The 143164-nt window shown below is 46.5% G+C and overlaps 3 protein-coding genes across 6 annotated transcripts in view; 2 read left to right on the top strand and 1 right to left on the bottom strand.

The window, feature by feature from the left end:
• LOC308338514 (L-gulonolactone oxidase) overlaps positions 1–21727 on the top strand; it is a 31950-nt gene extending 10223 nt beyond the window's left edge. The window contains exons 6-12 of one of the 2 annotated variants that reach the window (XM_080796657.1): positions 1441–1626; positions 11469–11576; positions 12498–12574; positions 17232–17381; positions 18267–18431; positions 20148–20238; positions 20955–21727. In XM_080796657.1, coding sequence (XP_080652783.1) covers positions 1441–1626; positions 11469–11576; positions 12498–12574; positions 17232–17381; positions 18267–18431; positions 20148–20238; positions 20955–21083 — 906 coding nt within the window. In that variant the 3' untranslated portion in view covers positions 21084–21727. The remainder of the gene's footprint in view (positions 1–1440; positions 1627–11468; positions 11577–12497; positions 12575–17231; positions 17382–18266; positions 18432–20147; positions 20239–20954) is intronic. The other variant, XM_080796658.1, reaches the window with a different exon arrangement.
• Positions 21728–29673: 7946 nt separating this feature from the next.
• On the bottom strand, positions 29674–44959 carry CLU (clusterin). Of its 3 annotated transcripts, none has more exons than XM_080796655.1 (10): positions 44822–44869; positions 41270–41377; positions 41002–41133; positions 39361–39509; positions 37700–37870; positions 35801–36206; positions 34617–34721; positions 31223–31452; positions 30158–30333; positions 29674–29921 (listed from the first exon to the last, which is right to left on the bottom strand). In XM_080796655.1, the coding sequence occupies exons 3-10, from the start codon at positions 41093–41095 to the stop codon at positions 29912–29914; spliced, it is 1341 nt and encodes a 446-aa protein (XP_080652781.1). In that variant the 5' UTR covers positions 41096–41133; positions 41270–41377; positions 44822–44869; the 3' UTR covers positions 29674–29911. The 3 variants fall into 3 exon arrangements, with proteins under 3 accessions (XP_080652781.1, XP_080652782.1, XP_080652780.1); XM_080796656.1 differs by having other exon boundaries at positions 41270–41324; XM_080796654.1 differs by lacking the exon at positions 41270–41377 and having other exon boundaries at positions 44822–44959.
• A 14318-nt stretch (positions 44960–59277) lies between these two features.
• SCARA3 (scavenger receptor class A member 3) lies at positions 59278–112022 on the top strand. The gene is made up of 6 exons (XM_080796649.1): positions 59278–59384; positions 78717–78815; positions 80171–80290; positions 83809–83907; positions 85050–86093; positions 108936–112022. The coding sequence occupies exons 1-6, from the start codon at positions 59378–59380 to the stop codon at positions 109385–109387; spliced, it is 1821 nt and encodes a 606-aa protein (XP_080652775.1). The 5' UTR covers positions 59278–59377; the 3' UTR covers positions 109388–112022.
• Positions 112023–143164: the final 31142 nt, after the last annotated feature.

The following is a 143164-nucleotide window of genomic DNA, read 5'->3' as shown; positions in this document are numbered from 1 at the left end:
TTATAAGACAGGGGCCTTTCTGAAGCTCCCACTCTGTGCTGTAAAAGCAATTTCAGGATGGCTGGGGATTGGACCACAGGGGTCACTTAAGTGACCCCTAGTCAACTACCCACGTGTGTGGCTCTCTCCTGAGGTAAGCAGATGCCCCAGCAAGCATTGTCTGCGTGTGACTTCTGGGGACTGGATCCCATGTGCTCTGGTCTCAGAGCAGCTCTGAGATCAAAGGAAAACAGCCCAAAAGCAATTTCTAAGAAATTCTTTTTTTTTTTTTAATATATATTTGTTTTCTTGTATACCACATGGGAAACCTAGTTCACACTTGGCCTTAAAACTTAGCTTTCTCATCAGCATCGTGCACAGACTCTGGTTGCTCTTGTCCTTCTCCCTTCCCTCTTTCTACCACAAAGCCCCAAAGAATCCCCAGGCAGGTAAAGGGTGTCCTGGCATGAGCCAGGAAAGGGGAAACCAACCAAGGGCACGTGTGTTCATTGCGCTCGGCCCCTCCCACAGGCAAGAGCTGACGCAGCAAAGCACGCCGGTCTTTGTGGGACCTGATCCTCTGGTACTTGGAGCCCTCTGTGGACATTCCACGACCCTCTCCAAGCTCGAGGGGGAATGTTCAGCAGAGTATGAAATAATTCTGGGTGACCACAAATCAAAATGCACAGGAGATTTCCTAGCCCCTTTTCCTAGGGAGCTCAGCTGGAAAGGAGCGGGAGAGGCCTGCTGTTTTATACTATGCCAAGGGCCGGGAACGAGGGGAGGGGATTGACATTTCAACGTCCACTGTACAGCGGACACTCAGCTGGATATGGCACACACTGTCTCTGAGACAGTTATTGTCCTCATTTTGCAGATGAGGAAACAGGTTGGATAACATGCCCAAGGTCACACAGCTAGTAAAGAAGTGCCTACCTTTATCTGTGGCTGGACCCTGCTGAGGGGTTTCACTGGCCAGTTCTTACTCACAGCTCTGGATCATGGACAAAATCTGGTTTCTACAAAAATGATTCTGATGCTCTCAGTCCTACAGATGGCCATCGTGCCCCATTTCTGCCAATTTCTCCCCTCTGGAATTGGTCGCTGTTAATGGGAATTAGTTCGGCTTTGTCCGTTCTCTCACCCTGAGCCCCCAGCCGCCAACTACACATGTCAAAAGCAATTTCCATCCGAATTAGCAGATAGCAGGGTGTGGAGAAGTACTTAAACCGGTGAGAAAAGAGGATTCCTCTGGAAATGGACACTGGGGTAAGAGCGCGGGGACTGATGCTGCCGGACAGAGCCTCCCGTTCCCCATTGCCCTGTGGCCAGGTGGCATTGATCTTCCGGGGATAGACACCTCCCCTCCCAGCTTCCCAGGACATACCAGGCAGGGAGGGCCTCAGCTGGGGTCTACAGGAAATGCCACCGGGGTTCTGAAGCACCGCTCTCCACGGCTAGGTGGTGGCACTGACCCTGCTGACGGCCGACGGGACCATTCTGGAGTGCTCCGAGTCTAGCAACGCAGAGGTGTTCCAGGCGGCGCGGGTGCACCTGGGCTGCCTGGGAGTGATCCTCACCGTCACCCTGCAGTGTGTGCCCCAGTTCCACTTGCAGGAGGTCTCCTTCCCCTCCACCCTGGAAGAGGTACTGGCGTCTTCCTCGCCCCTGCTCAACCTCAGAAAATCAAGGGAGGATGCTGACAGGGAGGTCATGCTCCACTGATGGCCCCGGGGGACCCCGCAGGCCCCCTGAATAGGGGAGTGGGCTGATCTTTCTAGCTCTTCCTTGCCCCAAGGATACTGTGGCCACGTCCCTTTCTGAGCAGGTCAGTGAAGCTCAGAGGAACTGCCTGGGGTTGGCAGACATCTGGGTGAGAAGGGAGGTTGGGTGCTCTGGGAAGGCATTAACTCTCAACTGCACTGAGCTGTAGCAGGTGCCCAGGATTCCCTTTACAATGGCTTCCTCACAGCCAAGCGGGTGGGCTAACTTTGCATTGGGCTAGCTGCCCAAGGTAACACACAAGGAATGTGGATCTAGATGATGGTGGGTGGAAAGGATGACTTCTGACTGATGGCGATGTTTTGGGAATGCACGAAAAGCATGTTGGCTGGCTGGCTGACTGGAGAGATGGATTGATGCATGGATGGATGGATGGATGCACGGACAGCTGGGTGCATGGATTCACAGTTGCACAGACATACAGATAGATATGTGGATGGGTGGATAGATGGATGGATGGATGGATAATTGGTTTCATGAATACACAGATGCACGGATGGACACATGGGTGGATGGGTAGCATGCAGCAGCCCTGAAATGCCTGGTAATCGCTAAGTCTATGGGAGTCAAATCTATGGTTCCAAGGTCCTTGGTCTTTGAGTGCCTCCATGATCACCTCATCATTCAGTATGAGTAGACCCTCTGCACAGTTGAAATAGTGAATGATGTAAGCATTACTGACCCAACATGGGTAAGGTGGGATTGGCTATCCAGTTGACCTGGCCTTGAATGCTGGCTCTGCCACTTCTAAGCTGTGACCTTGAGCCTGTCATTTAAACTTATTAAGCCCTAGTTTCCTCATCCAAAAAGAAAGTTGGTAATATCTACCTTAAAGTATTGAATCTGAGGATTATATCAGGTAACACACGTAAATTATCTAATTCAGTATTAGAATATGTCCCCAGTGGCACCTAGTCAGTGATAAAAGAAAAATACAGTTATTTAGAACCAGGTCTAAAATCCTTACCTCAGAATTTTTAATGCATGAAGCCACAGGGCAAAGCCCTACATTCAGAAGGCTCCCTTACTGAGAGGCATGGTGTTTGGTGGAAATAGATTCCCAGGTCTCCCAGTTGGTGGTAAGAAAGGGATTGCACAGCTCTGACGGGAGGCGGCATTGATCCCTGGAGTACCAGTACTGGGTCTGATGGGAAAATAATTGGCAAATGAACTGCCTGAGCCTTGGCCCAAGAAAGTAGGACTATTTTGGGACAAGGATATTTAATGGAACTGTTTGGCTGGGACAGGTGTGGCTAAGCCAGGGAGGCCCACAAGGGTCTGGCTGGAACCAGCCCAGACTCTGAGTCCTTTGGGGCCACCTAGGCCTGGCTCAGCCAGCTACAATCTTCCCCACCAGTGCTAGAGGGCAAGTCTAGACCCCTGTTCACCCCAAGTGGGGTTCAGAAAGCATCTTACATTCTGTTCAGTGCCAGGCATGTTGACTGAGGCCTCCTATGGGGTCAGCATTTGAAACTCTAGGGTAATTCCTGAGACCACAGAATAACATTCTGACCACCTGCTGCAAGGATCGATTTTTCCCTTTAGCCCTCGTGCCTCTAGAATTCTCAGGCTTTCCCTTCTCTACTTCTTAGGGGGGTGACCCCTCCATCCTGGTCATGGGGCAAGATGTGTCAGGGATCCCCACTGAGATACAACCCATGCCTTCCTCTCAGGCTTCAGCTGGGAAACCTGGGTATCCCCTTCTTCTCCTCAACAAACCAACAGACTAAGCAGCCTGCTCTGGGACTTGACACTGGAGACAGTAGCCAGTGCAGATGGCCCAGCCAGAAGCCAAGGAAATAGTTCATAACAACCGCCAAGTCCCAAGGGAGCCTGGCAGAGAGAGCTCTGACCAGAGTCAGCGCTGGGAGGGAGATGCGGGAGAGAATGAGGTAGAGTGGGCATAGCCTGGAGAGGTACTCAAGGGGCTGAAATACAGAGCCAAGCCCACTTTTTTTAGGGCACAAGTTCAAGAGATACTTAAGATGAGGAACCAGTAGGACTTGGCATTTGAGTGTGGAGTTGAGGGAGTCAGAAGCGGGAGGCAGAAAGAGTGCTCCCACGGAGGTGGAGAATCCAGGAGGCACAGCAGGTGTGGGGAGCGAGATGATGAGTTCAGCCTGGGAACTCGGGTTTGAGGTGCCTCACATGGAGGTATTGGAAGGCAGCTGGTACTGGAACCCGGGCAGGAGGCAGACGCTGGGGGTAGAGATTGAGGGGTTGTGTTAGTCTGTTAGGGCTGCTGTAACAAATAGCATGGACTGGACCAAGATGTCTACAGGGTTGGTTCCTCGTGCGCACTCTCCCCTTGGCTTATAGACAGCCGTCTTCTTGCGTGTCCTCACATGGTCTCCTGTCTGTGTGTATCTGTGTCCTAATCTCTTCTTACAAGGGCGTTAGTCATGGTTGACTGGGGCCCACCCAATGACCTCATTTAACCTTAATTGCTTCTTTAAAGTCCCTGTCTCCAAATACAGTCCTATTACGAGGTCCTGGGGGTTAGGATTTTGATATACGAATGTGGGATGGATACAGTTCAGGCCAAAGTAGGGGTCGTCCACCCCCTAGGCGGTCACGGGATAGGCAAGATCACCCAGAGAGGTTGGGTTTGGGTGTGAAGGGAGTGGATAAGAAGATGGAAGGGGTGTCAAGAAGGAGGCCAAGGAGGATGGGTTATAGAGGAATGAAGCCAATGAAGAGAGGTTGGCCACAAGGGCAAGGGATGCCAGGAGTCCGGGACGGAGCTGGCAACGGGGTCCAGTTCCATGGGGAATTGGAGTGTTAACGGGTGTGGTCATGAGGAGGTTGTAGCTGACCTTGGTGAGATGGTTTCAGTGGAGCTCGGGGCAGGTTAAGGGATGAAAGTGCAGCACAGACCGTTTTCAGGCAAGAAGGGGCTGTCATGTGCTTGATAGTTGAATCTATTTTCCTGCCTCTCACATAGGTCACCACTTGTTACTTTAAGCTGAAGGTTTTGACCTGGAGATTTTTTTTTTAAAGATTTGCTTATTTATTTGAGAGAGAGAGAGATCACAAGTAGGCAGAGAGGCAGGCAGAGAGAGAGAGGAGGAAGCAGGCTCCCTGCCAAGCAGAGAGCCCGATTCGGGACTTGATCCCAGGACCCCGAGACCATGACCTGAGCCGAAGGCGGAGGCTCAACCCACTGAGCCACCCAGGCACCCTGACCTGGAGATTTTTTAAAAACGGCTGCTTTTTGCCAGTAGGACCAGCCCCCATGTTCCTGCTAGGATATTACAGCTGAGTGGATGGATGGTCTCCTGGTACCTAGTCTGTCCTCTTTCTTCTCCTCCCCTGACCCAGCTGAGATCGACTAATAGTAATTATAACCAAGTCCTGGTTCAGGCGAGCCTGAGCTCAGGCCGTCCTCCCTCTACCCCAGCACACTCACACATGTGTGTGCATGTGCGCACACACACACACACACACACACACAGGCTGGCCTCTGTATCTGTCCAGAGCTCAAGGATTTTTTTGCCTCCAACTTACCTCAACATGGAGACTTCTAACTTAGACATGACATCCTTGAAAATTCTAAGTGACTCTAGGCAATGGGCTATGTTCTCATAGCTTCCAACTTCTTTGGTTTTCTTTAAAAAGATTTTTATTTATTTGACAGAGAGAGAGAGAGCACAAGCAGGGAGAGTGGCAGGCAGAGGGGGAGGGAGAAGCAGGCTCCCTGCTGAGCAGAGAGCCTGATGTGGAGCTCGAACCCATGACCCGAGCCAAAGGCAGACTCTTAGAACTGACTGAACCACCCAGGCGCCCCCTGACTTCTTTGATTTTGAAAGGTTGTGATGACACATGAGAAATAGCAGTGGAAATCTCCTCTCCTAAAAGACAAAGTAGCCCCCCCCCACACACACATACAATCACACGCCAATAAACACTCAACAGGTTGTAATGAAAGGTCTCCAGGGAGGGAGGCAGAGCCCCCCGAGTCTGGCCCTGATTGAGCAAATCCCTCACATTTGGGCTCCCCAGTTTCTTTACCTTTTAAAAGCAGGGTCAGAGCAGATGGCCCCTAAGACCTTTCTCAGCTCTGACATTCTGTCAGAGCAGCACTTGGATTCCAAGCTGTCCCCCCACCTGCTCGCCACACCCTGGAGGCAAGAGTCACCTTTGGCATTACTGTTTCTCTCCTTTGGAGCTTCTGGTGAAGTGCCTGGGCCCTGCCGCTGAGGAGAGGCATGAGCCCTGTAAGGAACATCGCCCCATGGCCCCCACATAGACCGCAGTTCACTCCTTGCTGTGAGACAGCAAGCACTCTGTGGATCTCCCCCTTCCTGTGGGCCAGTGACTGTTGCTCTCCCCCACCACTGATGCAGAGCCGGCCTTCCTCCCTGAGAGGCCCATCATCAGCTTCCGTGGAACCCGCCCACAGCCCTCCCACACTCACACAGGCAGAAACAAGGACTGCCGCAGAAGGTCAGCGGCATCTGCCGCCCTGTGATTTATTCCAAGGGGGGTGTGCAATAGATGGCCCCATATTTAATTTGCTTTTGCTCTCTCCACTCAAATCAGCCTTTAAAGGGCACCTTCGAGAGGCTTTGAATGCTTAGGAAAAGGAGCTAAGTGGATATGGAAAGCCACACGACACAGACCTTGCTCCCCTCAAAGGAAACAAACCCATGGAAGCAGAGAGAAGGATCAGAAAATGGTCCTTAGAACAGCTTCTCCCCCTTGCTCAGCCTGGGATGTTTTCCCTCTCATCTAAAAGGAATAGAATTGGACATAACCTTCATGAGGCATGAGTTTTTGAGAACCAACGGGAAGATAGGGCACCCTCCTGCTCTGGCATTGGTAGCTGCTCCCGGTTTCTGGCCATTTAGGCTGCCAGGAAACTCCCGCCTCCGTGGGGGTGGCGAACTGCTGCCCTGAGTATTTGCCTCTGCATCTGGGCGGCTCCAGTGTGTGCGCAGCTCCCCGGCTCATGTCCTCCCTGACCACGGGCTTGTCCCCGATGGCCAAGCCCTCCAGGTTGACTGGTCTTGGGCTACAGGAGGAGCATTTGAGCCGCAGGAAGACAGGGAACCAGGACGAAGGAGAATGACAGTCGCTTCTTGCACATAAAGTTAGGTTTGAACAGCTAGCTGCTCTGCCACTTTTCCTTCCCTTATTGTTTCTTTCCTTCCCTTTTCTCCTCTTTCCTGCCTTCCGTCCAGCACGTGTCTATAAAATACCTACCGTGGGTCCTCTAGCCTTGAACTTTGGAAGAGCCCAAGTAGACCCATCATGAGGGGTGTGGTGAAGAGCTTGGAAATACCTCTCCAAGTCAGACTACCAGGTTTGAAGCCCCGTGACTTCGCTGACACTGTGTGAGTCTGGAGAAGTCTCCAATAAGAGCTCGACTGTCCCTGTGAGATGTTGTCAGAACTCAAGGAAACACAGCAGGTGAACCCTCTGCCCTTTTCTTTAGAGCCTCAGAGAGAGGAACCCCCAGTGCCTCCTCTCTCTGACTTTACCCACAGAGAATATTACCTAGAAACACCTGCTGTGTGTGTGGATCCCAAAATCCGAGTCAAAGCTGCACTTTCCAGGCTAGGGGTGCTGGTCACCCGTTTTGCTCCTGGACATTGTCACCACTTATTGAAATGTTCCCCCTTCCTTTGGCTGCTTGGTGACTCGTTTCTGGAGGGCAGGGATTTTATCTGAGTCCTCTTACTCCCTAGCACCCACAAAATACATGGCAGTGCTCAATGCTAGGTAATTCAAGGTCAGTTGATCAGCAGTTTATTAAGAATCCGTCCTTCCTGGGATTTTCCCCACCTGCTCCCATTTTCAGAAGACATGAAGATCTTAGAAATTGTTGTCAACCTTTTTGCCCTTTATGCCATTCAAAGCATAATGAGATGTGATGAGGACAGCTGGCTGCTACGTCACTGCTCCTGTAGGCCCCCAGGAAGCAGGATTGGTTTTAGTGTGTCACCAAGCTGTCCAGGTGCCAGCCACTCCGCTAAGGCTGAGTACCGCCCCCCCCCAACCTAATCAACTTGGAGCCCTCTGCTCTCAAGCCTGATAGCCAGTTCTCAAGACCAGCTCGGCAGTGCCACAACATCAAAATCTCAGGGGACAGAACCTGCTAGAACCCTTCTTGCCTGTAACGTGCCAAGGGAGAGATTCCTCTGGGACCCAAATTGTTGTGGTGGTGCTCCAGGAGACCCAGGTCAGATCAAGGAGGTCCATGATCCTAGGGACCATCTTCCTCCAGTTAGGATGGTTTGTGGGTCCTGAAGGAGAGACTTTGATTTGTGTGTGTGTGTTTGGCGGGGGGGGTGTCACTGTTCCACCACTGTTCAGCAGCCTCTTGGTGCTCAGTTGGGGGCCACGGAGAGTCCAGAGCTTGATTATGCATGGTTCATGCCTCTAGAACCTTATAATTGTGTGCTGGGCCGGGGAATGTATACCTCGTTTCTCTCATGCAGGGAGGAAAACAAATGGCTGGTGTCAGGAGAGAGGCACAAAATGGAATGAGGGGGCTGAGTCTCATCACTCCATTCTGTGTAGGAAGCTGGATTCTGGTACCAGAGCTGAGAAGGGCGTCATTATTACATTTACAGTTGGGATTCTGGGCAATAGAGTGGGGTGGCCTGGGATGCCAACGAGGAGGAGATGAGGTGGTTTTCTCCTTCCCAGTGTTCCAGCCCCATCCTCCAGGCCAAGCCGGCAGGCTGTGTTCCTGGCTGTCCCAGGGGAAAAATCAGCTCTGCGCAGAGGCTCCCCACATGTGAGTCCTGTGGACCATGGGTCCATCACCCTATCAGGGTGGAAGTGATAGAGACAGGGGCCCTGGGATTTCATCCTGAACTTTTCCTGGGCCTTCAGCACAGCAGGAAAGGCCTTCCTCTTCCAGTAAGGAGTGATAGAGTACTCCAGCATTTTCTGTGCAAGGCATTGTGCCAGCAGCTCTAAGGCCAGGGGTTGAGAAGGCACAGCCTGCAGGCAAAATCTGTCTCACTGCCTGATTTTGTAAATAAAGTTTTACTGGCACACAGCCACGCCCCTTGTCAATGTATTGTCTGTAATGGCTTTCACACTACCACAGCAGAGTTCAGTAGTTGCAACAGAGACCATATGGCCCCCAAAGACTAAAATATGTCCCGTCTGGTTCATTACAAAAATTGTACTTATCTGTGCTCTAGCAGGGGGAATCAAAGCTGGGTGAGACAGTCCCTGACCTGGAAGAGAATGCTGCCCAATTTCAGAGCGATGGATGCTTCAGTAGTAACAATCTAGTTATGAGATAAATGCAGTGTATGTAGAAGCCACTTTATGAGGAGATGGCTTTATGAGGCTTTATGAGGAACATTTGAATTATATTTGAATTATATTTATATTATATTATATATATTATATATAATATATATTATATTATATTGAATTATATTTATATTTATATATATTAAATTATATTTATATTTATATTTATATTTGAATTATATACATTATATACATCACCATTCAGATACGTCATTTTTCAGGTCCCAATGGCCACGTGGACATTGAGACAGTGTTCGTGGATGGAGGTCATGGCTGCTGAACGAAGTTGTGTGGGCTTTATTCTGTAGGAAATAGAGAGCTGCTGGGGATTTCCGAGCTGTGCGTTGTATGTTCTCTGTAGATATTGTCTGAAGAGATGAGTAAGGGGGTCTAGTATGAGGCCGTGCAAGAGTATGGGTGACAGGGGCGCCTGGGTGGCTCAGTGGGTTAAGCCTCTGCCTTCGGCTCAGGTCATGATCTCAGGGTCCTGGGATCGAGCCTCGCATCAGGATCTCTGCTCAGTAGGGAGCCTGCTTCCCCCTCTCTATCTGCCTGCCTACTTGTGATCTCTCTCTCTGTCAAATAAATAAAAGCTTAAAAAAAAAAAAAGAGTATGGGTGACAGCTAAGAAGGGTGTGGACTACATCACAGGAGCAGCAGTGGGTCACAGAGAAGGCTAGGGAGACATTTGCGGAAATACAATAAGGGACCAACAGATTGGAGCCAGGGTGGGGCGGGGTTAAGATGACAGCCACATCACTTGAATGCAACAACTCATCCTTGTATCTGTGGCTGTACCACGCACTGGCTAGCAAGTCAGGGGGTCTCCCTGACAGTCATGACAGAGCCAGAATTCCAAAGTTCCACTGTTCTCAGACACTCCAAACTCAGGTTCTAGACGGGTTGATCTCAGTGCTTCATCTTGACTTCACCTTCCTTCCTGACCAGATGTGGCCATCCTTGCCCAAGCTCACCAACCTCTTTAGACACTGGATTGACCCATGATTAGATCCGGTCATTTGTCTATGTTGGGTACCAAATTCCCCACAGTGTGTTTGGGCAGTAAGCTTTTTTCCCCCCACCTGTTTTTCCTGACACTCTGTCCTCCCCCACTCACATGTTGAGTTTACAGCTTATAAAGTATTTTTATTTTTTTTAAGATTTTATGTATTTATTTGTCAGAGAGAGAGAGGGAACAAGAGAGCAAGCGCAAACAGGGAGAACAGCAGGAAGAGGAAGAAGCAGGCTCCCTGCTGAGCAGGGAGCCCGATGTGGAACTCGATCTCAGGACCCTGGAATTATGACCTGAGCCGAAGGAAGACATTTAACGACTGAGCCACCCAGGCGTCCCTATAAAATACTTTTAAATCCATGATCTCCCCTGATCCTCACAACAGCCCTAGAAGGAAGGAAGGAGAGATACTACTGTCGTCATTCTACAGATAGAGAGATGCTACCCAGAGCACTCAGAGGGCTTTCTGGAAGTCCCAGCTAGGGATTTTGGGGGGATTAGCACTGGTATAATGATGTGTGTGTGTGTTAGCATTGATCAGATCCAGAACCAGACTGTTTCTTGGGCACATCCCACAGGACAGTCACTGAACTTAGGAGATTTGATGTAGATTATGTCATTTCATTGCACAAATGCTCACATGTTATGGATGGGAAAGCCAAAGCTCAGGGTACATGGCTCCTCCAAGGTCATGCAGCCGGTAAGCTGCAGACCAGGGCTCAAATCAGAACTTACTCCAAGACCAGTGGTATTTTTCCTCAACCCCCCAGCTCCCTGTCAACCCCCAGTCTGCCTGCCCCGGGCTCAGAAATTGTCCTGTATCCGCTTGTTGGGTTTTAGGGAGACATGATTTGCTCTGTGATGTCATCTCCAGGAGTGCAGTGATGAGTCATGTTAGAGCAAGATTCTTCTGTTCGTCAGGCATTATGGGGATAAAGGACGATGATGACAAGGATGATGATGATGGCAGTGATGACAATGTGAGGGTACTAACAGCAGCAGCTTATACCTGTCCAGTGCTTACTATGTCTGTGACACCATAGTAAGCACTCCCTAGGCATTTATACCAGTCCTGACATGAGTATTGTGATTAGTCCCACTTTATAGATGAGGAGTCTGAGGCACCAGGGATGTTACATGCCTTGCCCAAACTCACATAGCTAAGAACTGTTCCCAGCCAAGACAAATCATTTCTTTCCTCTGAGCTACTTGGGGAAGTCAACATGCAAAAAGGACCATCTTAATGTCCAGCATATTACAAGGCACATTCCGTGTCATTTGGCAATGTTAGGACAATTGTAAGTATTTTCTCTTGGTGGGGAGAATCTGATGCACCTCCAGGCCCTGACTCCCGGTACTCCCCCACCATCATCCTGTAACCAACACAGTCTTCCCTTTCTCCTTCTGCGGGGGTCAGGTTCTTAACAACCTGGACAGCCACCTCAAGAAATCCGAATACTTTCGCTTCCTCTGGTTCCCGCACAGCGAGAATGTCAGCGTCATCTACCAGGACCACACCAACAAGGTAGCAACAGCATCATCCCCATCCTTACACACAGCCTGCAGTCCCCAGGGTGGCTGACATTTGTCTTTGTCCCAATGATCAGTGAGGTGTGAAAGGGAAAGCAAGAGTGAGCATCATTGAATGTGAGGACAGAAGCAGGGTGGAAGAAGGAAGGAAAGTTGGCCCAGTAAGGGCCCAAGGTGACCACAGGTAGGGATATGTGGGAGTGAGATCAAGGGACAGCCTAGATGTGGGAGAGGGGAGCAGAAGTATTGGCAGGACAGACTAGGATAACATAGGGTACAAGGCAGCTGGGCTATACCTGGACAAACCATCTAATACACCCCCCACCTTCCCTCCAACACCCCCATCTTTGCCACCCCCAACTGGATAGGTGAAGGAATCAGTGGTTTTGTCTCTCCCCCATGTCCTTAGCAAATGGGCTGCTTCTCAGAACACGAAGCCATCCCTTAGGATGAATGTTCAGGGGACAAGTCAAACAAAAGCAGTGACACTCATTGTGTGTTAGGGGCTGGCATGGGGCTCATAAAGGATGATTGCTGGGTACCTGCCTCATGGGCTCGGAAGGGGAGGGACCAGTGCACATCTTTGTCTTGTGCAGAATAAATACATACAGAAATACATGAATGCACGTGACATGAAAGGGCCATGAGATTTGGCTGCATCACCAAGAAGTGAGGCTTTCAGTTGTACTGGTAGGTAGGTCACCCCCAAACACACACAGGCAGCTATTCCTGGGACACATATCTCTCTAAGGGAACACTGTGATGCATAGGTCAGAAAGCAGCCACTGAATTCTACAGAAACCAATATTACACTGTATGTTAACTAACTAAAATTTAAGGATATGTATATGTATACGTATATGTAGGAAAGCACCTGAGATCTGTCCCTGTACTGATCACAGATTCTTCTTCCCAGCCCCCCTCCTCCTGCGCCAACTGGTTTTGGGACTACGCCATTGGATTCTATTTACTGGAGTTCCTGCTCTGGGTCAGGTAGGAATGCAAGGGTACCTTTTCCCGGCATATGCTGTATGCTGTTGAGGATGTGGTCCATCAGAACAACACACTGGCCTTTATGCGTGTAAATTGGGTGTGTCTCCTGGGTCTAGAGCAGTGATTTTCAACCATGCCTGTACATTCAAATTACCTGGGGAGCTTTTTAAAAAATATCAGTGCCCGGATGATGTAAATCTTCTCTCGTCCTGTTTTCTACCTCCTTCCCAGCCTAAATCTGTGCTCATGGGGTGCCTGGGTGGCTACGTCATTAGATGTCTGCCTTCGGCTTGGGTCATGATCCCAGGGTCCTGGGTTTGAGCCCTGCATTGGGCTCCCTGCTTGGTGGGAAGCCTTTTTCTCCCTCTCCCACCCCCCCTGCTTGTGTTCCCTCTCTCACTGTGTCTGTCTCTGTCAAATAAATAAATCTTAAAAAAAATAACAAAATGAAATAAAATAAAATAAAAGCTGTGCTCATGCTCAGGGCCCATGCTGTGCCTGTTCATGGCAGACATGGAACACTGAGTGATGGGGAAGGTTTTATGGGGACTTCAATGGTAACTCTGCATCCAGCCAAGACATGGGATGGCATCATATAATTTTTTAAAAAATATTTTATACATGCAAAATTATACAGAAAACAGAAGTATAAAGAATCATGTAATAAGCACCCATGGGCTTACCAGCAGCTTAAGAAACGAAACAAGATGCGTACAACTGGCGTGCTCTTCATGAAGTCCCAGATCACAGCCTCCAAGGGGTTACCAAGAAGTAAACACCACCCAGAACTTTATGCTTATCATTCCCTTGCTTTTATTTATACTTTAGTTTTATGAATCCCGAAATAATAAATTTGTAATTCAGCTTCCGTAGTGATAATTACCCATGTTGATATGGATAGCTGGAATTACTCATTTTTCACTGGAGGCATTTACCATGTTGTGTTTATCCATACTTGGATATTTGGGTTGTTTCTAGGATTTTTTTTTTTTTTCCCGTTACAAACAATACTGCTGTGAGCATTCTCTACCATTGCTCCTGGTGCTTTTTTATTTTTGTCTTGAGTAGAGCTTGTCATGAGTAGAACACTCAATGAGTGGAATTCCTGGACCCTTGAGCACGAGTAGCTTCAGACTTGTGCATCCAATTGTCCTCCCCAAGTTACCTCGCTGAGCCCTGTCCGATTCTCTGTGCTCCTCAAGCCACTCAGAATTGGAATTGTCAGGCTTTTACACTTTCAGGTGATGTGTATTAAATAGTAGCTTACTGTGGTTTTGAATTCTTATTTCCATGCTTACTAGGAAGAGTGCCCAGTTTTCCATTTTATGGACCCTTCGGATTTCTTGCCTGTGAAACACCTATTTATGTTTTTTGCCCTTTTAAAAATTGAGTGGGCATTTTTTTCTTACTGTTCCATAGAGTTTTATTGGTCTGTCTTGAGCACTCAGCTTTTGCGTTGCAACATCTCCCTGTTTGTGTCATCTTTCAGTTTTATGGCTTTTTTTTTTTTAACATGTAGATGTATTTAATGTTAATAGAGTGAAATTTGGCCATCTCTTCTTTCACCTTGGGGACTTCTTTGTCTTGTTAAGAAACCCTTCCCTACCAAAAGGGCAGAGAAACCCATCATGGGTGGCACTGAGGACAGGACATGCAGAACTAGCTGGAGCTCTTGCCCCATCCTGGACGCGGCTGAGACCTTTGGCTCTGTAGGTCTGCATCCGGGGATCTGGGAAGGGTTGGCTTTCCTGGGGGGTAGGGAGCTGCAGGTGGCACCAGAGGGGACCCATGCCGGGGTGACTAACTGCCTGGAAGGTGGTAGGAGAGTGAAATGCAAGCAGGATGCGCTGCGTCTGCACAGGGAAGGGCAAGGGAGCTGTGAGGAAGCCCACATGGGGGCCACCGCTCCAGCACAATATGGATGGGAATGAGTGGAAACGCCAACTCAGGCTTTCTCTCCACCTTCCATCACAGCCTCTCGGCAGCTTTATGTGTGTGTGTCTGGGGAGCCCGAGCCCAGTGAGCACTCAAATAAATTGGGCTCTGAATCACTGCTACCACTTCCTGGCCCGAGTGGACGCTCTGTGAGAGCTCGGCAAACTCTGAGTTCAGCCTGCATGGCTCTGGTTTAGCTGTTTCTGCATCCATCCAACTCACCCTGGCCGCTCTCTGGTGCTCGCTAAGCTGTGGCCTGAAGGTGTGGGAACAAGAAGGGAATAACAGATGGTACTTGGTGGTTTAATGGCTGCTTCACAGCCAAACTCACCATGTCCTGGCAAGGGCAGGGACTCTTGTCTTTCCCATCACACTCGGACCCCAGGGCCCCAAACAGTGCCTGGCACCTGGGGGAGGCTCCTAGATATCTGTGTAAGAAATGCCAAATAAAGGGGCACCTGGGTGGCTCAGTTGGTTGGGTGACTGCCTTCAGCTCAGGTCATGATCTCAGAGTCCTGGGATTGAGCCCTGCGTCAGGCTCCCCCTGCCTGCTGCTTCCCCTGCTTTTGCTCTCTCTCTCTCTCTCTCTCTCTGTCAAATGGATAAATAAAGCCTTAAAAAAAAAAAAAAAAAGAATTGCCAACTGAAAAGCCTGGTGCCTGTCTTTGAAGAGTTCAGTGGGGTTCCACTGTAGGAGTGATGCTGGTGGCCAGAGGTGACCAGGACAGAAAGGCAGGCTGTTGGGAACAGGTCCCTGGAGAGTGAGCCAGGGCCAAGGCCAAGCTCAGCAACTCTGGTTAGAATAACCCCATGCCCAGGAGCCAGTGGGAGCCCCACCGTAGCCCCTGGCCTCGAAGACAACAGAGAGCATCTGCCATGAAACTGATGACACCTTCCCCCAACCCTACCCCTGCAACAGGTACCTGGGGATCCTTTCTGAATCCCAGGAAACTCGGCAGCTTGGGCCCATGAGAGGAGCACGAGCTGTGGATTCAAGTGGACTTGGACTCTGGTCCTCACTCCTTCATTTTCCTGCTGTGTGACTCTGGGTAAATCGCTCAGCCTCTCTGAGCTGTGGTTTACCCATATATAAAGTAGAGCCACTAGCAAGAGTTGGGTTGTTTGGAGGATTCAACATGGGGTCTGCGTAAAAGGTGTTCAGTAGACCTTACTTCCCTCCCTTCTCACAGTGGTTTCTGGTGCCCCACCTAAGTGAATCCGCTGTTTATCTGTAACTGCCATGAGGTGCTCTGAGCAGCTGTGATGGATTTTTGACACGGAATGAGACGGCAGGGATGCCACAAGGGACAGGAGTGTGGTAAGGGTGCTTCTAAGCAGAGGCTACCCACAGGCAGGGAGAAGCTAGGCAAGCCTTGTTACCAGGAGGCTCGAGTGACCCAGGAGAGGCACGAGCTATGCCACTAACATGAGTAGAGCCAATTCAGCTCACAGGAGCCCGAGCGGGCAGGAACCGGGTTCATAAACAGGATGATGGGACAGGCCCCTGCAACCAGCCTCAGGGCCTGTGTCCTCTTTGGGTATGTATCTAAAAGAATTAAAAGCAGGGACTCAAAGAGGTCTTTGCACACCCATGTTCACAGCAGCGTTATTCACATTAGCCAAAAGGTGGAGGCAGCCCACGTGTGCGATGGAGGAATGGATAAGCAAAATGCAGTCTCACTTAAAATGGCATATTATTAATATGCTGTATATTATTAAGAAGGAAGGCAGTTCTGACGCACTGACTCAGGCAGCAACATGGATGAACCTTGAGGACAAGATGCTGAGGGAAAGAAGCCAGTCCCAGAAGGCAAATACTGTACGATTGTACTTCTGGGAGACCCCGAGAGGGATCAAGTTCATGGAGACAGAAAGAGGCTGGGGGGAGGGGCAATGGGGAGATGTTCACTGGAGCCAGAGTTTCTGCTCTGCAGGATTCCGGAGATTCACTCCAGGACAACATGAATGTACTTAACACGGCTAAACTTTATACTTAAAAACGGCTAAGATGGCAGATTTCATGTTAGGTATTTTTTACCACAATTAAGAATGAAAAAACTCGGGGTGCCTGGGTGGCTCAGTGGGTTAAAGCCTCTGCCTTCGGCTCAGGTCATGATCCCAGGGTCCTGGGATCGAGCCCCGCATCGGGCTCTCTGCTCAGCAGGGAACCTGCTTCCTCCTCTCCCTGCCTGCTTCCCTGCCTACTTGTGGTCTCCTTCTGTCAAATAAATAAATAAAATCTTTAAAAAAAAAATGAAAAAACTCCAAACACTAAAAACAAAGCTAGTCCTCAGTGGCAGAGTGGGGACATGCATGTGGGCTGTTCCCATCATGGGGCTTCTGGCAGGGTTGGGAGGGTGATGTGGAAGTGACATCTGTATCCCCCGGAACGTGTCTGAGCTGCAGAGACGGCGAAGCGGCAGTCTGTAGAGAATGAGGTTTGTAAGGAGCTTAGCCCATGGTTTGTAAGCACACCGCCAGGACTCACTAAATGCTGGAGAATGATTATTTTTTTTTTTTAAGATTTTATTTATTTGTCAGCACAAGCAGAGCAGCAGGGAGAGGGAGAAGCAGACTTTTGTTGAACAGGGAGCCCGGCGTGGGACTCAGTCCCAAGACCCCGGGTTCATGACCTGAGCCGACGGCAGACGCTTTACCCGCTGAGCCACCCAGGCGTCCCAGTAATATGATTGTTCATTGCCCCTCTGCACTGTCCCTCCAGCACCTTCCTGCCGGGCCTCGTGGGCTGGATCAATCGCTGCTTCTTCTGGCTCCTGTTCACCAGAAAGAAGGAGAGCAGCAACGTCAGCCACAAGATCTTCACCTACGAGTGCCGCTTCAAGCAGCACGTCCAGGACTGGGCCATCCCCAGGTAGGGGCTGTGCGGGCCGGGCGGTGGGGGTCAGGGTGGAAGAGACCCTCTTGGGTCCTTGCTGCAGCCCTAGCACAGAAACCACGTTCCCAGTCCTACCCATTGTTAGGAGGGGGCATGCCGGAGGCCGAGTCCCCTTCTGGCACCCTTGTACCCAGCCGTTCTACCTCTGAGGGGACATCAGCCACAGATCCCCTCTGTTCTCCTGTCGGTCCCTCTCCAGCCCAGAGGTGGGTCACAGCATACGGGCTTGGAGTGTGGGGGTTCTTGCCCAGCTGCTTGTTTTTCTGAAAGACTGTCCCCTGCATTTTGTCCGTCGGGGGGCAGAGCCCACCTAGCATGCCGGGGGCAGGCACTCTGCCTTGGGAGGAACATCCAGTGAGGACCTAGGTTAGGTCCATAGCCCCAGAACTCGTTACAGCTTTCTCTCAGAATGGTCCCCTCTCTTTGTCTCTCTCCAGGAAAAGGGAATGATGGTGCCCACAGCTCAGGGGATACCCCTGTCTCTGTGTTCAGGGGCTGGGGCATTGCTGTCCTGGGGGGATATTAGAAGAAGTGGAGATATTAGAAATGTACTGACTTTACTCTGTCAGAAAAGAAAGAGGCCAGGGGTGTGGGACAGCTATTTCCAGGCACCTGAGGGGAGCCCGCTACTGGGCGGGGGTCCGAGGCTGAACCAGGAGCCAGAGAAGCTCCCCAGGAGGCACATTCTCAGGCCCCCCTTCCATGAGAAGGACTTGGAGAGCAGCCGGCAGCATGGAGCTCCTTCAGCGCTGGGAGCCCTCCCGTGCCTGGGTGCGGGCTGGGGGGCTGTGCGGGGCCCTGTGTGAGGGCTCCAGGAGACCCCTCCCTGAGGTCTGTGCCCACTCCCCTGGCCGAGTGCAGAGAGAAGACCAAGGAGGCCCTGCTGGAACTCAAGGCCATGCTGGAGGCACACCCCAAGATGGTGGCCCACTACCCTGTGGAGGTCCGCTTCACCCGCGGGGATGACATCCTGCTGAGTCCCTGCTTCCAGAGGGACAGCTGCTACATGAACATCATCATGTACAGGTGACCGGCTCATCAGGAGCGGTGGGCTGGGGGTGGGCTGTGCGAGGCGGCCTCCCCCACCCCCTCCCCCCGCTTTGGAAGGACCCATCTCCTCACCCATCATTCAAGACCGGTTCAGACGCTCCTGTCTCTGGGGAGGCTTCTCTGATCCTGGCAGCAGGAAGAAGTCTCTCTCCTTGGGCTTTCTACACCTATAGCAAGTGAATCATGTGAATTATGGTATTATGTTAATGGAATAATTAATATTACTTAGTAGGTCATGTGACTATGAATAGCTACCTCTTATGAGATAGACATTACTCGGTGCTGAGGGCATGGGATGCCGTGTGCCTACTCTGGTCTGTGGTTCTGAGAGCCTGGAGCGCTGTGTTGAGAAGGATTCTGAGGCTAGGTTTAGGTTAGAGGAAGAGGGGGTCATGCTCGATTCAAGCTGCCTGCCTGGCTTCATTGGCCCATCCCAACCAGCCCCTCTAGGCTCTGTGCAGACAACGTAGGCTCATGGTGGCATTTCCTCTTTCCTAGTTAGTTATACGTGGCAGTCTCCAGGATAAGGCTTATGGACATGCACGGTTTAAGAAGTTAATCTCTTCGAAAATGTCCTGTGCAAAATGTGTCTTCCTTCTGCCTCTTGTTCCCGCCTCTCACTGATAATTCCCCTCCTCTGACTTTGCAAAGGAAAAACATCCCTCTTGCCCAGCTTGAATCTTACTATGGTGTATTTCTCCAGCCTGTAAAAACCTCAAACCTAGAGGATGCCCAAGGGACAATTAAAGAGTGCACTGTTCCAGAAAGGTGTCCCGAAAAGCCGGAAAAGAGAGTTTATGAAGGATGCATTGAACGGGAGGAGGCAGCTGCTCTCACGAACGGACAGACTTCTGGCAAGGCTCAGAGCTTATCTGTCTGTCCTTCTATCTCTCCTCTCCCTACTTGTGAATGCAGATGAGAAGTGAGAAAGTTGCCATGGGTATGCATCATGTTTATTTGAATTTTAAAAAGTTTTGACTGAGACTTTATCTGCCAGTAAGTCTGACTTGGCTGATGGGCTGTGAGGACTGACCGAGCAGTGATAACGGCCATGCTTTCCACACATCAAATGAAGGGATTCGGAGATTCCTAGGCTTTGTCAAAAAGACGGCATATTTAGGGGCGCCTGGATGGTTCGGTCAGTTAAGTGTTTCAGTCTAGATACTGACTCAGGTCGTGATCTCAGGATCGTGAGATCAAGCCCTGCACAGGGCTCCGTCTGTGCTCAGTGAGTGTGCTTGAGATTGTCTCTCCTCTCTCTCTCTCCCTCTGTCCTTCCCGCATTCTTCTCTCTTACTCTTAAAGAAAGAAAGCTTTAAAAAAGAAAAAAGAAAAGAAAAGAAAAGAAAGCAAAACTGCACGGCATTAAAAAAAAAAGATGGCATATTTATGTGTTACCCCATGAAGATGTGTGCGTGTGTATGTATATTTGAATTTAGGATAGTTTTCAGATGCCAGCTATAAGACCTGTGAGAGGAAGCAACACTTTCTGAAATCCCTCAGGTGATGAGCAGTGAGCAAGACCCCTCAGGTTGCTTGATAACTGCCGTCCAAGTCCTGCAGGCAGAGCCACTGGCTTGATCTCCATAAACACATGCCCCATGCTGGGCATGGCACGAAGACAGTGCCGTGTTGCCGCGGCGGGACGTTTAGGGCAGGGCCAGGGCCTCACCTCCTCCTGTTCCCCACCAGGCCCTACGGCAAGGACGTGCCCCGGCTGGATTACTGGCTGACCTATGAGACCATCATGAAGAAGGTCGGGGGCAGGCCTCACTGGGCCAAGGTAGGATTTGCCAACGAGAGGCTCCGGGGCCCTTGGCAGGGCAGCTGTGATGAGCTGGGGGTTCCCCAGAGGGCAACTCTCTTCCCTGGTCCTCGGTCTGCCCAAGGCTCAGAAGTTGGGGTCTGGGGTGCCGAGCAAGTCATGGGAAGGAAGGGTTCCGCCGTCTTACCCAGACCCGGCTTCCCCCCGCATCCACGTTCCAGCAGCTCAGTGATTGTACTGGGTGACCACTCCCTCGGTGTGTTCTGAGAAATTTGTCATCTTTCACTGTATTTGATTCCCATAGAAACCCCATGAGCAAGGTAAGGCAGGAGGCCATGAGCCCCTTTAACAGATGGGGAACTGAGAGGCTCTCAGAGGCAATGGGACTTACTAATTAGCGGTACAGTTGGGGCCGGAGCCCTCTAGGCTCTCTCACTGTGGGGTGCCAAAGGGAAGGGGACGTTTCCCGTTAACACCGTAACACCTTCCTCTACCTTCCCAGAACATCCTGTCTCCTTGGGTCTTTACATTGTGTGTGTGTACGCATGTGTGCCCGTGTGGCTAGGGGTGCGTTTTGCAAGCACGCGTGCATGTGTAGGGAGTGCACAGGGGCATGTGCCCAGCAGTAGCAGTGTTACGTATGCAGACCTACAGACTCAGGGTTGCCCGGTTGCAGCCCTGCTGAGATGCCAGCTCCAGGGAGCAAGGCCTGTCATGTCTGGTTGCTTCCGCAGGCCCACAACTGCACCCGGAAGGACTTTGAGAAGATGTACCCAGCCTTTCCGAAGTTCTGTGCCATCCGAGAAAAGCTGGACCCCACCGGGATGTTCCTGAATGCATATCTGGAGAAGGTGTTCTACTGAAGCAGAAAGAAAATGAATTGAGCCCACCCCATGTCATCCTTCCAGCAAGGATGAAGGCTCAACATCCCACAGGCCTGGAGGGGAGCGGGCCTCTCTCTGCAGGCTCTCGGCTGCTGCCCCCACAGCTGCTCCAGTCCCCAGCGATGAGCCTGGGTCTTTGCGGAGCTCCCTGTTCTCCTACTTCCTGTGTCCTCACAATACCCACCCTCACCCCCCACCCCACCCCCGCAAAGAAGAGCTCCCAAGTCTCCGTGGACATCATTTACATGCAGCAGTCTGTTTTCCTGAACCTAAAATCACCACGTTGTTTCCCCTGGAAATAGAGAAACCCCAAAATGTTCTGTTTAAGAGGTCAGGGATTCGGTCATTCACAGGTTCCACCTGCCAGCTAGGGGTCTGTAACTCCCAGGCCCCCAGGAACACGTGTTTGGGCACAGTTGTCATGGGTCTGTGCTCTGCCTCCTTAACACCCTGAGGGGTTCTCAAATGCCCAGGTCAGCACCGACCTGCCCCAAGGCTGCCCTCTCCCAGTTTCTGTCTGTCCACCTGACCTCCCATAGGCTGACCTTCAAGCGTGTCTGTTGCAGGGGATATGTGGGAAGTGGGCCTACTGCTCCTTTCAAATAAAGACCAAGAATTGTTCACTCTCTGCCCTCCCACCTCTTCATCTCCAGGTAATCCTTGGGGAACAGGAGGCTCACTCATTTCCTGGCTTCTCCCCAGAGAAGGGTCTTGGGTCTTGGGCAGGCCTAGAAAATGTTCTTCATACTTGTTTTGCAAATTTAGTTTCAACTGGTCTCTGGCCTATCACCTTTTGTGGCCATTCTTTTGTGAGTATTCACTGAGCATCTACTAGGGTGTCAAGTGCTTTGGGAAATCAAAAGAACATTAAGACAGGTTCCTGTCCTCAAGAAATTTCTAATCTCATCTCTCATAAGAGGTTAATATCCACGATATATAAAGAACTCTTAGAATTCAACAACAAACAAAAATGTTTAAATGGGCAAAGGACTTGAGCAAACACGTCTCCAAAGAAGATACCCAGATGGCCAATGAGCCCAAGAAAAGATGCTCCACATCCTTAATCATTTACAAAGTGCAGATAAAACCACAGTGAGATTATCACTTCATACCCATTAGGCTCATTATTACTTAAAAAATTAAAAAAAAAAAAAAAACAAGTGTTGTGAAGGATGTGGAGAGGAAATGTTAGGCATCACTGGGAACGTAACCTGGTGCAGCCATTCTAGAAAACAATATGGTGGGTCCTCAGAAAATTAAACCTACAATTACCACGTGATCCAGCCATTCCACTTTTGGGTATACGCCCAGAAATCCTGAAAGGAGGGACTTGAAGAGAGATTTGTGCAGCATGTTCAGAGCAGAATTTATTCACCATCATCAAAAGGTGGAAGCCGCCCAACTCGGCAGAGAGGAATGGAGGAGCACAATGTATAGTAGACTGAGCCTTGAAAAGGAAGGACATGTTGACCCAGGCGGCAAAGATGGATGAACCTTGTGGACATCATGGTAAATAAGCCAGTCAGAAAAAGACAAACACTGTATGATCCCGCTTAGATGAGGCAACTAGTGTAGTCAGATTCATAGAGACATCGGAATGAGGGCTGCAGGGGGCTGGGGGTGGGGGATTGGGGAGCTAGTAGTCACTGGGGACTCAGTCTTGGACAGTGAAAAAGCTCTGGAGGAGGCTGGTGCTGGTGGTTTCATGACTGTGGATAAATAAAAATGTCACTGAATCGTATGCTTGACAATGGTTAAAATGATAAATTTTGTGTTAGAGATTTCTTACTCCAATAAACACGAAGGAATTTATATTCAAGTTCAGGGAAACAAAATTAATGTGCACAGGACATTCCGTAGCAATATCAGGGAGGAATAAGATGAAGTGTCAGGGAAATGGCATAGTTGTGAAGCCCCGGCAGGCCCAGCGGGACAAAGGTTCCTCAGGGAGGGTCCCTTGGCCAGAAGATCCAAGTCCGTGGCCCGGAGAGCCAGACCCAGCCCTTCAGCAGGGCTGATTATGTAATTCACAGGGTCCAGAGCAAAACAAATGTGTCCAGAGAGTGACAGCAGAGCATTAAATGAAGCTTAAGGTCCTTCTGAGCAGTGCTTGGGTCCTGCCCTCCCTGGCCCTCCTCAGAAGAGCGCATCACAGGCGTGACGGCTAGTTTTATGTTGTCAACTTACTAGACTCTAGTACTGAGTTATTTAATCTAGGTACTGATCTGAAGGTGTTTTGTACATGTGGTTAAGATCTACAATCAAGTGACCTAACATAAAGGAAATTATTCTCAAAAACGGGTGGGCCTTGTGCAATCATTCAAAAACTTAAAAGCAAAAATTGAGGTTTCTGGAAGAAGAGTGAGTTCTGCCTTGAGAGTTTCTGTCTTGAGTTTCCAGACTGTGGGGCTGCCCCCATGGTTATCAGGTTTGGGAAGATCACTGTAGCCAATTTCTTGAATGGATACGAGCTGTGCACTGGTTCCATTTCTCCAGAGGATGCTGACCGATACATAAGGGACGGGTAAAGTTAATAAAAAGAAAAGCATAGCAGGCAAAACCCTGAGGCTTTGGAAATCCAGTCCCTCTTAGGTTCTACAGATGAGGAAACCAAGGCTCAGAGAGGTGAAGAAGCTTGTCCAACATCACAGCAAGTTAGGAAAAGCAATGTCTTCAAACCTTCCGAGGTCTGTCTTGCAGCCCTAATTTTTCAAGAGTTTGAATTTCATTTCTAAAATCTATGGATGTTACATTCTATTTCATCATGTAACTGTGTTTTAAACTTTTGAGTAAAATTTTACTTTCCAAATCTTTAAATGACATTTCTTGTCTAGGAAAAAGTGGCACCTTTGTTCTGGGGTCTTCTGGAAGCTCACATTGACCCCAGCAGGAGAAGTACAGATCCTGAGGGACACACAGTGAAATGTCTTAAGTCTGAAACCTTGAGATTCAGTAAAACTTCAAGTTCTGGAATGCTAGGGCAAAAGAATGTTCTGGAAATAGACTTTCCAATTATTGGAGAACCCAGATGTCTTTTCTGGCTCAGGTTTTTCATGAGTATAATTTATTCTTCCTTTGATTTGGAATCTTTTGAGGCCCGAAGGTCATCCTTCCCCAAAAATTATCATTGTAGGGATGCCTGGGTGGCTCATTTGGTTAAGCATCTGCCTTCAGCTCAAGTCATGATCCCAGGATCCTGAGATGGAGCCCCACATTGAGCTCCCTGCTCAGTGGGGAGTCTGCTTCTCCCTCTCCCTCTGCTGCTCCCCCTCCTTGTGCTCGCTCGTGCTCTGTGTTAAATAAATAAATAAAATCTTTTAAAAAAAATTAACATTGCAGAATCCTTTTGATATTGAATGTTGTGTCCCAGAGGTCATAAACTGGGCTCCTGAAAGTATTGCTGGTACAGATGCTCCTTCCTGGGTTCCTCCTTGCTACTTCTGTCCAAGGTCCCCACCGGCTGGCTTGTCTTCTCTCCCAGCGTCAGCCTGAGGTAGCAGGAGCCGGCTCTGCCCCGTGTGGCAAACACTCTCATCTCAGGAGATTTGGTAAATCATGGGTGCTGAGGCCCAGAACCTGTGCTCTGACCCTGGAGGGTGACCACCAGCACCATCTGCAGAGACAGACGGAAGGTTGAGGAATGGCGTCTCCCCGGGGCCCGTGGGAAGCTATCAGGGCTGTTGGGTTAAATCTGGGGTGCGAGCTCACCAGCCAAATGAAAAGGGGCACATTTCACCAGGTGGCATAACTGAACTGTGGGTGGTTTCTCCCCTCAGGGCGGTCACCTCGCCCCTCGCTCCACAGGGGCAGAGCTGAGAATGGGAGGGCTCCGTACCAGCTCTGAGGGTCTCAGAAGGATGCACCTCTGCCCAGAAAGTGTCCCAAAATTTGAGGATTTGAGCCCTTTAAAGGCCCAAGACAGATGCCCACTCACTTCACTTTCATTAGTCTCTGGGAAGGGATGACCCCAAATCGGCTGAGTCACCTTGGCTCCCTGCACGGACAGGACCAAGACGCTAGACAAGGGGGTGGGTAGGGGGGGCAAACTCCAGGGAGGGAGCAGCAAAGCCCACCAGCAGCAACACAACTTCGGTCCTTCTCTCAAGGTCAGCCCGGAACAGAGACTCATGGCGCCCCCTGATGGCAGCTGTCCCTAACCAGCCAAGGCACCCAGGCAGCAACAAAGGAGCCCCGCCCCTGACCTACATCCTGTGGCCAGCTAGTCCCCAACTAAAAAGTGTCCAGGAACGCCACAGAGGAAAGGAGCAGACCCTGAGGGAAGGGAGCCACTGGGGGGTTGCCTAGAGGGAAGGGTTCTCTCTGCAATCCCAGGTTTCAAATTTAGAAGAGGTGCCTGGGCACCCTACAAGGAAGAGCTCACCTGTAGGTCTCCAGATACTAAAATGAGGCCAAAGGCAGGAGCTATCCAAGGAAGGGAGAGTGGAAGCTAGAAAAAGAGCTACGAGCACCCTAATTCCGGGGGTCCTTGAGGAATCCCCTAGACTAAAAGGGAAGCAATGCAATAAGTCAGGGTCTAAGCAAAGCAAAGCTAAAGCCGGTCTTATCTTGGTTTTGACCCTAGTTCTCTCTCCACGTGGCAGGGCCTTTCGGAAGATCAAGTGACACCTAGACAGTTCCAGAAAATTATCCAAATGTGGTGACTTTTTTTTGCTTTTTACATCCACAAATGAATGTCTTCACACACGCAGAGTGAGCTAACGCTGTCCCAAGTTCAAGATCTTTGCAGGCTATTACTTTAAAGGCCAAACTCTTGCACACTCCAGGCAGGTGGGCTGGCGATTGGATGCAGGCTTGAGCTTGGAGAATGAATGCTGTCCTTTGACACTGTCCCTGCATCTCTGTGATTTTATATACCTGAAGTCCTATGCAAAGAATTCCAGTCTTCTTGTGGGTGTAAGGCTGAATGAAATAGGTGGTCCATCCATCACCCCACCCTTGCAATGTGCCTTCTCTGAGGTCAGACTGAGTCAGGTGTTCATTTTCACTGGATTGGGCACTAGAGAGAGACTGAGATCAAGAAGAGGTTGTGGGCAAATGTTTGGTGCTAGTTCAAGGTCAATGTCTTTTCTCCCCGGGGTGATGAACAGAAGAGGGCAGGCAGGTAATAGGGTTATCCTCTCCGAGGATAACCTAGCCTGAGTTAACATCTTCCCAACCCTGGAGCGACTGGTTGGGTTGAAGGCAAATATTGACTGTGAGGGAATGGGGCCTCTGGGCGATGGGTGCGGGTGGACGGGTGGAACCGGCCCAGTGGCTATTGCCCACACTGCTCTGAGCCACATTCTAGACCTGGAGGATTATGACCAAGGGGTTGAGAATATCCCGGAGGCATACGGAGAATCCATTTCTCACCTGGTCCATTTGTCCCATGCGGTCTGGCTTTTACTGATGATAAACCAATTTGCCTGTCATCGGTTACCATCGGTTCAATCGGTAAAGCTCTGCAGACCTGAGAACTTCCCACGTTGTCTTTAGAACTTTTTAATAGTTCCTGGGTTTGCCAAGCTGCTCTCTTACAGCTAGCAAATGCCGGCAATGCTGGGTCTGGATAGGAGATTGAGGTGGGAGGCCCGAGCTGCTCAAAGGAGGTTCCCTGGGAGCCCCGCAATTAGACTCGAGTTCGATCCCAACTCTGCCACTTTCCAGCCGCACAACTGTGAATACACGGTCCCTATTCTCTCTGCAACTCCCTGCTGGTGCCTTCTCCCCAGCACACTCCAGCCTCCCCGCCCCCCCCACCCCGGGGTTCTGAAAGTCCAGAGCACAGTAGGAAGGGGCAAGGTGTGGCTCTGGGACCCTCCGCCCTGCCACTCTCCCTGCTCAAGCTGTCTGAAGTTATCCAGGGTGGGGTGCTGTCTTGCTTGGTCTGGTCACCAAAATTGCTACTGCCAGATGGCCTCCTCTCCTTATAGACAGAAATCCTTATAGGCTGGCTTTGAATTTCACTTGGGCGCCCTTAGAGAGCGGCCCCTATGTCCTCCTTAAGCTTCCACCAGCAGTCAAGGCCTCCAGCCCATTGCCGGAGGTGGGTGAGACAAGGGTACTGTTACATGGTGAGCGTTTTCCTTCAATCTTATCACTGGAACTTCGTGACCAAAGTGTAACCCCACTGGAGATGATGTCAAAAGCCTATCTGGAGGCCCTTCAGGGAAAGTGAAGCAGGAGCCAAATGGCCTTTCATTGACCCCCAACCCCACCACTTAGTGTTGAGCTCTGCTCGGCACACATGGGCAGCTTCCTGGCTCCCACCCCTCCCCTATTCCCTTGTATTTCACAATGAAGGGTGGGCAACCTGGGGTCCCCTTCAATAGCCTCTGGGGGCCACAATGAACAAGGGTCAGATGTTCTTGCATCTAGACTTTCTGGGTCACATGCTTTTCTAATGAAAGCTACTCCTCGAAGCCTTTGTAATGTGGGGAAATAACCCCTGCCTAGAGAGAAACTATGGGACATAATGAGATGACATGAAGCAATTGGCCAAGTGGTAGAGGGCTTCAGCTGGCCTAGGGGTACTGGTACAGTTGCACAAGCTGTACACTGCGTAATTCCAGTATCATTTCACCATGCAGTGAGCAGAGATTATTTTTTATTACAATTTTCTGGCTGAAGGCCATTGAGGGTCACCATAGGGCTAACCGCAGGGTTGGTGGTGCCCCACCCCCTTGCCATTCAGATGCCAAGCCCTCTCTTCTCAGAACATCCAGTCCTGCTCCCACTTTGCCATGAGCTTCCTAGAGGCCATAGTCTTTCATTAGTCATGGTCTCCCTGCCACAATTCTCCATACACATCTTGTCCCTGCACCTTGGTGATCTTGTGCCCTGCCTTGGTCTTGGTAGCACCTCAGGCTAGGACTCCTGTCAGGGATGGAGAGACATCTAACCAAGCACCCTCAACGAGGCCACTGTGCAAAGGAGGAAAGAGGATGGACACATGGGCTCCCAGCAGACCTCGGAGTCAGCTTTAGTCTGTCTTTCAGGTGGTAGCCTAGGACAGTGTGAAGTAGATTGCATTAAAAAAGCAACATTTGGATATAGTGGCTGCCAGAATCTAGTGACATAATTAGAAAATAAAAAGCAAATTTTGAAATAAGGATGTGACATTAATGTGATATATGATTTACAATGATGGTCATTTTAGCAAACGCCTTCTGAACCCATGCCCCTTCTGAACCCATGCCTCTAATTAAGTGAACCACACTAACTTTATTCTGAATTTCCTTGAGAGCAACACGAAAATACCAGCTTCTTTGATGAGCTAAGCCTTGGGGTGTCACTTGTGTGCTAGAGGTACTTAGAATTTGAAGACAAGTAATGGTGACCTAAGAATATTCTTTTTTTTTTAATTTTTTATTAACATATAATGTATTATTAGCCCCAGGGGGTACATGTCTGTGAATTGCCAGGTTTACACACTTCACAGCACTCACCATAGCACATACCCTCCCCAACGTCCATAACCCCACCCCCCTCTCCCTACTGCCCTCCCCCTGGAAACCCTCAGTTTGTTTTGTGAGATTAAGAGTCTCTTATGGTTTGTCTCCCTCCTGACCCTATCTGTGACCTAAGAATATTCAAAGCGTTTAATTAATATGTGGACTTTGCTACAAACCTGGAATGCAGCCAGATGTGTTTTCCTCATGTGAAGTATATTTGATGAAAAGAATTCTGTAGTTAGAAAATACTCAGAAATGGTAAGGCTTCGTAATTTAGCGTTGGTGGGGAAGAACCGCGGTTAGGCAGGGCCATCTGCTGGCAGTCTGGGGTACTGCAGCCCAGCTATATCGGACTAAGAAGTAAACACGCCGTCAGGAAAAACCCAAGTAGACGAGAAATTGTGGTGGAGGGCAAGATAGGAAAGTCGTATGGACTGACAGCAAACAAGGCCACGGTCAGGAAAGGGCCTACAGGAATTCCAAACCCTTACAAGTAAAAAGGAAATTGACTCATTTAGTCCTTTGGGGACGACAGATTCCAGGAAGAAAATATCAACTGGGTATTAAAATACCCAGGATGCAGGACGCCTGGGTGGCTTAGTGGGTTAAGCCTCTGCCTGTGGCTCAGGTCATGGTCCCGGGGTCCTGCATCGGACTCTCGCTTAGCAGGGAGCCTGCTTCCTCCTCTCTCTCTACCTGTCTCTCTGCCCATTTGTGATCTCTCCCTCTCTCTGTCAAATAAGTAAATAAAACCTTAAAAAAAAAAAAAAAACCCAGGATGCATTACTACTATCCCTTCTTCAATCTCATCTTCCGTGTGTTTCTTCAGGAGATCTCACTCACCCCAATATGGCCACCATTTTATAATGGAATGGACAAGATTCACTTTTCAGAAATATATTTTACTTGGCCGTTAGAACACATTTCCGCTCCGAAAAGCAAGAACTCCTTGGTTCAACTCTGTCACACTCCTTTTATTCTCAATTACAGGATAGTCCTTATACCATCTGAGTTAGTGCTTTTCTTTCCTACATCTTTTTTTTTTTTTTTCATGCCAAAATGAAGACCCGTGGGAGATAGAAAAACCCAGCACAAAAGGAGGACACCACAGAGAATTCAGATTACTGGTGGTTTTATTGAGTTAGTGGCACACAGGAGTTCTTCCCATGATCAGCGAACACGGTGTTACAATGCAGAGTCCAGAGGGAGGACAGGCAGGGTGAGGGGACAGAAGGGCCTCAAGGCAAGGCCTGGTTACTCGGTGACATGCGGAGCTCTCTCTAGGGGTCTATCGCTCATCTCGGGGGCGACGGAACTCAGACACCCGCCATGTGGAGAGGCAGTGTTCCCATCTCATTCCTCCCTGAAAACAAAACAAAGGAGAATGGAAGGTGAGGGCTGGACACTCACGGATAAATGCTTCTCAAAAAAGAAAGAACATCCTCCACAGGAAAATTAACATTCCCAGAGATCTTTCTGGCTTCCTGCCTGGTCTCTGCCTGCAGGAGGAATCATTCCCAGGCTGGACCCGAGGGCTTTTTTCTGGCTCCCGGGGACCTTCTGGGCCTGGAAGGAGCACAGTGAGGCCTGCGTACTCACCGGCTCTTCTGGCGGTATTCCTGAAGGGCTTTCTCTGCCACGGTCTCCATAAATTTAGGATTGTTCCTGGAGAGGTCTTCTGGGAGGATCACGGTGATGGGGTCAGAATCGAAGAGCTTCACAACCACCTTAGTGACGCCAGAGGGAGCACTGGAGTCAGAAGTCTGGGAACTCACCTAGGAGGAAAAAGGGTAAGAGAAGGACTGAAATACTGGTCAAAATGGACTCCTTTTGCAACAAAAGGACATCCGGACACGTGACCCCTCCGCTTTTTACTAAGTTTGACAGCCGTTCAATTCAATGAGCAGAAAGGCCCAAATTCATTTGCTCGTAGGTGTCAGTCGTATCTGCAAATGACCAGCCCATGGGGTGACCCCTCACCCCCACAGGGGAAAAATGGTTTCTAAGCCACCAGGTTTTCTTTGGGCAGCTCCTGGCTGGGCCAGAAGCAGAAAAGGAATCAGGGAAAGAAAAACAACCAAAAAAAGGTTCTCAGCACTAGAGAGAGGCTTTCTATCACTGGTAAGGAATAACACACCAATTCATGGGCCAAGCTACAGAGTGTAGGGCAGTGAGGCAGTTTTGTGAGTAGAGCACAGGCTTTTCGGCCAGGCAGATAGGTTCAAGTGCCCAGGTGGGTCACCTAACATCATTAAACCTGGGGCAAGCTGTTGCATCTCTCACTTTCCTCAACCATCAATGGGGTCACGATGGGAGAGGGGGGACCCAGGTGGCTCAGTCGGTTAAGTGTCTGACTCCTGATTTTGGCTCAGGTCATGATCTCAGGGCTGTGAGATCCAACTGCACCTTGGGCTCCACACTGAGCCTGCTTGAGATTTTCTTTCTCCCTCTCCCTGTGCCCCTGTCCTCTCATGAGGCTTCCATGCATTCATGTACTTCAATGTTGTATGTTTCCTGCCACATGGCAAATGCTTGATCCAAAGCGCAAGTGCCCCCTTTAACATCTCCATCCCATTTTGCTCCCCGGGGAGGCTCACATCACCGCCAGACATACCCGCCCCGCCCCCACCCCGATCGTCAGTGTGTGGCCAGGATGGGACTCACCGTCGTGACCTGGAGATAGAATGGGTCCTCGGTCTGAGTGAGATTCGCCAGCTGGGACACCCAGCTAAACTGCTCGTCCAGCTGCTTCAGCAGGGAGGACGTGTTGAACATCTTCTCCTGGTAGGACTGCAGCAGCTCGTCGTACAGCTTGGTGAACTTCTCGGCAATCTGGAGGGAATGATTAAGTTCCTGTCGCAGCTGGACCTGAGCGGGGTTGTTGGACGAACAGTCTGCCCGGAGATGGAGGAAAAAAAGAAAAAAAAGGCGGAAATGTGAAGGGAAGACTCAAAAGGGATAAAAACACGACTGGAAGTCAGTTCATGGAGCCAGGACCTAAAGCACAGCGGCTCTAAATGCCCAGCCACACGCGGTGTGCAGTCACTTGGCAACAAAATTCAGAACTGGCCCCAGTCACTCGGTAACAAAATTCAGAACTCGCCCCAGAATGTAAATCAATATGCTGCTTCCTTTATTGACAAAGTCTTGCTCTGGAAAACAATGTCACCTGAACTAAACAGGGTCCTTAGTGACATCATTGATTTACCTTTGGGGGCGAGGCCGTTACCTCCTTGGAGACCAGTGACAAAGGGCACTGACTACACTTTGAGAAGCGCTGATCTCAGTCTACGTGGCTCGGACCCCAAGCAGCTCTCGCTGTGCTAGTCCCCCGATGCATCGTTTCCGGAGAGAGGGAGTGTTACTTACAGCTCCTAAGTACCAGACATTACATGAGCGCTTTGGATACCCACTATCTCCAAGAATCACAGCTCTTTCACCTCAAGTGTTACAAGTGATGAAATTGAGGCCCACAAAAGTAAATTACTTGCTAAAAGACACAGAAGGATTTATGGGGCCAGGATTGAATCCAAGGCTTTAACTCCTAAACTTGGGCTCTTCCTCCTCTGAGTCTGTAGCTCTGGAAAAATTCTCCAAGCCTGTCTTTCGAGCATATCTGCAGAACTAGAAATCTAGTGCCAAGAGTCCATGACACACAAGAGCTGGCCAGGATCCTTGGGGTACAGAGCAGAGTAGCTTGCTGACTCGGGGGCCCGGCTGGCCCATCGGCTCACCGGAGCTGGTCACCCCACTCATCGGGGGAGCAGAGAAGACACAGGGGACTGCTCTGGGTCCTGGAATGCTCACTGCAGTTTGTATGATCGATAAGAGTGGGCAACTATCCACTGTGTCTTTAAAAACTACTGATTTTCTTTCCCTGGTTTTGTTTCAAAACTATCCCAAGGATGGTACATCAAACCTGAGCAAGTCAGGAGAAGACAGAACTTTGCATGCTGCATTTACTGTAAAGGGCCCCCGTAAGTGATTATAAGTAGATGTAATCATTTCTATTAAAATCTTAAAAATGGTAGGTAGGGCAAGAAATAAAAGCCAGGCTGGAAAGATAATATAATGAATAATCTTAACTCTCTCACCAGGGGAAAATTAGAAATTGAAAAAAGTCACTGAGAACTGAGACTCTGTCTAGAGCAGTAGATCTCAACCATGGGCTCTGCTGCCCCCAGGGGGATATTTAGCAAGGTCTGAAAATAGTTTTGGCTGTCACACCTGCCATTGGGGGCGGGTACCGGTGCCTCGTGGGTAGAGACCAAGGGAGCTGCTAAACATCCCGCAGAGCACAGGACAGCCCCTCCCGACAAAAGTGATCCATTCCGGCGGGCGCCTGGGGGGCTCCTTCGGTTAAACGTCTGCCTTCAGCTCAGGTCATGATCCTGGGGTCCAGGGATGGAGCCCCGCGTCAGGGGTGGGGGGAGTGGGGAGGTTGGGGGGGTGGTCCCTGCTTAGCCGGGAGCCTATTTCTCCGTTTCTCCCTCTCCCTCTGTCCCTCCCCCTGCTGGTGCACACACACACACACACACACACTCTCAAATAAACAAATAAAATCTTAAAAACAAACAAACAAACAAACAAACAAAACACAAGCCAGTCCAAAATATCCAAAATGTCAGTAGTGCCGAAGTTGAGAACCCCTGGTCTGGAGTGGTCAGGCAGTGCATGCTCGTTTGGTGGCCGGCGCCTCAAAGGAGAGGTGGTCACTCTCTGTCGGGGTAGAAGGGCAGGCAGTGTGGGTGAGCTGTGATCGGGGACCGTTAAGATCCATGCTCAGGGCACCAGTGTGAGCCCGGGCACCCGTGCTCTCTCCTTCTGGCCCTGCATGAACTTTCTGGCGGTGAGGAACCACGCCCTTGAGGCTCCTCTGTGATAGCTGACGGGCAAAGCAAGGGAGCCTGGGTTGAGGACTCCTGTCCGCTTCGGACATCCGCCCCTCCCTGCACTTGGATTTCTTTCCCGGTGCCTTTGAAACTTATAGGAGTGAGGCTGGGAATATTTAACTGGACTCCGAAGCCTTGGCCCAGCAAACCCAAACATATTAAGTAAGAGCAAAGCCACAGGAGCAATTGGCTACACCCAAGGAAAACAATTAACTCTTTCTGAGCAGAGACGGCTGTGTGCCAGGAACCATTCCAGATGCTTCTACGGCTGTCACCCGAAGTAAGAAAAAATGAGCCAGGGAACAGATCTGATAAAGCTGAGGGGAGCTGCTGAAAGGAAATGCGGTTGACCCTCGAATAACACGGTTTGAACTGTGTCTGTTTATACGCGGTCCTTTACGGTGTAGTACTGTGAACATAGCCCTCTCTCCTGTATCATTTCCTTGTAACTTTTTTCTCTAGCTTACTCTAAAAATACAGTATATGGTACACATTACATATGAAATACGTGTTGATATCGCCTCCCCTCACCCCCTCCTGGCTCAAGGGTCAACTCTATTTCCTTTGCTTTGGGGACTGACCAACCAAAGTGTATTTTGCTGGGAAGCGAAGGTACCGCGACCAGTGACCCACGTGTTCTGGGGACAGAACACTAAGAACACATTGGTTAAGAACACATCCCAAACACCCAGCTCTCCAACATATGGGTGTCCTATCATCTTGGGAAGTGACTCAAGCTTCCTGTGACTATGAGCTTTTTCACCTCGGTAAGATAGGGAAAGTCACTGTACCCAACTCAGGGCCATTCTGAGGAAATGACTAATGTTTGCAAAGTGTTTACAACAGTACCAACATGGTAAGAGTTTGCCAAACAGAATACATATTATCTAAAAGTCCATCTGCAGAAAAAAGTGGGGACGTCTATCCGGCATGGCCCTGGGGAAGAGAGTAACTGGGGAAATAAAAAAAAAGATGTCTCCCAACTTCAGGGACAACCTTACCTCTTAGCCCTTGTCTACAGATGGGGGCGCACGTGGAGCAGGGCCACGGACCTCCCCCAGTGCCACAGCTAGAAGGCAACAGAGATGGAATTTCAAGCCCTACGTGTCTGACCCCATAAAGGGAGCCCCGGTGAGGTACCAGGGACCCAAGGCTCCCCGACTCACCCACGGACAAGATCTCCCGGCACTTTTCACACTGGTCCTTCATCTTCAGGCACCCCGTGGAGTTGTGACGGATCTCCTTGCACACGGCACCGTCCTGGTTGTCTTCTGGAGACACATGAGGGAAGAGAGCATCATGCTAAGGGACCACACAGAGTGATATAGTGATGGGCCTCCCCTCCGACCCCTTCCACACTACTGTTTGCCTCTTTGAGATGCTTCTGTGGGCAGAGCAGGTTGGGAATGAGTTGTCTGCCTGCAGACTCCGTCCTCTCTGATCAGGGCTCCCTGTGGAGGGACAGGGGAGTTCCTGAGGCTCCCTCAGCTGGGTGTGGCCTTGCCTCCCACCGTCTGCATCCAATGATCCCTTCCCGCCTCTGTTCTCTTTGGCATCAGAACCTGCTCTGCTCTGCATTCTATCTGGCTCGTCTCTCCCCTAGGGTCAGCAAGCCTCTTGAAGGAGGGAGTGGGATCCTCTTAGAGCCACCTTATAACACAACGCCCCTCCCCCCCCCACTATGGATACACAGTAGACGCTGTTCAATTCAGTGTCCTCCTGTATCTCCAAGCCGATTCAAGCCAAACTGGGTGCCAAACGGTAGCATTCAGGAGGTGGTGTTGGCTAACTATGTCTACTAGTTCAACGAAGGAAATCACCTCTTAAAGTACTGACTTTTCATGTCCACAGTAGACCTCATTCATTCAAAAAGTATTCATGCATGCCCATTCTGTACCAGGCCCCAAGGCAATAGCCAGAAACAGCTTTCTAAACTGTAGCATGGACAGATTATCTAATTTGTCACCACTGCTTGCACAGCATCCACATAAAGGCACCTGGCTTCCCAAGACAAAGGGGCCTGGTTCTCTAGAAAGGAGCCATCCACGTCACGCCCCCCAGTGGCCAAAAGGGGCATGGTTAACTTGAAAGAACGCAGATTCCAAGTCCGGCAGGGCTAAATTTGACCTGGTCCCCCTTTATCAGCTATGAATACTTGGACACAGTCTTTCACCTGTCATACTTTTCTCCTCCACAAATGGGGATAATACCACCTTCATGGGGTTGTTGGGGAAAACAGATGACACACGCCAAGCCCCTGGCATAGTTCTTAGAATCTAATGGGTTTCTCAATAACCTGCTTGTTCCCATCCCTTCTCATGAAGAATGAAGGAGATGATGGCCTTCTAACCTTCTGTGAATTCCATTGGGAAGTGCGGGAGTCTATGCAGGTTGACATCCATGGCCTGTTGAGCCTGGTGTATCATGTCGAAGAAGGGCTGAAACATGTCGTGGAAATTCAAGGGCTGGTAGCCAGGGAAAGGCATTATGTTCCGGGCAAAGCGGGGCTTGATATTGAAGAAAAAAGGCCTCCGTTGGAATGAGCTGAAGGGTGAGAAGTGGAAAGGGTCCTGGGGTTCACGGGTGAAGAATCTGTCCTGGAACAGCTCATCCATGATGCTGGACGCCCGGTTGAAACTGTCCTGCATGAGGTCCAGGGCGTGGGTCTGCTGCCGGTCGTTCTCCAGCAGGGAGTCAATGCGGTCGCCATTAATCCAGAAGTAGAAGGGAGAACTCTGGTTCAGGAACTCCTCAACCTGTGAGGGGCAGAACAGGGGAGTTAGGAGAAGCTCAGTGAAGTCCCAGCCTCCTCCTGCGTCCCCTTGCTGCCCCTCGGTCACCTCCATCACATAGCACGTGACCAAAGCCCCTGCTGGGACTGGCTCCCTGGCCCCCCAACTGTCAGGCCAATCCCCTTTCATTCTACCCACCCAACGGGGAAGAGTTTGAGAAGACGTCGGAAGCCAAGAGATGCACAAACCCCCGTCACCCGAGACGAGTCTCCTTTCTGGTCACCAAGGATTCCCCACATCCCGACTCAGCCAAGGGCCACTGGAGAGGTCTTCAGTTCATGAGTCCCAACCAGGCGAGGCCCGCAGGGGAGGATGGGATCAATATTAATGTGCTAAAATTCCTAATTCCTTTTGCCTAAGTGGACCCAGGGATGTGCCACTCCACGAAGTCATTTGTTATGTCATCCAGCTAATCATTTCTGGATGAGAATCTTCTAAGAGACAGCACAGGTGCTTTTGGTGACTTCACATTTGTGCACTGAGAGCAAACGTTACCAACTGATCGTGGGGCTCCAGGCCTCAGGGCAGCCGGGAAAAATCGGTTCCATCTGGCAGATGAAATGAAGCTGTGATATTACGATTTATAGAAAGAAGTGTCTATTTGGTCTTTGTCTGGTTCCTAAAGCCCTTAGAATTTCCTGTGAGGAGAGCAATAAACTTACATGCTAATAATAAATTTAAAAAATAATAAAGCTATGCTAATGAGGTGGCTTTTAGAAAGCACCTGAGGATGGAGGCTGGTCGCCAGCAGAACCCATCGAGATTGGAACGATGGAATTTTTAATCCCATCTCCTGATTTCTGGGGAGGGGAGAGGAGCTGGAAGTTGAATCCATCAGCAATGGCCAATGATTTAATCAATCATGCCCGTGGGAGGAAGACTCCTTAAAATCCCAAAAGGACGGGCTTGAGGAGCTTCTGGGTGGCTGAACACGTGAAGATTGAGGCGAGTAGCGCCCTCTCAGAGGGCATGGGAAGTTCCCCACCCCTCGCCCATACCTTGAGCTATGCATTGCCTCCCTTTGGCTTTTCAGAGTTATATCCTTATAAAATAAACCAATAACCCAGAAAGTCAAATGTGTCTCTGAGTTGTGAGCTGCCCCAGCAAATTAAATGAGCATGAGAAGGGGGTTGTAGGAACCTCCAATCTATAGCCAAGGCCAGAAGCACAGGTGACAAGCCAGACTCGTGATGGGTACCTGAAGTTGGGGCGGGGATGGGATGGGGAGGACAGGCTTGTGGGACCTGAGCCCTTAGCCCGAGAGATCTCCCATCTCCAGGGAGAGAGTGTCAGAACTGAGCTGATTTGTAGGCATCCAGCTGGTGTGGGAGAACTGCCCCATGGGTTAGAACAGGGTTGGGGGGTGGGGGGAAGGACCAGAGAAGAAGCGTATTTCCCTCCATTCCCGCCTGCACCACTCAGAGCCCGGCAATGCTCAGCAACCCGACCCCTTTTACCTGGTGGCCAACCAGCCCCGTGCCGCTTCTGCAGACGCGGGCGTAGAACTTCATGCAGGTCTGTTTCAGGCAGGGCTTACACTCCTCCCAGAGGGCCATCATGGTGTCATTGCACACCCCCTGCGACGCCTTCAGCTTCGTTTCTGAATCCTTGGTTTCATTCAGGGCATCCTGCAGGAGGACACGAGGCCAGGTTAGCCACGTGGAAACCACAGGCTTCACTCTCTCCAAGCAGGCCCCATGGTGAGGGGCCCTCCACCCCCTGAGGCAGGCCTTCCCAGGGCTGGCCACACCACGTGCCTATTTCCTCCTCTGGCTCCTGCATTCCCCCGTTTGCCTGGAATTCCCTCCCCACCCCACTTTAAGCATCTTCTCAACTTCGAGACCCGGCTCTTCTTCCTGGTCTTCCCCGTCCACTAGAACCCACGTGGATATCCCTTTCCTCTGATGCTGCACTTAGTCTTGACCCCAGGACTGACCTCTCTTTTATACCCTATTTTCTATCCTCAACTTCTGGTGTTTAAATGTTGTCTTCCGAAATTTCCAGAAGCGCTCGGAATCTTATTTGTCTATTGCAGCCCCAGTCCCTGGCACGCCATCAAAAATCAAAGTCACAGCAGCTACCAAAACTCTCTAGCACATCCATGGCATCTGGCCAGGTAATTCTGTAAGAATCCACCCCAAAGAATTCCTGCCATAAAGGGGAAATCCAATGCATGAAGATCTCTGATACGGTATTCTTTAATGGTGCAGGTTGGGGGGAAATACTCGAATCAACCCGAACGCTTAAAAATGGAAGGTCAAGGCACACTGTGGCTCAGTGGGTTAAAGCCTCTTCTTCGTTAGGGGTAGGGAGGCAATGGGAGTAGGTTTTTAGGATACCCTTAAGGAGACTGCTGATTTTTTTATTTTATTTTATTTATTTATTTATTTATTTATTTATTTATTTGACAGAGAGAGAGAGAGAGATCACAAGTAGGCAGAGAGACAGGCAGGGGGGGGGGGAAGCAGGCTCCCCGCTGAGCAGAGAGCCCGATGCGGGGCTCGATTCCAGGACCCTGAGATCATGACCTGAGCCGAAGGCAGAGGCTTAACCCACTGAGCCACCCAGGCGCCCCAGGAGACTGCTGATTTTTAAAATTAGTTGTTTACTCCATTATGGTGTTTTAGTTTTGTTGAATCACTAAGCACAGGCTAGACCCGCTATTTTCATTATCCGACTTAGATGTCTCTTTATTAAGGAGTCAGAACTCTAGAAGGCCATGGGGCACTGCAGTGTGTACCTGCCTTCACCCCAAAGTTATTGCCCTACTAGATAAGCTTCTGAAGGTGGGGCACCACCCCCCTCCTGACCCAGGGCAGACCCGATCCGAAGCCTACCTTGGAGCTTGCATAGTCAGAGTTTAGAAAAATCTACTGAAGTGAATCGGTCATCATCAGACCCTGGGCCAAGCTGGTAAGAAACCAGATCCAAGATCCAACCCCTTGAAGCTCTCAAAAGCAAAGAAACCTTCCCTCTTTCTTAACTACAGCCCCAGCATCAGCTGACACTAGCCTGAGAGGGCCCAGGTTCACCACGGCAACCCAGCAGGGCACCCGAGGGGCGATGGCCCCTCCCCTCCACAGAGGGGATACGGTCTGGTCCGCTGGCTCCTCCTTACCTCTTTCTTCTTCTTGGCTTCTTCCAAGTTGGTGAGCAGGGATTTGCGCTCCTCGTTTGTTTGTTCTATTAGGGTCTTTATCTGCTTCACCCCCTTGAGAGCATTTTTAATTTCCCTATTAATGTACTTACTCCCCTCGGTGGACATTTCTGCAAGAGAAGGGCAGGCAGGGAGAGTGAGGAGAGAGGCAGAGATGGGGCTGGGGATACCACCCTAGAACCAGCTGGAATGGTCAGGGAGGCCAATTCAGTCCAGGGGCTCTCCAGGCTGGGAGCACCCACCCCCAATTGGGTGGCCTTTGGGCCCCAGCTTTGCCATGACTGGGGTAGGGGAGGGGATCACGGGGCTTATTGTGGACCCAGTCCCCAAGTAGGGACTAAAGCAGCCACTCTGGAGAACGAGCCTGCCCAGCTGCAGGAGAACATTTTCAAGGGAAAAAGTCCTGAGAAACAAAACAGGAGCATAGGGGAAGGGAAGGAAAACTAAAACAAGACGAAATCAGAGAGGGAGACAAGCCATGAGAGATTCTTGATCACACGAAAGAAACTGAGGGATGCTGGAGGGGAGGGGGGCGGGGGGCTGGGGGTAACAGGGTGACGGGCATTAAGGAGGGCACGGGATGGACTGAGCGATGGGTGTTAGATGCAACAGATGAACCACGGATCTCTACCCCTGAAGCTCATAATACACTAGATGCGGCTTAAATTGAGTTGAAATAAAATATTTTTTAAAAATATTCTGGAAGCATAACCATTTAAACATCAAAATGTAAAATCTTATATTGGATACAAGAGTTTCCGGGACTCTGTTTTACCAAACATCTGAACTTCCTTCTCCCACGGCTCCATGTGATAAGGGACACAAAGATGAATTAATGGCACCATTCCACAAGGAAGCTGTGATCACGACACAGTGCCCTGGGGCAAATGCAAGGAGACAGTTTCACCAAGGTAGTGAAGGTGAAACAGCTAAGGCTCCTCTAGTGGCTGTTCTAGGCCAGGCACTGAGCCAGCCAGGACATATGCCTTTTATGCAAATGCTCTCTTGCACTGCCTATGTCATCCCCACTGCAGCCCCAGGACAAAACAGCACAGTGAGATCAGATCCTTGTCCCGGGTTAATACAACTGGGGAGTCTGATCTCCAAGCCTGAGTTTTTAACAATACCTCTGGGAACTAGTCAGCTTGTAGGACCGGGGTGGGGAGGAGGGCGCAGGGAGGAGGGGTTTTAGGAAAGGCCTGGCAGAGGAGTGCACCCCAAAGCTGGGCTCTGCAGGAGGATGTTTCCCCTTTCCTGGATACGGACCACTGGGTTTCTAGGTGGAAAGGTGGAGGGGACATATAGTAGGTGCCATGGGGATGCAAAAATGAAACTCATAAAGGCTCAAATGAGCCAGGCTTCCCAGAGAAGATGTGGACCCCAGGACAAGCAAACTGGTGAAAAGGGACACAGCCACCAGAAAGCGCTGGGGATACACCTGAAAAATGCCTAGAAGCCCACCTGACCGCCAAGAATCTAGACCAGGTAGCTGCGGGGAGGAGGCCCCGAGAGGGACCCGCCTGAGCAAAGCAGATGGTTCTCTACTGCTTCAGGCCCTGGCAGAGAGGAAGTGGCCTGGGAGGGGACACCTGTTCCACTTACCCTGGAGCTCCGTGTCTGAGACCATCTGGTCTCCCAGAACCCGTCCATTCTCCCAGGTCAGCAGCAGCCCCACCAGCAGCAGGAGAGTCTTCATCGTGCCTCCCTCTCCAATTCTGGAATCCCAGCAGGCCTCTGTTTGTAGAGAACAGGAGACTGTCATGGTAACAGCTAGCCAGCCTGCTAGTTTCCGGCTGGCCTGCAGCCTCCAGCAGCGTCCCCGGAGCCCCGTGGAGGCCCTGCCCTCAGCCAGCCCCTCAGCTGGCATTACCTCGTTTTTAATCCCAGGGAGATTGGGAGAGGAGATCAGACTTGCCAATGGACCCCTTCAAAAGAAAGTGGAGGCAGTGGGTACAGGGGGGAACCACAGGAGAAGCACCTAATACAGAAGAAACAAGAACTCTGGAGTCAGAGCCTGGGCTCAGGTCCAGCCCTCCTCTTCCTCCTCCCCCTCTTCCCCCAGAAATCGCTGACTAAGTCTGAGCATGTGTTTTCTGCATCCAGAAAGGACATCTATCTGATACCTGCTCCTATCAAATAAACACTCCAAACACCTCTCTAGGCTCTGCCCCTCTCCTTCCCCAGCCCTAATGTGGGGACTTTCTTGGGAGCCCCTGCTGCGTGCAGTCACTAATCAGGCCCACAGCAGGTGTCCCCAACTGTCACAAAAGAAAAATCCGCTTTTTGTCCACCAAACCTCAACACCCCCCAAAACGTCCTTTAAAAAAAAAAAAAAAGATTTTATTTATTTATTTGACAGAAGGCCAGAGAGCCAAGTAGGGGGAGCAGCAGGCAGAGGGAGAAACAGGCTTCTAGCCAAGCAGGAATCCTGATGTGGGACTGATCCAAGGACCATGGGATCATGACCTGAGCCAAAGACAGATGTTTAACCGACTGAGCCACGCAGGCGCCCCCCAAACGGCTTTCAAGACTCGGAGGCAGTGAGATAAATGCCACTTGCCACCCCTGGCAGGAGACCTAAGATCTAGATCCCTGCATAGATTTGGGGTGTGAATGTAGCAGAGCAGGGGACAATTGTCTTCAGAGAGTAGAGAGAGGGGGCAGAGTCAAAGGGCTAGAGGGTAGGCCCTACGCCTCCCCAGGAGAAGTTCCCTCTGGATGGATGGGCCCCTTTGTCACCAGGTCCCTTTCCCATGGCTGTCCTCTTTAAGCCCACAGTAGGGTGCCTTGCCAAGGTGCCCCCCCACCACCACCACTCAGCTGACTGCTGGGAGCCCAGGACAGCCCAGTGTTACACAATGGACCCTTTCCCAGAAGCTAGAGTTGTTACACCAAACAGAACCCCTCACCCCAGCAGCCCCCTCCACCACAATGCTTATCTGAACTCCCTCATTTCCCCTAACAGAACAGAGAGGTCAGGTCCCCCCTTCCTGAAATTGTGAACATCGGAAAAACTGCCCTCGGCTCAGCAGGCCCATAGAAACCCTTGGTAGCACATGAATAAAGGAAGCCTCTCCTGGAAAATAGTTAGTAAAGCAGCCAAGCCGTGGGTCCCAAACCAGCCCCACAGCAAAGGCACAGCGTGGGAGAAGAGAGTGGGTCACTGCCTTCCCCAAAGACAGGGTGGGTGGCTGAGTCGGGGTGCTATTTCAGGCCTGCCAGAAGGCCCAGGGCTCAAGGGCTCTGCCCTAGCTGCTCACTGAGGCCTGAAAACGCCTCAGAGAGAAACAGAGCTTTTGTGACGCCCGAGAGAGAAAGCCAGCAAGAACACCCACCTCTTCCCAAGAGGCCCCTGGATACTTCTCAGACTCATACATTCATACAAGAGCCTCTGAAATAGGCCTAGACCAGGAGACAGGGTGTTGGGCACTAAAGAAAAGGGAGCTGGAGGCAAGAGCACTGATGGAGGAGTCCAGAAACCCAGCAGCCAGTACAGTCTCCCACCAGGAGCCTGGGCTCCATGGGGCGCCCCTGGGTCCCGAGGAGAGAAAAATCAGTCTCCTGTTCCAATCTTTGGGCCTCTGAGGAAAAGCCAAACCCAGAGGCAGCATGGGGCTCCCGAAGGCCTGCAGCAGGCTGGGAATCCAAGGATGAGGACCCAGCTCCCCCAACCTCTAATCCAGTGTCCTTTCCCTGACACCAGGTCACTTAAATGTGACCTCAGTGTCTTCATCTGTACAATATCCCCAATGTGGACCTCCGAGATGTGACTGCCTTCTGCAAACACAGGGGTCTTAGATAATCACAGTAAATTCTGGCTGTTTCGAAATCTGACCTAGGACCTGTTGTGGGCATTGGCACTATCCTTCGGGGAAGTGGGAGGAGATGGCATGTTTGGAGAAGGGCAGAGGAACCTGTGACCCCTCCCAAAGTGGCTTTGCTCTGGTGCAAGACTCAGTTCCCTTAGAGTACCTAGGCATCACCTGGGGCGGGGGGGGGGGTGTCTTGTGACAATGCTGACTCTGACTCATAACATGATATTGATACTGCCCATCCAAGGGCAGCACTAGAACTCTCCTCTCCTGTCGGTTCGGCCTGGGCACCCAGCTACCGATGCCCTGCCAAGGTCCTCCTCTCCCCACCCACCACCACTATGCAGCACCCCCCGCCCCAACCACGACCAGGAGGCTTCACCCGCAGCAGACTGAGCCATGGGAAGGTCGCAGAGACCTAAGCCAGAGTCACACGTGCAGCTAGCGTGCTGTATGGTTTTTAACGCCCAAGACCCAAGTTCCATCCCACTGCCTCCCCGAATGTAGGAACCAAACCGAAAAGAAAAACAAGGCACTGGTATTTCATACCATCCAGAGATAACTGCTAGCACTGTTGTAGATCTCCTTCGGTTTTCTATGCATTTCTGTGCAATCCGATCCCTTACACCCATTATCTTCAAATAGTTCTTTAAAAGCACACCTTTAGGGCTGCAGAATGGTGCATTTTCTGGTGGCCTCTATTTTGCCCTCCCACAAGGTCGGGCATTTACATTGTATGTAATCTCCCAGTGTTATTATAATGAAGACTCCAGCCGGCACCCTTTCATTCTATCGGTCCTTATTCTTAAATTCCTAATCGCTTTTTAAAAATTAGAATAATAAACAGCTTCTTCCTTTTTTTTTTAATTAGGTCCAGAAATTCTGGAAGATCAAAGCTTCAGTTCTAGGCCTGTGTGACACCTACATGCTGTTTATCTTGGGAAAGGATCCTAAACCTCTCCAGACCTCAGATTGTCATCTATAAAATGAGATTTTTGGAGCAGACGTCTGCAATCTGATGGCAGTTGTGACTTTTCTCTGATGTATCCTGGGCATTAGGAAGCAGAAAGAGTGCGATTTAAGTGGTTGCAACATGTACTTAAATCAAAACATACTTATGATCATCCTTTGGAGAGAAGTACGGAATTTAGGAGCGGAATTTAGGAGCAGACCAGACGACTCAAGCAGGCAAGCTGACAACCACCACAGGAGCCCAGTACCTGGACAAGGAGGACGCCACAGAAGGTCTGGGCCTCCCGCAATAGGCATTAGCTCTCCAAGCCGCACTTCCCCATCTTTGCAAAAGGAGGGTCATTACACCTGTCCTAGTTAACCCACAGAACTGTGGCTGGAGCTAGCGAGCACGGGAGCTCCGGAGTCCTGCCCGAGCGCCACCCCGCAGCAGTTCTGCCTCTAGCTCGGCGGCCCGGTGACGGGGCTCGAGCCACTTCCCTTCCCTGGTTCCCCGACTCCATCCGAAGCGCAGCTCTGACAGCCCAGGTGGTACCAGCGATCTTCTGGTCCTCTCTCGGTTGCCACCCCCGGTTGCCACCCCCCGCTCGGGTCCCGGTGGGGCTCTGCGCCGGGTAGGAGATGGGGGGACATCTCACCGGTCTGCGGCGCCCGGCGACCGTGCGCTGCTCCTGGCGACGCCGCGTGGTGAGCACCGTGAGGCGCGCGTATTTATAGCGCTCTGTCTCGTCTACACCCCCTTTGGGGCTGGCTGCAAACCTGCATGACTCACGCCCAAAGAATGCTGTGGAATTCACCGGGAGCTTTCTGGAAGCCGGCGCCGGAGGGGACGGGGAGGCGGGGTAGAGGGGCGCTCCGGGGCAGCACCCGGCGGGGAGGGGGGCGCGCGTAGGGCGGGTTGGGGAGAGGGCGGCAGGGCTCCTGCACCGCAAACGGCCGCGCGGGGGTGCTGCGGTGCGCCGCTCGCTGCTCGCCGCTCCCCACTCCCCGGCGGCACAGAGTTGGGGGACCTTACCCCCAGGAGGGGAGGGCTCCAGTTAAGGTGCGCAGTTCGGGGACCCCTCTACGGGGTTCCAGGGGTGCGCTACGCTCCAAAACAAAATCGCACAGTTCTTTCTGATTTAACGTGAGCCTTGTTCCACTTCAGTAGAAAAGCATCAGAAATTATGAGGGTGGGCTGGAGAGGGTGTTGTGCGAGAGAACACAGAGGGAGAAAGAAATGCCACTTCTCCAGCCATCACAGTGGCTGTGGTGCACCTGCTGGCCAGGAGGAAACAGGAATGTGTTTTGGGGGGTGAACTGAGCATACATTGAGGGAACCGCAACATCCCCCTGGCTTCTTGATTCCTGAACCTTAAGCAATTATTGCCCCCATCCACTTGGGGCCCAGTTAAGCCAGGTGGGCTTCACGGTGTGGGACTCGGCAGCCCCGCACTTGGCTTGAGGGCTTTCCCTGCAGTGTTGAAATTCCTCATAGTTGTTGAACAAGGGGTCCCGAATTTTCATCTTGCACCTGGCCTTGCAAATTAGTGCAGGTCCTGTTTGTAAGGGAAGGGGGTCGGGGCTCATTTAGCTTGATGGGTCTGTCTCAGTTCACTCTGCTGACAGGAGGAGCTTATTTCTAGACTCCCTTTGGCAGGGGGCTATGAGGTTCTAGAGAGATGGGAGCCTGGCAGGGAGGGCACCACCCAGATGCCCCTCAGGTATAACTACTTCTTGGGAAAGAAACAGAGGTACCTGCTCTGGAACCCCAGGACATTTGCACTCCAGATAAAAAGTCAAGTTGCCTGCTGGTGGTTCTCACACCCATGGGGGGAGATGGGTAGGCAGGGGGTGAAGGCAGCCTGGTTTGGGTGGCCAACTTTGAAAGCCACTTGAGACATAAGGCTTTAGGGGAGATCTGTATGGTCAGGGGCTGAGTTTTTCTGCCCACAACTTCCAGAGCTATGGCTTGAGGCCCAGTCCCTGGTGACCCAAGGTCCGGGGACAACTGGGACCCCATCCTTTTTCTGGAGGGAGTACAAATGGAGCTTCTAGGCCTATGAAGAATTGGGGGCACTTGAGCTGGGTGCATGGATTTCTGACTACAGTCTTAGTTTTGCCCTAAAGTGCTGGGTGACCTTGGACAACCACTTTGCCCTCTGGGCCTCAGTTTCTTCCAAGTGGGCAATGAAGAATTGGGAAGGTAGGTGTCATCTCTAAGGTCCCGTTCAGCCTAACCTGAGACAATGCCAAGTGTTGAGAAAATCAGCCCAGAGGGAAAAAAAAATCCGGTGAAAATGTGGAACAATATTTCTCTCTTGAGGCTTCCTTTTATTTCTCTTAAAAAAAAAAAAAGTCTAATTATCAGTAACAGCTACATTTTCTATGGAAACTGCCTCCTCCATAGCATATCAATGACTGAGGTCACAGGAGCTGTTTTTGAGCACTACTTGTAACTTTTCTGCTCTGTGCCCCCCCCCCCCCACCATCTGGCACAAGAGGCATAAATCTGTGATAATTATATTTGTAAAAATCAGACTTTGGAGGACAGACAAGGAGATCTGCCTTAGTCAGCTGAAGTGGGGGAAGGGAGGAGAGGGAGAGGGGATTTGGAAGAAAATAATCCTGTGAATGATAACTTGATCACTCCGGCTACTCAGCAAACAAGGCTGAGCTGATTAAACTTTAAAGGGGGAAATTGCGAATTTTGAAAGCGATCACACCATACCCCAGTGCTGATTCCCCACCACCACCAGTAACACTCCCCCTCTCCCCTGGTGATCATCCTGCCTCTGTTTGAATGCCCCCAATGACTGAGAGCTTACTACCTGTATGCAAACAGCTGTCTAGAAAAGCTATTGGTAGCACTAGGTTCTCCGAGTCTGGCCCCTGCAAGGGCAGCCCCAAGCCCGGTTCTGTCCTTCGAAGCCATGCAGGAAAACCCAATCCCTCTCCCTCCTGCTAGTCCTTCTGATATTTGAAGGCAGCTAGTTGCTCCTCCCAGTGATCTCCAGGCTTGTGGCTGCCTGCCCTGTCCTTGTTTGCGGATTCCTCCCCAGCCCTTTGGCCTTCTGGACCTTGCCTCTCTTGCTGCCCTGAGCCCAGCCGTGAACCTGCCAATACCACGGAGGGCTGACCACCTTTCCCCTTGCTCAAATGTTCTAGACAAGGTTTTGTTTCACTGCTGAGTCACTTGGCTGATTCATATAGAATTCGTCATCTTTTTGGCAGATGCTGCTGTTTAATCATTTTGCTCCCATCTTGGACTTATGCAATCAGTTTGGGGTTTGTAGCTTTTTTTTTTTTTTTTTTCCTGGAACAGGGGACCATGGGGAGGGTGTGAGGGGAAAGTAAAGAGCTTTATGTTTATCGATTTACCAGGTTTATCTCTGTATGCTTTGACCCACCGTCTCTCTCCTGCTATGTAATATCTTTGTCATGCACCCCCAACACCGCCACACGGTCCAGCTCAGTGCCACCAGCCCGACCACTGCCGGCATAGCTGGAACAAGCTAGAAATGGACAAGAGCCGTAAGTAGCCCGTGGCCTACTATTAATCATACCTCTCCAGGCTCGAATTATTGAACAGGTCTATTCCATCAGTTACAGACCTATGAAAAAAATCATGCATGATAAAAATTGTATACAGTAAACTCAGCCCACAGCAGGTGCAGAGGTATCCTGAATGCTTTTTCAGGACCTCTCTAACATAACAAAAGTGTCACGCCATCAGGTGCATTTCCCTCTCCTCGCATCTAGGGAATACGTTTTTGGGAAAAGATATGAAGCTAGCCTCCTCCAAGATGCTTATCATGGATCTCTGAGCAGACAAATATTACTTAAATTATCTTCACTGCTACACTTGCTATTGACTGACTCCATGGTCTAGATTTTACTCCAGAATTGGTCAACTCTAACATTTAGCTCTAATTCTTTGATTAATGGGCATTTTTAAAAACTTTATTTATATATTTTAGAGAGAGAGAGAAGCAGAGGAAGAGAGAGGAGAGATTGCTAGAGCAGACTCCCTGCTGAGTGCAGAGCCTGACATGGGGCTCTATCCAAGGACCTTGAGATCATGATCTGAGCTGAAATCAAGAGCCAGAGCCTCGATGGGCATTTTTTTTAGTTGGCCCCCAGATCTGTCTCAGGGCAAACCTAATTTTTCCACAATCACCTGGAATCCAACTAGTAATTATTTTAGATCAGTGATTTTCTATGGAACTGTACAATGAAATCTCTTGGGGAGCTTTACAACTTACCAGTGCCTGAGTCCCACCACCAGAGGTTATGATGGAATCAAGCTTGGATATAGCCAGAGAAAGCATCAGGACTTTTCAGATTCTCTAGGCAGTTTTGTTTTGTTTTTTAAGATTTTATTTATTTATCAGAGAGAGAGAGTGAGAGTGTGAGCGTACAAGCAGGGGTCGTGGCAGGCAGAGCAAGAGGCAGGCTCCCCACCAAGCAAGGAGCCTCATGTGGGACTCGATCCCTGAACCCTGGAATCATGACCTGAGTTAAAGGCAGACGCTCAGCTGACTGAGCCACCCAGGTGTCCCTTCCAGGTAGCTTTGATGCATGGCCAGAATTGAGGATTACTGTCTTTCCAGCTTATAAGTTACTGGCTTGCACTGTGCCCGTTGATCCTTACCCTACCTCTACGTCCCTGTTAAGAGTATGTGGTATCTTCTGTTTCATAAAAGACAAAATTAGGGGTCAAAGAATCTTAGCAGATTTTGCTTACACTGAACTGAAATCTGCCCCTTTATCACTTCTCCGTCCCCCGTCTTATTTCTAAGGTGCTATATGTTAAGTTACCCCTCCCATACAGGACAGCCCTTCAAACATTTGAAAACACTGATTATGCTTCAACTTAGATACATTTCTCTCTTTTCTTTTAAGATTTTATTATTTATTTATTTATTTAGAGAGAGCATGAGTTGGGGAAGGGGCAGAGGCGGGAAGAGAGAGAGAATCTCGGGCAGACTCCCCGCTGAGCACAGAGCCCGACAAGGTGCTCGATCTCAGGACCCTGAGATCATGACCTGACAGGAAATCAAGAGTTGGACGCTTAAGCAACTGAGCTACCCAGGCGCCCTGACATATTTCTTTGTACAGGTCCTTCACTCCCTTCTCAGAGAGTGAGGTTGCCAGATACCTACTCTGCTCCTCCCTGCCCCAAGGGTGCTCCATTTTGTCCCTGCTCCTCTGGTGTGGCTTTAGGAACAAACACAAGACCCAACTTTGGGCAGCCAGGCGGGAAGGCAGCGAGGCACAACTTGGGATTTAATACGAAGCTCCCTGTGCCCCCGAGGCGCCCTCTGCTTATTTTTATATTATGTCGTAACACACTATGCTTCTCAAATTGGTTTACACCGACCCCTGGGACAGGCTGTGAGGTGCTGAGAGTACACAAAGACACAAGTAACTGCAGTTTTACTCAGATTTAAGGAGAAAAGTTAATATTTAGAAAGGCATCGATTTCCCTTCCTTTTCTTCCTTCCTTTCTTTCTATCTTTATTCAATTTCTCCCTAAATCTCATGTTTGGAAAGTAATGGATGTCTATTCATACATAAAGTTATATTTAGAATGTATGCCTGTATATATAATATCTGTACATAATATATATTATATATATAAACAAATAAGGGATTTTGCAATTTTCTTTTCTTTTTAAAAATTTTTAAAAAATAGTATTATATATACTGCTTGCTCTTTTCCATAATATCACGGATATTATAGATATCCCTCCAGGTCATACATAGATAGATATGAACCATACTTTTCCATAGCTACATGTTTTATTCGGCCATTCCTTTGTTCCAGTTTTTTTTCTGTCACTATAAACTGTGCCACAATAAACTGCCTTCCACAGGTATCCCTAATATGTTGGTGCCTTTACTGGCATAAAGTAGACTCCAAAATTGGGATTGCCGAATAAAAGGAAATGTGTAGGATAAAGGATAATTGTAGTCTTCACATTCATATATTCTGCATGATGATTTTCCCAAAAGGTAGTGGTAACTCCCACTCTCTCTGAGGATGTCCTTTCCCCGTGTGATCATCAGACTGGATGCTGCTGGCCTTTAATCTGGGCCAATCTGGTTTGTGAAAATGACGTTTTGCCACCTTAATCCCTTTGCCTGCTTATTATTTTCAACAAATCAATCCCAAGATCAAGAGTATCATGCTCCACCGACTGAGACAGCCAGGTGCCCCTCAACTAATCATTCTTTTATTTATTTGTAAAGATTTTATGTATTTATTTGACACAGAGAGAGAGATCACAAGTAGGCAGAGAGGCAGGCAGAGAGAGAGGGGGAAGCAGGCTCCCCGCAGAGCAGAGAGCCCGATGTGGGGCTCGATCCCAGGACCCTGAGATCATGACCTGAGCCGAAGGCAGAGGCTTTAATCCACTGAGCCACCCAGGCGCCCCTCAACTAATCATTCTTGCATGAAGTTTCCTCTTCTGTGACTTGCCTATTCACATTGTTTGCTCATTTTATTGGACTTTGATCCCTTTTTCCTATCAATTTATAGGAGCACTTTAAAGGAATAAAGTGATTTTAAGTGCATTGCAAATGTTTTTATCAAGTTATTGTGTGTCTTTTCCCTTTGATTATTAAAGCTCTTAAAATTTTTGTGTAATGAAATTGGTTTTTCCCTTTATAAGTTTTTAGGTCTCCTGACCTAACAGTGTCTCACTAAAATATAAAGAGTTGTTCTCCTGATTTTCTTCTAGCTTCCTCTTAGTTTTTATATGTAGGTATTTAATCCAAATGGAATGTGTGGGTGTGTGGCATGGTGCGAGTATATGAGTGTGTGTATGTGTGTGTTTATGGTGTGTGTATGGTAGGGTTTTTTTGGTGTGTGTATTTGTATGATATGTGGTATGTGTGGTGAGGGGTGTGTGTGTGTGTGTGTGTGTGTGTGTTTGTAGGAGGGAGGTGAGGCAAGGATCTAACTTCATTTTTTTCCCAGACCTGCAGCCAATTATGTCAACATGGTTTATCAAATAAACTATCATATCCACGCTGAGTTGAAATGCCAATTTGTCATCTGTGAAATTTCTCAGATAAATTTGGATCTGTTTTAGGACTTTCTAGTTTATTCCTCTGGTTTATTTTTTCATTCCTGTGTAACATATTGTTTTCATTACATAGCTGTGAAACAATAATTAATATTGAAAAGGTAATTTCTCCCACCCTTCCTTTACAAATTCTCTTGGCTCTTCTTGGACATTAATTCTCCAGTATGAACTCTAATTTTGTCCAGTTTGAAAAAAGATGGTAATTGTAACTATAATGGCACTGATAGCACATACTAGTTTTAAAAGAATTCACATTTTTATATTCTTTCTTCCTACTTGGAAGCATAACGTAGGTCTAGAAGTAAGTGAAACTATTATTTTTATCTCTAAGTAAAGCTTTCTTTTATCAAAGTGAGATATATGTATAATTTGAAAATATCAAATAGTACAGAAAGTACCAACGCAGAAGTCCCCTACCTCATTCCCCACCCTCCCTCCTCTCAAGGCTGCCGCCATGCCCACCCCCAACCCAGAAAAACATTACTTCTGTATTCAAACAAATACTGTTTCGTTGTGATATGGCACACAATTTTACATCGTTTTTCCAAATAAGAGGAAAGATTTCAAAGACATTTTTGCTACTTCTGTCATTGTGGTGGTGGAAAAGTTAGAGAAATCTTGATGAAGCATAAAAATAACTGAAATTTATCTGATCAGAATTCAACTATTTGCCCACTTCCATTCAGCTTTGTGCTCCCATTCTCTAAGACATGGCCCAGTATGCAGTAGGTGCTTAGTAAATACTTTTTAAATCACCTGAATCGATTCTTCAGTTATTGAGATCTAAGATCTCAGTTTTGTTTGTTGGTTTGTTTTGATAGTCTTATCCTATTTTTGATCCATCTCAAAACTGTAATATCCACAAGGTTAGGGAAACTATCCCCGGCACTAACACAGATCTTCGCTATGTGTTTGTGTAATAAGGGAATGAAAGCCATGCATTGACAAATGTCAACTACATCTTTTTCTCTGTTAGCTTCATCCTTTGTTAGTACAACTGATGGTGAATTCACATGTAGGGCTTAAATTTGTTCCTCTTGAATTTTATCTTTGTTTTCCTTGAATATTATCATGTGTGTACTGTGGACACCAGTCCAGGTAGTTCTGAATTTTGTCCTTGCAGTTTTGAATGAGAAACAAAGAAATAAGCATGCCTTCTGGGTCTCCTCCATCCAGAGTATAGATAGGAATGTCCATTAGGACCCTTCTTACCACATTAAAATCTCTTGAAGGCCTGCTGTAAATAAATTGCTGTGTATCAGATCCTTTGGAAAACATCTTCCTCAAAAGTGTTCATGTCCCTCCAGTTCTGGTCTTTCCATTTTAATGTGTACAATTCTTCTCTACCTGCATACAAGGGTTTTCTGGTCCTCTTTGCAGTAATCCAAATTACAGAATCTCTGCAGGGATTCCTTCCCATTATCGAGTGGATGCTTGACTAAAAGAGGCTTCTCCTTCCTACACATCATCAAGGCTCCTTTTTTCAGCTATATCCAGCCCCAAATGAAGTCAGCCACATTCTTCCTGAAGTCATCATTGATTCGGATGAAAAGTCTAAGTACTTTATCTTTGCTAATACCTTATTATATTAATCTGAAAGATTTGTTCAAGCTCTGATGCATCTCTGTAATTAAATTGCTTTAGGGGCGCCTGGCTGGCTCAGGGTGTAGAACATGTGACTCTTGATCTCAGAGGTTTAAGTTCAAGCTCTGTTTTGGGTGTAGAGATTACTTTAAAAAAATAAAATCTTTTAAAAAGTAAAAATAAACTGCTTTTCTTAGAACTTTGCCCCTACAGAGTTCATAAAATAAGGTATTCTTTGGACAATATAAAGGCCCCTTTAAGAATGTCTCAGGCTATGGGTGCCTGTGTGGCTCAGTGGTTAAGCCTCTGCCTTCAGCTCAGGTCATGATCCGGGAGTCTTGGGATCAAGACCTGCATCAGGCTCCCTGTTCAGCGGGAATCCTGCTTCTCCCACTCCCACTGCTTGTGTTCCGTCTCTCTCTCTATCTGTCAAGTAAATAAAGAAAATCTTAAAAAAAAAAAAAAAAAAGAATTTTTCTGGCTAGAAGAATTCATATTATATAGCATCACCCACTGGTAGAGAGTGGTATTGCAGGGCACCTCTTGGCTACACTATATAAGCACATTCTCAAAAATTCTAGTACTGATAAATGAGAAGCAAGGCAAGAATTCATAGACATGGGGAAATCCTAGGTGAATTTCTGGGGGAAAGCAATAAAATACAGGAAACTTAAGAATTGTGAAAATAGCACATAGTTCAGAGAATGGGCCAAAGAAGCCAAGTTAACACTCTCCCACCAAACATCTTCAACCGAAAATACTGATGGATTCCCCCCCCCTCCAACCCAGGAAATTCTATTTCTTATTTTAAATGGAACCCAACAGGAAAATGGGGTTTATATTTCCCTGTACAGCCCATATTGCTGGAACACTGCTAGGAAATACCCTGGACTGGCCCTCTGGGTACTTGCAAAAATTTACTCTTGGGCAGCATTGATGGTATGGTGGTGAGTATATCGGCCTTCCAGAAATATTTCACTCCTTAGCTTTCAAGTAATGACTATCTGGGTGATGAGCAAGGTGGCATGAACAAGGTGGTAACACTGTGGGGAGTTTCAGTCCATGGCATTAGAGAGTTTATTGTGGGGTAAGGGCAAAATCTTGCCAAGGTCTGGGTTGGAGAGGGGTTAATGCACCAGAGGTCTCACCAGCATCCACGTTTCCCCCTTTCCTGGTGGTGACGGGCTAAGGGATATTTCCCTGCCCTCTTGCCTTCGGTTGAAGTCATGTGACTGAGTTCTGGCCGCTGGAATGGGGCTGACAGTGAGTGTGCATCTCTTCTAGGTCTGTGCCGTGCTCACCTCCAACCCTCAATCCTCCCATCTCTTTCCATTTTCCATCAACCTGGGACGCTGCTTATTGAAGATGGCAACATTGCAGGACAGAAGCCTGGATCCCCCAGCCAACATTTGTAAGAACCAGCTAACCTGCAGTGGAGTGCGAAACTCATGAGAAATGAACTACTGCCGTCAGTCCTTGAAGTCTTGAAGATATTTATCGGAGCTAGTGCTACTTGCTCTAACTACTACAGAAACTCTTGAAATGGGATGTCACAATAACAAAAACATAAATATGTGGCATAGCTTAGCAACATGCTTACTAACGCTCAGGGGCATTTGTTGGATAGAATCAAAATGAGAGTGTATGTTCTCTGCTATTGGCTGTATTTGGCAAAGCAATCTAAGAAAAAAGATGAGCTCAGGAGAAGTGGGTGGTTTGCAAAGAGAAATGAAGGGGAATAGAGAGAGTTCAGAAAATTTAAGCCTAATAGGGAGGAAAACACCAAGGGCTTCTCGATCCCAAGCAGCAGAAAAGGCCCATTAACAGCCAGCCTTGGTGAAAAGATCAGATTAAGGATATGACATTCCCAGTCAAGTCTTGTAGCATCAAAGTAGCAAACTACCCCTTGAGAGATAGAAAGAAGCACAGGGGACAGAAACAAGGAAATAAAGCAGGTTTGGAAACTATGTCCAGGAAAAACTCTAGGTGTGGTCACTAGCCCATGGAATGGACTAGAAGTAAATGGATAAGACTTTGCTAAAATTTTGAGGGACATTGATCAGATACAAACAGACACGCAAAAACCCAAAACCAACCGAACACATAAAAATCTCCATATGCCCAGACTTTTACCTTCTATCTCCACTATTAGAGTGGTAAAATAACCCTGTTCCAGAAGGAAGTGGGCTGGGAGAACTGAGCAACTTCAGGGAAGACTCAGCCCCCAGTACCCACTTCAGATGTATACAAAACAGGTAGTGGGCCAGGAAGAGCTTTCTAGAGAGCATAGCTTAGGGTGTAAAAACAAGAGAGATCCTCCAGAGTGTTGAACAAGGGCCTAAACAAAGACCTGCCCCCATCCCAGGGTTAGGGGCCTTTACAGAATCTGGGAAGGTCTCAAAATACCCACAGACCTTTAGCTACTCTGTCTCTCTCTCTCTTCCCTTTTCCAAATGGGTGTTTTTACTGTGGTTATCTGATCCATGCTGCTCCATGTGAGACTGGAGCTACTTCAGACCTAAGGAAATTACAGAATCACAGGGAGGCCCTGAACTGTGAGCTGTTGGGATGTGGGGTTGAACCCCATGCCACCCCCAGCGGGGAGAATGAGCTTTATGTGTGAAGACAAGGAAGCAAACCAGTATTTGGTGGCTAGGGGGGTGGACTGTGCAGAGAATGCCAGTGCCCGCTGATCTGTGCTTCATTCTCCATCCACAGCCCACGGCTCACTCTGTTTTCAACCCCTTGCTGTTAGGTAGGCTCTGGCAAGTGAAATATGGGTCAAAGTGCTTTACACCAGCCCAACCCATAAAATCCTCTGATGCAGGGCCCTTCATCCTTTCTTTCCTTTTGCAACAACCTTAGAGCCACATGGGGAAGACAGTGGTAAAACAAGATGGGAGGTCCCTGGGTCCCGGAGTCACAATGTGGAAGAGAACTGCCCAACCCACCCAGGACTGTGATGTGAGTGAGAAATAAACTTTTGTTGTATTAAAATAGTGGGATATAGGGGTTGTCACAGCAGCGAGTGTTACTTACACTGACTAATGTCTGGATAGGAAATGCCTATAGTTATTTAGAAAATATACCAAATAAGAGAAGCTGCCAGAGAAAGAGAAGTCAAAGAAGCTTAGAAGAACCAGGAGTATGTGGGATCAGAGAAACCAGGGGAGAAGAGAGCTTCAAGAAGAAACTGCTAATGGTGTTTGTGATGATTAATTTTACATGTCACCTTCGCTAGGCCATGGTACTCAGGTATTTGTTCAAACATTATTTTAGATGCTTCTGGGAAGGTGTTTTTTCAGTTGAGATTAACATTCAAATCAGTAGACTTTGACTCAATCAGATTCTCCTCCATCCTGTGGTGGGCCTTATCTAGTCAGTTGAAGACCTTAATGGAAAATAGAAACTGACCTCCCCCAAAGAAAGGGAATTCTGTCAGTAGACTGCCTTTGGACTTAAGCTGCAGCATTAACTCTTCCTGGGTCTCCAGCCTCCTGGCTATTTGTTCTGTTTCTTTGGAGAACCCCGACTAATACAGTGTTAAGTCTACAAAATGGTTGAAGAGGACACAAGTTTCAAAAAGGCTATTATTCTGGCAACTAAGAAGAAGGAAGCAATTTTAACAAACATTGGGGCTTGGAGCTACAACCGAAGGAAAAGTGGAAGCAATGTCCTAATGCTGGTGAAGAACAGGATGGGAGAGGAAGCGCTCAAAGGCACAGAGGGAGGAATTGAGCGTTAGGAGAAAGAGATGTTTAGTGCCTGAAGTAGAAAAGACAAAAGCAAGTCTGGGGGAGCTCCCTGGGGGATTCTGTTCTGAGCAAACCACAGCACTGCTCAAGAACTGACATGGGACTCTCTAGCTTCTTTAATACAAAGGGTTCCAGCATTAGTGATCTGGTTTGTTTTGTTGTTGTTGTTGTTTTTCCCTCTAAATGACCTCTGCTCTATAGCAATTTCCTTTGGCTTCCAACAGAAGTATGGCTCATGTGTCCCAGTCAAATGCATCCACCCCCAGCCCCATTTATAAACAGTATTAAGCATTTCTCTCTATCCCACCCCACCACACCTGCCTATGCCATCTGTGCCTCTGTGCCCATGTCCCAGCCTGAGCCCCTTCCTGATAGCCCCTCATCTTCTGGTCTGTTGGGGCAGGGCTGGGGTGGGGGAGCTAAGTGTTTCTTTCAGTTGACCCTGGCTCCATCCCTCTGGCTGTTTTTGGAAGGTACCTGAACTTGAAAGCTGAAGGCTTTCACCCAAGGGCTGGTGTACTCTCCAGGAAATCCCTGTCTCCTCCCTTCTTGATCTGTGGTCTGTGATCATCCTGTAGTCTCATCTTTCTGCCTTCCCTTTGAACTATTTCAGAGCTGTGACCCCTCCTGCCTGCCAAGTCCTCTCCAGCGCTTTCCTGCCACTCCGCAGGGCTGGGCCCCATCTCCCCTGCGTCCTTTTGGAACTGGGGCTCATCCCCTGAACATCTTCAGGGCTGGAGTCCAGCCCTGCTCACCCAGGGCCCATTTGCAGCCAGACACAGGCCTATTTCATTTCTTTGCTGATGCATTTGCAAATCATAACAATACCATGGGCTATACACATCTTCCGAGTCCAAAGGGTCAGGGACAGGGGTGGGGGCACTCCCTCACATCAGGGTTAGGATCTTTTTGTCACTAAACATCTTGGATCAAGCCAACTAAAGAAAGCATGGAGAAGACCAAAGGTCATTTGCTTGTTCTTCTTGTGGATAAATATTTGAGTGCCTTCTGCGAGATGCAGTGTGGTAGCTGTACACACAGGTGCCAGATTTAGCCCGCCTGGGTTCAAGTCCCAAGATCTCCACGTCCTAGCTACGTTCCTTACAGTAAGCACATGATTAATCTTTCCTTGTCTCATTTCCTCCACTGAGAAGTGAAGACAATAGTTGTGTTTGTCTCCTAAAGCCACTGGGAAGATGAAATAAATTAACACACAGGTAACCTACAAATCCTACAAAGGATTCCTTTGATGTGACTACCCCCCTGGTATTTATGAAGCAGCTCTCCTGGTCCATGCCACAATCCCAGGAGGCTGAGGTGGACTCGGAATCCAGACTCAAGGAGTACAGCGTGAACTACTACAAGGTGGGCAACAGCCTCTCTGAACCTGTCTCCACTTCTGTACAATGGGCACCATTGTTCCTGGCTTCAGCTTTAGAGGCTATAGTGAGCTGTCTTGAGAGAATGGAGAGAATGTGCTTTATAAACTGAAACTTGCCCCCCCCCACCCCGGGTGGGGCTGAACATCACCTTTTCTGATGGGCTGGGATTCCTGAATGGTACCTGGGGCCCCTTCTCAGCTCCCGGCTTACAAGAAACTGTCTCTGCTTGGGCCCTACCTCCTTTACTCTAATGGCCAAACGGGGTTGGGCATGGAAGTGTGGGGATGTGGGGAAAGGCCAGGGGGGTTGCCCTCACGCTGGGTTCCCTTCTCTCCGTGCACTACGCTGTTGTTGCGTTCATCACACCTCAGCACCCTGACTTGTTTCATTGCTGGCTTTCCTCACCAGAGGCAACCTCACAGAGTATCCTTCACCCTCCCAGAGCTGGGGGCAGAAGCTGGTACATGGAAGGTGGTCAGGGAATGTTCCATTAATGAAGAATGGTATGTGAGGACCCCCAGAGGAGAGCCTCAGTCCAGAGTCACAACTCCTGACGAGGTCACTCTTCCTCCGATGTCACTGTACAAAATCACAGAATTTGGGAGCGCCCGGGGCCCAACTCTCTCCTTGCAGAAAACCGAGATTTGGAGACCTGGAGTGGCCGCCCAAAGTCACTCACCCAGCGCGTGGGTGACCAACCTTGCTGGCCTCCCCGGGACTGAGGGGCTGGCGGGGATGAGAAATTTTAGGGCTGAGGCGGGGACAGTCCCCGGCAACCCGGGGCTGGAAGCCGGGGACCCTGCGTTCCCCCAGTCCGCCTGCCCCTCAGGCGGGTGAAGAGACCGTCCGGGGCTGAGACTCGCTCCCAGCCATGAGGCGGCCCCCAGGCGGGCGGCTGCTGGCCAGGGAAGGGAGGGGTCCCCCGCGCGCTCCCCGGGGCGCCACGGCCGCAGGGCGGGCGGGCGAGCTGGCGGGCCCGGGGTCGAAGACCCGCGGCGGCACAAAGAGGCCCGGCCGCGGCAGTTTTGAACCTCCCGAGGAAGTGGATCTGGGCCGGGGCCCAGGGCGTGACGGGGAGGGCGGGAGCGCGCCCGCGAGCGAGGGGGAGGCGGGAGGCGGGGAGCGCGGGGCGCGGGGAGGCCGCAGACCTCGCCGGCCTCCAGCGGGAAGCGCGCGCGCGGGCGGCGGCGGCAGCGGGATGGGCGGCCCGGGGCCCCTCAGCTGCGACCCCGCGGACCCTCCCCTCGGCGCGCCGCCTCCGCAGCCGGGAGCTCGAGCAGGCGGCGCGTAGGGCGGCTAGCGGGCGCCGGCCGAGGAGCCGCCGGCTTCACCCCACCCCTGGCCACTCCGCAGCTCGAGCCGCCGCCCCGGGGCGCTCCCGAGGCCCCGCAGGAGGGACCATGAAAGGTAAGCCCCGCGCGCGCGAGGGCCGAGGAGAACCCCCGTTGGCCCCCCGCACCGCCACCCCACCCCGCCGGCGGGGCTGCGGAGGGGACGACGCTCCCGGAGCGAGCTCTGGACTCTCCCGCCCTTCTGATCCTCCCGCGGAAGGCATTGATGAACAGGACCGAGGGAGCCCTGATGTCTAGAGGAGGGGGAGAGTTCACACTCAGCCCCCTTCACAGTCCTCTTCTCACTCTGCATTGCTTTATCCGCCCAAATAGTTGTAAATTCCAGAGAAGTTTCTGATGCCTTTAACCAGGTCAGTGCAAAAAGATGCCACCAGTCCAACTTTCTGGCCGTGTTAAAGCCCCATCCAGGGGACCCATCTCAGAGGCTCCTGCAGCCCCTACCTAGACTTCTGGGCCCATGGCCAGGCCTAGGACTCTCCTCCAGGAGCTTCAGCCCCTTCCTCAGGAGAGACCTGTTGTGTCCAAGTCCTTCAGCCCAGACCCTGCCCTACCAGACCCCTGAACCCTGGCTGACCCACCCTCTGACCTCCCAGGGACACAGCAGCTGGGGATGGCCCCTGGTCCAGGTCTGAGCTTTCCTGAGGGCACTGGGTCATCTCCACCATAGCCCTTGCAGCCAGATCCTGGGATGGACACAAGAACGGGACTCGATCCCAGGTGCTCATACCTGGGCCTAGCTTTCTGGAGGCCAGGGAAAGAGCACACTTGTCTTAACACTCATTTTCAAGCTAGGGGAGCAGCAGGCATTGGAATCATCCTATGGGACAGGATGATTTAGGTTTTGAATTCTCTCTTCTGTGGTTGTTAATAATCCCTCCCTGGTGCCTCCCTCATGCAAGTGCTGAGCTCCTAAGAACCTCCCCACTCCTTTGACTTGTTGAATGTGGGGACTGTAAAAGACCTTGGAGATCATCTGAAGGGCTTTAAACTCTACTCTCAGGTGTTGTTGAAGAATCAGCTCTGTTGGTGTCCTTTACATAGAAAGGGATGAAGAAAGGGCTCACAGGCAAACCTCTGACAGAATATAGCCAACATGTTGTATAGTTGAAGAAACTGAGACCAAGTAGAAGCGGCTTCATGGGTATGCAAACCTGTGCCCCTCAACAGGTCCCCGCACTCGGAAGGCCTCGTACTAGGTTTAATGTCTTGAAATTCTTAAAAACTTTTAAACAGGGTCCTCTCATGCTTTTGTTTTGCACTGGGCTCTACCAGTTATGTTTCTGGTCCTATGGCTAGGAGAAGGAACTTGCTTAAGAGTCACAGCTAGTCAAGGGGACCAGAGCTCAGGGGCCCGACTTCCAGGCCAGAGCACTGGCTAACATACCCCTGCCTCTCTGTCGCTTCCTTCCCTCTGGCCTCTGGCCCCTCTGTGCTTCCGGATGGCTTCACCATGTCTTGGGCTGTCTGGGATGAAGCAAGCAATTTATAAGCAACCCCAGGGAGTTCCCTTGGCTACAGAGAGCAGCCTCACCCACAAAGCTCCTGCTCTCAGCTACCACATCTTACAGAACTGTACCCACCCCCGTTAGCTGGCCTGGGGCAGGTCATTACCCAGAAGTCTCTGGAAGGGTCTTAGACCACATCTCACCACAGGCTCGCGGCCCACACTGCTCTGGACCTTAATGACGATGGTAAGATGCTACACGTACTTGGAGTGGTTTGGCTTCACCAACATTCTTGACAAACACTGTAAGAGAAAATCTAGTGAGGGAAAGACAGGACAGAAGTCCTCTGAAATGGTGGAGACATCCTGCTCCCATTGAGGAGGGAGTTAGGAGCACATGACTTGCTTTCTGAAACTCAGCAAGGCAATTCCAGTCCTCTGAGTGGAAGAGGAACAAGCTGGTGTGGATGACTATTTGGAGGAGAAAGGGCTGGCTGGAAGTCTGTGGGCTCCCTCCTGGCATTCCTAAGGTCTGCTCCTCTCACCTCCTTTTCCCCATTCTCAACCAACAGCCTCACCAACCAGGTAGGGCCAAATTCCTGTTCATTGAGGCCTTTGGGGCAGCTCTCGTGTATTTTTCCTCCAGCCTCCGGGAAACCTTCCATGGTCTCTCGTAACACCCCAGGGGCATAGGCTGCAGAGCTTCGGGGGAAGACAAGGCTTGATTTCCAGTACACCTCTCTACAGGGTCTTCCCTCGTCCTCCCTAGGAGCCAGGAGGAGCGACTACCTCTACCTGAGATGGAAAAAGCAGGGCAGACAGCAAATATTTGACCTTTGGATCTGTGGAGTTTGAAGAAGCAGGACTAGATTTCACCCACACGGAAAAAGTAAAGTGCCCAGCAAAGCAGGGCGGCCCTTCCAGACTGGCCCTTCCCCAAGGGGAACCGGCTTCCAAGCCTCCTACAAAGGCCCACCAATCTGAGAAGTACATCTGTTGGCCAACATTCACCTCTCCCCTCAAAGCCAAACACGGTGATGTTATGCTTTGTGGGGGAGAGGGGTGTAGGTGGGGACGGCACTTAAGGAAACGCGTGTGCTGAGGAGCACGGCCACCAGTGGCCAGGAGCCAGGCCTCCTCTGCCAGCCAAGCTGTTTCCACCCGAGGGCCCCTCCTACCTGCTTGCTTGCCTGCCTGCCTGCCTCTGGCCAGGCCTCCCAGGCAGCCACATTTTTCCATGTGGGCCGGTACCCGGCCCCAGGTGTCCCTTCTCACACCCGAGGGCCATAGAACTGCCACCAGCCTGTCTTGGAGCTTCCCACTGGCTTGTCTGAGACATTAACAGCCACCTGTGGGATGCTGTGCACATCCTCCCAGCTCTGTCAGCCCCCCACCCCCACATGCTGTAGGAACAGCCTGGTCCCCTGGGATTGGAGAGTCAAAACCTGGGCTCTATTCCTGGCCCCACATGAGGCTCTGGTCAAAGTGTTTTCCTCTCTGGGCCCCGTTCTCCTCCTGGGTGGTCCCTGAGGCCCCTTGTGCCCTGACGTAATGTGACCCAGCCCAGGAGCTCTGAGCCTGAGGACCATTTGGGGAGCGGAAGTGACTCGGTGAGAGATGGTTGGAAGCAGGCCCACTGCACGAGCAACTCTGTGTCCCTGGGAGACTTGTCCTCAGCTGCCATGTACAGGGCAGAGTCACACCCTGCTATTCTCCCAGCGTAGGAGGAACAGCCCCTCCCTACAGAATCAGAGACCAGTGCCCACACTCCATGGACAAAAGTGTGGGCAGGCAGAGAAAGGGCTGCAGAGTACAGCGGTGTGATCCCAGGAAAATCTACCACATGCGGCTTAGCAGAGGAGATTGTATCCAATCACAAGTGGGTAGACTGTGCCCCCTTTGAAAGCCTGACCCCCATCCTCAGACCGTGGGCACTAGAAGGAACCTGATTCTAGAAGAAAAGGAGCTGATGTGGCAGGGTGTAAAGAGTCATTAAACAGCTCAGTTTTTTGGGGGGACCTGAGGGCTTGGATGATGGAGATTAGTTCTAAACCCTCGGGCACACGCACACACACACACACACACACGCACACACACACACTGCTGCCTTGCCCTCCAGCTGGGGTCATTTTGATACTCGAAGACTCACATCCCAAAGCTAATTTGAGAGAAAAAGAATTCTGCTTCTCAGTAGGTGTTTGCTGGAATAGCTTAGCAAGTTTCCTGGAGGACAGGCAGCTGTGCTAGGTGTGAGGCCTGTGAGTCCAGCAGTGGGATGGACCGGGCCCCTCATTGCTCACATATACGCTGCCCGTGTTTGCTTATGTTTTGGTTAGCAGGTGCATGTGTGTGTGCATGTGTTGTGAGCGCTGAAGTCCAAGGTTAGAGGGAGCCTCTCACCCACCAGCTTTATAAGCTAGTAGCTATGATGGAGTCATTGATGCTCTCCGGCCACCTCCTCGGCAAGTACACTGGATCGTCTATAATGTTCGTTCCAGCTCTAACATCCTCCTCTGTGGTTTCTCCTTCTGAGAGGGAGCGCTTATTTATTTATTTTATTTGAGTCATGTTGACACGCAACGTTAACTTAGTTTCAGGCTTAGGACAGAGCTGTGCTCACCAAAAAGTATAACAGCCATCTGTCACCCCGCAGCACTGTTACAATATCATCAACTCTGTTCCTTGTGCTGTGTCTTTTATGCTCAGGACTTACTCACTCTGTAACTGAAAGCCCGTATCTCTTACTCCCCTTCACCCATTTTGCCAGGCCCCCCCAACCTCCCTTCTGGCAACCATCTGTCTCTTCTCTGTATTTATAGATCTGATTCTGCTCTTTGTTTATTCATTTGGTTGTTTTTTTCCCCCAGATTCCACGTATAAGTGAAATCATATGGTATTTGTCTTTCTCATTCTGCCTTCCTTCACTTAGCATAATATTCTCTGGTTCCATCCATGTTGCTGCAAGTGGCAAGGTTGCACCCTTTTTCGTGGCCACGTAATATTCCACTCTATATACTGGATATATATATACATTTCTATCTATCCATTTATCTATTGATCTGTATCTATTTTTCTCTCTGAATAAGACTGTGGAACCCACAGAGTAGTGTTAGAATGAGAGGTGCATGAATATGGTGACCCTGGCTGCCTTCTTCTCGCCTCACTCTCTCCCAGTGGCTGTCACTTAGGAGGTATCCACTACATCTGCCAGTGGGTAAATCTGAGTCCCCCATTACGCTGAAATCCTTAAAGGCAAGAGGAACATCATGGGATTCCCAGAACCTAATGTCGGTCTCCAATAAAGACTTGTGTTTCTGTTTCACGTTTACTGACCATCTGCCGTATGGCAGGGCTTGTATGTCTACCTGTACCTAAGGGCCAAGGAAGATGCAAAGAAGGGCTCCACATCCTTTCTCTCAAGGAGCTTACCCTTTGCTAGAACTGGTTCTTTCCCTGTCTCCCGCCTTCGCTGCTCCTCTTCTGGATGACCCTGGTAGCAGCTGTGGAGTCTCTGGTTCTTAGGGGGCACCCATTCTTGAACAGTCTTACCCAGCCGTGTGGATTTGACACAGGGGGAGAGGCTGGTGCAGCCAGGTTTACAACACTGGGCTCTGGACACCTATTACAAACAGGGTAACACCTCTCGCTAGAGACCTGCAGAGACCTCCTTCAAGGCTCGGATGAGATACCTTCACGTCCACCTGAACCCTAAGCTAAGCTATTCTTTATTCTGGGATGTTGCCCCGCACTGCGGTGGTTTCTGCCCTCAGGCAGACAAGACAGACACACTTAAGAGGAAAACCAGATGAGAAGGGAGAAGAAGTAACTGATCAGATGACTGGTCTATACAGTGGATTCGGTAGGAATCCTGGGGAGAAAGAGCATTAGAAGTTGGGGCACCTTGGAGAGGCTTTCAAGAAGAGTTGAAGGGTAGACATAGACTTGTTGCATTTAATCTTTTTATAGTACATATGCATTAGGAAAATTTTTGAAAAATTTAGTAACGGGGGAAAGAAAAAGTACTTATGTGAACTCCTACCCCTCAAAAAAAATTGACAAGATTTGGATGAGCATTCTTCCAGGAATCTTTCTGGGTGTGTTTGCACACAGATTTTTTTTTTTCATATGGATAAGACTATACTTTCCATGTTATTCGTATATGTATTTTTATTTTTATTTTTTTTTAAAGATTTTGCCCATTTGTCAGAGAGAGAGGGAGAGAGAGAGGGAGAGCAAGCACAAACAAGGGGAGCAGCAGGCAGAGGGAGAAGCAGGCTCCCCGATGCACAAGGAGCCAGATGTGGGACTCAATCCCAGGACTCCGGGATCATGACCTGAGCTGAAGTCATGAGATGTCCAACCGACTGAGCCCCCCAAGCATCCCTCTTTATATGTACTTTAAAAAATTCAACAATAGGGGCACCTGGGTGGCTCAGTGGGTTAAGCCGCTGCCTTCGGCTCAGGTCATGATCTCGGGGTCCTGGGATCGAGTCCCGCATCGGGCTCTCTGCTCAGCAGGGAGCCTGCTTCCCCCTCTCTCTCTCTCTGCCTGCCTCTCTGTCTACTTTGTGATCTCTCTCTGTCAAATAAATAAATAAAATCTTTAAAAAAAATTCAACAATAGAACATAGATATCTTCCCTGGGCCAAAAATAGAGATCTGCCCTATATTTAAAATGGTTGCATAGTAATCCATATATGCCTTTCGATCATTTATTTAACCAACCCTTTCTTGATGAGCATTTGAGTCATTTACGTTTTTCCTTGGGTTTATCATAGCACGCAGTGATAATTTTTACACATCTGTCTTTGCCTCATGGTGTAAGTATCCCCTGAGGAAGAAACTCCTAGAAGGGGGTTTGGGGAGTCAAAAGGCATGCTCATCTGAAGTTTGGAAACAGAGTGCCACACTGTCCCACAGGCACAAGCAGGCCCTTTATTCCCATGGGGTTTGAGGTGTAACACCTGGAGCGAGTTTGAGGAAGGTGGAGAATTTTGATCTTTTCAGGAAAGGAGGAAGTGAGTTCATCTTTGGGGAATAGCAGGCTGAGAAGAGGAGGAGTGGTGGCGACGATCCAGGGGCCAGGACTTGGCTGAAGGCAACTCCACAGGGCTCTCAGCTCCCCAAAGGGCTCCTCTCCAACCCCACTGGGTTTCCCCTGAGCAGTGCAGAGAAAACAGGCTGAGGGGCTGAAGGCACAAGGGGCAGAAGAGAAAGGTAATGGCTCCAGCAAGCTGAAGCTCATCCCGGGAGGCTCGACTGATGGCAGGATGGAGTAAGGAGTAAAAAGGCTTAGTGCGGGCAGGGAGTGGGAAGAGCAGTGGGAGTGGTCCTGGAGATCCTGCAGATGGACCGGCAGGGAGCTTTCTGCTGCAGAGGCTGAGCTGTGGTTGAGGTGGAGAGGAGACCCATAGATCCTGAGTCTAGGAGCCCTGAGGTCCAGAGAACCAAGGGACTTTCAACAAATGTTTTCTCCATTAAAGTTGATGGCAGGAGACAGGATAAAAAAAGTAATCCAGCCCAGGTGATGGGCTTATCCAGAACAGCGTTGCCTGAAGCTGGTGCATTTCATTCCTAAAGTCATAATAGCCGACTCAATACCTGAATACTAGTTCTCAATAACTGAATACCAGTTCCATGGTATTTAATGCTTCCTTTTTTTTTTTTTCCAAGAACCTCAGGAAGTTCTACAGTCAAATGTTTGAGAAACATAAAAATAAACACAGATTGAAGTGGGCTTTTTTTTTTTTTTTTGTGGGACTTGTCAAAATCTTCACTATGTTAATGTGAGTTTCTAAGATGGTAGATAGGGTATGCAGCATTTTCTAGACTTACTTGATCAAAGAACTTTTTTTCACAAAGAGTAATTTGGAATTCCAAAGTGTTTCACAGGACATAGTTTGAAAAATAGATTTCTTTCTTTCTTTCTTTCTTTCTTTCTTTCTTTCTTTCTTTCGTGTGTGGCGGGGAGGGACAGAGGGTGAGAGAGAGAAAGAGAATCCCAAGCAGGCTCCCACACCTAGTGCAGAGCCTGACAATGGGCGTGATCTCATGACCCTCAGATCATGACCTAAGCCAAAATCAAGAGTTTGATGCTTAACTGACCGAGCCACCCAGACACCCTGAAAAATGGATTTCATGAAAGTTGGAAATCGGTCCTGAGCATAAGTGGCACCAAGAATGGACAATAAATGACAGTAACAAGAATCCCAATAAAAATGACAGCTACTACCATTTATCAGTATTCACCATGTGCCAGGTACTTGTCATTTGTCACCTCGTTGGGTTTCCACAGCAGCTCTGTGAGTCTAGTTTGCACATGAAGCTGAGAGAGGGAAGAGGGTCCCCATGAGAAAGAGAACAGGGACTTCAAACAGTGAAACACAGGGAGAGTGAGGGGCTCAAAGATCCAGAAATGTCAACAGAGACCAAGGAACTGGTGTTTCCCACCCCTCTCCCCCATTCCCATGGGATTTTGGGATTCAGGGGGAGGAGCTGCTGTCTGCACAAAGGAGGACCAATACATATGTGATGGTGGGGGAGGGCTGGGTCTCTTGCATGGAGTGAATAATGAGGTTTGTCTTCTCGACTGGAGGCTACAACACCCCTTGAAGCGGTGTCTAGAAATGGGGTGAGCATTTGGAATTATCACAATGACCAGGGATGGCCGGTGACATTTAGGATGCTAAAAGTCTGCACAGCGCGGGTAAATGCTGTCTAACGAAGATTTGTGCCACCCAGAGGCTGAGTGCTCCCTCCGGAAACACAGAGGGTGAGAAAGGGGAGGAAAGTTACTGGGAACAGAGAGGGCTTAGGAGAAAGGGCCACGTTCCCCTCAGCCTGTGTGGTGACCAGAAGTGCAGTGGAAGGCAGGCTGTGGGCTGGCTCAGAGGATTCAGACAGAGGTGGCAGGAGGAGAGAGAAAACCTGTCCCAGAGCATCGAATGGGAGTTTAGGAGCAAAGGAGCAGAAAGGAGGTGATTGCTACAGGGAAGCAGATCATGACAACTAGAAGAACAGGAGAATCTGAGAGGGAAGGACCAGATCCATTAGAGCAGAGAGGGGCAGACTGATCCCTCCGGACTGTAGATGTGTCCACAAAGGAAGCCCGTGGGGAGGGGGCCATGGCGGGAGAGTTCTAATGAAAACAATTTTGCAACCTTAATTATAGCATTCTGGAACCTTAAACTATAGCTATTTTGTAACTTTAAATATAGCATTGGCTCCTGAGAAGACTCTGAAATCTTTATTTTTGCCGACCCAATTGGCTGTTTTGAAAACCCACTCTGTGAACTCCGTAGAAGATAATCATCAAAATATGTTCCTTGAAGTTCCCAAAGAAAGCCCTTTTATTCAGTTCCTCGAATCTCTCCCCCTTGCTGACTCTGACGGAAGATTGCAGTCCCAGAAAGGCTGAGGAGTGAATTAACTCCATATTTTTGGTCAACCGAGAGAAAGCCGGCGTCGGCAACCACAGGCCAGTTAGCTGTTGGTTCACAGGTCCGGGCTGTTTTCCACCTCCCCGGGAGAAGGGAACTGAGTACAACCCCGACAGAGTCAGCAGTCACGCCTAACAATGTGCCAAGACACGCACCTTCGATCACACTTTCTACGTGGCTGTGTGGGAGCAGAGGCTTAAAAAAAAAAGAAGTGGTTTCTCTTGTGGCTATCCTTCTGATATTTGAGTCGACTATTACGACCTTAGGAATGAAAGGAACAAACGCTCTTTCCAAACTTCAGTGAGTCTGAGCTTGCAACACTGGCCTTCGAAAGCTGTTGGATTGTTTGTTTGTTTGTTTGTTTTAAGCACACTGCCCGGACTTTGAGTAGAGAACACTAGATGAAGCCTGGTGGTGCTTTTGGTATGTCTTTCACAGGCCTGGCTTCTTTATCACCGTGACCGGCATATTCCCTTGTGACAGCTGTAAACCCTTGGGACCTCTGGACTGGGGGAGGCAAAAACTGGCTTAGATGTTTGCTAGCTGGAACAGCTTGCTGTCCCAAGTTTGCTGTGAGAGGGGCCTTCCCAAAGACTTACCGTCCAGGCATTGTCATCGCTTCTCCAGTGTCCTTTGCCAAGCCTACCCCTCTTGTCACAATTTATCCTGGAGTCAGCAATATGGGAAAAAGAAGGGAAAAAAGAACACAGTGGTGCCTATTTCCCTTTCTGGAAACGCAATCTCCCTTCAGGTGCCCATGGCTTGCAATACGGCCTCTCCTTCAGCCACTGCAGACACCTGTCAGCCCACGATGTCTGATATTCAGGTCCCCTCAGTTTTCGGTATTACCAGACATACTCAGTGTCACGGATAACATGTATGGCACAGGGAAGGGTCGCAGCCTTATTTTAGAGGGCTGTAAGATGCTGCTGGTATTCTAAGATTTTTAATTGGGACACCACTGGGAAAAAATACCCATGCCCCTCTAGAGAGGCCTTTTAGCTTTAGGAGAGGAATATCCTATCCCTTGTTCTAGTTCTGAGAAAGGCAGGGGAAGCAGACCCTACATTCTCCTGTGCATTCCGGCTTCGTTCCTTTTCAATTCAAACACTAGGTTCCGTCTGCTGCTTTAAGCCTTTGCATCCTCAATGCATTAGCACTCCCCAGCACTCCCTAGTCATAGGGAACTAAGAATAGACCAAATTTAAACCATATTTGAAGTCATTAATCTTTATTTTTTAATAAAAATGAGCTCTTAATCGAGACAGTGGAAGTTAAGAATTAACTAGGGATGCAGACCTTCTCATAGAGTCAGCAAACCCATCTTTCTTGAACACCCACTCCATGATCAGCCTGGGGCTGACCAAGACTGGAGGAAGATTTCAGACCTCAAGGAGATGTAAACAGATGTCAGGCCTGGATGGAGAAGGCTGTGTGCGGCCCTGCGAGCCCTCTGTAGGTGTGCTTGGATCTGCCTTCAGATCCCCAGACTTTCAGGAACCACAAACTAGCTGGCAGGTCACTTCCCTTCTCGAAGACTTTGTGCCATGACAGATGGGCTCTGCAGCTTGTCAGCTCCTTCCCACACTCCCTGTCTCTGAAAACCGTTTGGAAAGCTGGTATACCCAACACTAAGTCAGATCTCAGCACAAGGCATGGGAGACGGAGAGGGGGAGGAAAGTCGTTTCCTGTCTCTATCCACTCCACTTGGCCCTGCTCGAGGAGGGAGTACAGGCTCCTGTCTAATCAATCATCCTCTGATCAATCACAGCCTCTGGATCCTGAAGCCAAGATTTTCTCAGTGCTTTCCGTCTGTTTCTTCTTCTGTCCCTGACCGGAACAATCTTGGTGTAATGTGAATATAATGAGCCTGTACTCACAAAGGGTTTGGCTTATAAAAGCCTCCCAAATGCTTTGGATTATGTTCCCATTAACATGAACAGGGATAAAGTGGAGAGTTGCTAGAGCACTCCAGACATAGGTAAATTAGGGGTCCCCAAGGCCCATGGCTCAGGGCCGGTGAACAGGAAGTCCAAAGGATTAGAAAAAGGAGGAGACCCCTTTGGGGATCAGGGAGGGCGTGAGCTACGGAGCTGAGATGTCAACAGAAGGAACAGTGCCAAATGCTTGTGAACCCCTCATCTGCAGAGAGCCAAGTTCCGGGTTGGCAACTGTCATTTCCCTGCCTGTGGGCTGCAAAGTACTGGAACGGGGTCTTTCTTAATTCCCATTCGCTAACGATTGCCAATTTGGGGGACCCTCAGTGGGAGAGCAAAGTGATGACAAAGCTGTGTGCTTTTGTTGGGGGGGGTTGTTTGCTGAAGGTCGGTGTCAGCCTCACTTGATTTAAGTCCTCCCAGCTCCCTTGCAGAGGCTATAAAGGGCGAAGTGATGAAATTGGCCTTGGAGCCAGAACAGGGAGGAGGCTGAGTCCCGAGGGAGTGCAGAGAAGCACCGTCAAGGGGTGGGGAGAAATGAGAAACAGGGGCAGGAAGGCCTAGAAGGCATTTCTGCTCCAGCAGATGGAAGGAATACTTCCCCCGGGGACCACGGCTGCGGTACATCCGACAGCACGCGGCTTGGTTCCGGCTGAGATCATCTGGGGCTGGGAGGGCATGGCTGCTTAGGGTGAGGTGTTGGTCAGACGGGAGCGAGGAAGGCACCAAGGGATCTGAGCCTGCCTCATCTGAGGCATACGTTTATGGGAAAGGGATGGGAACACTGATAACCCCCCAGGCATAGTTACCCTCATAAACTATTGGCAGATTGACGACAGGATGGCAGCCTGAGACACAGCGAGGGGCTGGGAAGATTGATTTCTCAGGTTATTGATGAGGGGATCTGCCTCATAGTGGTACCTGCCCTATAGACCTCCTTCTCCCACTCCCAAGACCCCAGACCGCACACAGACACTCATGAGAGCCCACTAGCTCCATCAGGGAGCCGCTACCTGCAGTCCATTATTGTGGAGAGGAAAACAGCCAGAATTCAGGGGGTTTTGCCAGTGGCTGGCTCTGTGACTAGCCAGGCATGAAAACATAACCCCCTGCCCCCAACTCAGTTTTCTCACCTGTAAAATGGGGAGAATGACTTCCCCACCCTGTTTCTCTCTCAGGCTAGCCATAAGGACCAAAGGCAATAATGGATATGAGCCCAGCTCTCTGCTCTGTCCCCTAGATTGACTCCATCTTTGAAAGTGGGACACTAACCTTGGTCTCTTGACCAAACTTCCCGTGGATCCCACATTAAGCATAGACCAGCTTAGGACTGGGAAGCATAATGTAAAATTATAGATTCTTTTACAATTGTGTTTGTTGAGCAATTTCTCAGTGCCATCCACTGCCCTTGGATCTTTGGGTAAAGCAGAGAACAAGACAGGCACATTCCCTGCCTTCAGATTTAAACACTGGGGAAAAGAGCTGCCGAGTAAATAATAAGAGATAGATTGCCTTCTACAGCAGGAGGACACAGACCATGCCCAAGTTATCTCTAACAAGGGACGGGTCCAGTTGGGAAGCTCAAGGAAGGCCACTGAGGAAGTGACGTCTAAGCCATGACCTAGAGGACAAGCAGAAGGCATTCTTGGCAATGATGATGGCATCTTTAACTTGGGGTTATCTCCATCCCTCCCCTCCTGAGCCCATTCTCGGCTCCTTCACTTACCTAGGGTCCTTGTCCACTTTGCCTCTTGGCTCCCATCTTGATCAGTGGTCACAACTGCACAGCGTTTGGAAAATGAGGTCTCGGGGCCACTTGGGCTGCTTCAAGGTCATGGCCAGAGCCCACGAGCCCCCATCGCATGCTCAGTTAGCACCAGCCCCCTGCACTTCCAGTCACTCCCTTGTTACGGAAGCCAGGTTTCTTGGCACCTGTGGGACCTTTGCTCTTTTCTCTGAGGAGGCAGTAGGCATGGCAGGAAAGATTTCCGAATTCAGATCTCAGCTTCACCGCACATTCTGTGTGCTGTTAAGCAACATTCTTAACTTTTCTAAACTTCAGTCTTTTTGTCCATAGAAGTGATACTTTAAAGATTTTACTTATTTGTTAGATAGAGAAGGAGAGATAGTGGAAGAGGGAACACAAGCAGGCTTCCCTCTGAGCAGGGAGCCCAAGGCCCCACGTGGGGCTTGATCCCAGGGCCCTGGAAGCATGACATGATTGAGCCAAAGGCAGACGCTTAATGACTGAGCCACCGAGGCACCCCTTAGACTGTAAAGTGTATAGGGTTGTTGCGAAGATTGCCACAAGACAGGACCCAAATTTTGAACACATTAAAAAAGGGAAGAAGGAAAAACAGAACTTCATGCTTTTACCCTTAGGGTCCCCAGCTTAAAACATGCTTGGGTTATGAAGTTTATGTAGTAAACACCAAGCGAATGGCCAAATGCATAGCTGAAGTTGAAAGAAAACTGAGGAAGTTTCTGAAGACCAAGAAAAAAAAATTTCACTTAGGAGCTGAAACCCGCAGGTGAGCAAAGACAGAATCTGGGTGTCGGGAACCTAGAGTCTTGGGAGTAGGAGGAACAAGGCTGCGAATGGCACAGAGAGGGGGACAGTGGACCCGAAGACCCCCACAAGAAAGCCTGCCACATTGTGTCACCCTGTGAAGCCCTGGAATAGCCATTATTTTGTTTGTTTGTGTGTTTTCCCCCAGTCTTTTCTGATGGGTCAATGCCCATATCTCTGGCTAAAGCTTTTGAAGCTCCCCCACATCTAGTCTGCTTCTTGGAAAAAAGGGGAGGGGAGGGGCAAGAGGTTGGAGGAGGGGGGATGCACCTATCAGAGAGCAACTAGGAAACTGGATGTCTCCAGAGAGTCCAGAGAGTGGAGAGGGCTGTGCCAGGTAAATGCAGGCTTGCCCTCACATGGGCCCGGAGTCCAGTTTATATTCCTTGTGCATACTTGGGCAACCCAATTTAATCACTCAAACTGTTGTGGTCCCAGAGTGGTAGTTCCCCTGGCATCTGGCAAAAGTCAAGGAAATCCTCCTCTGTCTTACCACCACCAAAATGGGTTCTGAATCAAATACCAAGAAGACGTATGGTGTGGTCTTGTACATTTTGGCTACATTTTCTCTGAATTTCTGTCTTAGATAACGTTGCCTTTCCTGATGAAGAATATCAGTGGCCATTTGTTTCCGCTGAAGTAGTCAGCTGGTCATGAACTTCCTAGTCTGGATAGTTACTGTGGTGTTCATGATGGTGGTGGAGTTTTAAGCAGCCGGGGAGGAAAAAGGGAAGGGATGTTTCTTGTAGTAGTCCTGGGGTTGGAAAATCAGCACTTTGCAGCCATCACGGTAAAGAATCATCAACAGATACTGCCTTTAGGGAAAATTTTTATGAAGAGCAGTATACATGTGTCTCCTTACAGATGACTTATTGGTCTGAGGGAGGGGGAAAACCCTAGTAATTACTTCGTGGAGAAATCAGGCAACACCTCAGCCAGGTGATCAAAATGAACATCACCTCTGAGGGACAGGCGGACACTGCGTGCCTCCAGATGTGACAGCTGGAGCAGGACACACCATTGTGTGTGCAGTTTATTGGCCAAGAACGCAAACCCCAATCCAATCAGGAGCAAGCATGAGAAGAACACAAAGTGAGGATGGTCACCTTAAAAAGTATGTGGGAGGGGGCTGTCCCTTCCAAAAATATCAGTCATGAAAGTCAATAAAGGTGAAAGAGACAAAACAACAAAATGCAACCCTTGACTTAGACCGGCTCCTGTGCCAGAGAGTAAAGGAAATCTGCAGAGGCGAGTGCTGGCCGACAGTAAAACTGTAGGTTAGATAAAGTATAAAAGCAAATTTGTGATAAGCAGATATATGCATGTTGTCTTATTTTCTCCTTTTTTTTTTTTTAAAGATTTATTTATTTATTTATTTATTTGACAGAGATCACAAGCAGGCAGAGAGGCAGGCAGCGAGAGAGGGGGGAGACAGGCTCCCTGCTGAGCAGAGAGCCCGATGCGAGGCTTGATCCCAGGACCCTGAGATCACGACCTGAGCAGAAGGCAGAGGCCCAACCCTCTGAGCCACCCAGGCGCCCTTTTCTCTTCTTTCTTAAAAAAAGGTAGCATATTACATATGCTCCTCTGCATTTTGCTGTTTTTATTTAATATGCCCTCGAAATGACTCCATGTCAGTGAATAGAGATTTCCTTATTCATTTGTATAGCTGCAGAATCCCGCTGTGTATGTGTATAACTATAGTATATTAACCAATTCCCCATAGTTGAACATTTAGGTAGTTCTTGAAATACAAGACAGTTTTTGCAATTACAAATAATCCCACCATGAATAGCTTTGTCATATACATTTTCAGATTGTTGGAGGTGTATATTATGGATAAATTCATGGAAGTGTGATTGTGGGGTCAAAGGGCAAATGTATATGTTAAATTCCTCTCCGCCAGGTCTGGACCATATGCATCACCACCCCAACTCCCCGTAGCCTGACTAGTGGAGTATGTTGTCAACCTCTGCATTATTGCCAATCTAATGGGTGAGAAATGATTTCACACTGTAGTTTTAAATTGCATTTACTGTGGAGCACCTGGGTGGCTCAGTCACTTAAGTGTCTGACTCTTGATTTCGGCTCAGATCATGATCTCAGGGTTGTGAGACTGAGCCCCATCATGGAGCCTGCTTAAGAGTCTCTCACTCCCGCTCCCTCTGTCCCTCTCCCACCTCTAAAAAAAATAAATAAAAATTCTTTAAAAATCAAAAATCTCACTTATCTTGTGAATAAAGTTGAACATCTTTTCATTTGTTTAGGGGATGTCTTTTTTTTTTTTAAGATTTTTTTTATTTATTTGAGAGAGAGCACATGAGTTGGGGGACAGAGGAGAAGGAGAGGGAGGAGCAGGCTCCCCTCTGAGCCGGGGAGCCCAACATGGGGCTCATTCCCAGGACCCTGAAATCATGACCTGAACCAAAGTCAGATGCTTAACCAACTGAGCCACCCAGGCACCCCTCATTTGTTTTGTTTCTTAAATTCCACATACAAATGAAAACATATGGCATTTGTCTTTCTTTGGTAGACTTATTTCTCTTAGCATTATACTCTCTGGTTCTATCCATGTTGCTACAAATGGCGGGATTTCATTCTTTTATGGATGAATAATATTCCATGATATGTATATCATATCTCCTTCATTCATTCATCTCTCAGTGGATGCTTGGGCTGTTTCCATAATTTAGCTGTTATAAATAATCCTGTAATAAATATCAGGATGCATGTATCCCTTTGAGTTAGTGTTTTTTTTATTTTGGGGGTAAATACCTAGTAATGTGATTACTGGAGCATAAGGTCATAGCATACTTGTATTTTTTTTCTTTTTTTTAACGTCTTAATTTAATTTTATTTTTTTCAGTGTTCGAAGATTCATTGTTTATGCACCACACCCAGTGCTCCATGCAATATGTGCCCTCCTTAGTACCCACCACCAGGTTCACCCAACCCTGCACTCCCTTCCCTCCAAAACCCTTAGTTTGTTTCTCAGAGTCCACAGTCTCTCATGGTTTGTCGCCTCCTCCGATTTCCCCCAACTTCCTTCTCTTCTCCATCTCCCAGTGTCCTCTGTGTTATTCCTTATGCTCCACAAGTAAGTGAAACCATACGATAATTGACTCTCTCTGCTTGACTTATTTCACTCAGCATAATCTCCTCCAGTCCTGTCCATGTTGATACAAAAGTTGGGTATTCATCCTTTCTGATGGAGGCATAATACTCCATAGCATATATGGACCACATCTCCTTTACCATTCGTCAGTTGAAGGGCATCTTGGCTCTTTCCACAGTTGGGCAATTTTTGAGGAACTTCCATGCTCCTTTCCACAGTGGCTGCACCAGTTTGCATTCCCATCAACAGTGCACAAGTGTTCCCTTTTCTCCACATCTTCCCCAACACTTGTTACCTCTTGTCTTCTTGATAATAGCCATTCCAACAGGTATGAGGTAATATTTCATTGTGATTTTGACTTGCATTTCCCTGATGATGAGTGATGTTGAGCATCTTTTCTTGTGTCTATTGTCCATCTGGATGTCTCCTTTGGAGAAATGTCTGTTCATGTTTTCTGCCCATTTTTAATCGCATTATTCATATTTGGGGTATTGAGTACATTCTTTATACATTATACATTACATATTTATACATTGTAAGTACATACTTGATACATTCTTTATGCATTTTGGATACTAACCCTTTATCTGATATGTCATTGGCAAATATCTTCTCCCATTCTGTAGGTTGTTTTCTACCTTTGTTGATTGTTTCCTTCGCCATGCAGAAGCTTTTTATTTCGATGTAGTCCCAATAATTTATTTTTGCTGTTGTTTTCCTTGCCTCAGGAGACAAATCTAGAAAGATGTGTTATGGCTGATGTCAGAGAAATTATTGCCTGGGCTCTCTTCTAGGATTTTTATGGTTTTAGATATCAGAGTTAAGTCTTTAATCCATTTTGAATGTACTTTTGTGTATGGTGTAATAAAGTGGTTCAGTTTCATTCTTTTACAAGAGCTGTCCAGTTTTCCCAACACCATTTGTTGATGTGACTCTTTTTCCCATTGCGTATTCTTTCCTCCTTTGTCAAAAATTAATTGACCATATAATTGTAGGTTTATTTCTGGGTTTTCTGTTCTGTTCCTTTGATCTATGTGTCTGTTTTTGTGCCAGTACCATACTGTCTTGATTACTATAGCTTTGTGATAATCCCAGTTTTGTTTTTCTTTTCAAGATTGCTTTGACTATTCGGGGTCTTTCGTGGTTCCATACAAATTTTAGGATTGTTAATTCTAGTTCTGTGAAAAATGCTCTTGGTATTTTGATAAGGATTGCATTTAAAGTGTAGATTGCTTTGGGTGGTATAGACATTTTAACGATATCTGTTCTTCCAATCCATGAGCATGGAAGGTCTTTCCATTTCTTTGTGTCTTCCTCAATTTCTTCCAACAGGGTTTTAGGGTTTTCAGAGTATCTGCCTTTCACCTCTTTGGTTAGGTTCATTCCCAGGTATCTTATTGGTTTGAGCAATGTAAATGGGATTGATTCCTCAATTTCTCTTTCTGCTGCTTCATTATTACTGTATGGAAATGCAGCAGGGGTGCCTGGGTGGCTCGTGATCTCAGCTCAGGTTTCAATCTCAGGGTCATGAGTTCAAGTTCCAGTCTGTGTGGAGCCTACATTAAAAAAAAATGCAGTAGATTTCTATACATTGATTTGGTAACCTGTGACTACTGAATTCATTCCATTTCTTGAATTTTTTAAAGCTATTTATAAACTTGGTATATTAGCACTATATCTATAATATGTACTGTCAATGTTTTCTCCCAGTTTGTCAATGACTTTTTTTGGTCATGCAAAAGCATTTTCATTTTATTATCATGCCGTCAAATGAATCTTTTTTTTTTTTCTCTTTTATTGCCTCTGGATTTTGAGGCATAATTTTTTTTTTGTTTTTAAAAATTTTATTTATTTATTTGAGAGAGAGAGAGCACAAGCAGGGGAAGAGGCTGAAGTAGAGGGAGAAGCATGCTCCCCGCTGAGCAGGGACCCCCCCCCATGTGGGGCTCAATCCCAGGACCCCAAGATCATGACTTGAGCCAAAGGCAGACTCTTAACCCACTGAGCCACCCAGGCATCCTGAGGCATACTTGTAAAAAAATCCCCTCGACAGACATCTCCCATGAATTCAGTTGTCATGATCAGCTTGCACGTACCCTCACCCCACACACACTTCCCGGGACAAAAGTAGCACAATTCTTAAGCACCCACTTGGAAATTTGGCTCCCTCTTCCTGTTTTGGGCATCCTTCTCCTCATCACTTACAAAAGACCAGGCCTTGTAAGGAGGAAGAGTTATGAGGTGTCCAAGAGCACTCTTCTGAATGAGGGATTCCATCACTAGGTCTTATTCAAGGAACACATGATCCCAGGGAACACATGAGACGTCCTCCCATGGTCCCTTCCACACCATCAGGTCCTAGGTGAGGCAGTGTGTGAGGCGGAGGTCTGGGACCGGATACTACCGTCTTCGCTCCTGCTCCCCTCCTCTCGGCAGCTCCCAGCTGGGCTGGATGCAGGGTCTTGCAGATTCGCCCTTGACCCCGCAGCAAAGGAATTCTGCTTGCGTTACCATGAGCCAGTGAACGGAAGGATTCTGGGCTGGATCAAACAACCAGCTCTTATTCTTTCTCATTCCACCCCGAGGGTTTGAGCAAGGTGCAGAGACTAAGCAGTTGAGCTGGCCTCTGTATCTTTACCAGCTTGTGTGAGATCATAAAATCTCCTTAACCACAGGCGTTGGGACATCTCAGATCCTCAGTCTCTTGTTCTTATCTCCTTTCCCTTCTCCTCTGCTTACTGTCCGGTCACCTGGAGCTCCAGTGGGCTGACTTGGATTCAAAGGCGGGAATGGGCCCCGGGTGTGGGGATTGCGGCAGCTGGAGAGGGGTGGGTGTGGCTCCAGGTTCCCACACCGGGTCTGACAGCCCTGGCTCCATCACAGTGAGGTCGGCCACTGGCGATGGAGATGCGTTGTGTGTTACAGAAGAGGAGCTGGCCGGTGACGATGAGGACATGCCGACCTTCCCATGCACACAAGAAGGTAAGGGCCCTGGGGGCTGCCCCTGACCTCCTTGTCGCCATCCCCGGGCTAGTGACTTATCTCTCCACATGGCTTCAGAATCATGATGGTGCTTTCCCCACTACTCCATGGAGGGTGGAAGGGCAGATTTGCATGGGTCTCGGTTATGCCGTACGGATGATGTCAAAGTCTGACACAAGTGACATCTGTCTCCAGGGCTCCTCCTGAGATCAGTCAGGGACTTCTGCCATCTCCCCCAGGGCCCGTCCTCTAACTGGACCAGAACTGTCCCCTTCATCATAACCCTTGTCACCCAAGTGGCTCATCCCCTTGGCCTACAGGACCCAGCTTGGCACTTGGATAATCTCAGAAACCAATGCCACCTGAACCGTTACACAGAGGAGGGCGTCTCGGTGGGTTTTGGTGTGGATTAACGCAGCTGTTCTCAGCCGGTGCCGCGTATTGTAACCACCCCAGGAAGCCCGTGACCAGCCCTCAGAAATCCTGATTCCTTTTGGTCTGGAGTGTGAAAGGGCCATCTGGAGTTTTCAATGTTCCCAGTACTCATAATGTGCAGCTGAAGTCGAATCTGCCTTAGAAATGTCACAACAGGGGCGCAGCTGGGTGGTTCAGTTGTTGAGCATCTGCCTTCAGCTCAGGTCATGATCCCAGGGTCCTAGGATCGAGCCCCACATCGGACTCCCTGCTTGGCGGGAAGCCTGCTTCTCCATCTCTCACTCCCCCTGATAAAAAATAGAAAAAAAAAAAAAAGAAATGTCACAACAATTTCACAGTCGCATTCCCACTGGACCTTGGCCACATGCAAGAGTAGTCAGGAGCACCTGGTTTCCTTCTTCTTCCGTATCAGGGGCCCCAGCTGGTGGACTGCAACCATTCGTTCCATTTCCAGGAGAACTGCTTGTCACCTGACAGGTTTGGGGACTGAAGGGTGTGTGACTGGTTGGCCCCATACTAAGGAATTCCCACAAGAGGAGATTTTTTGAGGCTAAAGCCCAGAAAACCCTAGGCACACTGGGACACGTTGGTTACCCAAGGGTGAAACAAGGCTGGCTGCCCCGGGTTGTGGACCATGATAAGGCCGATGTGTCAGGAAGAGGCGTTTCCCTACACCCTGGGCTCATTGACGTTGCCCCCAGAGAGAATGGTGGCAGGGGGGCCTTCTTTGAAGACCCCGACTCTGGTCTCTTCTATTGCTAAAACCTAGAGAGAACATGGTGAGATGGGCAGGCATGAGGATGGAGAACATCTCCCTTTCTGAGGCTGGTTTGAGATGGGATGAGACAGTTCAGAGCAGGGACATGAACCTGACCCTCGACCTGCAGCCTCAGTCACTGGTTTCCTTTGTCCCCCAACAGGCCGGCCGGGGCCCCGCTGCAGCCGCTGCCAGAAGAACCTGTCTTTGCACACATCGGTGCGGATTCTTTACCTTTTCCTGGCCCTGCTCCTGGTGGCCGTGGCCGTGCTGGCCTCTCTGGGTAAGTGCAGGCGCCCGGCAGCCCCGGGGTGGTCCAGCATCCTTCTGACAGGGGAATCTTCATACTTGATTCAGACTTCAAAGACCAGCCTCTGATTTCCGGTCAGTAAGTAGCTGTGTGGTGGATTTGAGCAAGGCATTCCCCTCCCAAGACCTCTGTTTTCCTTCTGGTATGATGAGAGGACAGGACCAGCCCAGCTGTTCCCAGTTTCAGCTGCATGTTAGAATCACCTGCGAGTTTTGAAAAAAATATTGGGTGTGTGGGTAAGTATAACCAGGGCTGAGATCCTTGCACCGGGCATTTTTGAAGCCCCTTCCATGGTCTTTGTGAGCGTTTCTCGAAGTGAGGTTGGATGCCTGCCTACATCAAGCTCACCGCCAGTATTTGTTAAAATGCAAATCCCTGAGTCTCACTGGGACCTCGCTTGTTAGAACCGAGTCCTGCCACTGAAGGCCAGGGACCTGGAGTGTGGTGGCTGTCATACACGCCACAGCTTGTACGACTATGGGAGCCAACCCAGATGATGGCTCACGGCCGGGTTCAGTCAGCCTCTGCCTTCTGGATGCTAACAGATTATGCTAAATGGAGGGAACCAAATTTGCTGTCCACCATTCTGAAGTAGCAAACTGGACATCAGGGAAATTCCCCAGTCTGTTCTTGGCCAGGCCTTATGGGGCCTCAGGTCTCTGCACCCGCAGGACCATGAATAAAGCTCCAGCAGCCACAGGCTTGAGCCCAGAGAGGAACACAGGCACCGACGCCCTTCAGCGGGTATGGGCAGTGATGGGGTGCCCACCAGATGCCAGGCACTGTCGCCTACATGACATCTACAAATCATCTCAACGAGCCCTGAAATGGAAGGCTGGCCTCATTCCATGTATCTGGGAAGGTGAAAGGATTTGCCCTAAGACCCAGAGTGAATGAGCAGAAGATCATAATAACTGGGGGGTAAGGAGGGCATTGTGGAATCCAGGAAGAACATTAGGCTTCCTTTTTGTTTTTGTCTCCAGCCTGGTTGTCCCAAGTCCCTAGAGCAGAACTGGCACCGTCCTGACCTGGTTGGCAGGTGCTCAGTAATACTCGTCAAATGAAAGACTAGAGATTTGGGAGTATATATGTAGACAGTCATAGTCAAGGTATTATGGTCAGGACTGAGGATAAAGTCCGGAGGTTGAGTAGAATCAGTCTTCCTCATAAGGACTTGGAAATTCCACTTACTCCTTTAATCGGGTACCTGTTGCATGCATACTCTAAGCCGAGGACTGCATTAGGCATGGGGCTTATACTGCTTCATAAAACACAGGCCCTGTTTATGGAGCTCATAATCTAGAGCAAGGTTTGGCAGACTTCCTGTAAAGGGCTCGGTAGTAAATATTTTAGGATTTACGGGCCACACATGGTCTTTGTCAAAACCACTCTGCCCAAAGCAAAAGCAGCCAGAGACAATATGTACTAAATGGAGATGGCTTTGTTCCAACAAAGTGACCTTGGGTCAGATTCGACATGTAGATCCTGCTTTGCCAGCCCTTAGCCTAGACCAATAATCTACGAACCTTTTTTGACTATGCACCCATTGGTAAAAAGTTTGATTTAAAATGTATCAAAAAAGTAGATGGGTTGATGAACAGATAAAAAGGTAAAATGGACAGATGTACAATGAAGTGAATACAAGTAAAATGTTAATTATGGAATGTAGACAGTAGACGCACGACTGCCAGTTGTACAAGTAAGATAGTCACTGTCCAAGCCTTGATTACTTTATTTGAAAATGTTTATACTTAAATATTTGAAAAGAAAAAAAAATCATCTTACATTTGTGAAATATGCCTATTTATTTATAAATTACACATATGTTCTTTTTATAGTATACATTATAAGACACAATTTTGAAAAGATGAGAAAAAAATAAGATCTAAAAAATAAGGAAAATGGCAAATAAACAAATTAATATGTAATTACAGATCATGAAATGCTCAGTGAAGAAGTGAACAGGGTGAATTATAAGAATGAACCCTTGGCTATTGGCTTGGGGGTGGACTTTACAAAGCATTAGGATAGGAATCAAAGTCATTCAGAGTCTCTATACCTCCGTTCCCCACCATCTATATAAGAAATTTTAATTTGGGGGAGACTCAAATGGAATAATAAATACTATAAACTCTAGGTGCTGGTGGAAAAGAAGGGCATGGAATTGTTCCTAGGGTCTCTCACCATGTCACTGCTGCTAATTAAGTCTCAGCAGCTCTGAGATGTACAATGTTAATGAAAGCCCAGACATTCAAAACAAAATGGAATCGTGGAATTTTGGAGCTGAGAAGAACATTGGAAGTCATCCAGCTTCACACTTTCCTTTTACAGATGATTCAGTTGAGCTGCAGAAAGATTAACTGCCTTGCCTGAAGACACCCAAAAGATCTGAGGCAAATGTGGACCAGAAGTTACATTCCCCAGCTTTCTTGGTGGATCTGTTTCCACCCCAACGCTTGCCTTCGTAGGCTCTGTGGGAAACATCCGTCTACTCCATCCTCTCCTCTTACCTCCCTGTCTAGCCAGGCACTTGCTAGAGAAAGCCAGGGATCCTGTTGATGCCCAGATGTGCTCTAAGCCCAGGCCAGCACTGACCCCTGAGAAGCTGGTATAAACTGGTAAAACCTTTCCTAGGGGTCACTTTGGCAACATGTGTCCAACTCCTTAACCCATTAATTCTGCTTCAAGCAATTTATCCTATGAGAATAACCATATACATAAAACCATCAAATATAAGGATTATTTCTAGGAATAACTGTTACTCATATCTACCCACCAAGTTTTATTTGTAGACTCAGAAGTGTCCCCCAAGCACAGGGGACTTTTATACAATTGCTGAGTCATTTATACAGAGTATGATACAGACATTAAAAGTAATGATCTTAAAGTGATTTAAACCTCAATAGGAAAATGTTCATGACATTATACCAGCGAAGCCAAATGGAAGAAAATAGATGAAATAGTCCAAACATTCCAGGTTCCTGTTGTTGTTTTCTCAAAAAGTATACATGTATCTATGTAGCTACAGAATGGTTATGGAGATAAAAGTCCAACAGATACATGAAGATATTGATGGCTATTGTCTCTCAGTCGTAGGATTAAGAATAACTTTTATATTCTTTTTGTATTTTTTGTATTTTTTCTTAATTTTCCTTATTCTGTTCTATCCTGTGGTCAGACCTAGTTTTAAATGGGGAGGGGGATAAACACACACACATACACACATACATATACATATATACACATGAGTATATATATCCATACATAGCAACACTTAAGGGAGATATATAGATGTAGATCTGTGTTTTTAAGGAATGCGTGACAAACTCTGGCCGTAAGAAGCATCTTCCCTTCCCACCACTGAAAAGCCCCATAAAAGGGTGAATGGTTTTGGTTGCAGAGAGGCTGATAAAAATACCTTCTCAACAAATGACTGGTGTTTCTCTGAGCTAAGACCCTGCCCCAGCTTCTCATCTGTATTTCCCATATAGTTTTCAGGAAAGTGGACTCTCTCTCAGAAGACATCTCCCTGGCCCAGGCCATTTATGACAAGAAACTTTTGTCTATGCAGGAAAACCTCCAAGGACTGGGTAAGTGTCCCATGTCCAGATGTGCACATGAGTATGATGGAAGACCAGTAATAACGGGGGTGGGCTGAGTGCTGCCCTCAGGCCATGATGGCCTGGAATAGGACATCCTTCACCAACCTTTGAGACACAAGGGAAAAGACAGCTATGACTCCCTGCTTCCTTGTCCTTTCAAAGAGGGCTGCTGCCCTGGGATTCACCCAGGACTGGGGCCAAGTGTTCTATGTGGTACAGATCTAATCCAAGCCTACAGGTAGAGAAGGAACCCAAAGAAAGTCCATTCCTCAGTCATTCTCATGTATCTGAGATTATGATTATTTTAAAAAGATTTATGTATTTATTTGCAAAAGAAAGAAAGCACTAGTGCATGCAGGCAAGGGGCAGAGAGAGAGAGAGAGAGAGAGAAGCAGACTCCCTGCTGAGCGGGGAGCCCAATGCAGGGCTGCATCCCAGGACCCTGAGATCATGACCTGCGCCAAAATCAAGAGTCAGATGCTTAACCAACTGAGCCACACAGCCACCCTGAAATTATTTTTAAGATCCTTCAAAACCTCTTGACAAGTCTACCCTACCCTACCCTATGCTACCAAGTCATGATGCTATCTCCTGCTTTAACCAGGGATCTTCTCATTCCAAGACTGAGACAGAAGGAGCCACAATAGACAGGGTAGAGGAGGTCAGCCATGACAGAAAGAAAAAGTACTAGCTGAGTGATAAATTTGGCAAACCTCTTCTCTGTGCCTCATTTCTCATCTGTCACAGGGAGAAATAATCCCCATACCATCTTTCCCCCATAAGTTTATAGATAATAAGTACAAAAATATTTGGAGAAATTTTAAGACAAAATGTAAATGGGTGGTTCTTGGCAACCTTCAGAAAGTTATGAAGCTATATTCTTGAGAATTCAGTGGCAAGATGGAAAAAATGTCCCCAGTTCTACATTTTATGTCATAGTAAAGACATTTGGTAAAATAATATTTCATAGAGATGGTAAAGCTTTTTCAAAAGGATTTCATAGCAGGCTTAGGATAGGAAGAGGGATCAGGAAGCCACTTGACAATCCATTATGCTCTGAAATACGTAAAGAAGCAACTTTCGTCCCATGATCCTTCAGTAACTCAAAATGTTGTCCCTTTCCCCTGAAGATCTGAAAGCCCCAAACAACTGTTCTTTCTGCCATGAGGCTGGGCAGCTGGAGCAAGAGATCAGAAAACTGCAGGAGGAGCTGGAGGGAATTCAGAAGATGCTCCTGGCCCAGGAGGTACAGCTGGACCAGACCTCTCAGACCCACGAGCTGCTCTCCACCACCAGCAGTCAGATCTCCCAGGAGATGGGCAGTTGTTCCTTCTCCATCCACCAGGTCAACCAGTCTCTGGGGCTCTTTCTTGCCCAGGTGAGAGGCTGGCAGGCCACCACGGCTGGCCTGGACCTCTCTCTGAAGGACCTCACCCAGGACTGCTATGACGTCAAGGCTACAGTCCACCAGATCAACTTCACTGTGGGGCAGACCTCGGAGTGGATCCATGGGATCCAGCGCAAGACTGACGAGGAGACCCTGACCCTCCAGAAAATGGTCACCGACTGGCAAAACTACACCCGGCTCTTCGGCGGCCTGCGCACCATCTCAGCCAAGACCGGAGAAGCAGTCAAGAATATCCAGGCCACCCTGGGGGTCTCCTCACAGCGCATCAGCCAGAATGCCGAGAGCATGCACGACTTGGTGCTGCAGGTCATGGGCCTGCAGCTGCAGCTGGATAACATCTCGTCCTTCCTGGACGACCACGAGGAGAACATGCACGATCTGCAGTACCACACCCGCTATGCCCAGAACCGCACCGTGGAGAGGTTCGAGACGCTGGAAGGACGTATGGCTTCACACGAGATCGAGATCGGCACCATCTTCACCAACATCAATGCCACCGACAACCACGTGCACAGCATGCTCAAGTACCTGGACGACGTGCGGCTCTCCTGCACGCTGGGCTTCCACACGCACGCCGAGGAGCTCTACTACCTGAACAAGTCTGTCTCTCTCATGCTGGGCACCACGGACCTGCTCCGGGAGCGTTTCAGCCTGCTCAGTGCGCGGCTGGACTTCAACGTCCGCAACCTCTCCATGATCGTGGAGGAGATGAAAGCTGTGGACACGCAGCATGGAGAAATCCTTCGCAACGTTACCATCCTAAGAGGTAAGAGCCAGACCTAGGCCACATATGCTATGGAGCTCCCAGAGGGCCGTGGTAATCTTGCCTGAAGCAGAAGTTTCCAGCAAAAATCCTGGTAGGCTCATACAATCCTGTAGCAGATGCCTAGGGCAACTGGAAGCTTTAAAAATCACATTAAGTCCTCCCCCCCCCCTTATCTGTGGTTTCAATTTTCTCCTAATGAGGTATCCTCTGAAGGTCAGTGGTAGCCTAATGCTACATCACAGAGGCTGCGTCCTTCACCTCACTTCTTCTCATCACTTAGGCATTTTATCACCTCAGGGGATCACAAGATGGGCAAATGCAGTACCGGAGATATTTTGAGAGGAGACAATATTCATGTAATGCCTATTTTATGTATTAAACTTTATCATAGAGAAGTATATATAGGAAAAAGCAGGCTGTGTAGGGGGGTCTTGGAACATAGCCATCGCAGATAAGGGAGGATTACTGTACTTACAAAGCTCTTTTGTAAAGGTGCTGTGGCTCCTAACTTTGCCTGCCATACAAAACTGGATTTTCATATGTGGATTTGTTTGATCTGGTCCACATAGAGAAATAGGCAGCCCTTGTCTTGGAAACTCTGTTTTCACATTTTCTCCCTTCCCACCCGATTGCAGGGGCGTACAGCCACCTGCCCGTCGGAATGCCCATCACTCTGATGCTCTCTTTTACTCTCATCTCACCCCTGAATTAGCCAGAGTTCTCCAGAAAAACAGAACCTATGAGAGAGAGAGAAATTATTTTAAAAATTGGCTCATGTAATGAAGGAGGCTGGCAAGTCCAAAATCTGCTCAGCTGATGTCCCAGTTTGAGTCAGAAGTCCAGAAGCTGCTGTAGAACATGAGGAAGTGATGGGTCAGTGTGAAGGCTACCAGGCAGGAGAATTCTCTGTTACTTACAGAATGGTCAGTCTTTGGTTTTATTCAGGTCTTCAACTGCTTAGATGAGGCCCACCACATTAGGGGAGCAATCTACTTTACTCAGTACCAGTTTAAAATGTTAGTGTCATCCATAAACACCCCTAAAGACACAACCAGAATAATGTTTGGCCAAAATGTCTGGCCACTCTGTGGTCCAGTCCTGTTGACACATAAAATTAACCTCCACAGATCAACTTGGCACCCATGCACATCTCCTTAAATCATACTTAATCTCCAAACAGGGATACTAACAAGGCTACAATTCTGCCTAATACTCATGATGCGAGTATCCTGTGTACAACCAAAACCACACTAACCCCTTCCCCAGAAAAGAAGGTAAAGTCCTTGAGAGATATTTACTTTTCCCTTTGATATCTCATAATTTAAATACTATGACATAAAGTTAACAATATTTAAATATTGTGATATAAAGTCAATATATTTATGTTACATGCTAAAAGGATAAGAAAGGGAAGAAAGCAAAAATACTTGCTATATACATTTATATTTATATATTTATAACACGCCAAGGAGGAAATACTCTTGACAAGGAGTACATGGTCATGACTAGTATTTATAACTTCCTCCTTCTATGATCTATGTGTATTTTCTTTGTCCTCAGCAAGCACCTCAGCTGGTTATTCTTTACCTGGTAAGGTGATCCAAACCTTCATTCCCGATCTAGGGTCCTTCCTAGATTGGACTGGGCTGTTGTAGTTTTCCACTGAATTTATTTCAGGACCTTCTGTGGGATCTTCTGAATTCCAGACATGCTCTCCCTTACCTCCATTGTAGAGTAGTGGTCCACTTTCTCCTTGGTAGTCAGGATCAGCCACCCCAGTCAGCACAATATCTTCTTCCTTGCCTACTAATTCAGAAGCCTGAGAAGCCCAAAGTGACCAGGCAGCAGTCTTAACTTCCAGTTCAATGGAGTCATTGTTGTATCCCCTGGCAGAAACATTCCTTCCTTTTGAACTAAGATCTCAAAGCCAGCAGAGCATAAGGTTGTGGGAATAAGAAGCAAACATTTTGCTGGTAGGTCACTAGGGGTGATAGTGGGTGGTATCTTTCCCATCTCCACCCCTTGATCCCAGTTCCAGTGAATCCTGGCTATGAGAGAAATAGCACCATATATATTGTACACTAATTCAGACCGTATATAGCCCTGCAAGATATTGCCACCTAGCTAGCTCAGGAATTGAGTCTTCAAAGGACAATTCAATCTTCTGTCAAGCCAGCTGTTTCAGGATAGTGAGGACCACGGTAGCACCGGTAAATTCCATGATCATGGGCCCATTGTTGTACTTCATTTGCTGTAAAGTGATTTCCTTGATCAGAAGCAATGCTATATTGGACTATCACAGAATACCATGATGGCAGATAATGCATTCTGTATGGCATTTTTTGGCACAAGCACTTCATGCAGGGAGGGTAAAAGCCTATCCAGAGTAAGTTCCTATTCCAGCAGGAAAAAAACATTGCCCCTTCCATGATGGAAGCGGTCCAGTGTAATTAACCTGTCAGCTCATAGCTGGCTGATCACCCTGTGGAATGGGGCCATACTGGGGATTTGCTGGTGGTCTCTGCTGTTGGCAGATTAGGGACTTGGTAGGAGCCATGGCCAGGCTGGCCTTGGTGACTGGAGGGCCATGTTGCTGACCCCATGCACAAAATCCATCCCTGCCATCAGCACCACTTTGTTCATCAGCCCATTGGGGGATGACAGGGGTGAATGGAGAAGAAGGCTGACTAGATTCTGTGACTATCTCACAGTATATGTCATGCTATATCCACTTGATTGTTAGAATCCTCCTCTGCTGAGCTCACCCTTTGGAGAATATTCATGGAGGACACAAATGTCTTCATCCTTCAGAGAGGATTATTCACATAACTCTTCCCCAGATTTTCTTGTCACCAGTTTTCCAGTTGTGTTTCTTCTAAGTCCCTGACCGTCCAGCTAAACCACTGGCCACAGCCTGTGAAGCAGGTTATAATCACACATCTGACCATTTCTTCTTCCAAGAAAGCATGGCAGCCAGGTAGACTGCCAGAAGTCCTGCCCACTGGGAAGATGTCTGGTCACCACTGTCCTTCAGGGAAGTCTCAAAGAGGGGCTGTGATGTTGCAACTGTCCACTTTCAAACAATGCCTGCATGTCATGGAGAACCAGTTGTAAACTAGGCCAGAATCTTCTCTTCCTCCATCAGCTGGTCATAGGGAATTCCCCATAATTCCATAGGTGCAGACTGGGAGAGAGAAGGTAGTATAGTAGAAGTAGGGACCATGGCTATTTTGGCCACTTTATCTTGTAACTCAACTTGTGCATTCAGGGCCTGCTCAGGCCTGATTACATATATACCACTTCCATTGGATGACAGAATGTGGCTCTGTATGCCCAGCTTTGTAACTCAGTGGGTCAGGAAGTACCCAGTTCAAGATGGGCAACTCGGGTGTCATGGTAACTTGGTGGCCCATGACTAGCATCTGGTCTCTACCCAAGCCCTATCACAGCCCAAGAGCTGTTTCTCAACAGGAGAGTAGTGTGACTGACAGAGGATGGCATGGCTTTGCTCCAAAATCTGAAGGATCTATAGTGTAGTTCATTTATAGGGGTCTCCCAAAGGCCCCATGCAGCATCCCTACCATCACTGCCATGTTAAACACCATTGGGTCTGCTGGATCATATAGCCCAAGGGGCAAAGCAGCTTACCCTGTAGCCCAGACCTGTTGCAGAGCCTTCTCTTGTCCTGGGTGCCACGCAAAACCAGCACTTTTTCAGGTCACTCAGTAAATGGGCTGGAGTAACACACCCAAGTGAGGAAGATGGGTACATTGCCCCCACTAGGTGTGCCTCTTTTTTCATTGTAGGAGGGGCCAAATGGAACAGTTTAATCTTCACCTTAGAAGGGATATCTCAACATGCCCGCATCAGTGGACCTCTAAGAATTTCACTGAGGTAGAAGGCCCTTGAAATTTTTTTTTAAATTTATTTGAAAGGGACAGAGGAAGCATGAGCAGAGAGAGGGAGAAGCAGACTCCCCACTGAGCAGGGAGCCCGATGCAGGGTTTGATCCCAGGACCCTGAAATCGTAATGTGAGCGTAAGGCAGACACTAAACTGACTGAGCCATTCAAGTGCCCCAAAGACACTTGAATTTTGGTCATATCTATGTCCCCCCCAACACATAAATGTCTTGCAAAGAGCAAGCTACTACTTAGTCGCTCACTAGGTTCAACTGGTATGATATCATCGATGTCGTGGAAAGGAGATCAAGTTCCCTGTGAACTGAAGTATGGCACAGAACTGGAGCAGTGAGATCCCCTGAAGCAGGACGGTGAAGGTGTATTGCTGGTCTTGTCAGCTAGAAGCAGACTGCTTCTGGAAGGCCTTATGAGCAGGTATGGAAAAAAAAAAATTCCCAAATCAATAGCTGCATCCCAGGGATGTGTTAATTTTCTCAGGGCATGAAACTGCATCTGGTACAGCAGCCACCAGTTGGAATCAACCTTGTTCAGCTTATGAAAATCCACTGTCATTCACCAAGGTCCACCTGTCCTCTGCACTGGCCAAGTCAGCAAATATCAAGTTCTTGGTGGGGGCACTCACCTCTGCACTGCCTCCAGGAATGCAGGATTGCATTGGTTTTACTATTTTCCTAGGTAAAGGCAATGCCTCTTGGCTTTTCCACCATAATATACCTTACTCCATGGATCAAGGAACCAATGTGAGGTTCTGCCAGATTCCCAGCATGTCTGTTCCAGTTATGCAATGTAGAACCACGGAAATAATCACAGGGTGAATTCAGGGGCCCACTGGACTTCCTGTGAGATGGACCTCAGTTAAAACCCCATTGATCACCTGACCTCGATAAGCCCCCAACTCAGACTGGAGGACCACAGGAAGGTTGAGGTCTCCGGAATCAGTGTCCATTCAGAGCCAGTGTGTGGTAGTCCCCCAAAAGTCTGATTATTTCCTTTTCCCTAGTGCACAGTTATCTTGGTAAAAAACTGTAGGTCCTTTTGGGAAAGGCTGGGAAAATTAACAATATAAATATTTGGTGTGTACTGGGGTCCTTCCTCAAAGCTTCCCTTTCATCTAAGTCATTTTGGGTTTGTAAACTGGCTCAAGTCTGAGGAGAAGCCATGACTGTTTTTATAACTCAGATTAGACTTTTGTTCACTTGACCTAGAACTTCTCTGCTTATCCAGAACAAGAAAGAATTTCATAGGCTTCCTATCTATTTCACCTCTAGGCACACTATGACCAACTGGCCAACACCATGGGTCTGTGCATGTCAGCCTATCCCCATCACTGCACTGACTCTGCTATCTATTATGGTATCCAGGCTCTCCTTGCCTTAGGCAGTTCAGTGTCACAATTAGGTATTTGCCACCCCAGGACCTAATTACTGTCATTGTGGTTAGGTTTCCCAGTTCAGAGACTGCAGTTCTCCCTGCAAGGTCTGGCCTACAAAGAATGATCATAGAGCTCTTCAAGGATTCTAAGACTCTCCTCACAGGTTTATTTCTCACAGTCATGGTGAAAGTCACGTCTTCTGGACCTTCCTAGGGTGGGTGAGTGGGTCTCAGAGGATAAACCCACTCCAACATCCCACCCTCCCTGTGTTTGATCCCCTTTCTTTACATGAAATCAAGGCAGACCCAGTATTTTTCACTCACTCCCTGCGGGTCTTTTTGCCCATGCTTCAGCCAACGAAACAAACAAACTGTTAGACCCTTTCTAACTCCCTAAGATGCAATATTACCTAGGAAATCTCTGCTTAGTTAGCCCCTATGAATGAATTTAGCCTGATCCAACATTATGTTTCTTCCACCATTATCCCACACCTTTAGTATCCAGTACCACAAATAGTCCCCAGATATCTATCTGTATGAGTTAGAAAACACAGGTAATTCTTTTGGAGTATAGCACACCTCCTTGTGGGTTATACTTTACCTCACTATTAGGGTCCTGCTGAGAACTGAGTCTAGTTATAGGTCTAGAAGCAAAGAGGGATGGGGAGGTGGGTCCTCAGGAGAATTAGCATTGTCTTGCTTGGCAGTGGGGGAGGCCACTGTCCTCTCCTCAGGCAAGGCAGGGTTCAGACACAGGTTGGGAGGTCATTTTTTTAAAAGATTTATTTGTTATTTTAGAGTGAGAGAGAGAGTGCAGTGGGGAGAGGCAGAGAGAGAGGGAGAATCTCAAGCAGACTCCCTGCTGAGTGTGGAGCCCAATGAGGGGCTCAGTCCCACAATCCTGAGATCAGGATCTGAGTCAAAAATCAAGAGTCAGATGCTTAACTGAGTAGCCCAGGTGCCTCAGGAAGTCACTTATACTGGGGGTGGAGAAACTGCTTCCACTGCCAAAGATGACTCGTCATAATTTAGGGGTCCAGTGTCCCCAGATCCATCAGGGTCTTCCCATATAACCCCAGTCCAACATTCAGGATCTCATTCCTTCCCAGTCAAAGCCTTTATTTTAACAGTAGACTCCTTGGGAAGCTGGGAATTCGATCTGCATTGCAATTCAGCCAGTCACAGGATAAAGTATGTTAGATTTTCAACAATTTCATCCCTGTAGCTACAGGAGAGAAGGGCAGACAGAGATTGCAGGTCATTTATGTGACACTTGAGCTGGGAATTTGAATCCCAAGCTCAACCTTTTCTTTTCCCACTTTGTCCAGTAACACTAGGAGCAACCAATCCTTGTTATACTCATTATTTTGACAAAAAGTGTTTGAAAGTATCATACACATGGTCACCCAGATCCTTGCCTCTCATAAGTGGTTCATGAGGAGTCCCCAGTACTTTTCATTTCTCTATTATCACATATGCCTTGGACCATTAGACTGCCTTTACTAAGAAATAAAGTCATTAGCATCTTTAAGTCTTAGATTAGAGAGTCAATTCCAGAAACCCCAGATCAACTTAGAAAACTCATGTTTAAAAAAAAAAAAAGAAAACTCATGTTTAATATTGTGTTCCTTTAGAATCACTCTTGGTACCCAAATCTGTATTGGTTAGGGTTCTCTGGAGAAACAGAACCAACCAACAGGATATATATATCCTGCGTCCATTAAGATCTCTGAAAAGAGATATTGATTTACTATAAGGAATTGAAGGAGTTGGCTCACATATTATAGAAGCAAGGAAAGCCCAAGATCTGCAGTATGAGTCAGCAAACAGGAGACCTGAAGAGCCAATGGTTGCATTATATTCTGAGTCCAAAAGTCTGAGACCCAGGAGAGCTGATGGTGTCATTGCAGTCTGAAGGCTGGCAGGGTCAAGACCCAGGAAGAGCCAGTGTTTCAGTTCAAACCCAAAGGCAGGAAAGAGCTGATGTCCCAGTTTGAAGTAGTCAGACAAGTGGAGTTCCCTTTTAGCCTTTCTGTTCCATTAAGGCCTTCAACTGATTGAATGAGACCCACCCACAATGGGGATTTATTCAGTCTACTGATTCAAATATTAATCTCATCCAAAGACACCCTCACAGGCATACCCAGAATAATGTTTGACCAAATATCTGGTCACCCCATGGCCCAGTCAATTTGACATATGAAATTAACAATCAGACCTGAGAAAGAAGGAGGAATAAGTCAAGTATAACAGAGTCAGCATGGATGAGCAGAAGAGTTCCAGGTGGAGGGAGCAATACATGCAAAGGTCCTGGGGAAAGCGTAGGGCATATACATTATTTTTTTTCATTCCCAGGATCTCTGAAACTGTGAAACCAAAAAGCCTGCAGTGAAGAACTGGATGTCACATGAGGTCTAGCCAGGCTCACACAGCTATCAAGGAATGGAAACAGGATTCAAATTCAAGGCAGTTGAGATCCAAAGTTGCAAGCTGTCTTGAATGGCCTTCTCCTTTCCTTGTCCCCAGGCTGCTCCGTGTCGTTGCTGTGGGCTTTTCCTGTCTATTCCCCATCGGTTTCCCCAGCAAGGGGCTGACCTCATCTTCCCCTCGGGGTACCTCCATCCCCACCTTACCCCTAAATTCCATACCAAAGGCGGGTTCCCTGGCCCACTCCTTCAGTTCGCTTGAAATGCTCTATGGCTTCTGCCTATGAGAATTTCATTGTGAAATGAGCACTGTATTCATCTGCACAGGCTGCTGATGCAAAGTATTACTGACTAGGAGGCTTGAAGAACAGAAATGTATTGTCTCACAGCTCTGGAGGCCAGAGTCTGAGATCAAGGTTGGTCCTTTCTGAGGGCTATGAGGCTCTGTTCCAGGCCTTGGCTTGTAGGTGGCCAGCTTCTCCCTGGGTCTCTTCATCTTCTCTCTGTGCATGTCTGTCTCTGTGTCTAGTTTCCCCTTTTCATAAAGATACCAGTCATACTGGATTCGGGGTTACCTAGTGCCCACATTTAAAATTGATTCTGGGAAGACTCTGTCTCCAAGGAAGGTCATATTCCAAGGTACTGGGGGGTTAGGACTTCAGATTATGAATTTTGAGGGGACCCAATCCAACCCCTAACAAATACTATTACTTTTTCATTCTACTCCTTCACAACAGTAGACCCAACAGTTTTTGTCTTGCAAAAGAGTCCAAAAGAACTCCTAATCGGGATTCTTTTACACTAGGAATCTGGATGGCTATACCCAGGTTCCTGAACCCTTCCCGAGGAAGCATGTGTCTTGGTGGGAAGAATGTTCAGCCTGAAAATGTAACTAGTCTTGGCTCTAGATGAAAGAATTAGTTAGCTACTGAGATATGGCAGTTCCAGAATTTATGGTTTGCAGTTGGGGGGCCAAACATCTGGGCCTGATAACCTAGGGAGCTCCAAGGATGAAGAAGGGAGGGTCCCATGATCCTAGACAGCTCTGTTCTCTCTGCAGAGCACAGACTTGGAACAAGCCTCTCTGATTCTCTATTTTGCTTTAACCATTTAATCTCAAACATATATTACCCTTATTTTATATCAGTGAGCATTTCTACTGCCACTAGCGTTTTTTTTTTTTTTTTTAATTTACTCTAGATTGGTGGTGTTGGGTGGGGGTAGGTCTTGTTTGCCTGCTGTCATTATTTTTGCAACAAAGCCAGGTACTGAGTGTTTCTTGGGTAACTGAAATCTTCCCTCAGTATTTCACCTAAAATATGTATCTCTAGGATACAACCTCTAGGATACGTTTTTCCAGCAAAGGCCTTACTAGGTAGTTCTTGCGGTTCATTCTCTGATCATTTTGTATTTTCACTGCACTGAGCCCAAGAACAAGTGGAATACAAAGCTTTCCCAGTGTCAAAGCACATTCACACACTTTGTTTCATTTCAGCCTCAAAACCACCTTTGTATAGTAGACAAGGCAACATCAAGGAGTTGGTGTCTTTATTTTACAAAAAGGTGACCCGAGACTGGGGAAGGTGAAGGCACGAACTCAAGGGCACACTATGATTTTCAAAACTGACCCCTTGTCGTGGCTCTGAGATGCACATGTCCACTGTCCAGCCTGAAGAAGAGTCACTGAGAGCATGAGCTTGCGGATACCAAAAAGGACTTTCCACTCAGGTCCTGCCTAGGTGTAGAGGTGCGCGGTGGAGAGTGAAGAAGGGGAAGATGATACTCAAAGTGTTGGAGGGGAGCCTCATTCTAAGTATTACCCAGTTAGAGTCATGGGAATTTATATCTGCTCGTGTGCTAATAATGGCAGCATTCTCATCCAAGGACCTCATCTTAGTGGGCGAGCAAGGTGGGACACTTGTTTCAGAGTGTCCCAAGAACTTCCAACTCTTGTTCTTGCACGTCTGTCTACCTTCCTCTTGGTTTGTTAAAGCAGCACATGTAAATACTTCCTCATCAGCGAGAGAATTTCAGGTACAAAATGTACATCCCTTCCTAAAGGAACTTGTTTCTCATTCTTTCCTGCACAGACAGGTGCTGCCAGCCTCTCATGTTGGAACTGGCAGTGAGGTCTCCTCCTGGATGGAGCTCAGCTGCTCTCTAGAATACCAGGGGTGGGACAGCAGGGACCAGAGCCAGCGGGGAGTTGCTGAGTGCGGACTGAAGGGCTGGACTCTTAAACGACATGGGAGAGGAGTCTGACTTCTAATTTGCTCTGAGTCTGTAGACAGAATCACTTCTTCGTCCCAAGCCTCTGTTTTTTGTTTTTGTTCTTCATCTGTAAGGGAAAGGATAAGACCAGCTGATCTTTGAGACCCCTTTTGACTCCCTTTGCTCAACAGAGAGCCTGTGATACTTCCGTAGTCTTTGTCCCTCCCATAAGATAGTTCCCTCTTCCTATTCTGTAGGATGATTTCTGTGTCTGTGATAGACAGTGTCTGTACTAGGACTGTCGCTAGGGAACTGGAGATGGGAAACCATCGTTGCTTATTAGCTGAGTGACCTTGGACAAGGCTCTTGGCTACTTTCAATTCAGTTTCCCTCATCTACAAATAGGAACATTAATACCTGCCTTACTTATATGCTGTGGGGTAGCCATGAGTATCATTGCCAGCAATGGGTATGAACAAGTTTTTGTGAACTATAAAAATGTGTCCTAATTTCAGGACAATTCTGAATCTAATTTGCTTGTGGATGGGCTCCTTGTCTCAATGACCAAAAATCCAGCAGAGTGCCTGCCCTTGGAAGGCACTCCGGAAACATTTGCTCAGTGAATACATAATGAAAGCATAAACAAGGCTAGAAGCTAAGGGTGGGCAAGGAAGGTGACACTTGGCCTATTTTTTTCTTTTTTTAGAGAGAGAGAGAGAGAGAGAATGCGTGCACTCAAGTGGGGAGGGGCAGAGGGAGCGAATCTTAAGCAGGCTCCATGCCCAGCACAGAGCCCAACACGGGGCTCAGTGTCACCACCCTGAGATCAGGGCCTGAGCTGAAATCAAGAGTCAGATACCTAACCAACTGTGCCACCCAGCTGCTCTGACACTTGGCCTGTTTCTGACACACTCGTGCTTACCATGCATGGTCCTGGAGGACAGTTTACTAGTTCCCTACCACCTTGTTGGTCTTAAACTCTATTTATTGTCTCCCCAGCACCACTGAATGAAGCTGCATGTTCTGTTTGACTTTTCTGCCCCTTCTCAGTTCCTTACAGCAATTGCACGCACAGCCTCCTTTCCTCCTGAATCTTGGCAGTCCTGAACTCCAGCCCCGAAGAGGCTGTTGAAAACCCAGCTTAGCTTCTCAACCTGACAGCTGCAGCCTTCTGTCTGGCTTCTCAGGGGCTCTGCCTGCACTAATCACTAATCAACAAATGCCTTGAGAAGAAACGTGGCCAAGAAGGCCAGGCTTTCCAGGGTCTCCCTTCTCCCTGTGATTTTGGTCTTCCGTCTCTCTCCGAAGACATCGGAAGGTTGTCTTGCTCCTTGATCGGATGATCTCATGATTCAGATTGTTCTCCGTGGGAGGAGTTCGGTCTGCTGCCACCGAAGTAGAAGTCCATTGTCATTGGTCATTTTTCCCGTGTTCCTCAGGTGACAGCAGCCAACATCGACCGCCCCTGACCCAAGCTAACATGTTCACTGAATGGAGGGATGCCTGAGGTGCAAGGAGGGACAGACACTTACCCAGTCATCCGATTTGTTAATATCAGACCTGGGGCCCAAACCCAGGTCCCCCAAAGGCCAGGCCAGCGCGCCTTCCACGGCACCCGCCTTCCAAGAGGCGCCCCTCCCGTTTCTACTTCTTTCTGTCCTTGTAGGCTGGCCTGCGGCTTTGGACCATGAGAGGTACTGTGGGCCCTTCCTGCCCACGTGCTACCCCACCCATGGGTGGGCCGTGTTGACTGCTGACAGACTTGCTGCTTCTGCGCGGGTGCGCGCGTGTGCACACGCAGACACACACACACACACTCACACACACCCCTCCTCCTCCTCTGGGTTCCCGGTGCAGACCAGGAGCAGACCACCTACTCGTCCCAGACATGCAGTCAGTTGTGGCTCTATCCTAATGGGCCGGGATGGCCTAATTATAGTCTCTGGCTTCCTGGGTAATTATGGGCCTCCCCAGAACTCCAGGGTGCCCCATGCCTCTCCCCGCAACTCTGCACCTCAGCCACTGCCACTCGGTTTCCTCCTTTGCTTTAAATGTCCCTCCACTGCCCAGAGTAGGATCCAGCCCCGCACTCCTCTGCCCTTAGCCCTACTCATACTAGGATCTGATTATGGGCTGTGTCAGGGGCACCCTGTCCTGCAGAGTGCCTCGGTCAGCCTCTGTCCACATTCCTGGCTCCTAAGTTCACCACCAAGCTATGGTTGTTTACTTCCTCCCGGCTAGACCCAGGGCCGCCGGCCCTCCCCGCTGACTGCATGATTCATGGCTGGCCTGGGAGGGACCCGCAGGGGCTCGGCTCATCTTCAGGTTCCCCTTCCCTGCTCCGTGGGGACCCTCCCTCTCCTCTGGGCAGCACCAGGCAGGAGGCCCCAACAGGGGGAGGCCAGGAGGAGCTGGCGGCTGGGGAAAGGGCCAGGAGCCCCCAGCCACAGTGTGATGAGGACCAGAGGCGACACGGTTGGGGGAAGGAGCATGGGTTTCAGGGTTTCAGGTCTGGCTTTGAATCCTATCTCTACCCCCTTCCAGCTCATGACCTTAGGCAAGCAGTCAGCCTCTGCACCCCTGCTCCTCATCTCTAGAATGGGACAGCAAGCTCAGTGTGCGGCGCTGACACAGGAGAGGCTTGGCAGACACACATTCGCTCCTCGCATGGCCCTTCCCTTTTCCAAGAGAAGGCAGGTCACGGACAAGTTAGAGTGAGCTGGGGGCTGGGTGTCATGGGCACACCAACACAGGGCTGGCTCCATCCACTGGTCCCTGATGAGGGCAGCGAGGGAGGCCTGGGAAGTAGTCCCAGATGAAGCCACTCCGCCTGATGTCCTCAAGGGGACTGTCTAGGGCATCCTTCTGTGTTCTCAGAGACAGGGTCAGTGGGTGCAGCCACGACTAGGGATGTGGAGAGGGAGGTGGCCCTTGCCCCTGAAGACCTCCTTCCACTCAGGCTGGGGGCTGCCGCCTCCTGGGGCAGCGAGGTGGGCACACAACACACCTTCTCCCCAGGCTCATGGACGCCCAACCTACTCCATCCAGGGAAGGCGCCTGGAGCTCCCCCTGGAAGAGGAGGCTTCGGGGGTTGGTGGGCAGAAGAGAGGGCCTTTACCCTCTGCCTTCTCTCCCTCACTACTGGCATAGAGACCCTGAAAAGTCCTTGCAGCCAGCTGCTCCCAACCTTGAGCAAGAGAGGAGGGGCACCTGATGAAGACAGTGGGGAGACAAGGATGGGGTCCCCGGAGAGAGTGAGGGGGCTCCTGCTGGACCTGGAGACTGCTCAAAGCAGGGCGACCTTGTCAAGAGGAGATGGCTCATGCTTTTCCTGGCTCATGGTTGGAAACAGGGAGTGTGGAGCCCTCCATCCAGAAACAAGAGTGGAAGGCACAGCCATGGTTGGAAGGCGAGAGGGTGAGGAACCAGGAAGCTGTGTTCCCAGAGCAAGCAGACGCTGAACCCAAAGAAGCAGGCCAGGGAACAGGGACAGAGGCAGGACGAGGGGTCGTGGCGGAGCTCCAGGGGCCCTTCGGAAGTATCAAGGGTGACTCTCGATTTTCTAGATGAGAGCTGAGCTCCCGAGTGGGCGGAACTTGCCCAGCGTAGCTCCAGGGCCCTCTGACTCCCAGCCGCCCACCCAGCCTCCAGGGGCCTCTCCACCTCCTAAGGGCTCTGCTGTTCCAACCTCAGCGGGCTCACGTGCCGAGTCCAGAACCGGGTTGAAGACTGAGCAGCGCCACGATTTTGCCAGCTCCTAGCAAGTCCTGCCAGGTGTGTGTGGGAGGGTCCCCCAACATGGGCCCCTCCCTGTCCCAGGTGGTTCGGGCTGCCTTGCTAAGGGCTGCAGGACAGGGAGAGGGGCTGGGCGGGGGGGCGGGGGGAGGGCCTCTGCAAACCTGCCTCCTGGCTGCTTCCAGGCCAGGTGCCCCCTCCAGAGACAGCCAGCCTCACCCCGGTCCCTGCCAGCTGGGTGACAGAATCCCAGCCTGTGCAGCTGGCAGGCCACGTGAGCCAAGCCCACACAGGGCACATCCCCTGTGTGGGGGGAATGTGGGCATAGGCAGGCGGGGGCAGAGAATGGCTGGAAGGTTTTTATTGGCCTTCATGGGGCTGACTGTCTGGGCTCCAGTTTCCAGTTTAGATCCCAGTTTAGATCTGAAAGAGGGTGGTGTCACTGACACTCTGTTCCCCAGAAACCCTCAGGGAAGCAGACACAAAGGGAGTTGGCCGCAGCAGCGGCGGGGTGGGGGGGGAGCTTGGGCAGCAGGTAGCATCAGCCAGGATTCATAGCCACGGCGTCTTCATCAGCTGGGGAGGAGGCCCTGGAGCCACAGACCTGGGTCACGGCCATGGGCAGGGCTCCCAGCTCCCAGCTGCAGGATCCCTCCTCCCTGAGAGGCCCACCTGGGTTCTGGTTTCTGCTCAGGGGCCCCTGAGAATACTGCTTCACCTCTCTGGGCTTTTTCATTGCCTCCTCTGTGAAATGGAACTGGACTGGCTCCCACCTGGCTCGAAAATGCTGGAAGTCTTTTGCAAGAGGACTGATGTAGCCGCTGCATTCTCAGGGAGCGCTGAGTCTGGGCATGAGAATTCAGCCCCCAGACCAGCCCTGGGGCCCACTGCTCCCACCGCTCCTACCAACGTCCTTTGCAGAGACCACTGAAGAAAGCCGGGTCTTTGCTGGGCCTTTGCTATATGGTCTTCACGAGGCCGCAGGGTCCTCTTTCCTCCACACTCTGGGCATTGAGAGATGCCTTGGGCAGAGTGATGGCCGCTCTGTGCTTTGTGTCCTCAGGGCTGGTACAACTCCGGGAGGTGGTGACTTTCAGACCCACCTTTTCAGAGGGATATTACAGTCCTCTGATCCCTGGCTTGGGAGCTAACCTGGGCTCTTTAAGGACAGACCACATCTTCATCTTGGCATTTCCCCCAGGCGCTGGGCCAGAGCCACGTGGGAACAGGGGGCCCTCAGCTGTTGGGGGGAGCTTTCCCTGCCACATGCCAGGCTCCATGCCCAGGGTGGGAGATGTGAGCTGTGGCCCTCACTCTCTTGCTGGGGTTCTACAGTCTAGTTGAGTTCACCAGGTAGGCACCAAGGGTTTGCTTTCACTGTACTGTGACATCTTTTTTTTTTTTAATTTATTTTAATTTTTAATTTTTAAATTAACATATAATGTATTATTAGCCCCAGGGATACAGGTCTGTGAATCGCCAGGTTTACATACTTCACAGCACTCACCATAGCACATACCTTCCCCAATATCCATAGGCCATCCACCCTCTCCCTATCCCCCTCCCCATGGCAACCCTCAGTTTGTGAGATTAAGAGTCTCTTATGGTTTGTCTCCCTCCCGATCCCATCTTGTTTCATTTATTCTTTTTCTATCCGGCAAACCCCCCACGTTGCCTCTCAACTTCCTCACATCAGGGAGATCATATGATAATTGTCTTTCTCTGATTGACTTATTTCACTAAGCATAATACCCTCTAGTTCCATCCACATTGTTGCAAATGGCAAGATTTCATTTCTTTTGATGGCTGCATAGTATTCCATTATATATATATATACCACACCTTCTTTATCCATTCATTTGTTGATGGACATCTAGGTTCTTTCCATAGTTTGGTTATTGTGGACATTGCTGCTATATACATTCGGGTGCACGTGCTCCTTCGGATCACTACGTTTGTATCTTTAGGGTAAATACCCAGTAGTGCAATTGCTGGGTCATAGGGTAGCTCTATTTTCAGTTTTTTGAGGAACCTCCACACTGTTTTCCAGAGTGGTTGCACCAGCTTGCATTCCCACCAACAGTGGAGGAGGGTTCCCCTTTCTCCACATCCTCGCCAGCATCTGTCATTTCCTGATTTGTTAACTTTAGCCATTCTGACTGGTGTGAGGTGGTATCTCATTGTGGTTTTGATTTGTATTTCCCTGATGCCGAATGATGTGGAGCACTTTTTCCTGTGTCTGTTGGCCATCTGGATGTCTTCTTTGCAGGGATGTCTGTTTATGTCCTCTGCCCATTTCTTGATTGGATTATTTGTTCTTTGGGTGTTGAGTTCGATAAGTTCTTTAAAGATTTTGGATAGTAGCCTTTTATCTGATATGTCATTTGCAAATATCTTCTCCCATTCTGTCAGTTGTCTTTCGGTTTATTTAACTGTTTCCTTTGCTGTGCAGAATCTTTTGATCTTGATGAAGTCCCAATAGTTCATTTTTGCCCTTGCTTCCCTTGCCTTCGGTGATGTTCCTAGGAAGAAGTTGCTGTGGCTGAGACTGAAGAGGTACCTGCCTGTGTTCTCCTCAAGGATTTTGATGGATTCCTTTCTCACACTGAGGTCCTTGATCCATTTTGAGTCTATTTTCATGTGTGGTGTAAGGAGATGGTCCAGTTTCATTTTTTCTGCATGTGGCTATCCAATTTTCCCAACACCATTTGTTGAAGAGACTGCCTTTTTTCCATTGGACATTCTTTCTTGCTTTGTCGAAGATTAGGTGACCATAGAGTTGAGGGTCTATTTCTGGGCTTTCTATTATGTTCCATTGATCTATGTGTCTGTTTTTGTGCCAGTACCATACTGTCTTGATGATGACAGCTTTGTAATAGAGCTTGAAGTCTGGAATTGTGATGTCACCAACTTGTGCTTTCTTTTTCAACATTCCTCTGTCTATTTGAGGTCTTTTCTGGTTCCATATAAATTTTAGGATTATTTGTTCCGTTTCTTTGAAAAAAATGGATGGGATTTTGATAGGGATTGCATTAAACGTGTAGATTGCTTTAGGTAATATTTGTTCTTCCAATCCATAAGCATGGAACATTTTTCCATTTCTTTGTGTCTTCCTCAATTTCTTTCATAAGTACTTTATAGTTTTCTGAGTACAGATTCTTTGCCTCTTTGGTTAGATTTATTCCTAGGTATCTTATGGTTTTGGTGCAATTGTAAATGGGATTGACTCTTTAATTTCTCTTTCTTCTGTCTTGTTGTTGGTGTAGAGAAATGCAACTGATTTTTGTGCATTGATTTTATATCCTGACACTTTACTGAATTCCTGTACAAGTTCTAGCAGATTTGGAGTGGAGACTTTTGGGGTTTCCACATAAAGTATCATATCATCTGCAGAGAGTGATAGTTTGACTTCTTTGCTGATTTGGATGCCTTTAATTTCTTTTTGTTGTCTGATTGCTGAGGCTAGGACTTCTAGTACTATGTTGAATAGCAGTGGTGCTAGTGGACATCCCTGCCATGTTTCTGACCTTAGCGGAAAAGCTCTTAGTTTTTCTCCATTGAGAATGATATTCGCTGTGGGTTTTTCATAGATGGCTTTGATGATATTGAGGTACGTATCCTCTACCTCTACACTTTGAAGAGTTTTTTGATCAAGAAAGGATGTTGTACTTTGTCGAATGCTTTGTCAGCATCTATTGAGAGTATCATATGGTTCTTGTTCTTTCTTTTATTAATGTATTGTATCACATTGATTGATTTGCGGATGTTGAACCATCCTTGCAGCCCTGGAATAAATCCCACTTGGTCATGGTGAATAATCCTTTTAATGTACTGTTGGATCATATTGGCTAGTATTTTGGTGAGAATTTTTACATCTGTGTTCATTAAGGATATTGGTTTATAATTCTCTTTTTTGATGGGATCTTTGTCTGGTTTTGGGATCAAGGCAATGCTGGCCTCATAAAATGGGTTTGGAAGTTTTCCTTCCATTTCTATTTTTTGGAACAGTTTCAGGAGAATACGAATTAATTCTTCTTTAAATGTTTGGTAGAATTCCCCTGGGAAGCCATCTGGCCCTGGGTTCTTGTTTGTTGGGAGATTTTTGATGATTGCTTCAATCTCTTTACTGGTTATGGGTCTCTTCAGGTTTTCTATTTCTTCCTGGTTCAGTTGCGGTAGTTTATATGTCTCTAGGAATGCATCCATTTCTTCCAGATTGTCAGATTTGCTGGTGTAGAGTTGCTCATAATATGTTCTTATAATTGTTTGTATTTCTTTGGTGTTGGTTTGTATTTCTTTGGTGTTGGTTCAATTCCAGACTCCTCTTTCATTCATGACTTTATTTATTTGGGTCCTTTCTCTTTTCTTTTTGATAAGTCTGGCCAGGGGTTTATCAATCTTACTAATTCTTTCAAAGAACCAGCTCCTAGTTTCGTTGATTTGTTCTATTGGGGTTTTTTGGTTTCTATTTCATTGATTTCTGCTCTAATCTTTATTATTTCTCTTCTCCTGCTGGGTTTAGGCTTTCTTTGTTGTTCTTTCTCCATTTCCTGTAAGTGTAGGGTTAGGTTGTGTATTTGAGACCTTTCTTGTTTCTTGAGAAAGGCTTGTATTGCTGTATATTTTTCTCTCAGGACTGCCTTTGTTGTGTCCCACAGATTTTGAACCGTTGTGTTTTCATTATCATTTGTTTCCATGAATTTTTTCAATTCTTCTTTAATTTCCTGGTTGACCCATTCATTCTTGAGAAGGACGCTCTTTAGTCTCCTTGTATTTGGGTTCTTTCCAAATTTCCTCTTATGATTGAGTTCTAGCTTCAGAGCATTGTGGTCTGAAAATATGCAGGGAATGATCCCAGTCCTTTGGTACCAGCTGAGACCTGATTTATGATCCAGGATGTGATCTATTCTGGAGAATGTTGCATGTGTACCAGAGAAGAATGTGTATTCTGTTGCTTTGGGATGGAATGTTCTGAATATATCTGTGATGTCCATCTGGTCCAGTGTGTCATTTAAGGCCTTTATTTCCTTGTTGATCTTTTGCTTAGATGATCTGTCCTTCTCAGTGAGGGGGGCGTGAAAGTCCCCTACTATTATTGTATCATTGTTGATGTGTTTCTTTGATTTTGTTATTAATTAGTTTATATACTTGGCTGCTTCCATGTTAGGGGCATAGATATTTAAAATTGTTAGATTTTCTTGTTGGACAGACCCTTTGAGTATGATATAGTGTCCTTCCTCATCTCTTATTATAGTCTTTGGCTTAAAATCTAATTGATCTGATATAAGGATTGTCACCCCAGCTTTCTTTTGATGTCCATTAGCATGATAAATTGTTTTCCACCCCTCACTTCAAATCTGGAGGTGTCTTTGGGTCTAAAATGAGTTTCTTGTAGACAGCATATTGATGGATATTGTTTTTTATCCATTCTGATACCCTGTGTCTTTTGATTGGGGCATTTAGCCCATTTACATTCAAGGTAACTATTGAGAGATATGAATTTAGTGCCATTGTATTGCCTGTAAGGTAACTGTTACTGTATATTGTCTCTGTTCCTTTCTGGTCTACTACTTTTAGGCTCTCTCTTTGCTTAGAGGATTCCTTTCAATATTTCCTGTAGAGCTGGTTGGGTGTTTACAAATTCTTTTAGTTTTTGTTTGTCCTGGAAGCTTTTTATCTCTCCTTCTATTTTCAATGATAGCCTAGCTGGATATAGTATTCTTGGCTGCATGTTCTTCTCATTTAGTGCTCTGAATATATCATGCCAGTTCTTTCTGGCCTGGCAGGTCTCTGTGGATAAGTCTGCTGCCAATCTAATATTTTGACCATTGTATGTTCCAGACTTCTTGTCCCGGGCTGCTTTCAGGATTTTCTCTTTGTCACTAAGACTTGTACGTTTTACTACTAGATGACGGGGTGTGGACCTATTCTTATTGATTTTGAAGGGGGGCTCTCTGTGCCTCCTGTATTTTGATGCTTGTTCCCTTTGCCATATTAGGGAAATTCTCTACAATAATTCTTTCCAATATACCTTCTGCTCCCCTCTTTCTTCTTCTTCTGGAACCCCACTTATTCTAATGTTTCATCTTATGGTATCACTCATCTCTTGAATTCTCCCCTCATGGTCCAGTAGTTGTTTGTCTCTCTTTTGCTCAGCTTCTTTATTCTCTGTCATTTGGTCTTCTACATCACTAATTCTTTCTTCTGCCTCATTTATCCTAGCAGTAAGAGCCTCCATTTTTTAATTGCATCTCATTAATACCTTTTTTGATTTCAGCTTGATTAGATTTTACTTCTTTTATTTCTCCTGAAAGGGCTTTTATTTCTCCAGACAGCTTTTCTGTATATCTCCCATGCCTTTTTCAAGCCCAGCTAGCACCTTGAGAATTGTCATTCTGAACTCTAGATCTGACATATTACCAATGTCTGCATTGATTAGGTCCCTAGCCTTCAGTACTGCCTCTTGTTCTTTTTTTTTGTGGTGGGTTTTTCCACCTTGTCATTTTTCCAGATAAGAATATATGAAGGAGAGAATAAAATACTAAAAGGGTGGCAAAGACCCCTGGAAAATATGTGTTAACCAAATCAGAAGAGACCCCAAATCATGGGGAGAAGAAAGGGGATAAAAAGAAGTTAAAAAATTTTTTTTAGAAAAAAGAAAATATATATATATTAGACTGGTGAATAGAACAGAGCCACCCACTTAATTTTGGAAGTATTTTGGTCTCTTAGAAGAAACTACCTCCCAAAATTTTAAAGAAAGAAAAACCTATATATATATATATATATATATATATATATATATGTTTTATACACACACACACACACACACACACTCTAAAATAAGGATAAACATGATGAAGGGATGCAATATGACTATAAAGATGAAAACTTAAAAAAATTCTAAGAAAGGAGTTGATAAGTTGGTTGGGAAAAGAAAGAAAAAGAAAGTGGAGAGAATTTGCTCAGGCTGGAGACTAGAACAAAGCCCTGTGCTAGATTTAGGGTATATTTTGATCAATTAGAAGTTTTATCCCAAAATTTTTTAGAAGAAAAAACCCTATGTGTATACAGAAAATAAAGTTAGATACAATGAAAGATAAAATATGACTACAATAATGAAGGTTCAAAAACATTTTTTTATGAAAGGTATTGTTAAGATAAACTAGTTAAAAAACGTTAAAAGAGTAAAGAGTAAAAGTTAGAAAAAATAAGAACAAGAAAAAAATAAAATTTAAAAAATTAATTAACTTTGCAAAACTAAAAAATCATGGGGAGAAAGCCATGAATTCCATGTTTTGCTTTCTCCTCCTCTGGAATTCCGCTGTTCTCCTTGATAAGTGAACTTTGTCCTGGCTGGATTTCTTGCTGATCTTCTGGGGGAGGGGCCTTTTTTAGTGATTCTCAAGTGTCTTTGTCCCACGCGGAATTTCACCACCCTTACCAGGGTCTCGGCTAAATAAAATGCTTGGTTCACTTTCAGGAACTTTTGTTCTCTGAATGCTTTCCATAGAGTTCTGGAGGATGGGAATGAAAATGGTGGCCTCCCTATCTCTGGCCTGGAGGAGCCAAGAGCTCGGGGTCCCACTCCTCAGTGCGCCCTCAGAGAGACGCGCTCAATCACTCCCGTCTCCCTGGCCTCTGACCGCGCTCCAAGTTCACCCAGCCTGTGACCGAGCGTCTCTCTCTCTCTCTCTCTGGCACAAAGCCCCACCTGGAGTCTCCAAACCCAGCAGATCCCTGTGCTCCCAGTGCGGGTCTCCCCGGATCTTGTGGGGTCCCTGCTCAAAGAGCAGTGGCCTAACTGTGCCACAGATCACAGTTTAAGGTAACCCTGAGTTGAGAGCTCACCCCTTGGCTCCATCTCTGTAGCCAGCCTCCCCACTCTAATACCTGCGAAGTCTGCAACAGTTGGACACCCCCGATCTTTCTGTGACCCTGTGTGGGCTTCACTCCAGTTTAGCCTCTGGAGCAATGTCCCTCAGTGGAGCAGACTTTTAAAAGTTCTGAATGTGCTCCATTGCTCCACCGCTTGCCAGGAGCCAGCCCCTCCCACCATTGTCTAGCTTCCTGTCGCTTTGGATTCACTTTTCCGCACGTCCTACCTTTCAGAAAGTGGTGGATTTTCTTTCTTTCTTTTTTTAAAAAATATTTTATTCATTTATTTGACAAACAGAGGTCACAAGTAGGCAGAGAGGCAGGCAGAGAGAGAGAGAAGGAAGCAGGCTCCCCGCTGAGCAGAGAGCCCGATGCGGGGCTTGATCCCAGGACCCTGAGATCATGACCTGAGCTGAAGGCAGAGGCTTAACCCACTGAGCCACCCAGGTGCCCCAGTGGTCGATTTTCTATTTCTAGAATTGCTGCTACTCTTCTCTTCGATCTCCTGTTGGATTTGTAGGTGTTTGGAATGATTTGATAAGCTATCTAGCTGATCTCCTGCTACCTGATGTAAGCTCAGTCTGCTACTTCTCCTCCATCTTGACTCCTCTGTACTGCGACTTCTTTTTCTACATATCACCTGGAAGATTCAGCAAGTAGTATCTCGGGAACTCAGAGAACAGGCTGGGGTGGTCAGTGTGGGCCTCCTGGAGGAGCCGTCCTTTTTCTGGGCTGTTGCACCCATGCACTCATCCTGGGAGGGGTCTGCCTCTCACGCCTCAATTTTTGGGTTTCTGACCCATGTCACATGACTGCATCTCTGGTCCTCTGACCGTCATGCACAGAGCCTAGGGTGTGATGTCCGTGGGGCAGGGGCTTGTATCCAAGACCTTGAGAAAGTATAGAAGGCCTGGCCAGCCTCCAGACCTGGATAGACAGTCCTGGACAGTCTTGGCCATTTGCCAGACCTGTCCAGCTCTCTCAGTTCCCATCCTGAGCCCTGAAGTCAGAGCAATGAATTCTCACTGTGCACCAGGCCTCAGGCTTACACACCTTGTCTCTGAATCCCTGCTTGCCTGCAGGTGAGTCTTCCTGTCCCCCTTCACAGGTGGTATGGCAGACATAGAGAAGTCATGGAATCAGCCAGAGCTCCCAGAGCCTGCAGCTGGCCGACCTGGCCTTGGTTTCTGGCCCACTCTCAGGCTCGTCGCTATGGCCTGTGCACCACACCCACATCGTGAGAAAGCCTCGTGACCTGCCCCTGTGTACTGACTTCTCCCCTTTTTTCTCTGACCCTAGGTGCCCCTGGCCCTCCAGGACCAAGAGGACTCAAAGGAGACATGGGCATGAAAGGACCCATTGGCAGCAGAGGACCCAAAGGAGACCCTGGCAGCTTGGGCCCACCAGGACCCCAGGGTCCTCAGGGACAGCCTGGAGACACAGGACCTGTGGGAGAAAGGGGTCCGGTTGGCCTTCGAGGTTTCCCAGGCCTCAAAGGCTCAAAGGGAAGCTTTGGAAATGGAGGCCCAAGAGGACAGCCAGGCCCCAAGGGGGATGTGGGGCCCCCAGGGTCAGAGGGGCCCCCAGGGTCTCCAGGGCCCCCTGGGCCTCAGGGAAAACCAGGGATTGCTGGGAAGACAGGGTCGCCGGGCCAGCGGGGGCCCATGGGGCTTAAGGGTGAACCAGGGATCCAGGGGCCCCCAGGACTCCCAGGGCCCCCAGGCCCACCAGGAAGCCAGAGCCACTACTAAAAGCCCCAGTCCCAGACACTGCTATGCAGAATGGCAGGAAGGGCCCCAGGGCAGAGTGAGCAGCCCAGAAAGCCACACCTACAGATCGTGGTGGTCCTTTGATCCCAAAGGGGCTTCCCCCCACCGGCCTGCCCCTGCACCTGTGGGTTCCCCAGTACTGACTGTACCATAGAAAGCAGACCCTCACATACACACACACACACACACATGTACACACACACACCTTTCTCTGCTGGCCAGGGGGGCCAACCGGTTTCCCAGGCTGGGGAGGAGGAGAGGGCGGGAGGAAACACCCCCTGTCCTGTGACTGAGCCTGCCAGGGAGGTGACTACCTTGGGAAGAAGGTCTTGAACCTATTTCTGAATTGCTGACCAACTCAGCTTTCCAGCATCTTCAGAACCAACCTAGCTAGCAGTTCCCTGTGGCTCCCAGTGGCTGGGAAGACTCAGGAAAACCTTTGCAGAAGATGTAGTTCAAACTCTAGGGACAAGGGGGATTTGGCCACCCAAACACTCTCCTCCTAAGCATGGGAACAGAGTCCCAGGAGCTGCCCCTGCCTTACACAGACCAGAGGGTCCCCACCTGTGCTGCTGTTCTCAGGCTCTGGGCAACATGCTCCCAGGAGTTGTGCAATTTTTTCATGTCTCCAGAAAGTTCTTCCACATCATCCTTGCCCTCCTTCTCCCGGGAGCATCCCAGAAGAATGCAAGCGGAGTCTCATCTGCATGGGAAGACTATGTAGGCCCTGGAACATTCTCCCAGAGTGGTGCCCTGCAGCTGGGACCCTGAAGGAAGGTGGGGGTGGGGGGCAGGAGCAAGTGCGAAAAGGCCTGGGTCACGGGGCTGTGTGTGGGTCTCGCTCCCTTGCTCCGAGCCAGGCTGGCCTGTTCCATTCCCCTCTGTGGGGCTGACGGAGATTGGCCCCTCTGTGGTGGCTGACAGAGGGCCAACCCCGGCAGCTCTCCCCTCCTGCGCCTGGTTCTCCTGCCCACAGCCGTCCTCTGATCTCCCCCGACCATAACTCAGAACGGCCGAGGCCTCTCTGCTTGAGCAGCAGGACTGGACTTGAAGACAGAAGGGCCTGAATGTCCACAGGGCGCTCACTTTGACATCACCCCTCACCCCCTTCCTGTGCATAGGCGCAGAAAGGAGCTCTGGGACATCCCCCCAGCAAGGTGAAGGTGGTCCCAGGCTAAACTGGTTGTCAAGCTGCCCTCCTTTGGGTTTGACAGATTCCCACCACTCCTGGGCTGGGGGCATGGAGCTGACTCAGACTCCAGCCCCCTCCTTCCTTCCGAAAGCCTCACAATGCCACCTCCCTTCTCGTCATAGGTGTGCAACTGGCTTGCACTCCCGCCTGCCCCCACTGCCATGTAATCCTGTCTACCTATGATATCATGAGACATAGTATTACTGACTCAGTAAAGAGCTCTTTCCAGGAGGGAGGTGTCTTCTGGTCCTTTCTGCCCCAAAAGGGGCATGAATGCCTTCAGGAGCTCTGCCTCACCTGCCCTGGAAGGAGAACCAGTGGACAAGGGGGTCCCCTAGATACTCAGTGTGGAGTTTGGGTCTCCCCCTCTGCCCCTCCATCTAGAAATACTGAGTTCTACCAGGAGCTCACGGTTGTCCCGTTGGGGCCAGGGACCAAAAGGGTGTGGGGCAATTACCCACAATGAGCAAGAGCCCAGTGGGCTGAAATGGAGCAGGCCAAAATGGGTCCTGGACATCAGAGGGATACCTTCCCGAGGCTTCCCTCTCCTGCCTCTAAGACTGGCAATAAAAGAGAAAAGGAGGAAGAGACCAGGCTAGATCTTCCCCTGGCTCTCCAGGATCCCCAGGAAACAGAAGACAGCGGGGTACCCCATGAATCAGCCATGCCTGCCCCAGGAGGCTGGAGTGTGTGAGGGGAGCTCGGCCCTCGGGGGCTGGCTTGGAAAGCATAAGTCTAAGTCCATCTGGGCTGCTACCACAGAAAACCACAGACTGCTGACTTACAAACAACAGACATCTATTTCTCACGGTTCTGGAGGCTAAAAGTTCACTTTCAAGGTGCTGGCAGGCTTAGAGTCTGGTGAGGCCCTGCTTCTTGGCTCCTAGCTGGCCACATGCTCACTGAGCCCTCACAGGGCAGGAAGGGGGAGGGAGCTCTCCGGAGTCACTAATTCCATTCATGAGGGCTCCACCCTCAAGACCCAGACACTTTCTAAAAGCTCCATCTCCTAATACCTCCACACTGGAGGTTAGGGCTTCAATAGATAAATTTTGGGGAGACACAATTGTCTGTGGTAGGTAACACAATGTATTCATTGGCTAGTGAAACATGGCCCAGTGTAAGTCCTATGCCCTGTTTTGCTTTTGTATTTTGTGTTTTTATATTTTTGTATTTTCTCCAGAGAAACAAAACCAATAGACTATCCAGTAGTCCCCTGTTATCTCTGAAGGGTATGTTCCCAGGCCCGCAGAGAGTGCCTAAAACCACAGATAGTCCTAGACCCTATATATATTTTGCTTCTTTCCCCCAAATATACATACCTATGATAAAGTTTAATTTATAAATTAGGCACAGTTAAGAGGTTCACAACAACAATAATAAATAGAACAATTATAACAATATGCTATAATAAAAGTTCTATGAATGTGGTCTCTTTTTCTCTCTCTCAAAATATCCCATTATACTGTACTCATCCTTCTTCTTGTAGGGACGCAAGATAGTAAAATGCCCACGTGATGGGATGAAGTGAGGTGAGGGACCTAGGCGTCATGACCTAAGTGTTGGGCTACTATTGACCGGAAGGAGGATCGTCAGCTTCTAGGCTGTGGTTGACAGCAGTAACTATAACCTTGGGAAGCAAAATTGCAGATAAGGGCGGACTATTATATCCATGTGTGTGTACATATTGGGGTGGGGGGGGCACAGAGACAGATACAGAGACTGAGACATTCCATGATCTTCTGTCTGCAGGCTGTAGACTCAGGAACATCAGTGGTGTAGTTCTAGTCTGAGTCCAAAGACCAGGGAACCAGGAGAGTCTGTACTGTAAATTCCAGTCCAAGGCAGGGGAAGACCCATGTCCTAGCTCACACAGTCAAGCAGAGATAGAATTCTCCCTTTCTTCACCTTTTTGTTCTACTCTCTCACCCTAAACAGGTGATGGGATGATACAGACGCGCTTTAGTGAAGGTGATCTTCACTCAATTGACCCATTCGAATGCAAATCTCTTCTGGAAGTATCCTCACAGGCACACCTAGAAATAATGTTTAGCCAAGCAAGGCCTTGTGCTGTGGGTCTCACCTCTAGGAGGGGAGGGGGGCTCATAGTGAACAGATAGCTCTCCACCTCAAGCAGTGTGTGAGGCAGGCCAAGGGCGGGAGAGGAAGGGGCCCTGAGGGCAAGTGTGTCGGGTGAAGCTGAGTAGACCAGGGAAGGCGTCACCCAGGCCATGGCACAGAGATGGCGGGCTTTGAAGGAGACAGTGGGGACGATCCAGTGGTATCATTTTATAGCCTGGGTCCCCAAGAATGCCTCCGGGAAATTCCAGCCAATCGTTGTCCAGGGTGGGGTTGACAGCATGGCTGGCGGTAACCATGATCCCCAGCATAAGCCAGGGGCCCAGGGAGCTGGAGGAGTCCAAGCCTGGGGGCAAGACAATGTCCTGGAGTCAAAATCCCAGTTAGATCTGCAATAATTCCAAGAGATGAATTGGGATCCAGAACAAGAGACTAGGCTGCAAGGATCAAAAACTGAGCGATTCGAGAACATAGAAGCAAACATGTAAGAAAAACACATGTCCTAGACTGTTGCCACCAGCATCCTTGGCTATGTGGTTTGGAGGGGGGTCAGTCTGATTTACAGGCAAGGGCGAGGCAGGCACCTGGAGCCCACCTGTGCAGTCACACAGCATCCCCTCCCCCAGGTCCACACCTGCACTTTTCCCTGGTCACAGAAGTCCTCTCAACCCTAGCAAGGACGTAAAGGGAAGGGATTTATGATATGGGCACAGCAGGCAAAATCGGGGCTGGATCAGGCCTGAATTAGGGCAAAACCAGCCTGGCCTCAGGCTTGCTACCTATGGGAAGCTGCCAGCATCCCATGTTTCTTCTTCACTTCAGAGGGTGACCTGTCTCTTACTTTGTCTCCCTGGCCACCAACCCCTGCTCTCTGCTCCCCTATGTCTCCTTTCTTCTGCCAGCATCTTCCATTTGCATAAAGCACAGCTTAACTGGGTTATTGCTCTCCACCAAAGGACTATCCTTCAAATTCTAATTCCCAGCCCTAGGAGAGCAATCAAATTGCTAATCCTTGGGGGTGGGGGGGTGGGGGGGTGTTCGGTCAGTGGGAGGGGGGTCTACCCAGATCCATTGGGCTGGGACCACACAGGGAGGGAGTCATGTGGTAAAATTAGAGGCACAAGAGTGAGACTGACTCTAAGCAAAGCTGGCCATGAAATTTGTGGTTGGCAATAATGGAATAAGAGACTCATAATGACAGGGATCAGAGCAGACACCTGTGGAGCACGTACTATGCAACAGAAGACCATTCTAAGGATTTTACATATAAGAACACATCTGATCCTCACCACAGCTTATAATGTAGCTATTATGTCTGTATGAACATCATTATTCCCACTTTACAGATGGGGAAACTGAGGTCTGGAGAGATTAACCCCGAAGTCACACAGATAATGAGTTTTTAGATGTACCTCTATTGAAACTCAGCCTTGGATGAGAAGCACAGTTTCTCTGTGCTTCTGTTCCCTTCCCGTAAAATGCAGGTTACAATTGTACCAACCGCCTGAGGTCAATGAAGGGGTTAAGTAAGACGATACTGTAAAAAAACAAACAAACATACAAATACACACACAAAAAATTCAGTGGACTAAATTTGAAGATCTAATTGGCTTAATTAAATGATTCAAGAATCAGGCAGCTCCCCATCTGGCAAAGAGAGGGGCAACCAGAGGGGTTGTACCAAATGGGGAGTTTTTATAGGAAGGAGGGTGGGGCAAACAATTATAAGCAAAAGAAAAGAAAGAATTATTTCAGGCAAAATCACCTTCCCATGGTGGGAAGGGCAGGTTACTATGCAGGTTACCTCATCTTCCTTGGGGGAAGGGAGAAGGCCCCTGTCCACAGATGACCTCATTGGGGCTTGTCAGAAAATTCCTGATTGACAGGTTGAGACTTACATTTCTGGGGGAGATTGAAACTGCAGTAAGGGGGCGCCTGGGTGGCTCAGTGGGTTAAAGCCTCTGCCTTCGGCTCAGGTCATGATCTCAGGGTCCTGGGATCAAGCCCCGCATCGGGCTCTCTGCTCAGCGGGGAGCCTGCTTCCCCCCCCCCTCTCTCTGCCTGCCTCTCTGCCTACTTGTGATCTCTCTCTGTCAAATAAATAAATTGCATAAAATCTTTAAAAAAAAAAAAAAAGAAAAGAAACTGCAGTTAGGTTAGGTATTAAGCCCAGGTTTCATGACCTGACCTGGCCCGAGCACTGCCATTTGGGACCCATGGTTTTCTTTTTAACAATGCACTTGGCGAATTGCCTGGTACATTAGTCAGCTCAGGCTGCCATAAAAAAGTACCACAGGCCAGGTGGCTTAACCAATACAAATTAATTTTCTCAGGGCTCTGGAGGTTAGGAAGTCCAAGGGCAAGATGCCAGCTCTTCCTGGCTTGCTGTGTCCTCACCTGGTTTCGGGGTCGGGGGTGGGGAGAGAAGTGTCTGGGAGGAGAGAAAGAGAGTGAGAGAGAGCCCCCTTTTCCTCTTATAAGGCAACAGCCCTAACAGATTAGGGCCCCACACTTATGGTCTCATTTAAGTCAGTTACCCGCTAGTAGGCTGTCTACAAATACGGTCGCACTGGGGGTTAGGGCTTCAGCATATGGATTTTGTGTAGACACAATCCAGTCTGTAGTACATGGCAGTGGTGACCATGCTATTAGCAGCCATTATCATGAGGGTCATTACACAGAGCCAGAGCCTCTGAATGGCAGTGGCACTCCCCTCCTCTGCAGGCGACGGGCCAGAACTCCAGCCCCTGCAAGCCCCACTCCCACATTCTCTGCATCGTTAGACCCAAGAGTGAGCTGGCGCCTCACCAAGCCCAGCCTCTCTTCTTTCCGGGACAGAAAGCCAAGGCTGCGAGAGGTGAGGAGTTTGTCACCAGCTGGGACCAGAACTCAGGTCTCTTGGGTCCTGGCCCCCCAGCTTCGCACCTCTCCTGTTGGGCTACAGCTCTACTTCTTGGGCCCCTTTGCTGTTGGTCACGACTACTGAGCACCTCCTGAGTGACTGCAGGCTGACAGAGGCCCTCTCTGGCTTTTGGGTTCTCTGCTAGGAAACAAAGAGAGGGGCCCAGTCTTGACTCCATCGGGGAGGCTCCTAGAATGTGCCTGATTCCTCTATCCTGCAATTCTAACTGAGTATTGTTCCTCCTGCCCTGCTTGGTTGCTTTCCTAGAACTTGCCAGGGCTAAGGCGTTCAAGTCTGAAGCCAGACTGAGAGGTGAGAGCCTGCGAGGTTTCAGTCACCGGGTTAGAAACCTGGGCCTTCGTCATCAGTTGTTTTAATCCCCACCGGATTTGCAAAGCCTGGAAGGCCCCTGGGCTTCCTTCTAAGGGGCTTCCTGGAGGCCACAGGACTGGGATAGGTCTAAACCCCCCAAGCCTGCCCACCGTTCCTCAGTGAGAGCCACCTCACTACCCCTCCAGCTGGGGTAGGACATGGCCCTGAGCCGAGCTTCCAGACTTTCCTCTGGCTCCTCTCCCCTGGCAACATGTGCTGTGCCAGCTTCAGACACACCTGTCAAAACAGAGCCGGAGGCGAGGCGAGCAGGGAGCTGACAAACACCGTCTGACCCCGCCATGCTTTCCAGCAGGGCTGGGCTGGGCTGGGCTGGGGAGGGACGAGTGGGACACACAGGCAGGCCACTCTGTGTGCAGCCTCCCAGGGGATGGCTTGACCTGCAGAAACACAGTTTGTTTGTTTCTTTCCCTTGCCATCACCTGCCCGGTCCTTCTGTTTTCTTTTGAACGCTTCAAAGTACAAGGCTCTGTGTTTGATGTGGTAGGAGATGCACAAAGTTTCGGGCAGCACTCTTAGAAAGAGCCATCATGCAGAAGGCCACCAAAGTGCAAACTGCTGGCTCCCACCCCCGCTTCAGAATCATAGATGGGGTGGCATATGAGGGATGATGGGAAGAAATCCCCAGAGAGTTCCGATGCCCCAAATAAAATTTGAGAACCACAGGTGTAAGAGATACAGAAAGTGAATTATGTTTGTTTGTTTTTTAATTTATGTATAGCATCTCATTCTCACAAACCAAAAGTATTTTCGTTTTATACATCAGAAAACAAGGCTCAGAAAAGTCAAATCATTCACTCAAGGCCATGCAGACGTTATGTGGATTTGAATCCAGAATTTACAGAAACCAGCTATAGTGAGCTACTGCTTACAGAATGGTAGGATTGGGAATTTAGTCGGGCCTGTGCTTCGCAGTTGAGAAAGCTGAGATCCTCAGAAACAGACTTGTTCAAGGACCCAGAGCAAGCTATTGACAAAGCTGTAACAAGGCCCCAGAACTCAGGGCTGCCAGGCCTCTCTGGCCTGGCTGCCTTGTCACTAAACACATCTAGGGATTAGGAAGAGCAGTGCAGGAATTAGAGATGGGCGCATGCTTTCTGCTGTGAAAGGTGGAGGCTTCGCTAAGGAAGCCAGGTGCCAGTCCTCAGCCAGGCCACCAGCCTCCCTGTGGCCTTTTCCCTAAGCCCAAGTTGTCCAAAATGGGCACCCAACTAAATCCTCTGGGGTGAGGAAAAACTATTAAATATTAAAATGTCTACTAATTGTGTTTCATCTATTCTAAGTCACACTTTGTTTCCGTGTAATCCGATCTGACATGAAGTCAGCCAGGAAGTTTGGAATGACCAAGAATATGATCTGAAAATAAATTTATATTCATTATCTTTAATAATAAACAGTGTTCTCAGTGCAATTATGCCTTGAGACATTAGCCAAGAATAAAACATAAAAAATAATTTACAAATAAATATATTTACATATATTGGGACATTTTCAAAAATTCAAAAAATTTTTTCACTAAAGGGGATGTGATAAAAATATTTGAACCCAACTGCCCTAAGTCAGCTCTGTTGCTTCTGACATTCTCCCTTGTGATAAAGCTGAGCTCTTGACTTAGAAAGAGAGAATCTCCACGTGATGATTTTGGATCTGTAATCCGACAGTTCCTTCTCCTGAACTTCAAGAACTTCTAAATGCCCTAGACAAGCCTGATTCCTAAGTTTACAACCTGAAATTTTCTTGCTCCCCATAATCCATCATTGTCCTTACTTCAGCTTCCTAGAGCTCCTTCTTCCAGACATGGAAACATTTTAAAAAACGTAATAGGTAGTGTGGAGATCCCACTGAAGTTGTTCACTCATTCAACGACTAGTTCTTGAGCTGTAAGTAACTGCCACATACTGTGCTTTGTTAAACAACAACAACAACAAAAAGGTGAGCTCCAGATTCATTTTAGCTTCCTGCCTAAGAACACTTTCCAAAGCACCTCACAGAGAAGTGGAGCCCAAACAGAGGGTTGTGGTCTCACCGGCTGGAAGTAGTAGAAGTCAGACTTTGTGGCTGCCAAGGTAGCTGAAATTGGATATGAAACAGGGCACTGGGCAGGAGGAAGCTGTGCACAGATTTTCCTTGAATGGTGACTTGAATGTGTAAGGCAAAAATCATAGGGTTTATGAGCCGACCATGAACTGATTTTAGACGCACAGTAACAAAGCCTTTCTCAATAATTGATAGAATAAAAATAAATAAACAGAAAAGCAGTAAGGATATAGAAAATTTGAACAATACTACCAACTAATTTGACCTAATAATAAGAGACCATTGCACCCAACAACAGGTGTATATCCATTTTTTTTCAAAGGCAGATAAAAGAGTACCAGGACAGAACATACTGTAGCCCATAAAACAAGTATCAACAAAGTCAAAATAATTGAAACCACTCAGAGTATATTATCTGACCACATGGGATTAAATTAGAAACGAACACAGAAAGGTATCTAAGTCTCCAAATAAATGGAAACTAAACAACACGCTTTTAATTGCCCAGGAGTCAAAGAAAAATATCACAAGAGAAATTAGAAAATATTTGAACTTCATGAAAATGAAACCATAAAATAACAGAATTTGTGGGACATAACTAAAGCAGTGCTTTAGGGAAATCCATAACATTAAATACTTACATTAGAAAAGGAGAATGCTCTCTGGGTGCTTAGGTGGCTCAGACCCTTAAATGTTCAACTCTTGATCTCAGCTCAGGTCTTGATCTCAGAGTCGTCAGTTCAGGCCCTGTGTTGAGCTGCACGCTGGGCATGGAGCCTACTTAAAAAAAGAAAAGAGAAGAAGAAAGCTCTCAATTCAATGACCTAAACTTTGACCTTAAGAAACTAGAAAAAGAAAAGAAAATTAAGTAAACAGAAGAAAAGAGACAATAAAGATAAAAAATAAAAGAAAAAATACAAAGAAAAGTTCATAAAACAAAAAAACGGGTTCTTTGAGAAGATCAAGAAATGGATAAGCCTCTAGTCATATGGATCAGAACTAAGAGAAGACACAAGTTACTAATATCAGCAACAATAGTGGGGCCATCATTACAGATCCTAAAGACATTACAATAATAATAAGGACATATTGTGAACAATTTTAAACTAACTTAAGCCAATAATATCTTAGATGAAATAAACAAATATCTTGAAACACATAAACTACTACAGCTCACTCAAGGAGAAACAGATAATAATAAATGTGAACAACTCTATTAAATAAATACAATTTTAGTTAAAAAAAAATTCCCACAAAGAAAACACTAGACTCAGCTGGGCCAAATGATGAATTCTGCCAAATATTTAAAGAAAAAAACTAATACAAATTCTGCACAAACTCTTTTGGAAAATAGAAGAGGAGGAAACATTTGCTAACTCATTCTATGAATCCAGCAACACCTTGATAACAAAACCTAATGCATATTACAGGAAAAGAAAACATTTTAAGAAAAGAAAACTGCGGATCAATATCTTTAGAATATAGAAGCAAAATTTCTTAACAAAATTTTATCAAATTGAATTCAACAATATATAAAAAGGATAATATATCATGAATGTTTTATCTCAAGAATACAAAGTTGTTTTAACTCTCAAAATTAAGATAATTCACCATGTTAATGGAAAATAAGCCAATATGATCATTTCTATAGATACAGAAAAAGCATTTGAAAAAATCCAAAATTTATTTATTTAAAAAAAAAACAAAACAACTCAAGCCATAGTATGAATTGAATGGCCCTTTCTCAATCTGATAAAAAAAATATCCTAAGACAAAGAAACAAATAAACAAACAACCTGCAGTTAACATCATACTTAATGATAAAAGATTTAATACTTTCCCCTAAGAGCTGAAAAGAGTCAAGGATATATGCTTTTACTACTTTGAATTAACCATGTATTGGTGATTCTACCCAAATGCAATAAAGGAAGTAAAAGAAAAAAGAAGATGTCCAGGTTGAAAAGGAAAAAATAAAACTGTCTTTATTTGAGGACAGTTTGATTGTCTGTGTAAAGAATACCAAGGACTTACCAAAAAAACTGACTCATAATAATTATGAATAAACAAAATTGTAGAACACAAGGTCAATATACAAATGTCAATTGTACTTCTATATACTAGCAAGGCACAATTAGAAGTTGAAATAAAAAATAATAACACAATAGTAAAAAAATGTGAAATATTCAGTAATAAATACATGTAAGACCTGAAATTTAGAAAATGGAAGATTGCATAACATTCCTGTGAGAACTTATGGAAGATCTAATGTCGTGTATCAGAAGACTCAATATTGTTACAATATGAATTTACTCCACATTGCTATATAGAATCAATGTAATCCTAACAAAAATCCCATGAGAAATTTTTAAGGAAATTGATAAAATTATTCAAAGATTTGTTTAGAAATGCAAAGACCCTAGAAGAGCCAAAACTATTTTAAAAAATAACAAAGTTGAAAGACTCATACTGCCTGATTTCAAGACTTACAAAGCTACAGTAATCAAGATAATATAGTACTTGTTTAGAGATAGGCTCATAGATCAGTGAGACAGAATAGAGAGTTCAGAAATAGATCTACTTATATATTATCTATAGATTTTCAACTAGAGTGTTAAAGCAATTCAATGGAGAAAGGATAATCTTTACAACAAATGGTACTGGAACAATAGTATAATAATATGTGAAATTTGAATCTTGACCCTTATCTCATAACATATATAAAAATTGACCAAAATGGATTCTAGACCTAAATGTGAAAGCTAAAAATACAAAATATTTTAAAAAATGGAAAAATCTTAGTAACAGGTAACAATTTCTTAAATACGATGTTAAAAGCACATCAACATGTCATCATGTAAAAGCACACAAACATGGACTGTAAGAGACATTTTCATATAAACGAAGCTGAGCAATTTCATAACCAGTAGATGTGCACAAAAAAGAAATATTAAGGGAAGATCTTTGGGCTGAAAGATTACGCCAGTTAGAAACTTAAATTTCACACACAACACTCCCTTACACAATGAAGGATACCATAAGTGCTAAGTTTATCTATATAAAATACTTTTCTTTTTATTTCTTGTTTTCTTTAAAAGAAAATGTATTGTTAAAGGGAAAATCATCACAAAGCATTGTGAAGTTATTACAAACAAAGAAGTAAAACAAGTGATATTAGTGGAACAATGAAAGGGAGGTAGGTAAGTGGAAAGTTCTTACATCATATGCAAGTGAAAAAAATTAATTCAAGGTAGGCTATGATGAGTAAGGATGTATATTGTAACCTCTATAGCATCCACTAAAAAATAAAACCAAGGTACAGCAGGAAAGTAAATAGAAGAGGTAAAATGAAATACTAAATATACTTAATCAATCTAAAAATAAATGGGAAAAAGGAGTTAATGAAAAAAATAGGACAAATAAAAAAAGGAAGATGTGGGTTTAAACTAATTATATAATAATTATGTTAGCTGTAAGTGAATGAAACACTCAAAAGGCAGAGAATGTCAGACTAGATTTTTAAAAAGGTAAGACCTAATGATATACTCTTTGAAAGAGATGCTTCTAACCCCGCACTTCTAAAAAACTATAGGTCAGAGAAAAAAAAAATCACAATGACAAATAGAAAATATTTTTAACCAATATTGTAAATAGAGCATACAAAATCTGTTGGATGCAGATAAGGTAGTGCTTAGAAAAAAATTTAGAGCTTCAAATGACTATATAAGAAAAGAAAAGCAATTTTAAAATCATTGATTTATGTTTCTACTTTGAGAAGCTAGAAAAAGAAAATAAATGTAAACACAAAATAAGATGAAGAAGAAGAATAAATATTAAAGCCAAAATCAATAAAAACAGACAAACAATAAAGAAAATGAACATGGCCAAAAAGTTAGTTCTTTGAAAATATGAATAAAATTAATATAATCTTAACTAAATTGATCAGGAAAAACAAAGGGAGAAGAAATAAACCAACAATATCAGAAATGAAAGAGAGGACATCACTATGGATCCAACAGACAGTGAAGGATAATAAAGTAATATTGTGAACAAGGTTATAACATGAAATACAGCAATCTAGATGAAATGAAAAAATTTCTTGAAAGACAAAGGTTATAGAAACTAATATAAAATAATAAAAAATCTCCACAATCTGTATATACATTTAAAAAATGGAATTCATCATTAAAAACTTTTTCCTAAAGACAATTTATTTTAAACATTTAGAAAATAAATATCAATCTTCAAAAACTCTTTCAAAAGATAAGGAGGGGAAAAAAAGATAAGGAGGGAACCAGTAAAGTACAAGAAGATAAAATTATAGACCAATAATTTTCATGAACATAAATGTAAAAATTCTTAACAAATTGAATTAGAGTATTAGTTAAGCAAATCTAACCATATATAAAAAAATATCATTCATCATGACCGAGTGGGTTTCATCATAGTAATGCTAGATTAGTTTAACACTTTGAAAATCAACAATATAGTTCATCATATACTCAGAATAAAGGAGAAAAACCATTTGATTGTCTCAACAGAAGCAAAAAATTAATTGTTAAAATTCAGTGGTTTCTAATAAAACTCTCAGCAGGCTAGGAATCAAAGGAAATTCACAAACTTTGATGAAAGTTGTCTTATGAAAATCTTTCAATTAACTTCATACTTAAATGTGAAAGACCAAATGCTTTTTCTCTAAAATTAAGAGCAAGGCAGGGGTATTTACTCACCATTCGCATTCAGCATTGTACTGGAGGTCGTAGTCAGTGAAATAAGACAAGCAGAGAAAATATAAAGAATGGTAAAGAAGTAAAATTGTCTCTATTTACAAAAAAAAAATTATATATATAGAAATTCCTAAGGAATCTATTGAAAAAAAAAAAAACAATCAAACCCTTACTTTTACCAAAACACAGCTTATAAAGTTCAAAGGATATAAGAACAATATGTAAAAATCAGTTATGTCTCTATGTACTAGGTATAAAAAATTGAAAAATAAACATTAAAAATTTCACAATGCATCAAAGAACATAAAATAATTGGGAATAACTTTAATAAAATTTGTGTTAAATCTCTACATATAATATTATAAAATATTGAAATTTTAGAAGACCAGAATAAATAGAGAAATATACATGTTCACACATCGGAAGACTTAATATTGAACACTCTCCACAATTGATCTATAATCAGTGCAATCCCAAACAACATTCCTGCATGTCTTTTTGTAGAAATTGAGAAGTCAAATCTACAATGTATATGGTGGGATGCTTGGGTTGGACTTGCATTGAACTCTTGGTTTCATCTCAGGTCATGATCTCAGGGTGGTGAGATGGAGCCCAGCATCAGGCTCCATGTTCAATGCAGAGTCTACTTGGGACTCTCTCCCTTCCCCCCTACCCCTTCCCTTACTTGCACACACTCTTGTCCCATCTCAAATAAATAAATAAATAAAATCTTAATAAAATAAAATAAAATGTATATAGCAATATAAATGACATAGAATAGCAAAAAAAAAAATTCTTGAGAAAAGAACCAATTTGGAGGACTTACACAGTCTGATTTCAGTGATTACTATGAAGATTTAGTATTCAAGAAAGTATGATATTGGCACAAAGGTGAACAGACAAATGGAACAGAACAAAATCAGATATTAGCTCAATATTAGTCAATTGATTTTTTTTTACAAAGGAGCCAAAAGAAATCAATGAAAAAAAGAAAGATTCTTCAAAAATGGTGCTGGTATAATTGGATATTCATAGGGAGAAAATATATCTTGACCCCTAACTCATACTACACATAAAAATTAATTCAAGATAAGATGAAGACCTAAATATAAATGTTAAAATTATAGCACTTCTAGAATAAAATACAGAAAAACACCTTCATTATATCTGGGTGACAAAAATTTCTCAGCTAGAACAAGAAAAGCATTAACCATCAAAGAAAACATTGATAAATTAAATTTCATAAAATTAAAACCTGCATATTAAGAGATCCAGTTAAGTAAATGATCAAATATGTTAATTTGGGAGAAAATAATTGACAAATAATTTATAAATAGAATATATAAATATCTCTTGCAATTCAGTAATAAGAAGATAAATAACCCAGAAAAATGGGTGGAGTGTTTCAGCAGACATCACAAAAGACATTTGTGCATAAAAAGATGGTCAACATCATTAGTGATCAGGGAAATAGAAATTAAAACCACAATGAGATACCACCATAAACCTATAAGAATAGCTAACATTAAAAAGACTGACCAGGCCAACTGTTGGTGAGGATGTGGTGAGGATGAAACTTTCATACACTGCTGGAAGGAATATAAAATAATACAACCACTTTGGAAGATAGTTTGGTAGTTTCCTAAAAAGTTATATATACACTTTTCATATGGTTCAGCCATTCCACTCCTAGGAATTTATCCAAAAGCAATAAAACATATATAAGAAAATACATTTATCCATAATAGGCCAAAAGTAAAGGAAATCCACACATCCATCATCAGGACAATGGGTAAATAAGTTTGGTACATCCATACAATGGAATGTCACTCAGCAATGAAAAGGGGAATGTTAATGTTGGACACAAAAATATGAGTGAGTCCTAAAATAATTATGCTAAATGAAAGAAGCCATGCAAAAAAAAGAGTACATAGTGTATGATTCCATTTATATGAAATTCCAGAACAGGCAAAACAAATGAAAAATGATAGAAATAAGATTAGTGGTTACTGGGGCAGAAGTGGGATAACTAGAAAGGACCAGGGAATTGTTCTATGTCTTGATTAGGGGTGGTGATTACACAGGTGTGTACATCTGTCAAAACTGGAGAAATCACACACTTAAAATGTTATTTTATTGCATATAAATTATACATCAGTAAAACTGATTATAAAAAACAACTAGGATACCATATTTTACTCACTAGAATCATTAAAGTTGAAAAGACTGAAATATCCAGCAATAGTGGAGTGTGAATGGTAGAACCTCTTTGGAAAACTAGTTTGGCAGTTTCTTGTAAAGGTAAACATGCACTTACCCTATGACTCAACACTTCCACCCCTAGGTATTTACCCAAGAGAGATAAAAACATATTCCACAAAAAGACTTGTACAAAAACATTCATAGCAGCTTTCATCATAATTGCCCCAAACTGGAACTGCCCAAATATCCATCAACAGAGGAATGGGTAAATTGTTGTGTATGTTCATGCAATGGACAATGAACTATTCAAAAGAAGAAAGAGAAGAAGGGGAGAAGGATGAGGTTGAAGAAGAAGAAAGAAATCAACAACCAAAAAAAAAAAATACAAGCAACAACATAAAAAAATACTCAAAAACACTCCATTGAAGAAAAGCTACACACAAAAGAGTACATATGGTATGGTTCCATTTCTATTACATTTCAGGAGAGGCAAAGCTACTCTATGATACTGGAGATCAGAACAGCTGCAGCCTCAAGGTGTGCAGGGGAAGCCCAGGGATTGATGGAGAAGCTGTAAGACAAGTTTCTGCTGTCATGGAAACGGTCTGTGTGGTGAGAGCTGTGGACTTGTACAGAGAGGTATGCATTTGGGGAAACTCATCAAACTATACACATGAGGTGTACATTTCACTGAAGGAATGTAAAGTAACACTGAGTTTTTAAAAATTATTGAAAAAAAAAATAGAAATTCACTTCCAAGAGCTCATGAGTCAAAAGAGAAATTATAGGGGTACCTGGCTGGCTCAGTCAGTAGAGTTCACAGCTCTTGATCTTGGGGTTGTGAATTCAAGCTTCACGTTGGGTGTTGAGGCTACTTGCAAAAAAAATTACAATAAAAATTAGGTTGAAATAGACATAGAAAATATTTTAAAGCTATTTTATAATGAAACGTCTAAATCTCAGTAGTTGAGTTATAGAGCCAAGGCAGTGTTTGAAGAGAAAACTGGTGGTCTTAAATACTTACATTAGAAAAAGAAGAAAGGCTAAAAGAAATGAGCTACATGTTCCGCTTGAAAAGTCTGAGGTACGCCAGAACACACATCAAGAGGGAAGAAGAAATAATAAAGTCCCGAAATTAATGAAATGGGAAAAAGAAGTTTTGAATGGAGAGGACTGACCAAGCCAAAGTTGGTTCTTTTTTTTATCTTAAAGATTTTATTTATTTATTTTAGATAGATAGATAGAGAGAGAGAGAGAGAGAGAGCGCACAGTGGAGCAGACGGGGAGGGAGAAAGAACAGCAGACTCTGGGCTGAGTGCGAGCCCCACGCAAGACTCAATCTTGCCACCCTGAGATCATGACCTGAGCCAAGTATAAGAGTCGAACATTCAACCGATTGAGCCACCCGGGCCCCCAAAAGTTGGTTCTTTTAAAAGACTAACACAACTGATAAACTGTAGGCAATACTGATCAAAACAAATGAGAGAAAGCATCAATAAAAGATACTAAGAATAAAAAAGATGACATTAAAAGGAAATGTTATGAACATTTAGTGCCAGTCCCTTTGAAAACTTAAATGGACCCAACAAATTCATAGGAAAGTGTAACTCATCAAAACTGACTCAGGAAATAGAAAACCTGAATATTCTGAAGCCATTAGAGACACTGAATCTGTGAGAAAGAAAAACCCACAAAGAAAACACCAGGTCCATGGGGAAAGATTTACAGGCAAAATCTACCAAAACATTCAAAAACAATTCTAATCCAACACAAACTCTTCCAGGGAACAAATAAAATAGGGTTATTTTATCCTATTCCATGAGGATAGAAAAGCTTGTTACCAGAATCAGAAAAGGAAATAGATGAATAGAAGCAGAAAAAATATTTCATAAACAAGGCATCTGCTCATGGTTTTTAAGAAATCTTATCAAAGTATGGACCTTTTTTTTTTTTTTTTTTAGTTTTTTATTCATTTACTTGAGAAAGAGAGAGCACAAGCAGGGGGAGGGGCAGAGGGATGGGAGAAGCAGGCTCTCCGCTGAGCAGGGAGCCTGATGAAGGGCTCGATCGCAGGACCCTGAGATCATGAGGCCGAGATTCTTAACTGACTGAGCCACCCAGGCTCCCCAGACTGGGAACTTTTAAACCTTAAATGTAGTATCAATTTTAAAAGTTCACCGCAAAAACCCTTCATAAAGTTGAAAAATGGAAGCTGTTCCCTTTAAGAGAACCAGACATCACATGCCTCCTGATATGATGTAATAGACAGTACACAGCACCACCTATTAAGTTGACTTGCCAAAACAAAGAAAGAAAAGAAAAGAAATTTTCCCCTAATTGTAATCAAGCCTCTAGATCTATCTTCCAGTCCACGGCAGCTCCAAAGAAACACCTTAATGCCATCTTCATGATCATGAGTTGTCAACCCAGAATGATTCATTTTTCAACAAATAAATGGCATGGAAAAAGTAGAGTAGAGGAGATGCTGAGATTAAAAGAAACTTAAAATTAATCTTCAAGGAAAAGTTTATTAAAGAGAGAGACTTAAATATATCAACCAAGAGCAATGTTTGGACTTTGGATTTTAATTCAAACAATTCAAACAAATCACTTTATAAAGATATTTTTTGAGAAAATCATGGAAATTTGAACACAGATTTGTTATTCGACCATATTAAGAAATTATTAAGTATAATAATGTACTGTGATTACTTAAAAAAAAAAAAAACAACACACCTCCATATGGGGTTGCCTGGGTGGCTCAGTTGGTTAAGCATCTGTGTTCGGCTCAGGCCAGGATCCCAGGGTCCTGCGATTGAGCCCCACCCTGGGCTGCCTGCTCAGCGGGGAGCCTCCCTCTCCCTCTGTTTCCTGCTCCCCCTGCTTGTGCTCTCTCTCTGTGGCAAATAAAATCTTTTAAAACACAAAAACAAAAAAGCCTCTATATGTTCAAGATACCTACCTTGAAATATTTAGAGCTGAACTGATTTGATGTCTGGGATTTGCTTTAAAATATGCCAGGAGATAAGACAAATAAAACAAGTGGTCAAACACTGATAATTGTAAAACTGGGTAATGGGTGGTACACGGGTACATGATGGGTACATTGTCTACTCTCTTTGTCTTTGTTGGAAACCCCCTGTAATAACAACTTAAAAGACAATAATGATGATGATGGTAACAACAATAAATGTTATTTTGAAAAAGAAAGCAAAGAAGGCAAGAGGCTATCCTCCTCCTTTGCCATCCTGGGGCCTCCCAGGGAGACCAGGCTGCTGGTTGAACTGTCTCCAGAACACCTCCTGGCTTTTGTTTATACCATTTCTTCCTCCGAGAATTCCCTTTTGCTTGTCTTTCCAGATCTAAGTCCTGCCTAACTTGCACACCCAGCTCACACGCCACTATGGCAGATAGCTGTTGGAGTGACCGAACCCCCACTCCTCCTTCAAGTAACAACGCCCGTCTGTCTTTTCCTTTGGATAAACACCTTTAATCACTTCATGTGGTCCAAGTAGGGTTGACCCCAGTACCCACATTCCCTCAGAGGCAGACCAGTGACTCAGGTCTGACCAGCGGGACTACCACAGCTCTGTTCACACTCAGTGCAGGAACGGACATGTTGCCCAGGCAGGAGAGTCAGTCTCCACATTTTCACTGGAAATACTAGAAAAGAGGTGCTTTCTCTTTGCAAGGTAGCCAGGTCAGAAGACTGAAAGCTTGGAGTGGTTGTGGCCATTTTCCTAAAAATGAGAGAAGATCCTGCCTAAGAAAGAAGCTACTCTAAGAAAGCAGAGACCAGGAGCCTGATGACAATTATAATCCCTGAACATAGCCATACCTCCTTCCCTCGATCTTCCAGTATATTCATTAATAAAATGCCCTTGCATGTGTGTGTGTGTGTGTGTGTGTGCGCGCGCGCACGTGCGCACATGCACATGCATACACACATGAGAAAGAGAGAAAATGCATTCTCTTTAGGATGGAGAACAAGGGTGTCTGCTATCACCACTTGTACTCAACATTGAGCAGCAGGTTCTATAAATTTCATTAAATTAAGAAAAAGAAGCAAAGGGTATGGTATCTGAAGTATTTTTTGCCTTTTACTGTCTACTGATATGCTAACTCAGTCAACATCCTTCATTTTGCCATCGGCCCTTTACCATGAACCTCATGGCCTGCCTGCCACCTGATTCTATACCCACCAGTCCGCTGGTCAGTGACCAAACCAGTCAATCAGAAAAGGTCTGAAAATCAGAGGCAGTGCCAGAAAGGAGTGTGTCTTGGCAGCCTGAAAGGATTCTGGGAGAGAAGTTTGATAAACCAGTTCTGGAAGCATCCAGGGGAGCCACAGTCTCGGTGTGGGGTCTAGAGGCCCCACAGTTCTATCCGAGGGGTAGACTTGGAGAACAGTTGGAGCTTTTGTTTTCTCAGATTCTAGAAAGCTAAGAGAGAAAGGGCTTCGAGCCAAGCCGAGGGTGGAAGCTCCTGAGGAATGAGGAAGTGAAACAGGAGCTGCTGGTCCAAGTGTGACTACCCTGTGGCAGTTCCAAGCTAAACCAATGCCAAGTGGGTAATGCACTGAGCCGTGACTGGTTTATCTCACGATCGTCCCACATCACAGAGAGGAGGGACTCAGGTGGGTCGAGCCGGCTCCCCAAGGTCCTGTTTTTGGAAACGAAGATCCTATTGTGTTTGGATGTGGGTGTTTAGGCACTGAGAAGACCCTCAATTGCTCTAGAACATGGGGGAAACCGAAGGTAGGGGTTATCTTGTCCAGTCCTCTCAGGGCCCCCGGCACATTGCAGAACCTGGTGGGCCGAGAGCAGGCCCAGGTGTGCTCTCTCAGCTCTGCTCAGGGTGAGCCAGACCCTGGGTGGACCCTAAGGGATCCCAGGCAATCCCCAAGACCAATTTGGGCCAGAAAGTTGATTTAGGTTATTTATCACAAAAGACACATACTTCTAGAGACCTGATATCTTTATCCTTTATCCAGAGAGATGTGACCTTTCCCAATATTAGGGCACCTGAGAGAATCATCAGAAATTGTCCAGGTGCTTTGGAATTGCCAGCACTTTGCTGAGCTTGACTCCATGTATGTTCAAGGATGTTTACTGTCCAGTATGTAATAGCAAAAGACTAGAAATTAACCTGAATTCCCATTCATATTAGACTAGTTAAATTATGAGACATCTATAACATAAAATTATGAGGCTGTTAAAAAAGCACAGGCTTTTAGTAAGGCAGGCTATTAATAAGGCCGTCCTCTAAACTGATAAAGAATAATTTCCAAAATATATTTAAAAAGTTAAAATTTGTAAAAAGCAATGTGCAGAAGAACATGTACATTACGCTATTATTTGTGTGAAAATATAAATAGATACATAGCTGTTTTTAAACATATCTTTGGAAGGATCCATAAGACCCTGATAATAGAAGCCTCTGGAAAGGGGAACTCAGGAAATGGGCGAGAGAGGTAAGAGCTAGATCTGCTTTTCCCTTTATATTCTTTTGCACCTTTTGGATTTTGTGAATGTATCAAGCAATTGTTTTTATTTTAAAATATAAAAAAGTAAAGAAGCTAGGCTATCTTTCCAAAGCAAGGAATATTTACATTTACTCCAGACTGGGAAGAGTTTAGCAAATCATCAATATGCATGCGGCTTTCTAGGGACCATGTACTTGAATCCCCCAGCTGAGTTTCTCTCCCTTGTCCAGCACAATCTCTGAGAGTCTTACTTCCCTTTACTGTTTTTTTCCTTTTTCAAATCTCACCCCCTTCCCTTCTTTTTGCACTTGCCATGACACCATGATTCATTTCGATATACTTTCATAGCGTGCTAACATTTCTAACTAGACCATTCATTCATCCTGATTATAAATGGTGTTGGCACCCCTTGCTGAGAGTAGGAGAGGCTGATTGCACTCACCTGGTTCCTGTCACTGCACATGCCAGTGGCTTCTGGGAAGGCTCTTTGCTGCATTAATTCTGCCTCCTGTTGATTCCTGTAAATTTTAGTGCCACACTCACCTCGTTCCTGTCACTCTTCTGGGAACACTCTCTGTCTGCTGCATTAATCTTGACCCCTGTGGATTCCTGTAAATTTCAGGGCTGAATGGCCCTTTTGTCCCCTGAGTGTTCTATTCTTCTTGCTGACCTCATCCTCAATCCCTTCTCTGAGACCTTGGACCAATTCCTTTGTGTGATTCCCTTTCTACAGTTTTCAATTAACTTTTTTCTTTTTTTCAATTTATTTGACAGACAGAGATCACAAGCAGGCAGAGAGGCAGGCAGAGAGAGAGCAGGGGAAGCAGGCTCCCTGCCGAGCAGAGAGCCCGATGCGGGGCTCGATCCCAGGACCCTGGGATCATGACCTGAGCCGAAGGTAGAGGCTTAACCCACTGAGCCACCCAGGCACCCCTAACTTTTTTTTTTTTAATATATTTTTTTAATTTATTTTCAGCGTAACAGTATTCATTGTTTTTTCACCATACCCAGTGCTCCATGCAATCTGTGCCCTCCCTAATACCCACCACCTGGTTCCCCCAACCTCCCACCACCCGCCCCTTCAAAACCCTCAGTTTGTTTTTCAGAGTCCATAGTCTCTCATGGTTCACCTCCCCTTCCAATTTCCCTCAACTCCCTTCTCCTCTCCATCTACCCTTGTCCTCTATATTATTTGTTATGCTCCACAAATAAGTGAAACCATATGATACTTGACTCTCTCTGTTTGACTTATTTCACTCAGCATAATCTCTTCCAGTCCTGTCCATCAATTAACTTTAATCTCTGATCTCCTCAGCTCAATTCTCCTTCTCAATTCTCCTTCTCATTCTACCGTGCCTGATCACAAACCCTCCCAGATATAAGGTTTCAGATGGAGTTTATAATCTTAGAAGACCCCTAAGATCTGACAATTTCCATCAAGGCAATGCTGGACCATTCCAACTCATGAGTCAAGGGACTACATGCTTTTTGACCAAATTTCTTAACAGACACCTTTCTGGGTAGAAAGTACTGCACAGTGAAAGGAGTCCAAATCTGAGCCAGAGAGATGTTTGAGTCTTTGCTCTGTCCTTTGCCAGCTGTGTCTTAGGCAAATTACTCTTACTTCATAAACCCCAGCTTTCTTTCTATGTAAAGGGTATATTTCAGTGTCTTGGATCAGAACCAATGTTTAGTGAGCGTAGTTCTCTCCCCCTGGATGTTTTCCAGCTTCATTTCATAGAAACTATGCCACATAAACTCTCACTAACATATGCAGGAATACCCTTTGTCAGGCATACATATGTAAATCAATTAATATAAGTAATATATGTAAGCCAATTCATAAAATAATATAGTATAAATTTTATAAATAATATAATTATATAAATAATATAATGTAAATTGATTAACATATATAAACTGATTTACACAAAGATATATAGATCATATACATATGACCCAAGACACAATAATTTTTTTTTTTTTATAAGAAAGCAAGTAGAGGGAAAGCATGCTTAGAAGAAGAAGGGAATGAGAAAATATTTGGGGGAAAGGACAGCTGAGAAGAAGGTGAGGGAATGTGTGGAAATGAGAAACAAACAAAGCTCTGATCAATAAGAAGCTCACCTCCATGATAGTTTATTAAGTATAAGTTGTTAGTGACCTAATTTGTAAACTTAACCCATTCAGAATAACAGAAAACAGGAAGAGAAATGGAAGCTAACCGTAGAAAGAAAGATTTGTGCCTATCTGTTGCCTGCTGAAAGGTAAGCCAAAGTAGTTAAGCACATCTGTGTGTCACCTCAGGTCTCAGCAAGATCAAATCACCAGAAGGCAGGGCTATCACTGGAAAAGGGAACAGAGATAAAGGAATACATGTAAATGGAATGGAAAATGTGGTAGGTTTGGGTAAAGTGATCCATCCTTATCAGAGTAGATCAAGGGTTTTCTAAGTAGTCTCCTTCAACACCTTAGCATAAGATACAGACTGAAGTGATGTTGAGACTTCTTTATCTGAAATCCACTGCATGATTTCTACTTCTGGATATAACAGAGTGACTGATACCGTACCAGCCCTCCTGTCATAAACAAAGATAAAACTGGACAAAATGTGTGACACAACTGTTTTCAGACAGTGGATAACAGACAGTACAAGACTTCAGTCCCCGAGAGAAAGAAAATATGCAAGGTGAACTCATGATCACCCTGGGGACAATTTTGTAAGAGACGGCAGAGGGTTACAGTCTAATCTAAGCAGAGGGTTAAGGTCTGATCTAAGTATAGCAGTCCTATTGAGCTGAGGAGTCAGCATTCAGAGTTTGGGGTGGCCGAAGCAACAGGAAACTGCAAGGGCAAGGCAATGAATAAGAAAGAGACATGCATATAAAAGGCCCAAAAGTTGTGTTTGGATTACCCATGAGGACTTGGATGAGGGCTGTACACACACAGGTAAAGACTACAATGGATTACCTATGAGGCTAAGACCGGCTTGAGAATGGAACAGAGATATGTGATCAAGAAGTCCTGGGGAGGGGCGCCTCCGTCGCTCAGTGGGTTAAAGCCTCTGCCTTCGGCTCAGGTCATGATCCCAGGGTCCTGGAATCGAGTCTCGCATCGGGCTTTCTGCACCGCAGGGAGCCTGCTTCCCTTCCTCTCTCTCTCTGTGTGCCTCTCTGCCTACTTGTGATCCCTGTCTATCAAATAAATAAATAAAATCTTAAAAAAAAAAAAAAAAAGAAGTCCTGGGGATATTGGAGATCCATAACAGCAGATGGTGAGATGTTACAAATACTTTGTTAACATCTTGGGCATCAAGCTGAGACATCAGAAAATTGTGCTTTAGGAGTAAGAATACACCCTAGAATAAGTCTTACCTCAGACTCATCCTAAACAGACAAACAAACAAACAAACAAAACTAAAGCCAAGCTCTGGAAAATGTCTAAGAGACAAAGTTTGGAGGATGATTTCCATGACGTTAGGGAGCTGGGAATAACAAACACTGTAAAAAAGCATAAAATCAAGTCAAGTTTAAAGGAATCACCCAGTGATTGACCTGATTACTTAAACAAAAATCAGTACTCTACTGAGGATAATAACAGATTCTATAATCTCTAACATGTGTCATCAAGAATATCCAGAAATTACCAGATGTGCCCCTATGAAGAGCAAAACAAGAAAAATGTGACTTTTGGGGTGCCTGGGTGGCTCAGTTTGTTGTGCACCTGACTCTTGGTTTCAGCTCAAGTCATGATCTCAGGGTTATGATGTTAAACTTCATGTTGGGCTCCACACTGGGCATGGAGACTGCTTAAGATTTTCTCTTTCCCCCTGTCTCTCTTTCTCTCTAGCCCTCCATCCTTCTCTAAAAAAAAAAAAAAGAAAAAAAAAAAAGAAAAATGTGACCAGTGTCTAGGAAAAAAATAAGCAACAGAAACTGGCCCAGAGGTTACCCACGTGTTAGCAGACAAAGACTAAAAATACAACCTTTGACAACAGAAAAAGAAAAAGTCAGAAAAGCTTGAAGATAAATCAATAGAAATTATCCAAACTGAAGGGGAAAAATACAGCAGAAAAATAAACAGAACCTTAGGGACACATGGGAAAATGTCATGAAATTTATATATGAAATTGGAGAACAAGAAAAAAAAAATGAGAATAAGTAGAAAAGAAAACCACCCAATGTACTTATTAGTCAAACTGTTAAAAACCAAAGATATAGAGAAAACCTTTTAAAAAGCCAGAGAATAAAAGACACATTACTCACAGGGGGATAATGATATGAAATATCACTGATTGTTTAATCAGAAGCAGTAGACACAAGAAACAATGGAATAAGATCTTTGAAGTTTTAAAAGAAAACACTGTCAACATAGAATTTTATATCCATTGAAAATATTCTTCAGGGGCGCCTGGGTGGCTTGGTGGATTAAAGCCTCTGCCTTCAACTCAGGTCATGATCTCAGGGTCCTGGGATCAGGCCCCACACTGGGCTCTCTCCTAGGCAGGGAGCCAGCTTCCCCCACCCCTCTCTGCCTGCCTCTTTGCCTATCTGTGATCTGTCAAATAAATAAATAAAATCTTTTAAAAGAAAAGAAAAGAAAATATTCTTCAAAAGTGAGGAGAAAATAAAAATATTTCAGAAAAACGAAGGCTGGCAGAATTCAGGGTTGAATAGCTGCACACAAGAATTGCTAAAGGATATTTTTTCATGCTAATAGGCAATAGTACATAGAAACTTGTATCTATAAGAAGGATTGAAGAGCAGCAGAAATGGTAAATGAGTGGATAAATATTAAAATTTATAGAATTTTATCTTCTCTAAATTTTCTTAAAAGATAAACTGATGTCTTAAGGAAAATAATACTATTGTAGGACATTTATAATGTATGTATTTGTAATATATTTGAAGATATAGTGATTGCGCTTTGAACAAGGGGAAATGTGTAAATAAAACTGTGCTGTTGTAAGGTTATTACATTAGTGAAATGAGATGTGTGAAGCGGAAGTGTCAGGTGTGAAGTAAGAAACAGGAAATGTGAGGTAGAAATTGTGAATTAAAAAGTATGGAGTGGGGGCACCTGGGCGGCTCAGTGGATTAAGGCCTCTGCCTTCGGCTCTGGTCATGATCCCAGGGTCCTGGAATCGAGCCCCGCATCAGGCTCTCTGCTTGGCGGGAAGCCTGCTTCCTCCTCTCTCTGCCTACCTCTGCCTGCTTGTGATCTGTCTGTCAGATAAATAAAAAAAAGTATGGAGTGGTATGATATTGATTCTAAGTAAGTAGATTTTCGTAAGTTAAAATGCATATTTTTAACCCTAAGCAAGCTTTAAAATACAATAGTAAGATGTATAGCCAAGAAGCCAAGAGAAAAAATAAAACAGAATATTAAAAGTTATTTAATTAACTTTGAGAAGGCAGGAAAGCAGCAATAGAAGAATAGAAAACAGAAGGAATAGATGGAAAACAAATACAAGGCAGTAGAATTGCATCCTATCATAATAATAGTTACATTAAATGTCAAAGAACTAAGCACTCCAGTTAAAATTCAGAGATTCTCGGGGCACCTCGGTGGCTCAGTGGGTTAAGCCTCTGCCTTCGGCTCAGATCATGATCTCAGGGTCCTGGGATTGAGCCCCGAGTTGGGCTCTCTGCTCAGCGGGGAACCTGCTTCCCCCTCTCTCTCTGCCTGCCTGTCTGCCTACTTGTGATCTCTCTCTGTCAAATAAATAAATAAAATCTTTAAAAAAAATTAAAAAAAATTAAATTCAGAGATTGTCAGGCTAGGTTTTTTAAAAAGCCCCAGTTAGGGGCACCTGGGTGGCTCAGTGGGTTAAAGCCTCTGCCTTCGGCTCAGGTCATGATCTCAGGGTCCTGGGATTGAGCCCCGAATCGGGCTCTCTGCTCAGCAGGGAACCTGCTTCCCCTCTCTCTCTGCCTGCCTCTCTGCCTACTTGTGATCTCTGTCTGTCAAATAAATAAATTAATAAATTTTTAAAAAAGCCCCAATTAGATGCTGTCTATATAGAGGTACTTCAAATCAAAGATAGATTGGAAGTGATAAATGGCCAAAGATGCACCATGCCAAGACTATGCATAAGAAAGCTAGAATGGTTATATTAATAACAAGTAAAGCAGACTTCAGACATTAAAGGAGATAAAGAAGAACATGTCAGAGTGATAAAAGAGATAACTCACCAGAAAGACATAATACTGTTACACATGTATAAACTTAATAACAGAGCTTCAAAATTCATGAGGCAAAAATAAAAGAACCAAAGAAAGAAAGAAACAAACTCACTATCCTAGTTGGGTATTTTAACACCCCTCCCTCAAGAATTGACAAATAAGTACACACAAAAAAAACCCCTAGTAATTATATAGAAAATCTGAAGCAACTGAAACGAATTGGTAACTATAGAATGCTATGCCAAAAGACTGCATAATGAACATTCCTTTCAAGGAAATATATGCCATCAAAATAAAAAAACATATCTTGGGTCATAAGTTAAGTCTCAATAAATTTTAAGAGATTGGAATCGTATATAAAATGTTCTCTGACTATAATGGAATTGTATTAGAGATCAATAAAAATAAGACATCTAGAAAATCCCCCAAATACTTATTAATTAAATATCATACTATTAAATAGCACCTGGGTCAAGAAGATATCATAAGAGAGATCAGAAAATGTTAATTAATTGATTGATTGATTTTTGAAGATTTTATTTATTGATTTGAGAGAGAGAGAAAAAGTGCACATACAAGTTGGGGGAAGGCCAGAGGGAGAGGGAGAAACAGACTCCCCACTGAGCAGGGAACCTGACATGGGTCTCCATCCCAGGACTCTGAGATCATGACCTGAGCCAAAAGCAGACTCTTAACCAACTGAGCCACCCAGGCACTCTTAGAAAATATTTAAAGTGAAAAGAAAAATGCAACCTATATAAATTTATAGGATACAATTAAGGCAGTTTTTAGAGGGAAATGTATAGGTTTATATATCTCTACTGGATGAGAAGAAAGCTTAAAATCAACTTTAAGAAACTAGATATAGAAGAGTGAAGTCAACCTAAAGTAAGCAGAAGGAAAAGAATAATAAAAGAACAAGAAACAGAAGCCATACAAATAACAGAGTTAACAAAGCCAAAAATAGGTTATTTGAAGAAATTAATAAAATTGATAAACATCTGGAAAGATTAATAATAAACAAAAAAAGAGGACATATAAATTCCAATATAAATGAAAAGAGACTATTACCACAGATCAGAAAAACATTAAAAAATAATAAGGGAATATTATGAACAATTTTATGCCAATGCATTTGATTACTTAGATAAAGCACACTTATTCCTTAAATAGTACAACTTATGAAAACTAATTCAAGAAGAAATTCAAATCTGAATAGTACTATATGTGCTACAGAAAGTGAATTTTTTCTTATAAGTCGGCTGCACTCCCAACATAGAGCCCAATTCAGGGCTCAAACTTAGGACCTTGAGATCAAGACCCAAGCTGAGATCGAGTCAGACGTCCAACCAACTGATACACACAGGTGCCCCAGAAACTGAATTTTTAATTAAAGAAAATTTCCCATAAAGGTGGCACCAGTCTCTGATAGTTTCACAGATGAATTCTATAAAATACTTAAGAAAGATATAATATCATTCTTATGCAAACTGTTTCAGAAAATAGTGGAAAAGAGGAAGCTTCTCAATTCAACTTGTGAGGCCAGTACTGTGGACTGAATAATCGTGTCCCCATCCCACCCCCCAATTTCATATGTTGAAATCCTAACCTCCAAGGTAATGGTATTTGGGAGGTAATTGGTTCATAAGGAAATAGTCATCATAAATGGGATTTAGTGCCTTTATAAAAAAACCTAAGAGAGACCCCTTACCTCTGTTACCACAGGACACAGCAAAAAGAAGACTATGAATCAGGAAAGGGACCCTCACCAGACACCAAATCTTCCAGTGCCTTGATCTTGGACTTCCTAGGCTCCTGAACTGTGAGAAATAAATGTCTGTTGTTTACAAGCTACTCAGTCCGTGGTATTTCGTTATGGCAACCCAAATGGACTAAGACAGTTGGTATAAATCTGGTAACAAAACCAGAAAAGGGCATTACAGCAAAGAAAATTATAGACACATAAACTTCATGAAATTCTTAACTACAATTAGTAATATTAACAAATTCTCCAAAAGTACAATTAACAATATTAACAAATAAAATTCAATACTAGATTTTAAAAAATAATGCACCAAGACCAAGTGCGGTTTATCCTTGAAATGAGAGATTATTTTAAAAATCTGAAAACCAAACAAGGTAATTTATCAAATTTACAGAGCAAAGGAGGAATCTTATTTAATCTTTTCAAAAGATGAAGAAGAAGAGAATTTTAACAAAATTCAACAGGCTTGGAGTGACTGGTTGGCTGTCTTTTGGGTGTCTACCTTCGGCTTGGTTCGTGATCCCAGAGTCCTGGGATCGAGTCCCAAGTTGGGCTCCCCACTCACTGGGCAGTCTGCTTCTCCCTCCGCTGCTCTCCCTGCTTGTGCTCTCTCATACTCTCTCCTTCTCTCAAATAAATAGAAAATCTTGAAAAAAAATTAAACAGGCTTTTGTGATTTAAAAAAGTAACTCCCAGCAAATTATAAATGGAAAGAAAAGTTCTTCAACTTGATAAAGAACATCTATAAAAACTGCCCAACAGCTAATCCTATATTTGATGATGAAAGACTAAAGGCCTTCTGCAATATTAGGAACAAGGCAGGATCTCATCTCTTACTCTCTATTCAATATTTTGTTGAAGTTTCTTCCCAGTGAAATAAGGCAAATAAAGAAATATTGGAAAGAAAAATGTAAAGCTGTCTTTGTTCATAGATAGCAGAGCTGTAGAAAATCCCAAGGAATCTATAAGAAGACAATTATTAATAAGTGAATTTATCAATGTCCCCATATAAATAGCTGATACACTAAAACTCATTGCATTTCTACATAACAGGAGCAAAATAATTGGGAAATTAAATTTTAAGAAGTTATCTAGCAATAGGAATAAAAACATAAGATATAGGAAAAAGTTTATGAAAGGTATGTGATCTCTATATTAAAAACTATAAAATATTGCTGAGTGAAATTCTAGAATATCTTTGCAAATAGAAATATATAACATGTTCATGGATAAGAAGGTTCGATGTTATTAAGATATCAATTCACCCTATATTCATCCACAGATTCTATGCATTCCCAATACAATCCCAGCAGAATTTTTTTTAATTGATAAACTGATCCAAAATATACATGTGAAAATGCAAAGGACCTAGAAAAAGCCAACAAAATTTTGAAGAGGAATTAAATTAGGGAGCTTTTACTATGTGACATCAAGAGTTACTCTAAAGTAACAGTAATCAAGACAGTGTGATAATAGTGTAAAGATAAACATATAGGTCAATTAAACCAAATAGAAAATGCAGATAGATCCATGAATATACTATCAACTGATTTTCCTTAATGACACCGAGGAATTTCAGTGAGGAAAGATAAGTCTTTTCAACAATTTTTTTTTTCCATATTGAAAAAATTATGCTCGACATTACCTCATACCATACACAAAAATTTATCTTTTATGGACCATAGACCTAAATGTAAAAATTATAAAACTTCTGAAACGGAACATAGAGATAATTTTCACGACCATGTGATAGGCAAAGATTTCTTAATATACAAAATTCAGAAGCCATAAAAGAAAAATCTTGAAAAATTATACTTTATCAAAATTAAAACCCTCTGGGGGCCGCCTGGGTGGCTCAGTGGGTTAAAGCCTCTGCCTTTGGCTCAGGTCATGATCCCAGGTTCCTGGGATTGAGCCCCGCATCGGACTCTCTGCTCAGCAGAGAGCCTGCTTCCCTTCCTCTCTCTCTGCCTGCTTCTCTGTCTACTTGTAATCTCTGTCTGTCAAATAAATAAATAAATAAATAATTTTAAAAAATTAAAACCCTCTGTTCTTCAAAATATACCTTTAAGAAAATAAAAAGGGAGAGGAGTCAAGATGGCAGAGAAGTAGCAGGAGATCAGCTAGATAGCTTATCTAACCATTGTGAACACCTACAAATCCAAAGGGAAATCGAAGAGAAGAAGAGCAACAATTCTAGAAACAGAAAATCGATCACTTTCTGAAAGGTAGGACCTACGGAGAAGTGAATCCAAAGCGACGGGAAGATAGACCCCAGGGGGAGGGGCCGGCTCCAGGCAAGCGGCGGAGCAACAGAGCACAAAATCGGGACTTTTAAAAGTCTGCTCCACTGGGAGACATGGCTCCAGAAGCTAAACCGGGGGGAAACCCAGGCGGGGTCAGCAAAACCCCAGGTCCCACGGGGTCACAGAAGGACCGGGGGTGTCTGAGTGCCGCAGAGCTCACAGGTATTAGAGCGGGGAAGCCGGCTACAGCGACAAAGCCGGTCGCAGGCTGGGTGGGCTCAGAGCGCGGCCGGAGGCCACGGAGATGGAAGCAACCAGGCGCTTTTCTCCAGGTTCCAGCAATTGACTGCTTTCCTCAAGGTGCGACCGCAGGCCAGGGAGGCGGGGCGGTTGGGTGCTTTTCTCTGAGGGCGCACTGAGGAGCGGAACCCCAAGCTCTCGGCTCCTCCGGGCCAAGAGATTGGGAGGCCACCATCTTCATTCCTGTCCTCCAGAACTCTACGGAAAGCACTTAGGGAACAAAAGCTCCCAAAAGCAAACCCGAGCGGATTACTTAGCCCGGCCCCTGGCAAGGGCGGTGCAATTCCGCCTGTGGCAAAGACACTTGAGAATCACTACAACAGGCCCCTCCCCCAGAAGATCAACAAGAAACCTATCCAAAACCAACTTCACTCACCAAGAACAGCGGAATTCCACAGTAGGAGAAAGCAAATATTATCTGGACAAAATGACAAGGCGGAAAAACTCACCACAAAAAAAAGAACAAGAGGCCGTACCGAAGGCTGGAGACCTAATCAATATGGACATTGGTAACATGACAGATCTAGAGTACAGAATGACAATTCTCAAGGTTCTAGCCGGGCTCGAAAAAGGCATAGAAGATATTAGAGAAACCCTCTCCAGAGAGATAAAAGCCCTTTCTGGAGAAATAAAAGAACTAAAATCTAACCAAGTTGAAATCAAAAAAGCTATTAATGAGGTGCAATCAAAAATGGAAGCTCTCACTACTAGGATAAATGAGGCAGAAGAAAGAATTAGTGACATAGAAGACCAAATGACAGAGAATAAAGAAGCTGAGGAAAAGAGACACAAACAAATACTGGACCACGAGGAGAGAATTCGAGAGATAAGCGACACCATAAGACGACACAATATTAGAATAATTGGGATTCCAGAAGAGCAAGAAAGAGAGAGGGGAGCAGAAGGTATATTGGAGACAATTATTGGAGAGAATTTCCCTAATATGGCAAAGGGAACAAATATCAAAATCCAGGAGATGCTAAGAACGCCCCTCAAAATCAATAAAAATAGGTACACAACTCGTCACAGGCCAGAAAGAACTGGCATGATATATTCAGAGCACTAAACGAGAAAAACATGCAGCCAAGAATACTATATCCGGCTAGGCTATCATTGAAAATAGAAGGAGAGATAAAGAGCTTCCAGGACAAACAAAAGCTGAAAGAATTTGCAAACACCAAACCAGCTCTACAGGAAATATTGAAAGGGGTCCTCTAAGCAAAGAGAGACCCTAAAAGTAGTAGATCAGAAAGAAACAGAGACAATATACAGGAACAGTCACCTTACAGGCAATACAATGGCAATAAATTCATATCTCTCAATAGTTACCCTGAATGTTAATGGGCTAAATGCCCCAATCAAAAGACACAGGGTATCAGAATGGATAAAAAAACAAAACCCATCAATATGCTGCCTACAAGATACTCGTTTGAGACCCGAAGACACCTCCAGATTTAAAGTGAGGGGGTAGAAAACAATGTACCATGCTAATGGACATCAGAAGAAAGCTGGGGTGGCAATCCTTATATCAGATCAATTAGATTTTAAGCCAAAGATTATAATAAGAGATGAGGAAAGACACTATATCATACTCAAAGGGTCTGTCCAACAAGAAGATCTAACAATCTTAAATATCTATGCCCCTAACATGGGAGCAGCCAACTATATAAACCAATTAATAACAAAATCAAAGAAATACATCGACAGTAATACAATAATAGCAGGGGACTTTAACACTCCCCTCACTGAAATGGACAGATCATCTAAGCAAAAGATCAATAAGGAAATAAAGGCCTTAAATGACACACTGGACCAGATGGACATCACAGATATATTCAGAACATTCCATCCCAAAGCAACACAATACGCATTCTTCTCTAGTCCACATGGAACATTCTCCAGAATAGACCACAATCTGGGTCATAAATCAGGTCTCAATCGGTACCAAAAGACTGAGATCATTTCCTGCATATTTTCAGACCACAATGCTCTGAAGCTAGAAGTCAATCACAAGAGGAAATTTGGAAAGAATGCAAATACATGGAGACTAAACAGCATCCTTCTAAAAAATGAATGGGTCAACCAGGAAATTGAAGAATTGAAAAAATTCATGGAAACAAATGATAATGAAAACACAACGGTTCAAAATCTGTGGGACACAACAAAGGCAGTCCTGAGAGGAAAATATATAGTGGTGCAAGCCTTTCTCAAGAAACAAGAAAGGTCTCAAATACACAAGCTAACCCTACACC

Source organism: Martes martes (genome assembly GCF_963455335.1).
Source record: "Martes martes genome assembly, chromosome: 2".
In the NCBI taxonomy this organism is placed as follows: Eukaryota; Metazoa; Chordata; class Mammalia; order Carnivora; family Mustelidae; genus Martes; species Martes martes.
The sequence above is the reverse complement of the archived record's forward strand: the minus strand, read 5'-3'. Positions and strand labels throughout refer to the sequence as shown.

What these genes read in the sequence shown, in the direction of transcription:
- CLU (XM_080796654.1), bottom strand. Translation starts at nt 41,095, where the DNA reads ATGAAGACTCTCCTGCTGCTGGTGGGGCTGCTGCTGACCTGGGAGAAT. An exon ending in AAGCCAAGAAGAAGAAAGAG is followed by an intron (nt 37,871 to 39,360) that starts GTAAGGAGGAGC and finishes GTCCTCCTGCAG; the next exon opens with GATGCCCTGAATGAAACCAA. An exon ending in CCGGGAGATCTTGTCCGTGG is followed by an intron (nt 31,453 to 34,616) that starts GTGAGTCGGGGA and finishes ATCTCCGGGCAG; the next exon opens with ACTGTTCGTCCAACAACCCC.
- SCARA3 (XM_080796649.1), top strand. An exon ending in GGCCGTGCTGGCCTCTCTGG is followed by an intron (nt 80,291 to 83,808) that starts GTAAGTGCAGGC and finishes TTTCCCATATAG; the next exon opens with TTTTCAGGAAAGTGGACTCT. An exon ending in CAACGTTACCATCCTAAGAG is followed by an intron (nt 86,094 to 108,935) that starts GTAAGAGCCAGA and finishes CTCTGACCCTAG; the next exon opens with GTGCCCCTGGCCCTCCAGGA.